The 127,838-nt window shown below is 47.5% G+C and overlaps 2 protein-coding genes and 1 long non-coding RNA gene across 7 annotated transcripts; 1 reads left to right on the top strand and 2 right to left on the bottom strand.

Annotated features, from left to right (window-relative positions):
- Nucleotides 1-9,376: 9,376 nt before the first annotated feature.
- Nucleotides 9,377-15,277, bottom strand: LOC129623459 (uncharacterized). Its single transcript, XR_008700554.1, has 3 exons — nucleotides 14,943-15,277; nucleotides 14,396-14,554; nucleotides 9,377-10,680 (listed from the first exon to the last, which is right to left on the bottom strand). It is a non-coding gene; the product is annotated as an uncharacterized LOC129623459 (long non-coding RNA).
- A 112-nt stretch (nucleotides 15,278-15,389) lies between these two features.
- ATP6V1C2 (ATPase H+ transporting V1 subunit C2) lies at nucleotides 15,390-75,726 on the top strand. 5 transcript variants are annotated; one of them, XM_055540929.1, is made up of 14 exons: nucleotides 15,390-15,459; nucleotides 16,779-16,933; nucleotides 19,446-19,513; nucleotides 47,032-47,117; nucleotides 54,948-55,042; nucleotides 62,022-62,113; nucleotides 63,472-63,570; nucleotides 64,146-64,214; nucleotides 66,424-66,516; nucleotides 66,633-66,726; nucleotides 69,351-69,488; nucleotides 70,325-70,422; nucleotides 75,070-75,202; nucleotides 75,455-75,726. In XM_055540929.1, the coding sequence occupies exons 2-14, from the start codon at nucleotides 16,805-16,807 to the stop codon at nucleotides 75,542-75,544; spliced, it is 1,284 nt and encodes a 427-aa protein (XP_055396904.1). In that variant the 5' UTR covers nucleotides 15,390-15,459; nucleotides 16,779-16,804; the 3' UTR covers nucleotides 75,545-75,726. The 5 variants fall into 5 exon arrangements, with proteins under 5 accessions (XP_055396904.1, XP_055396903.1, XP_055396902.1 ...); XM_055540928.1 differs by lacking the exon at nucleotides 15,390-15,459 and adding an exon at nucleotides 15,476-15,734 and having other exon boundaries at nucleotides 16,782-16,933; XM_055540927.1 differs by lacking the exon at nucleotides 15,390-15,459 and adding an exon at nucleotides 15,477-15,734.
- A 487-nt stretch (nucleotides 75,727-76,213) lies between these two features.
- PDIA6 (protein disulfide isomerase family A member 6) lies at nucleotides 76,214-98,982 on the bottom strand. Its single transcript, XM_055540926.1, has 13 exons — nucleotides 98,852-98,982; nucleotides 93,756-93,897; nucleotides 90,139-90,196; nucleotides 89,566-89,692; nucleotides 87,172-87,278; nucleotides 84,861-84,991; nucleotides 84,345-84,459; nucleotides 83,472-83,612; nucleotides 82,626-82,710; nucleotides 82,428-82,500; nucleotides 78,130-78,288; nucleotides 77,307-77,403; nucleotides 76,214-76,688 (listed from the first exon to the last, which is right to left on the bottom strand). The coding sequence occupies exons 1-13, from the start codon at nucleotides 98,868-98,870 to the stop codon at nucleotides 76,620-76,622; spliced, it is 1,323 nt and encodes a 440-aa protein (XP_055396901.1). The 5' UTR covers nucleotides 98,871-98,982; the 3' UTR covers nucleotides 76,214-76,619.
- Nucleotides 98,983-127,838: the final 28,856 nt, after the last annotated feature.

Here is a 127,838-nt window from a genome sequence, read left to right as displayed (position 1 = left end):
CATGCTCTAGAGCCCGAGCTCTTCAACAGGAGAGTAGCCCCCACTCACCACAACTAGAGAAAACCCATGCGCAGCAGTGAAGACCCAGTGCAGCCAAAAAAAAATGTAGCTATTGAGTTACTACTATGTGTTCAGGTATTTGTCCATATGTCTGCTTCAGGTTGTTGGGTTCTAGAAGGCATATTTGAAGTGACATTACACCTATGAAAATGCTTTGCAGATGCCATTATTATATGAAAATAAGATACTACCATGTAAGTCTTTCTCTCTGGGCTGAATTGGCACACAGATTCCAGAGTCAATATTATGAGATAACGTTCAAGTTTTCTGGAATGCACACGCAGTTTGCACATTGGTGCTGCCCTGCTTTTTCACATAGCCTTGTGTTATGCTTTTTGTCCGTTTTATATAGCTTGGGCAAGAAGAGAGAGAGGAATAGACTTAATATTTTTACCGTTAAAAAGATTTCCTTTTTAATTATGTTAAATCCACAAATGGACAATGGTGAATTATACAATGTTTGATCATGGAAATCTGTTCCCTAGGTAGACACATAATAAACACTCCACGTCTGTTGAATAAATAAATGAACAACTAAATTTAAAAAGTCAAAGTTACATACATGTTATTAAGAAAACAACTTTCATAAATGTTATCGATATAAATTTATTATTGTTTCTGCTAGTTTTAAAATTTTTTTGTTTTCATTAGTATTACATATATGGGCATTTAGCTATCTTAAACCGGAATGAGTTATTATCTACATTATGGACAAACTTAAGCTGAACTTTAGATTAAGCAATGCTGTGTTTTGTTTTATTGTCTGCTCTAGGTAGTGGTGGTAGGGGGTAATATAAGTTATCTTATTTCCACAAGATAATATAATCCAACCTGAAATCTCCCCTCTGATTCTTTCCCTCTTTTTTTCCTCCCTTTATGTTCCATTCATTAGCCATTTACTGGACCTATTTCCAGACCTCATGCATATTAGAGATAAAAGACTGCATAGAGCACAGTCCAAGCTGAAAAGGCGTCCAGAGCAGGAGAAACTAAGCCAGGGGAAGTGGCAGTAAGACAGACTAGAAGGCTTCTTATACTCGACCATGAAGACTCTCACTAGGACCTGAGAACAAACCAGATCACAGCAAGCACCCCATACCTTGCCCCAGACTGTGGGATGCTACCTCACTGCACATTTCCCCCTTCAATCACACACTTAACACTTTGTGTAAATAACATCAGATACACATGGGCATGCATTTCCAGTCTATTTAAAGGAGCTTTTTTGGAAAGTTTAATGTATTTGTTGTTGTTTAGTCACTAAGTCATGTCTGTCTCTTTTGTGATCCCATGGACTGTAGCCAGCCAGGCTCCTCTATCCATGGGATTTTTCAGGCAAGAATATTGGAGCCTGTTGCCCTTTCCTTCTCCAGGGGATTTTCCCAACCCAGGGATCGAACCTGCCTCCTATATTGGCAGGCAGATTCATTACCACCGAGGCACCTGGAAAACCTGAGTTTCATGTGTAGAATCCTTTGCATAAGAACAGATGTTTACTGAGAATGAGCACAGGCTGTTTATACTACCCCAAAACTGGTGACTCCTGTGCCTGAAGGTTTATCACCATCCCCACCTTTGCAGTGGGGTCACTGGCTGACGATGAAACCACAAGCAAACTCATTTCATCTCAAAATACCCTGATCACAGCAAGCCTCATCGAACGTAATTATTTGTTGACTCAGTTGTCAGAATTAAGCAGCTAGACTATAATAGTAATGTTCTCTGTTCTAAGAGCATTCAAAGTGATCACAAAGGAACAAAAGCCACTGGTTTTGGAAAAAAGCAACTTACTTCACAGATGACCTGCCCGGGCTCTTCAGAGCTCTAGGGCTTCCTGCTCCATAGAAACAGAGACACTGACAAGCATGGGATATGCAAAGGCCCAGTACAGTCATGAAGAGCCCTGTGCTCACAAGAGCCTCACTTACACCTGGTTTAAAACTCTTCTGTTGCATCTTGAAATTCTTCACAATTTTTGAGCAAGAGACCCTGCCTTATGTGCCCAGTCCCATGTACCGGGCATGATGGGTGCATCAACAAGGGGCCCCAACTCATTCAAGGGGTGGGGAGGCTTTCAGGAAAAGGAAGGGGCAGTGGATATTGGGAAATGCAGCTGAGAAGGTACAAAAGAACCAGATAGTGAACTGGTATACATAAAGTTAAGCCAACTGGAAATTCACCCTGAGCTAATGGGTGTCAAGCTAGATGGGTGGGGTCAGATTTGCAAAAGCAGCCTCTCAGGCCGATATGTGAGTTATATTTGCTGGGTCCAGCTATTAAGCAGTGATTGCAATTATCTGAGTGAGTAATGAGGAAGGCCTGCACATGGTACCACTAGGGACAAAGAGAAAAATCAGCAGACCTTCATGATTGTCGTTGGGCTAAGGGAGAGGGCAAGGTTAAAGGTGCCTCCCAGTTTCAGGGTCAGGGATGATGGTAGATAACACAAGAGCAGGTCCTGGTGGTGGGGGAGGGGTGGAAGGTTGGGGAGATAAATAAATGAGAAGATGTTCATTCTCACCACACTAATCTGTAGATTCAATGCAAAACATCAGCAGGCTTTTTTTTTTTTTTTTGGTAGAAATTAACAAGCTGAATCTAAAATGTGTAGCAGTACAAAAATTATTTTCAAAACACTTTTAAAAAACCACAAAGTTAGAGACTATTTAAAGGCCTACTATAAAGTCACCGTAATCAAGATGGTGAGCTTCTGAAGGAAGAACCAACAAATCTATCATGGAAAAGAAAAGAGGATCCAGAAACAGATCCCAATTTATATTGTCATCTGATTTTCATTACCACCCAAAGTTTGTAGTTTCTATTAGGTTTCATTCTTGGTATTCTATGGGTTTGGACAAAAATGTATAATGACATGTATTCATCATTGTAATAGCATTGCGGCTAAGTCACTTCAGTCGTGTCCAACTCTGTGCAACCCCATAGATAGCCTCCCACCAGGCTCCCCTGGCCCTGGGATTCTCCAGGCAAGAACACTGGAGTGGGTTGCCATTTACTTCCCCAATGCATGAAAGTGAAAAGTGAAAGTGAAGTCGCTCGGTCGTGTCCGACCCTCAGCGACTCCATGGACTGCAGTCTACCAAGGCTCCTCCATCCATGGGATTTTCCAGGCAAGAGTACTGGAGTAATAACATTGGGTTGGCTCAAATTTAAATTTCAGTTTTCCCATTAGATGTTACAAAAATATTATATAATACAAAGTAGTTTCACTATCTTAAAAATCCTCTGTATTCTATCTACTCATCCCTTCCTCTCCACTACACTTGAATTTTTAAAAGTTATGAAGAACAAGTAGTTCCTGTGGAAGTGGATGAAATATCTCTGGGAAAGTGTATAGATAAGGCTTCTTAATCTGGAATCCAAGAGTCTAGGTGGGCCCGCAAACCCCTGGATAATATCATATGAAAAGAAACCTATGTACAGGTAATATACACATATTTTTCCTGGGAGGAGAGATCAACAAAGGATCAAAGGGTTCTGTGAGCCCTCAAAAGCCATTAACCTCCAGTGTACCTCAAGAGAGCAGTGGGTAATGAATGGAGACAACAAAAATAAAGGGAGGTCAGAGAAAAGATACACAGGAAGGAGCCTGAGTGACCACATAAGACAATGGACTCATGCAAGTCCCAACAAGGGGTGATTCCAGAGGAGAGTGTTAAACGATTTGTGGTGCTAGACAAGACTCTTGAGTGCCCCATGGACAGCAAGGAGATCAAACCAGTCAATCCCAAAGGGAATCAACCCTGAATATTCTTTGGGAGGACTGAGGCTAAAGCTGTCCAATACTTTGGCCACCTGATGCAAAGAGCTGACTTACTGGAAAAGATCCTGATGTTGGGAAAGACTGAAAGCAGGAGGAGAAGGGGGTGACAGAGGGTGAGACGGTTGGATGGCACCACTGACTCAATGGACATGAATTTGAGCAAACTTTGGGGGATGGTGAAGGATAGGGGAACCTGGCGTGCTGTAGTCCATCAGGTCACAAAGAGTCGGATATGACTTGGCGACAGAACAACAACCTAGATAGGGGAGCACTAATAAACATGACCACACCTGTTCCCTGGGCTGAAAAATTAGAGGAGGATTGTGTTCGAGGAAGTGGTGAGGACAGAGCCAGATGGGGGCGGCCTGCGGAGGGAACAGAGCCCACCTACACATGCTCAGCTGGGAGGTTCCTCCCACCAGGTGCGGCTCTTCCTGTCTCCATCCCTCATGAATCTGGGCCACTCTAAACTTTCAAGGCCCTGTCACTTCTCCACGGAGAACCCTATTTGAAGTGGGTTTTCCCAGCTACTCTCAGTCTGACTCCCCCTTTGGATCTTCTTTGTAAGAACTTAAAAAAAAAATGTGAATTTCTTATTCTTATTTACCTGTTTACTTGCATCTGACCTGCTTTCCACTCTAGAATGGAAGCTGCCTGAGGCCAGGGCCTTGTGTCCCCTGTGGTTCCCCTAGCCATGAGCACAGGCTTGTACACACAGTACGTCCTCCTCAGGCAGGGGAACACGGGTGTACCTGGTGGTCAGGATGTGAACACAGTGCTGGACATTTAGAACGAAGGGGAGAGAGTCCAGGGCAGGCAGTGGAGTAGGGCTCAAGGACCAAGGAAGGAGGTTTAAAGAGAGATAATGATTAAGGAAATTCCCTGGTGGTTCAGAGGTTAAGAGTCAACACTTTCACCATGGTGACCTGGGTTCAATCCCCAGTCAGGGAACTAAGATCCTACAAGCTGCAAGGCACGGCCAACAATTAAAACAACAATACAGAAAGAAAGAAGGCTGAGTTTGCATGCTGAGGGGAAGGATCGTAGAATGATGGTGTGCTGGATGATGAAAGACAGCTAGGAGATAACTGACAGAGGAGATGGGGGAGGCTTTGGTGATAAGCTGGGGAGGGGGTGCCAGCCTCAAAAAGGGGGACCTGTCATATCCTCTAAACAAGAAAAACAAGGCAGCAATGGGGTGAAGGACTACATAAGATGGTAAATCCATAGACTGGCAGAATTAGAAGCAACATTGACATCTGAGGGTATCACTTTCCTGGGGAGTGGGGGATGAGGTCATCTTCAGAATGAAGGCTGCAAAGCCTCCAGGAGAGACTGCAGCCGAGCAGCAAGGCAGACCTGGCTGAGTCACCACAATGGTCTTGGGTCAATTTACTGTGTTCCCCACGAGCAGGGAGGTCTATGAGAGCAGGGCCAGAACTAGCTTTCACCACTCAGTCCCTGGCACCTTGAACAGTCCTGGCCTGCGGTCAGCACTCAGTGCCTATCTGTTGAAAGAACGGATGGGTGAGTGACGGAGGGAAGGGACAACCGGACAAAGAGGCCACGTGTGGAGCCGGGCAGCATGGTGGCACCTCTCGGGCACTGCTGGACTGCCCGGGGGGTGGGGGGACACTGAGCACCAAGGGTTTTGCTGAAATGAGGTGAGGTGGATTCACGGGAAGGGTAGGACGTAAGAGCATCAGAGGTGCTGATGAGAAGGCAGTTCAGACCGTTTGCCTGGCATGAAAAGAAGCCACATTGGGAGGGGGTGACCGAGCAGGGGAAGGCAGAGGTGTGTACGTGTGTGTGTGTGTGTGTGGGCGCGCTGAGGGCAGTGCAGTGGGAGCTGGGTATGAGAGTGGGATACTGGTATTTAAGCTTTCCGGGGTGGGGCAGTTTCAGGTGATGACAAGGCGCAGGGTGCGGCCACAGGAGTGGGCAGCTGAAAAGACAGATGGAAGGTCCTTGGAGTGGAGGAGCTTTGGAGGCCAGGGATGGACATTGTCCGTGGGACACTCAAGCCACCCCACTCGAGCTGAAGAGAACCACCATACCAAAGTCAGATGCTTGGGCCCTCACGGAGGAGGGGGGGAGGGGCTAGATGATGATATTTCACTCATTCATCTTCATTCATTCGTTCAGGAAATACTCACTGTCGATTTGCTTTGCCTTCACAGGCAACCAGGCAGACAGGGGTCTTTCCCTGACCTACTCCACCATCTCCAAGGACCACGCGTCTCTGCTTTCCCCGTCCCTTCCTGGGAGGGGGAAAGGGCGTTGGCCTGTTGGAGCTTTCGCCACAAGGGCTTCTCCACACACACAGAGGCCTCTGGTCTGGCCGCACCGGTTTTCCCCCCCAGGTGTCCTCGAGATGGGGTATCAGCACAAAGGAGGCAGGTTGACACGCAGCCAGTGTGTTTGTCCTGGAAGATGTCGCCAAGTTGCCTCCAGGCTCTGGGATCAGGGGGAGGACCTGGAGCACCCTGGGCAGGTGGGGAGTGAGGAGAGCAAGGCACAGAGAAGCAGCAAGGGCCCAAGGTGGGATGAGATGGGCTGGCCGAAGACATGAAGGTCCCCAAGGGCCTCCCAAACTCAGGCATGTGGCTCAGGGTCATCCCCCAACCCAGACCCATGGCAGTCTCCCAAGGGATTTCAGCAGCCAGTCTCACTAATATCTGGCAAGTCCCGCTTTGTGTGTCGCTTCATCAGTCTGGTTGACTCTTCAGCAGGTTTCCAAAACACAGAGACTCGCGGAAAATCCATGCTGCTCCTCACGGCGGTTGCGTGTTGGGGACCCTCATTCCTCTGTGACATTCTTATTCAGAACTCCTTAGGAGCGCAGTGCTCATTTTCCAAATGGATACCATCCCGGTGTCACTGTCACCAGATAAACCTATGGAGAGAGAAGATGGTCAAAGGGACCTTGACAACCTCCCTTTAAAAACTGCCAGGCAGGAGCCTCCTCTGTAGAACCAGAGGAACGCCTACGCTGTCCTCCCCACAGGCCCAGCCAAGGGGCCGACCGCAGGCTCTCAGTGGAATGCCAGGACGAGGAGGACAGGACCAGCCACTTCCTCCATCACTGTCACCTGCTGGCCAGGCGCAGGTCTCCAGGATCAATTCTCGGAAGAAGAGCTCACAGTGCTAGTCTTGGTGACTCAGATACAGGGTCTGGATGCACTAAATCATCTCCAGAGCTGGCTGCAGACTGAAGGCCGGAGAGGGGATGGGGGCACCTGGGCCGGTGCATTCCCACTCCAGCCACGAACCCAGCAACTTGTTCCAGCAACCCAGCAAAATGTTGGCTGCACAGTGCTGAGATCAAAACAGAGTTCAAGCACTCCGGGAATCTGACATACTCGACCTCTGAGATTATTAAGCACAGCGTGCTTCTCAGAACCTCAGGTTCAGCAATGTTTATCAGATGCTGATGAAGCCAAGGTTCATGGCTATGAATATTTATTGATCAAACTATTAGCTATCTGTTTGTTCTGTTACAGAATGTATCAAGGTGATTATGAGAATTCACTCATTACACAGACCTTTACTGGCAGCCGTCCTTGTGAAGGTGGAGATGCGGACAAGAGTGAAGGCTGCTAATCCAGTCCAGCGATGAGGACAGACAGACGGATGGCAGGCTCTGCGGCCACAGTTCTGAAAACCCTGAGAGAGGAATGGGTGGGAATCCAAACAAGGATTTAGAAAGGTTTCACCGGCAGGTCACGCTTGAGCGGCCTTGTTTGTTTTCGGTTACTTTTTTGGTAAATGGTATTTGTGGTGGTTTCTATATTTTAACAGCTTTACTGAGAAATATTTCACATAGCATACAATTCACGCATTAAATTACAATTTTGTTTTTACACAGTTGTGCAATCATCGCCACACTCAGTCTCACCTTTGCGTCATCCCTCAGAGAAACTCTTAGCAGCCGCTTTCCATTTTCCTCTAACTCTTCCCCACCCCCTTGCTTTCCCCCAAACCCTAGACAACTACTCATCTGCTTTCTGCCTCAATGAATTGGCCTATTTTGGATATTTCACCTGAAGTGAATCATGACAATTTATGGTCTTCAGTGACTGGCTTCAGTGTTGTCAAGGTTCATCCATATTGAAGCGGGTGTCAGCGCCTCACTCCTTCCTGTTTGTTTTTGGCCTGGTTATCAGTTCCCTGACCTGGGACTGAACCCTGGCTACAAAAATGAAAGCCCAGAATCCTAACCCCTAGTCCACCAGGGAACTCCCCACCCTTGCTCATTTTCATTGCCAAATAATATTCCATTGTGTGAATATGCCACATTTTATTTACCTGTTCATCAGTCGATAGACATTTGAATTGTTTTGGGGTATTATGGCTAATGCTGTTCACATTTGTGTCCAAGTTTTTGTGTGTATGTAGTTTGAATTTCTTCACTGTATACCTGGGAGTGAGGTTGCTGGGTCATCCGATAAATGTATTTAATATTTAAGAAACTACCAAACTGTTTTCCAAGGTGGCTGAGCCATTTTTTATTGCCACCAACAGTGTATGAGGGCCCCAACTCCTCTCATATCCTCATCAGCACCTGTTTTCCTTTTTTAAATTATAGCTCTCTTGGTGAGTGTGAAGTGGCATCACATAGGGGGCTCAACTTGGGTTCATGGTCATAAACTTAAAGTAGAATTGTAAGAGGGGAAAACTCTCTTCAGTCCTACTTGGGTCTCCGGCTGGGCCTAAGAATTAAATGGACACAGAACAAATTAACAGGAGAAAAGCACACAATTTTTTAAAACCAGAGCAGGAAGCTTTTACATCTTTCAGACAAGCACACAAGGAACCTGTGACAAATGGATAAGACAAAGGGGCTTGTACTGAGGGGCAGTAAATTGTGAAGAAGTAACCTTGGAAGATAAGGGTTAGTTTAACAAGGATGTTGGTACAGATCTTAGTCCCCAGCACCCCCCAGCCCCACCCCCAACCCCGCCCATCTCTAGTGATAAGCAAGTCTTTCTTCCCCCTGGATCAAGGAGGACACTTTCATATGGGAGCTTTATCTCCTGCTTTCAGGAAAAAGAGCAAGATCAGTGTCCTTCTTGCCCCTGATGTGTCTCAAGTGCCTTTCATTCAAAGTAATCAATACGCCAAAGTGGCCTGTTTGGGGGTGAAATATTCCAGTCTCTGCCTCTATCTGCATGTCTTCTTGCCCATGTGTCTCTGTGTCTTCTCTTATGATAAATCCAGTATGATGTCATCCCAATATCCTTAACTGATTATATCTGCAAAGACCCTTTTCCTAAATAGTGTCCATCCCATAGACAGAAGAGTTGACAGCTACAGTCCATGGGGCACAAAGAGCTGGACATGACTGAGCGAGCACGAAACTTCTGCACCTGACATTCAGGGTGGATGTGAATTTCTGTTGGGGAGAACACTATTCCATCTGCTACAGGAGATGAGAGTAAAGATGATAATGACGTAGAAGAATCAAAGAAGACAAGTAGGCAGATGTAGATATATTTTATTTATTTTTAAAATTTTTATTTGAGTATAGTTGCATTCATTTCAGGTTTACAGCAAATTGAATCAGTTATATCAATACATATACCCACTCTTTTCTTTTAGATTCTTTTCCCATATAGGCCATTACAGAGGACTGAGGACTGAATAGAGTTCCCTGTGCTACAGAGTAGAACATGTAAGGTTTGCTTTGGATTGGCTATTAGGAAGTTACTGAAATGAAGGAATGAAGAACAGAATGGAACACAAGAAAACATTCACTTCATGTTTTTCAAAGGTTGTAATAAAGCTAGGAAAGTCCTTTTGGGTTGCAACAGATGTTTACTTATTTCCACATCTAAACATTTGAATGTTTGGCCAGGCCATTTTTGGGCTTCCCTCATGGCTCAAATGGTAAAGAACATGCCTGCAATGCCTGAGACCCAGGTTCGATCGCTGGGTCGGGAAGATCCCCTGGAGAAAGGAATGGCAACCCACTCCAGTATTCTTGCCTGGAGAATCCCATGGACAGAGGAGCCTGGTGGGCTACAGTCCATGGAGCCACAAAGAGTCAGACATGACTGAGTGACTAACACGCACACACACACACAGGCCATTTTTATTTCCATTTTTATTGAACTTCTGGTGGCCCAATGGTAAAGAATTCACCTGCCGGTGCAGGAGATGAAAGAGATGTGGGCTCCATCCCTGGATTGGGAAGATCCCCTGGAGAGGAGAATGGCAACCCACTCCAGTAGTCTTGCTTGGAAAATTTCATGAACAGAGGAGTCTGGTGGGCTACAGAGCTGCTGCTACTGCTAAGTCACTTCAGTCCTGTCCGACTCTGTGTGACCCCATAGACGGCAGCCCACTAGGCTCCCCCGTCCTTGGGATTCTTCAGGCAAGAACACTGGAGTGGGTTGCCATTTCCTTCTCCAATGCATGAAAGTGGAAAGTGAAAGTGAAGTCGCTCAGTCATGTCCGACCCTCAGTGACCCCATGGACTGCAGCCTTCCAGGCTCCTCCATCCATGGGATTTTCCAGGCAAGAGTACTGGAGTGAGGCGCCATTGCCTTCTCCGGGCTACAGAGCAGGGGGTTGCAAAGACTAGGGCATGACTGAGCAATGAAGCACATACACAAGGAAAACAACAGGACCTTGATGTCCTCATTTTATAGGTGAGGAAACCTGACTACAGGAGCTTGTACTTGGAAAGGGCACAGCTGATCCATGACAGAACTGGAGACTTGAGGTCAGATCCTCTCAAGTCCAAGGCAGAGCTTGAAACGCTGGTGGGTTCTCTTTGCTGGAGCCGGGAGACTCCTCCTCAAGCACTGGCCACTCCTTCCTTCCTCCGGGATTAACTGCATCAAAGACATGTTAGAAGTGACTGAACGCAGGAGTGACAGATGGGTCACATGTTTACAACTGGGCAGAATCAGGATCTTGCAAAAGAACCCAGTAGTGGGGGAAAGGAACTTGGAAATAAGAAACAAAAGGAGAAAAAGAGGCCAAGAAGAGAGAGGTACCTTTTAAGGTGGCTGATACTCAGAGCACACCTTGAGCGATGACTGGTAGGGACCAGTCGCTGAGCCCTATTGTTTAATCTTCAGAAAAAAGTTATAAAACAGGAACGATTATTATCCCCACTTTACAGCCCCCTGAGCCCTAACTGTGCAAGTTCACTTGGCTGATGAGTGGAAGAGCCAGGAATTGAACTCCACATAGTGTGTTAGAAGCTGCTTCTCTGGGCTGGAGGAGTCGTTTACATATTGTTGTGTAACACTCAGAAGAATGAGGTTCAGGTCCCAGGCCTGCCATTGACTGTGCTCTCAGTCGACTCACTTAATCTCCCTGGGCTTGTTTCCTCATCTGTAAAATGAGGATCATGGCACTTCTTGAATGTTTATATCTCATTTTTATGCATGTGCCACATCCTGCTCCGTGTTTTGTATTCATAGCTTCATGAGTTGGGACAGCTTGAAATTCTGTTTACCGTGCTTGTTTTGCTCTACCATGGGTCTGAAAACTGATTTATTTTTGCAAACTCCACGGAGGCTGGAAGATACTGGAGAAAAAAATTTAAAAAAAAACTTGTTAAATGAAATGAACACTTATCTCTGTGTACTTGAGTAAAGGAATCATGAGAATTCCTTGGCCTTATTTTCTTCAAAGAAAAAAAATGAACACCATCATGATGCTGTCCTTAAAATCACAAGGGTATTGGCTATATGACAAAATGAAGATCAAAGTACTCTGAGTCCCTAGAGAAAGATGTTGGGCAATAACAAGGGATTCTTATAATATGCCAAACATAATGGCAAATAATATGCCAAACATGAACCCCTAGAGACCTTCTAAGAAAGCAGAGGGAGTGAGAGATGAAGGGAACGTTTACTGAGCACAGCTGGTTCTCAGGCTCCGACTTTGGTGCTTCGAACGCTATTTTCTCTCATCCTCAGAGCAGGCCTGAAAGGCAAGCATAATTGCCCTCCTTTTTAAACATAGGAACACTGTAGCTCAGCGAGGTTAAGCGGTTTATCAGATAATCTGATTCCAAAGCCTAATCTCTTCCTACAACACCAAGCTGACACTCCAGGGACAATTTGGCTTGCATTTTTCTCCTCTAGAGACCTGTCCCTTCAGAAAAACTTCCCTGGATCCTTCTCAGCAAAGTCTAAAAAAATCCACCCAAGCCGATTGCAGGTGGAATCATGCATCTTTGAGAAGGGTTGTCTCCATGCAGTAAGGAAGAGGGCACCGTGTGGGAGAGGCCAGTGGACAACAGACCAAAAAGACCAGCCTTGTCCTTCTAGTTTCCGAACCTGATGGGACTGTTCCCTTCTGCATGATTTAGCTGGCTCAGTGCACAGCCAGTGACAGCTGCAGAAATACTTCTGGAATATTTAGCCAAAGCCAAATTCATAATACGCTAGAGATGATTCAAGGCTGATGGCATTTCCTCCCCAGCCTTTTTTTTTCCCAGGAAGAGATAGCATTCTTTAACCTGGGTTGCAACCTGGGTTCTTCCAGAACTGTGTCTATAAACCTGTTTTTATTTTCGTAACCTGGGGATATTTTATAAAAGTTGGTCAAGGCACTTCAACTTAGTGCAGTTTTCAGAGACTTTGGGAGTGGGGGTGGAGAATTTGAACATGGGTGTTAAATGCTGCTTCAGGCTAATATATGGAAGGAAACCACTTTTGTTCTATTGATGTATGGGATGGGAATGCTGTTTTGTATTCTCCTAATATTCTAATGGGGGCTTCCCTGGTGGCTCAGCTGGTAAAGAATCTGCCTGCAATGCGGGAGACCTGGGTTTGTTCCCTGGGTTGGGAAGATCCTCTGGAGAAGGGAAAGGCTACCCACTCCAGTATTCTGGCCTGGAGAATTCCATGGACTGTATAGTCCATGGGGTCACGAAGCGTCAGACACGACTGAGCGACTTTCACTTCACAATATCCTAAAGGATCAGGCTCTACAACTTTTGGTTGATGCCTCTCTCTTTCTGTTAAAGAGTGATCTCACTTTATAGGGAAACAGGAAAATAACACCTTGATTCAAAATGGATAAGTACATATACTGTCTAGAAAACTGCAAATCAAAAAGCCCTGGGGCAAGACAAGAGTTGTTTCTGCTCTCTCAGTCTCTCTCTTTTTTTTTCTTTAAGATGTAAGTTGTTCAGCAAGATCTCTTTATTTGCCTTTGAAATCAAATGTATCTGACTCAAGTTCTGGTGTGGTAAATTAGTGATAACATAGACTGATAAATGTATTTTTATCTCCAAAAAGCAATCCATAGCAGGATGCCAAACTTTATGTATAACATATAACCTCAGTCATGTCCTAAAGCCCATATTTGTATATATGAATATACATTAAAAAAAAAACAGAGGCAATTTGAATGTTAACAGTGGTTATTTTTAAATTGTGGAAATATAGCCTTCGAGCTGTAGAGCCTGTACTCTCAACAAGAGAAGCCATGGCAATGAAAAGCCCAAGCACCACAACCAAGGATAGCCCCCGCTCTCTGTAACTAGAGAAAACCTTCGCAGCAACGAAGACCCAGCACAGCCAACAATAACTAAATAATTAAGTGTTTTTTTTTAAAAAAAAAAATGCAAAAGACCAGAAAGATTGCAGATTCTGAGTAAGATGAGCAAGACTACAGTCCTTATTCTTTTCTTAATCAGATATCCTGGAGTTAATTCATGTCAGACTTTTATTTCACCAAAAAAGAGGAAATCAGATTTATAAAAAGAAAAGGATTCATAAGCAAAGTTGGGGACACTTCTAAACACGCTGCCCAATCTCTGAGAAGCCAGGTCTCTGAACAAGGAAGGATGGGAAAACCTGGACTGAGATGGAAATCACAGGTTCTCACAGTGAGGACCAGGCTGCAGGCTTTCTGGGAGCAGTCGGAAGGACATGGGGTTTGGATCAGAGGCCTGAGTTCCACTCACAGCATTGCCACTTGTCAGTCACATGACACCAGCTATTCCGGCAACATCTGTGGGCATTGATGCTGTTGTTCATAAAAGAGGTCTGCTCCCAACTCTGTGTGTTAGTTGCTCAGTCACGTCCAACTCTTTGCAACCTCATGGACTGAAGCCCACCAGGCTCCTTTGTCCATGGGATTCTCCAGGCAAGAATACTGGAGTGGGTTGCCATTCCCTTCTTCAGGGGATTTTTCTGACCCAGGGACCGAACCCAAGTTTTTTGCATTGCAGGCAGATTCTTTACTGTTTGAGCCACCAGGGGAGCCTGACTCTAAGGCATCTGTCTTCCCTGGCTGGAAAGAATGGCATTCCAGATAAAGTCCAAAATACGAGATCCCACGTCAATGTCCAACCAGGCCACTCCTTCCCTGGAATTGCCACTTTACCTTCCTGTACACACTGGGTTTCCTCATCCTTGGTTTCAGGTGTCCTCCCTTGGGAGGAAATGTCACAAGGACTGACTAATGTGCCCGCATGTCCCAATCACGATGATGCAGTGGACAGCTGCAGGGAGTTCCGACCTGCCATTCCCAGCTCCACAATAGGATTGCAGGGCCACCTGCTGTGACCTTAAAACTCACCTTTTCATCCTGCTGCATCTGGGGATCTTATGCCTTAGGCTTCTTTCCAGTGGTCTGAAAGCATTCCCTGTAGCAGGTGGCCAGTCTGGCTAGCTTCAGGTGGCAAGGGGGAGCCCACACTCAGGAACACACTGAAATTTCTTCAACATCCTCTCCCCCCTAAAAAATAATTTGGAGATTTTAATATTTCCCAGAAACCACTGAAAATACCATCCACAAAGAAGGGTGCACTATAGTTTCCTCCTAGCCTCCAGAGAAAATGAATTCTTAGAGGTGTTTTTGTTTTTCTTTAAACACTCACATGTTAAGTTTTGGGGGTTCCCTCTTTTGTTTTCAAACAGCACGGATTATGAGCTCAAGCCGCGGTACTACGCTGTAGTTTTATTGATAAATTCCTACTATAGTCACTGCAATTACAAAGGCGGTCAAGTCCGGTGGGCGCGCCCTGCGGTGGACAGTTTCCTTGGCAACCGAGTGCAAGCTCACGCCCACGTCCAGAGCAAGACTGTTCCTCTGCCCAGGTGAGTGTTCCAAAACATATACGAACCTGTCGTGGCGCTTTCCAGACACCAACAGACAGGTCAGTTCTGTCTCTTGGTGATCCCCCTTGAGACACGGTCCCCGGTTGCTGTCCAGGGATGGAGTAGAGAGTGGAGAGACGCAGGGAGGGCAGGTGTCCGGGTCCCCAGCGCCTCCCGTGTTTCTCCCGGTCTTCCGCTCTGCTCCGTCGCGGGGTTGGGACCCCCGTCTGATGCTCTCCAGAATCCCGCCGGTCCCCAGCCCAAGCCGATCGGGGTTCGGGGATCTGGCCAAGACACGAAGGAAACGGATCCGCCGCCCCCTCGCGCGGCACGGTGACCCCAGCTGCCCCGCGCCCCCGGCCTCGGCGGCGGCTGGAGGCGGGCTGCCGGGTATGCAAATACCCGGAGGGGCGGGAGCCACCTGCCGCTCAGATAAAAGCTCAGGGCGGGGCGCCGCGCAGAAGCCGCTGCCTCCCGAGAGCCGGCCGTGAGCTTCGGCCCAGTGCCCGCCCGCTGCCTGCTCGCGCGGCCCGCGGGCTCCGGGTAAGGACGCGCGGCGGCTCGGGGACCCGAGGCGGCGAGGGGAGAGGGCGCGCGTCGCGACCCGGGGGACCAGAGCGAGCTGCCCGCGTCCCCTTGGTCCCTGCTCCTCCTCGGCCCACGCGCGCCCTCCACGAGTTTTCTCCGTGGGAACCCGGGAGCCGGCGCCTCTGCTGTGCCCTCCCAGGGGCCAGGGCAGGTGGCATCTCCTCGGGGCCAATTTGTCCCCAGGCCATCAGCGATCGAAAGCGAAAGGAACTGCGTTCGGTGTGCTCGAGGTTAGGAGGGGTGAAGATTGTCTTAGAGTGGAGGGAGACGGGGGTCGACCAGAAGAGCTTGCACGATGGGACTCTGGCTATTATTATCCTGGGGTTTTTCGTGGCCATCCCCAGAGCTGCTTTGGGAGGCGATGGAAGGGAAGAACAAGCCGAGGGGAGAAAGGTGTGGGTGTGTACACGTTTGAATGAACAGAACGAATCGACTTTAGACGCTGGGCAGAAACTTCCAACCAGACTCTCAGCATGTTACCCACCTCTGCAGAATAGACACCTAGTCTTGCGGAAAAAGGACTTTAATAGTCCCCTCTCTTTCCCTCCCCCCGAACCTTAGTTTACAAAAAGAGAGATTTTTCTGGAGTCTTTTTTTTTTTTTCCATATTTACTTGGCTGTACTGGGTCTTAGATGCAGTGTAGTTCACCAGGCCCCTGCCCCATCCCCCTTCATTGGGAGCGTGAATCTTAGCCACGGGACCACCAGAGAAGTCCCTTGAAGTCTTTTAAAACTAGCTTCAATGTCAAGGTTGATCGGTTAAGATCTGGGTTTGCCCAGGCTGCCCTTTATGGAAGTGCCTCCTGTCTGGTTTCTGCATCCTTGCACACACACACAACCCCCACGCACCCCACCCACCCCCCCCCCCCCCATCCTGCATCCCAGGAGAGGGAAATAGTCCAGGAGGTGCCCAAACCCAGGCTACTGTCTCCCACTTTGTGATATCCGGTGCGGGTCTTTCTCTGAAATAGGAGAGACAGAAACCGCAGTCCTCCTCCTCCTCCCCTCAAAACCAGTCAGAATCACCGGAGGGAAGGAGGATTTTTGGGAGTCTTTGTGAAGACCCGAGGGCTTTCCAGGTGGAGATAAGCCTGGGGCACATGGCTGTCCTTGGAGCTATAGAATCTAAACTGGAAGGTCAGAGAAGGAACAAATGGGAAGTGGGAAAAGCGGAGAGGATTAATTTTGAGGGAAGGGAGTGGTGAACTGGTAGAGATATTTGACACTTGTTTCCTCCGGTTTCTGTTTGTGTGTGTTGCTGTGGTCCTGGTTAGTAGCTGGATCAAAGAAGACTGGAAACATGTCGGAATTTTGGTTAATTTCTGCCCCCAGAGATAAGGAAAATTTACAAGCCCTGGAGAGGATGAACACAGTGACCTCCAAGTCTAACCTGTCTTATAACACCAAATTCACGATTCCTGACTTCAAGGTACAATTTCCTGGGGAGGAGGAAGGAGGTCATGGGCTGGGGTGGGTGTGTTCTGGAAAGCCAAGGAGAAAAAATATATCAAAGGCATCAACGCTAAGGTTCAGCCTGGGTGTGAGGCTGGACAGGGGGGTCCGGATGGGACTGGCCTGGGTGGGGGCTTCACGAATAGTTCCAAATTAACTGTGGACACAGAGCCATAGACAGACTAAGCAGGAGACAAGGGCGTGGCTAGCAGTGTCTTCAAAAGGTAGAAAGGGTGTCTTACACACTTGGGTCCTCAGGAGTTGTTCTCAGATCCTTTCTGTCTTCAACATCTAAGAAAACCAACATGGTTTAAATGTGCAGGCTTGGAGATGTTCATCCTTGATTGCGTTCTTGGGCTGGGAGCAAAATGGGCAATCCAGCATCCCTCTGGTTCTGGTGGAGAGAGAAGGAAGGAGGTTCAGTGATAACTGCGTAGATGGCGGAAAGAGATTTTAAAATGAAACAGACATGACAGGATCAAGATATGTGAAATCGTAAAAAAAAATAAATTTGGTAATCCTTTAAAAATTTATTTATTTGGCTACGCTGTGGGATCTTTAGCAAACTCTTCAGTTCAGTCGCTCAGTCATGTCCGACTCTTTGCGACCCCCATGGACTGCAGCATGCCAGGTTTCCCTGTCCATCACCAACTCCCGGAGTTTACTCAAACTCATGTCCATTGAGTCAGTGATACCATCCAACCATCTCATCCTCTGTTGTCCCCTTCTCCTCCCGCCTTCAGTCTTTCCCAGCATCAGGGTCTTTTTCAAATGAGCAAACTCTTAGATGTGGCAAATGGGATCTTAGTTCCCTGACCAAGGACTGAATCCAGGCCCCCTGCATTGGGAGCATGGAGTCTTAGTCACTGGACTACCAGGGATGTCCCTGTGTAGTCTTCTTAACTTCAAAAAGAGTAGACTATTTGCCATGCTTCCTCCAAGAGAAGAAGCGTAAGGCAGTCTTTCTGCCCTACAAATATCTCTTGGGGTTTGGAGTGCGTGTGTGCTAACAGTCAGTCCTGCCTGACTCTTTGCAACCCCATGAACTGTAGCCTGCCAGGCAAGAATACTGGAGTGGGTTGCCATGTCCTCCTCCAGGGGATCTTCCCAACCCAGGGATCGCACCTGCATCTCTTGTGTCTCCTGCATTGGCAAGCAGGTTCTTTACCACTAGCGACACCTGGGAAGCCCCAGGTTCTGGAGGGATGTTGCTAAGCTCCCAGAGGCAGTTCTTCTAGTGAATTGCTATATAATCCTCTTTTAAACCTCAGTTTGCCTCTCTGGCGAAACAGCTGCATCCTTGTTGATGAGGCTACTGCATTTGCTAGAGTTTATGGACCAGTACACTGGAGGCCTGTACACAACATCTTTAAGTGCATCGTCACCACTCCCACACTATAGATCAGGACGGGCTGAGGAAGGAGACTGGGGCTTTGGAACTGTTAACCAGCAACATTGGCTTCTAAGCCCATTTCTTGCTAATTTTTCCAGCCTGCCATTGTTTGTCCATGGTCACATATGTGAAGCTTAGTAAATGAAGCATCCACTCATTGCTTACACTACGTGTGAGGCATTGTATTAGCCCCAGGGTACAAAGTTTTTAAAAAGACATGACTTCTGCCTAAAGTTACTTAAAATCAAGTCCTTTGAAAAGGAATAACACTTCTAGGAATATCCAGACTTCATGGTTTCCTAATTAATTCTCAATGTCTGATGAGTGGTTGATGATGTGAAAATGAACTTTTTCCTTCCGATTCTGTGAGTAGACCTTTAAACACGATTTTGGACACGGTAGCAATTTCCACATGAAGAAACAGGTCATCATAAGTAATCTATCCTGAAAAGAAAAGGACTTTCCTAAATGAGAGCGGGAGGAAAAGCTGGGCTTGCCCCAGAAAGGTCATTGTTAATAACAGCAGAGAGGGCCAGACAGAAGGCTCGGCTGTACTAACTTGGAGGAGAAAGGCTTTCAGAAATGGTAACTTCCTTGATTGGCTTTTTGTCACATCTTTTCCTCAGCTCTGAGGATTAATCCCCTGAAGAGCAGACTGTCTTTCTCTTTTTCTGTCTTTTTTAAAAAAATTTTATCCCACTCGGTTATGTGGGATCTTAGTTCCTCAACCAGGGTTCAGACCTGCGCCCCCAACATTGGAAGTGTGGAGTCTTAGCACTGGACTGCTAGGGGAGTCCCCCAGACTTCCATTCTTAGGGGAAAGTTAGCTGAGACCAGGACACATAGTCACTCCTTCCTGTGGCTGAAATGACAGTTTATCCTCTTGGCCAAAAAATAAAATAATAGTAATAACAATAATATTCCCAAATCCACTGGTTTCTCTTGAGATCCCTTCTCGGTTTCCAGTCTGACCATTGACCAAGGAAAACTAAGCCAGGATGGAAGTTAGAGAATTCCCTGCCCTGGAGTTGAAAGGGCATTCCCCCACCCCTCTGCTACAAAGTCTGAGCCCCTGACTGCTCTCCCATCTTTCTAGGTGGGGACCTTGGATTCCCTTGTCGGCCTCTCTGATGAGCTGGCGAAGCTTGATATCTTTGCTGAAAGGTAAAATATTTCTTATTTACTACATACAAGTGAGAATGTGCCAATGTTGTCAGAAGACACAGTGCTTTTGCTTTGGCTGGCCCTGGACGTCACAGGAAGAGCTGGGTGGGTCTTCGTGAGGGTGCTGGAGACCTTGAGGAGATTTGCTTGCTCAGGCAGCATGTTTTTTTAGGGGGCTGCCATTGAGAGGACTATGGAATAAGGTGCTGAAACACTTAGAAAAATATGATGCAGCTTACCCCCGCCAAAAGCTTTTTGGTTTTTTTTTTTGGTTTGGGTTGGTTTTTGTAGGAACATATGCACATGCACATCATTAAAAATTCAAATTACAAAGAAAAGCTGTCCAGTAAAATCTGCTTTCTTCTCACCTGTTTTCCAGTTTCCTGTCCTCTTATTTTCCCTCTTTTAAGGCAATATTATTATAATTTTTAGGAAAGCCTTCCACAGACAGTCTGTACCTGTACCCATAAATATAAGCATATTCTTAAAAATAATTTTATACAAATGATAGCATATATCCTGCGCCTTGTTTCCCCGCCCTGAATCCCATTTCTTAGAGATAATTTCATGTCAGCCCGTAATTATTAAAAAAAAAAATGGCTGTATTACCTTGACTAAATGTAACCTAATTTATTTGAATTTTCCTATTGATGGACATTTAAGTTTTCTAGTGTTTTGCTATTGTAAACAATGCTGTAATGACTCTCCTTTTTTGTACTTCTTTGTGTGCATGTAGGAGTGGGATAATTATTTTAGAACCTTAAAATCATTTATTTTAAAAAATTATTACAAATCTGGCACATAATCATTGGGAAATATTTTAGATCATTATTGTTGTTAATTCACTAAGTGACATCCAACTCTTTTTGACCCCATGGACTGTAGCCCACCAGGCTTCTCTGTCCATGGGATTCACACATTTTACATGCTTTTCCCTTTGTATGTTATACTTTGGATCTCACCATTAACTAGTCCGCTGTAATGTTACATCAGATGGATTTGCCATAATTTATCTTTCAGGTAGGTTTTAAATAATAATACTACCTTGTCTTCGTATAGATGAAACTCTGTGGTTTAACAACCATTTGCACTTGGTTCTAAGAAAAATACAAATGAAATAGGTGACAAGAGAGTCTTCAGGGACCAGGGCATACACCTACCACTCTGCATGTCCAAGGGAGACCAGGTTTGCTTGATCCTCTGTAGAGGGTTTCCTTTTTTTTTTTTTAATTTTATTTATTTTTGCTTGTGTTGGGTCTTAACTGCTGCATGGGCTTTTCTCTACTTGCAGCTTGTGGGGTCTGTTCTCTAGTTGCAGTGCAAGACCTTTTCATTGCCGTGGCTTCTCTTGTTTTGGAGCACAGGTTCTTCAGTATTTGCAGCGGGTAGGCTCGGTACTTGTGGCACGGGGGCTTAGTTGCTCCCAGGCACGTGGGATCTTGGCGACCCAGGGATCGAACCCATGCCTCCAGCATTGGCAGGTGGAATCTTTACCACTGAGCCACCCACAGTTGCCTATGTTCAGGGACTGTGGACATGTGCTTTTATTACCTTCTCAGGGGAATGGTGATTTGGATGCTATGGCCTTTTCTGATTCATTTTAATGGAAATTGTAGAACTAGGATTTCTAGTGATCATACTAGAGGTTTCTGATCTGTAGCTTGGTGCCATGGGCTAGAAATTACATTTTCTGTGTTCTATTTCCTGTTCAGCCACCCATCACCTAAGAAGAAAAAGAAGCCCTTTGTTAGTAACATCTTGCTCTGTGTGGGATGTTGGACTAACCACAAAAAGGCAATCCTAATCATCAGGCAGTTTGTAGCTCACAGTCCTCGAGAAAGAAAGCCTTCACCTTCCTCATCTGTAAAATGGGATAGTAGTGATCATCTCTGTGCTTTCAGGGAAGAGTGAAGGGGAGTCAAATCATGTTGAATCAAGAGTGATCAAATCCCAGGACGTGTTCTAAGAATCACTGACATCCAAGAAACAAGTGGGTTGGTCCCTTAATATCAGCTCCTTTCAACGGCTGCTTCACCCCATGGGGAGGTGGGTCTAACAAATACTGAGGAGCCTAGCCCCCTATCCTGGGCTGGCGATGCCTTTTATTGGCAGCCCTGACAAACAGCAGGATGTTGTGCAGTGAAGGTGCAGCAGCATTGGCCTAAGGAGAGTAAATTGTTAAAAAAGAAAAAAAGAAAGGAAAAGTGTGAATTGTCCCTAGGCCTGCTGTAGAAATGACAGCTAGTCAACATTTTAATTTTTCTAGACCTTTGCTACCAGTTTTCTTCCTTAAAAAGGTGCATGTCCTTAAGTTCTTCCTTATTCACCAGAGCCCCTTCTACCTCTCATAAAATTCTGTGACCTTAGATTATTATCACTTCCACTTTCCTTTTTTGTTTGTTTTTTGGTTTGGTTTTTTTTTCAGTAAGCATTAGAGTTTTATCCTGTGCCTATTGGTTACACAAATGACTTGTGTTTAAGAAAATAATGAGCAAGGCAGATTAAAGCTGTAATTGTGAAACAGCACCTGAGTGAATTAAAGAGTTTTTTCTTTTAATATACAAACAGAGTGAGGTATGGCAGAATGACAATCACTGTGCCTTGTTGTATTTTTTTCCTTGGGGGTACATATTCCCAAGAGCCTTCCTATCAGGAGAAGAAAAGTGGTGTGGACTGAACACCCTGAAATTCTTATTTCTAGCATTCATCCAGTCTAGAGGTCAGATAACTTTTGTTTGGGGGTTAATGCTGGAGCTTGGGGTAAAATAATGGGAAACACTGATAAAATACAGAGATCAGCTTCAGTCAGAAGGACGCAAGTGTTATTAGATAAATAAAGCCTAGCCGGGAATGTAACCCAGGCAGCATGAACCCGTCAGCACTGCTTCTGGTTAGGAGAGCAAAGAAGGATCAGGAGTTTTCAAGGTGTACTGTTTCCACATCCTTTTATTATTTATTTACCTGGGGCACTAGAGTGTTTTTCCGTGTAGCTGGAAGGCAGCTTTTGCTTGCTTACTGGAGCCTTCCTTTTATTTTTGATTGATTGCCCCGTACCGTCTTTGGTAATTTACCCTGTGTTTACATTTTGATTCATGAACATTTGAGAAACCAAATGATTTTCCCCTTGAAAGAGCCCTCCTTCTTCTCTGTATCTTAGCCTGTTTTGTGGTGCTGGTTAAAATATTACATTTCACTGGCACTTGGGCTGTCAGAGGCACCTCATGAGTTTCTTTGGTGCTTTGGTGACTGTCACCTGCCCCTGAGAGCATTACCTGGTCTGCAGAGTCACTGGTGGATTTTCTTTAACCACGTGGTTCTGTGAAGCTGACTGTGCGGGCTGGCTGATGAAAGTTTCCATATCCAAGTGTGGATGTGTGTTTAGTGATGCAGGTCTTAGAGACTCAGCTCTTCAAAGGGCATTCTAGAGACAAACACGGAGAAGGCAATGGCACCCCACTCCAGTACTCTTGCCTGGAAAATCCCTTGGACAGAGGCGCCTGGTAGGTTGCAGTCCATGGGGTCACTGAGAGTTGGACACGACTCAGTGACTTCACTTCCACTTTTCACTTTCATGCATTGGAGAAGGAAATGGCAACCCACTCCATTGTTCTTGCCTGGAGAATCCCAGGGATGGTGGAGCCTGGTGGGCTGCCGTCTATGGGGTCGCACAGAGTCGGACACGACTGAAGCGACTTAGCAGCAGCAGCAGCAGAGACAAACAATATATGTTACCCAAACTTCCCTTCTCTGCCCTTGCAAGAATATCAGGTCAAGATTATCTGCATTGACGCAGCTTAGATTGGCTGGACAAATACCAGCTGAATGCCTGTTTATGCTTTCCTCAGGGCTCGGTCGTCCTGCTGCATGTGAGCCGACTTCCTCCTCCCTGGAATGACTAGCCTTCCCCACATTCTACTCTCCCTGTTATTGCCTGTTTCCCCCCTTTCAGCTCCCCCAGACTCTTCTCCCAACCTCAGCCCCCACCTTCAGACTCTACTAGTATTGGGCTGGCCAAAAATTTCATTTGGGTTTTTCTGTAAGATGGTACAGAAAAACCCAAATGAGCTTCTTGCCCAACCCAGTACCACTGAGCACACCTGTCCCCTCCTTCATAACACCCTCCATGGCGCCTTTGTATATTTTCTTGTGGTGTCATTGGAAGACTGTCTTCCCAGCTAGACTGTAAGCTCCTGAAAACCAGCTGAATGAATGAACAGAAGAAAGAATCCTGGAATATTAGAGCTGACAAGGTCTTTAGAGATCTAATCTAACTCTTTCATGTTCCAGATGAGGAAACATGCCCAGACAGAAGGTTCTGGAAAGAACTGGGTGGGCTGGGGGAGTAGAGGGGAATAGACCTTTGATCCAAATTCAACAACTCGCCCATTAATGGTCAGTCTGTTGATCTGTGTTTTGTTGTTTAGTCACTAAGTCATGTCCAACTCTTTGCGACCCCATGGACTGTAGCCTGCCAGGCTGCTCTGTCCAAGGAATTTTTCAGGCAAGAATACTGGAGTGGGTTGCCATTTCCTTCTCCAGGGGATCTTCCCAATTCAGGATCAAACCTGTGTCTTCTACATTGGCAGGCAGATGCTTTACCACTGAGCCACCAGGGAAGTCCATAAAATATATTTTAAAAATCAATTTAGTTTCTTTTATTTTTTAAAATGTGGCTACTAGAAATTTTATATGATACATCTGGTTCAGTTCTGTTTCTATTGCACAGCCCTGGCCTAGAGTTGTAGACGTGCTAAGTCGCTTCAGTTGTGTCCAGCTGTTTGCAACCGGATGGACTGTAGCCTACTAGGCTCCTCAGTCCATGAGATTCTCCAGGCAAGAATACTGGAGTGGGTTGCCATGCCCTCCTTCAGGGAATCTTCCCAATCCAGGGATTGAACCCCCATATCTTAGGTCTCCTGCATTGATAGGCAGGTTCTTTTACCACTAGCGCCACCTGGGAAGCCCGGAGCTGAAGGCAGTGCTTCTCAGACACGTGAGTCCCCTGGGGATCTTGACAAAATGCAGAGTCCGACTCAGCATGTCTGGGCTGAGCCTAGGATTCTGCATTTTTTCCCAGCTCCCCAGTGATACTGGTGCTGCTGGAGACTACCCTGGGTGCAGCACATTTGAACAGGGGCTCTCAGAGTGTCGTGTGGGTCAGAATCATATGGAAGATTCTGGGCTTTCCTTCCAGAATTTCTGATCCAGTAGCTGTGATGCGGGACCTCAGAATCTGCATTTCTGCAAGTTCTCAGGTGATACTGATGCTGCTGGTCTCGGTGCTGAGACTGAGAACTGCTGCTTTAAATGGTGATGGGATGATCCGTTTCTCGAAAGTTTAAAATACATCACTCTGAATTAGTTCTGTTCCTCCAAATTTCCATGATTCTCAAGTTTCCTCTTTGGGAGAAGTGTATCAATTTTGGTAAATTTCATTTTCCTCAAAAATAATCCACATTGTTGACTTTTCCAAGTTATTTGCATAGAATCAGCTATTTTCGTGTTTTGTGATAGTCTCTGCTAATCTCTCTCTCTCTCTTTTTTTTGGTGTTTTCTTTGATAGGCTATCATCCAACAGTTTACCTATCTCACTCTTTACGAGAAGCAGCTTTTTTCCCTCAATTTTTAAAAATCAATCTTACACTCTTACGATTTCTAATTTTCACATTTCTGCATTTATCTTCATTCCTTCCTCTTGCTTTGTTTGCGTTTGTTTTCTTGCTCTTTTCTGCAAACATAACTGGTTTATGTGCTGCATTCATTTATGTTCTTTTTGTTTCATTCTGTGATGTTTAAGGTAATGGATTTTTCTCAGCATATTACATAATTGTTGGCATGTGGAATTTTCATTATCAATTTTTTTCTATGTGTTCTGCAAGTTTTTTAACCTTTATAAAACTTCTAGACTGTTGAGTTTTTTGTTGTTGTTGTTTCTGTTTTTGTTTTGTACTTTTGTTGCTTTGTCGTTAGAGAATAAAAAAAGGAGATAAGTGCTATTTCTATCTTTGGAAATTTGAAGTTTTCTTTGCTGCTTTTTCTATGTGTTATATGGGTGCCTATATGGATGCCTTATACGGATGTTGTCTCTAGTTTTCCTTGTATAGAGTTGATATATATCTGTTGGTGCAAAAGTATCAATGATTTCCATATCCGCTGTCCATGTTTCTAATCTTGGTGCACTTTGCTACTCTTATTGCTGAATCACAAAGGTCTGTGATGGTTATGACTCCCTGTGATGTTCTCTGGTGCTTCTGTTATATTGTTCTGGTCTTGAGTCCCCAGAGAAGTGTCTGGGGATGCTGCTGGTTGTCACTTCTCTGTTTTGCTAGGCACCACGCTTTGAGCAATATTACACAGGAACCAGGAATGTTAGGTCCATGAATCAAGGCAAATTGCAAGTGGTCAAACAGGAGATGGCAAGAGTGAATATCGACATTCTAGGAATTAGTGAACTAAGATGGACTGGAATGGGTGAATTTAACTCAGATGACCATTATATCTACTACTGTGGGCAGGAATACCTTAGAAGAAATGGAGTATCCATCATAGTCAACATAAGAGTCCGAAATGCAATACTTGAATGCAATCTCAAAAATGATAGAATGATCTCTGTTCGTTTCCAAGGCAAACCATTCAGTATCATGGTAATCCAAGTCTATGCCCCAACCAGTAATGCTGAAGAAGCTGAAGTTGAGCAGTTCTATGAAGAGCTACAAGACCTTCTAGAACTGACACCCAAAAAAGATGTCCTTTTCATTATAGGGGACTGGAATGCAAAAGTAGGAAGTCAAAGTCTGTTGCCTGGAGTAACAGGCAAATTTGGCTTTGGAGTACAGAATGAAGCAGGGCAAAGTCTAATAGAGTTCCGCCAAGAGAACGCATTGGTCATAGCAAACACCCTCTTCCAACAACACAAGAGAAGACTCTACACATGGACATCACCAGATGGTTGACACCGAAATCAGACTGATTATATTCTTTGTAGCCAAAGATGGAGAAGCGCTATACAGTCAGCAAAACAAAGACTGGGAGCTGACTGTAGCTCGGATCATGAACTCCTTATTGCCAAATTCAGACTGAAATTGAAGAAAGTGGGGAAAACCACTAGACCATTCAGGTATGACCTAAATAAAATCCCTTATGACTATACAGTGGAAGTGAGAAATAGATTTAAGGGACTAGATCTGATAGACAGAGTGCCTGATGAACTATGGACGGAGGTATGTGACATTGTACAGGAGACAGGAATCAAGACCATCCCCAAGAAAAAGAAATGCAAAAAAGCAAAATGGCTGTCTGGGGAGGCCTTACATATAACTGTGAAAAGAAGGGAAGCAAAAAGCAAAGGAGAAAAGGAAAGATATACCCATTTGAGTGCAGAGTTCTAAAGAATAGCAAGAAGAGATAAGAAAGCCTTCCTCAGCTATCAATGCAAAGAGATAGAGGAAAACAACAGAATGGGAAAGACTAGAGATCTCTTCAAGAAAATTAGAGATACCAAGGGAACATTTCATGCAAAGATGGGCTCAATAAAGGACAGAAATGGTATGGACCTAACAGAAGCAGAAGATATTAAGACGAGGTGGCAAGAATACACAGAAGAACTGTACAAAAAAGATCTTCAAGACCCAGATAATCACCATGGTGTGATCACTCACCTAAAGCCAGACATCCTGGAATGTGAAGTCAAGTGGGCCTTAGGAAATATCACTATGAACAAAGCTAGTGGAGGTGATGGAACTCCAGTTGAGCTCTTTCAAATCCTGAAAGATGACGCTGTGAAAGTGCTGCCCTCAATATGCCAGCAAATTTGGAAAACTCAGCAGTGGCCACAGGACTGGAAAAGGTCAGTTTTCATTCCAACCCCAAAGAAAGGCAATGCCAAAGAATGCTCAAACTACCTCACAATTGCATTCATCTCACATGCTAGTAAAATAATGCTCAAAATTCTCCAAGCCAGGCTTCAGCAATACATGAACCCTGAACTTCCTGATGTTCAAGCTGGTTTTAGAAAAGGCAGAGGAACCAGAGATCAAATTGCCGACATCCGCTGGATCATGGAAAAAGCAAGAGAGTTCCAGAAAAACATCTATTTGTGCTTTATTGACTATGCCAAAGCCTTTGACTGTGTGGATCACAATAAACTGTGGAAAATTCTTCAAGAAAACCAGACCACCCGACCTGCCTCTTGAGAAATCTGTATGCAGGTCAGGAAGCAACAGTTAGAACTGGACACGGAACAACAGACTGGTTCCAAATCAGGAAAGGAGTACGTCAAGGCTGTATATTGTCACCCTGCTTTTTTAACTTATTTTCAGAGTACATCATGAGAAACGCTGGACTGGATGAAGCACAAGCTGGAATCAAGATTGCCGGGAGAAATCTCAATAACCTCAGATATGCAGATGACACCACCCTTATGGCAGAAACTAAACTATGAAGAGAAACTAAAGAGCCTCTTGATGAAAGTGAAAGAAGAGAGTAAAAAGTTGGCTTAAAGCTCAACATTCAGAAAACTAAGATCATGGCATCTGGTCCGGTCACTTCATGGGAAATAGATGGGGAAACAGTGGAAACAATGGCTGACTTTATTTTTCTGGGCTCCAAAATCAATCACTGCAGATGGTGATTGCAGCCATGAAATTAAAAGATGCTTACTCCTTGGAAGGAAAGTTATGACCAACCTAGACAGCATATTAAAAAGCAGAGACATTACTTTGCCAACAAAGGTCCGTCTAGTCAAGGCTATGGTATTTCCAGTGGTCATGTATGGATGAGAGAGTTGGACTATAAAGAAAGCTGAGCGCCAAAGAATTGATGCTTTTGAACTGTGGTGTTGGAGAAGACTCTTGAGAGTCCCTTGGACTGCAAAAAGATCCAACCAGTCCATCCTAAAGGAGATCAGTCTTGGGTGTTCATTGGAAGGACTCATCTTGAAGCTGAAACTCCGATACTTTGGCCACCTGATGCGAAGAGCTGACTCATTTGAAAAGACCCTGATGCTGGGAAAGATTGAGGGCAGGAGGAGAAGGGGACAACAGAGGATGAAATGGTTGGATGGCATCACCGACTCAATGGACATGGGTTTGGGTAGAGTCTGGGGGTTGGTGATGGACAGGGAGGCTAGAGGTCACAGGGGTTGCAAAGACTCAGCCACGACTGAGCGACTGAGCTGAACTGAACACTTTGGTTGCCTGTTGTATGCCATATGCCAGGCACTGTGTTCGTTGCCTTCCATTTCCCTGGTGGCTCAGTGGTAAAGGATCTGCCTGCCAATGCAGGAGATGCAGGTTCCCTCGCTGGGTTGAGGAGATGCCTTGAAGAAGGAAATGACAACCCACTCCAGTGTTCCTGCCTGGAGAATCCCATGGACAGAGGAGCCTGGTGGGCAACAGTCCATGGGGTCGTGAGAGTCGGACACGACTTAGCAACTAAACCACCACCACCATTTCTGTGTTCCCTCATGAGATCCTCACCATGTTCTAGATGAGAACCCTGATGTTCTCAGAGTTCAGCCACTTAGCTGATGAGCATCAGGCCTTCACCTGGTCAGTCTGCTTCTCTCTCTTCTGGGCAGATGGCTGTTAACTTCTTGCCTTCCTGCCCTGGCTCTGTCTCCTCCTTCAGGCCCTGGTGGGACAGTCGCTGCGTTGACAGCCCGCCAGCCAGCTCCCAGCAGCTCTCACCAAGCCAGAAGTCACCTGCGGGGAAGGAGGGCTGTTGATTTCTGTGTAGGAGGCGAGCGCCAGCCTCAGGCAACACTGTGAAACTCACAGGGTGACTCTCTGGAGGGGAAATGTAGCACCAGGTCCTTTCATTTTAGACCCAGGCCAGCTCCTGGGAGCCATGACGCAACGGTTCTCCAGACCTCAGCCCGGCCCTGTCCACATCACACTCTTCACGAGACTTGTTTTCAGGGGCTTCAGGAGCAGCTTTAAATGGTTCTTTTTTGGGCACTGGCTTCATGTCATTCTCGATGGACAGCTTATATATGTCCTTTCTCCTCTTTTGTGGTCTCTCCCACCTCAGTCAAAGGCTCCTGGGGTCCAGGCACCTGTGTTCAAGCAAACAGTCTGGGCATCTCGTCTCTGACCATCCCCTTGAGACCCCAGTGAGGACTGAGCCCCATGGCCTACGCCTCCCAAACCTGTCCTGTATCCATCCACTGCTCTGCCTTCCTCCAGTTCACCTTCAACGCCTTCTGCATTTTTGCAACAACCCCTTGATGTGTCTCCTGCTCGCTTTTCATCACTGCCCACACAGCAGCCCCAGTTATCTTTTTTAAAAAACAGTATGTGACTTTTTTTTTTTTTTTTTTGCTGGAAGACCCCTCGTGGTTTTCCAGTGCCCACAGTAGAAAACACGTACACTTGACTGGCTCCCAGACCCCTAACTATCAGATCCTGGGTGTCCCCTTCAAGGTTCACTGGCCCAATCACCTCCCGTGATGCTGGCTCCATCTGGTCTTGCACAACCCATTCCCCCAGCCTACAAGGCCCCCACCTGCCACTCCACACTGAAGACGGTGCGGGGGGGCGGGGGGGAGGGGACGGACCCTGACCTCATCCCATCTCAGTTAGAATGTCACCTCCTCCAGAGGCCGAGTCCCTCTAGGTCCTTTATTTTAATTCTCTGCCTTCCACGTGTGCATGCATGCTGTCACTTCCGTCGTGCCTGACTCTGTGCGACCCCATGGACTGTAGCCCACTAGGCTCCTCTATCTGTGGGATTCTGCAGGCAAGAATACTGGAGTGGGTTGCTGTTTCCTTCTCCAGGGGATCTTCCTGATCTGGGGGTCGAACTTCCTGATCTGGGGATCGAACTTCCTGCATTGGTAAACAGGTTCTTTGCCACAAGCGCCACCTGGAAAGCACCACTATTTAATCCTCTCCTTGTTTGTGTGTCTAATGGAATATCTGCCCTAAGTCAGATTTCTGTGTGCATCTCCTAGAGTGGAGCCTGGCACAGAGCCGGTGCTGAGTCAATATTTACTGGGTACACGTCCATCTCATGGTAGTGGGCCATCTCTTCTAGCACCTGTTCTATCCGCTGGGGAACCTGAAAAATTTATGGGTCCTGGGGCATCACCTCCAGGGATGCTGATTAGGTTCATTTAGGGTAGGAACTAGGAATCTGCATTTTAAGGAAGTACTCATTGTAATCCTGAGTCAGGTGGGCTTCTGACTTTGAGGACCTGTGTTATCAATAGCATTTATATGGCTATTAGCCCATTGGATCCTAACGTACTTCTAGGAAATATTAAGGCCAGGGATTCTAAATTTATATTTAAAAGATAAAATATCTTTTAAATATAAATATAGATATTTATATTTAAAACAACCTTTATAACAAGGTTGTTTTTGTTTTCTGAATAGGTAATACATTCACATGTATCAAAGGCAAAACAATATAAAAGGTTTTACATGAGAAGTCTCCCTTAAACCCTGCCCATCCAAGCCCTCCCCAGCCCCTGCTTAGGAAGCCGCTTGTATGAATTGCTTGGATACATTTCTGATGCTTCTTTATGCAAGTAGAGGCAAATTCCAGCATATATTTTTATTTTTTCCCTTTTCGAATACAATGGAGAAGGAAATGGCAACCCACTCCAGTATTCTTGCCTGGAGAATCCCATGGACAGAGGAGCCTGATGGGCCTGTGGGATCCATGGGGTTGCACAGAGTCAGACGTGACTGAGTGACTAACATACTTTTAAATACAAAGTCATAATCCCCATGTTTAGCATCTTGGTTCTTTTTCACTTAATAGTGTATTCTGGGAGAGATTTCTCCATCAGTGTATAGAGAGCCTTCTTGGTTTTAAACTACCATGCATTCAACGTGGGGAAGGTTTATTAGTCAGCCCTAGAGGTGGACACTTGGCTTATTCACTTTTATGGAGAAGGGGGCCTGTTACCAACAGTGCCGCAGGGTATAATCTTGCTCCTGCATCATTCCTTTGCACATACAATTATGCATGTGTATCTCCAGGATGAATTCTCGAAAGTAAATTGCTGGGTCCTGGATCAGGTGGCTCCGTAATTTTAATGGACATTATCAGATTTCTCTGACCATTTTGAATTTCCGTTAGCAGTGGAAGTAAGAGTCCCCCATTTTCCTACAATCTTTCTAATCAAGTGTGCTGTCAAATTTTGGGATCATTACAAACCTGGTAGGTAAGAAATGCAGCCTCAATGTAGTGTGGGCTTTTTTTTTTTTAAGTGGCTTTATTTAGACATAAATGATGTGCAATAAATGGCAGGTTTTTAAGCTGTACAGTTTGAATGATGAGTTTTGACGTATATACACCAGTGAAGCCATCGCCACAGCCAAGGTAGTGAACATATCTGTTACCCTTAGAAGCTCTTTGCATCTCCTCCTTCAACACTAATCTGCTTTCTACCACTGTAAGAGTACACACATATTTTAGAACTTGTGGAACAATATGGTGAGTATTCTTTTTTTGATTTGGTTTTTCCACTCTGCCTCATTATTTGAGATTTTTCTATGCTGCGGTATGTATATTAATCTTTCCTTTTTTTTTTTTTACTGCTGAGTAGTATTCCATTTCATAGGTAAACCATAGTCTATTTATTTACCCATTGGAAGATTTCCAGTTTTAGACTGTTTAAGTTGTGAGTACCCATGTATTATGTGCTATTTTTGTATTGACAAATTTTCATTTCTTTTGGGTAAATACTTAATCCTTGAGGCAGCTAGGATCTTGGTACCCAAACTGTGACCCTTAAACCTTTGCATCGCTTCCTGACCCTGGGGGATGGGTATGGCTTGGAGGAGGGCCAGATCAGATCATGGAGTCCCAGGGCGTGGCCTCCTTGCTTGGACTAAGCTTGAAATAACAGCTGCATTGAATACTATTTTGTATGAATAAGGAATACTGATTTTTATTTTAACTTTTTTTTACCATGCCACAGCTTGCAGAATCTTAGTTCCCCAACCAAGGATCGAACCCTTTCCCCCTTATGTGAAAGTATGGAGGCAGTCCTCGTCACTGGACCAGGGAATTCTCAAGAATACTGATTTTTTTTTTTTTTTAAAGAAATGCTCATTCTTTGGAAAGGTCACATTCTGGGAGATGAGGTGAAGGAGTAAAGAGGCCATCTGGATCCTAGGTGGGACATGAGTGAAGCAGGAAAGACAGGGAGCCCTGTGGCTCTGAGGAGCGCTGGACTGATGTCCTGCTTCATATCCTCAGGCACTTGTCCAGCTGGGCAGCCAGGATCTGCTGGTCATCTGTGTGTTTTCTCAGAGCCCCTGTATTTTGCAGCAGCTGACGATAGCGGGAGTAATGAACTTTCAGAGATCTCTTTGCTTAGTGGCGACCAGAGCACTTTTGCATTGTGATCATTTATATGGAGGAGGGAGGTTCCTGGTGTCCACCCCATGAGGGCAGCAGCTGTGGTCTGTTTGTTCACTACTGTTTCCCATAACAGTGCCTGGTGCATAGCGGACGCAGTATGTTTTTTTGCTGAGTGCAGAAAGCAACCAGTTTTGGGTGGGGGTGTTTGCCAATGCTGACTGTACTTGTTAGGGGTGCCTTGCCTTGAGGAAGGGGCACTTGGGCTGTTAGAAAGAGTTAGTAGCATCCAAGTGGCTCCAGAAGGCTGGCCTGGGAAGGGCAACGGAGAGGAGGAGGATGGAGAAAAAGGAGGCCAGACAGGGCGGGGTGTTCTTGTAAACTCTGCTAAGGAGTATGAATGTCAATATTTGAACTTCTTGGGAAATCACTGGTAGAGTTTAAGCAATACAATGGCATGCAAAGAGGTGTATTTTTAGAGATCCCCTTGGCTGCCGTAGGAGGGATGGACACCTGGAGGCTGGGTTGGGAGAGGCAAAGAAAGCCCAGAGTGGGGTGCTGGAGGAAATCTGGACAAAGACAGCATGACCTGCCTAGGACAGTGACCCAGGGCCGGGCCTGGGCTGATTTCTGGTAACTAAAATATAGTGGTGATGGGAAAGAAGAGGGTGGAGCCAAGGAACTCTGGGGAAGGTGACGATATCCAGCATAAGGGGCCAAACCAGTCCTTGACATTCTCCAGGCTGGGTCTCTACCCTGGAAGCCAAGAACAAGGCTGAGACTTTTTTTTTTTAATTGAGGTATAATTCACACACTGTTACATTCACTCCCTTAAGGTATGAAATTCATTCGTCTCCAGTGTGTTTACAAGGTAGTCCAGCCATTGCATGCATGCTCAGTCTCTTCAGTCGTGTCCCACTCTGCGACCCAATGGACTGTAGCCCACCAGGCTCCTCTGTCCATGGGAATTCTCCAGACAAGCATACTGGAGTGGGTTGCCATGCCCTCCTCCAGGGGACCTTCCTGACCCAGGGATTGAACCATGTGTCTCCTGCATTACAGGTGCATTCTTTACCCACCGAGTCACCTGAGAAGCCCAGTCCAGCCTTTGCCACCATCACATTCCAGAATGTTGTCTCAAAGAAAACCTAGTACCCATTGCAGTCCCCTCCCAGGGAGGATCAAGCTGTCCTAGAGGCCTTGTTTCTGTCCTGGTCAGTTCCCAAGGAGCTGTGCGATCTTAGGCAAGTCCCTACCTCACCTTGGTCCCTAAAGGCCCTTCCAGCTGTGACTCCATGCAGTGATTCTGGGTGGGCAGATTATGTTATGGTCATACTCCCATGACTCTAATGTTAAGGATTTTTAATGGGGGAGGAGGGCTTGTTTCATTTTATTTTTTATGGTAATCAAGCACAGATGATTCTACTATAATTACCACCTTAATTAGCATCTTGGCATAAACCTCTGTCTTCATTTTTGGTTACCTCCTAAAATTGCACTTCCGAAAGTGGAATTACTGATTCAGGGGATGGAGACATATTTAAAGTTGTTTGTATATATTGCTAAATTGTTTAATTACTGATTCAGGGGATGGAGACATATTTAAAGTTGTTTGTATATATTGCTAAATTGTTTTCCAGAGAGGTTGCAAGAACAGGTCATTTCATCAGACCCTTGTCAATTGAGTGCCTTTAGAAACCATTGTTCATTTCCCTGGCAAAATGAAAATGATGTGGGATTGTTTGAATATGGATTTATTCAATCACCAGCTTGAGTAAGCACACTTAGAGGCAGTTTTGAGTCTTCTATCCTCCCATTTGTGATCTGCCCTTCTGCTGTCGCCCTGGCGTCTTCTGGGAGGGCTGTGGGTTGCACCCTTCTGGTGACACTCTTCACTTGTGAGTCCTGGGATCCCTGCGGTTGGGCACGGTGACTGGGCTGCTTGATGGGTGACTTTCTAAAATAGTTTGAATTTATTTGTTTTTGCCTGTGCTGGGCCTTTGTTGCTGCCTGGGCTTCTGTCTAGTTGCTGAGAGTGGGGGCTGTTTGTTGCAGCGTGGGCTTCTCGTTGCAATGGCTTCTCTTGTTGTGGAGCACAAGCTCTGGAGTGCTTGGGCTCAGCTGCTGTGACTCCCGGGCTCTAGGACACAGGTTCAGTAGTTGTGGCGCTCTGGCTTAGATGCTCCACAACATGTGGGATCTTCCCAGACCAGAGATCGAACTTGAGTCTCCTTCGTCTCTTGCGTTGGCTGGCAGATTGTTTAGCACTGAGCCACTAGGGAAGCCCTTAGTGGGTTGACCTGTAGCAAACTCTCCAGAACTTAGACATCGTCAGGCCCCTCTGCCTATGGATGTCAGGCGAGTGTATTCTCCTTCTCCTCGGTTCTGTCTTGTCTCAACAAAAATTTGAAGCCATGAACGTTAGAGCCCACAGCGTGTCATAGCTCTCGGACAGACCGTGTTATAGCTCTCAGGTCTCAAACAGACTGTGTTATAGCTCTTAGACAGGTCAGTGTTACAGGTCGTGTTACAGCTCAATTTTATTTAGAAAATAGCAGGAAAATCCATCCTTGAGGCACGAGGGCATGCCGACCCAAAGACGCTCAAAGAGAAGAGAGGGGGTCCCTGGCCCTTTGGCTCCTCTTTTTATATGTTTTTTCCTCCCACCCTGGGCCTGCCCTATGTAAATTGGGCTAGCCAGGAGTGCTGTTTGTTCTACCTGAGGTCCTCACTTCTGTCTTCAGACCTTCCTTTGTTCTATTTTCCAGGCTTTTTACTTCCTTGTCTTTTAGCCACGGCCATTCTGGACTCCTGTTTCCTATTCTAACTACCTAACAGTCTCTTGCGTTGGCCGGCAGATTCTTTAGCACTGAGCCACTAGGGAAGCCCTTGGTGGGTTGACTTGTAGCACTCTCCAGAACTTAGACATCATCAGCTAAGTATTAGCAGAACTGCCCAGTTACTCCTGTAAGACCTCAGAGCATTTTAGCACCAATTCAGAACAAGGAGCCTTCCCCTTCCATGTTCCACTAGAGGGCAAATTTTCTCCGAGGGTAGGTTGGCTTTTTGAAGAGGACCAATAATTTCTTGATGGCTCAGATGGTAAAGAATCTGCCTGTAATGCAGGAGACCTGGCGATCCCTGGGTCAGGAGAAGCTTCTGGAGAAGAGAATGGCTACCCATTCCAGTATTACTACCTGGAGAATTCCATGAACAGAGGAGCCTGGTGGGCTACAGTCCATGGGGTCGCAGAGTCCAACACAACTGAGTGACTAACACACACACACTCACACACACACACAAAGAATGTCTATGCTGTGATGTGGGAGAATCAAGGTGCCCAAAGCTAGAGCAAGTTCTGGTTTGAGTGGTGGGAGAGGGGATGGGTGACTCTGCTGAATGGAATTGCTCTAAAATGGGAATATCCATCTATTATTGAAACTCAGAGTTTCTGTGAAGCAAGGACAGGATCCACAGTAAGCCATAAATGGGGCCAGAGTCCCCAGAGCAGGGACCTCCCAGAGGCCTCACGGGGGATCTTTTGTTTCTAAAAACAAAGTCTCTGAATTGCTCTGCTCACATTTTCCTGATGACTTTGCTGCGGGGCATGTCCCTTGACTGAGGAGGAAGTGGAGAGACAAAGGAGGGGGTGAGGTGCCCTGGGCGGGGGGGGGGGGGGGGGGGGGCCCTGAGTCAGCAGCGGGGGCCCGCTTGAGTGGGAGCTTCTAGGCCTCTCTCCCCAGGGCCTCAGTCTGGCTGCAGGCAGTAGCTCTGTGTATGGGGAGGTCTGGGGTATGGGTCTCCCACAGAGGGTCCCGACAGCCCCTGGTGTGCTGACAGCAGCTGGTGTGGAGGAGGGAGGCTTGCTTTAGAGGCAGGGTGCAGGGTTAGTACAGCCCGCAGTGAAGGGACCAGGGTGGCGAGGCTGGAAGCAGGCAGGGGGCGGGGCAGTTATTAGCCTCCCTGAGCCTGTTTGCTCAGCTCCTGGGGCTTCCCCTCCTTTGTCCTGTGGAGCCAGGTGAATCTTACATGTGTCCTCTGAGTGGGCTTTAGTTTGGGACTTCAACCCATGTGGCTGGGACACAAACCCAGCCAAAACCCATGGTTCCTGGGTTTTCAGGACCTAATCAAGCTCAGATCCTTGATGTCTCATTGCAGAAAAAATTCAGTGAGAGATAAAGTGATAGGTACGAAGTAGATTTAATTCAGATTTGGAGAGAAGCACACTCCACAGACAGAGTGTGGGCTATCTCAGAGGGCGAGTCAGTTCAGTCACTCAATCACATCCATCTCTTTGTGACCCCACGGACTGAAGCCTGTCAGGCTTCCCTGTCCATCACCAACTCCCAGAACTTGCTCAAACTCATGTCCATTGAGTTGGTGATGCCATCCAACCATCTCATCCTCTGTCATCCACTTCTCCTCAACCTTCAATCTTTCCCAGCGTCAGGGTCTTTTCAAATGAGTCAGTTCTTCCCATCAGGTGGCCAAAGTATTGGAGTTTAGCTTCAGCATCAGTCCTTCCAATGAATATTCAGGACTGATCTCCTTTAGAATGGACTGGTTGGATCTCTTTGCAGTCCAAGGGACTTTTAAGTGTCTTCTCCAACACCACAGTTCAAAAGCATCAATTCTTTGGTGCTAGCTTTCTTTATAGTCCAACTCTCACATCCATACATGATTACTGGAAAAACCTTGTTGAGGATCAAGGTCTAATTAAAGTCAGCTTGTCTGCCATCTTGGACCCATTTGGTTCTAATCGGTTTATGTTGTCCCCTTGGGCTAGGTCATTCTTTCAGAAAGTTGTGCCCTGTCCCCCTCCCTCCTGTTACATGAGGACTCAGGACAGCTCGCTAGATGGAGCCACTGTTTTCCTCTGTGTCAGAGGCTATGGAAATGGCCTCTGCCCTCCCTGTTACCCGTTGGCCCTCTCCTCCCAGGCATGGGGTCATTTCTGAAAACTAGACCAACCCTAGCCTGCAGTGCCCGAATTATCCAGAAAACCCTGGAGTCTGGTGGATACCCTCTCTTTCATGTCCCTGTAGACCTGTGCTCCTTACCTCGGAACCTGATAGCCACGCTGTCCCTACAAGGGAACTGGGTATAGGAGACCCAGTCCCTCCTTCAGAACAGGGGCGAGGCAGGTAGGTACAGATGGCCCAGCCGAGCGCCTGGATGGAAGCGTGGCCCGCAGGGATGCTCTGCTGTGCACGGTCTGTACTGGAGACACCATTTAGGAAGCATCCCATCTGGGCTTGAGCCCCAGGGAGGGGGAGTGTGCTCGGGTGCATGGGGATCAGCGGCCTCCTCCACTTCTGTCTAGTGGGGCCAGCCTTCTCCCACCCACAGCCCCATGCCTGGAAGAGCGCTGGGACCCTGCATGCTGGTCAGTCAGATGAGTTCCAGGTTGCAGGAGGGTTAGTTGGTGGACACAGAAATCTCAGAACACCCACCTGCCTGGCGGTGCTCCCAGCTCTTGAGCCACCATCCACCTGAAGGGGCAGCAGGAACTCTGGGTGCCCTAGGAGCCCAGAAATCAGCAGTGCTAGGGGTGCCCCAGAGTGTTTGCAGAAAGGGAAGACAGGACGTGTCCGTCATACACCTGGACACAGGCAACTCCGTCTCTCCCGACTCTTATCCCTGCTGTTCCAGGTGTCCGGATTCTGCCTGCTCAGCTCCTGAAGACCCCCTCCCTTCTCAGTTCCCTCCCTGCCCTGCCTCACACCTGGAGGGAGAGGGGCTTGCAACAACACAACGTGGGGAGGTTGCAACAGGGGTGCCCGCCCTCTTTGTCTGCACCTCTGGGATCAGAAGCAGCAATCAGAGCACAGATTCTTCACTATTTGGAGGACAGTGTCCTTTGCCCACCCTGGCTCCCCCAAACTGTGTGCAAATTGCTCCAGGAACACACAGATGCCTGCCTGTGGCTGCGGGTTCCGAGGGCTTGCTGCCACTGTGCTAAGAGCTGGAAGTGACCAAGAGTAACTGTAGTTTTATGGTTTGAGCTTCCCCCTGGAAGTTGCTGGCCTTCAGTAGTTTCCAGAGTTCCGAAATGGCTACATCAGACAGACTCGGCGAGTGTCCTTGTTGTCTAGGTGGGGAGACAGTTTCCTGTGCTTGCGACACCTCTGTATGCCTAGAATTCTCTCCTATTTACAGCCATGTTAATCATTTTTTAAATAGTTCAGGCCATTAAGTACATTCACATCACTGTACAACCGTCATCACCACTTCAGAAGTCTTGCAAAACCGAAACTCTGTTAATCCATTATATATAACTCCTTATTCCCTCCTCCTGGAAACTATCATTTTACTTACTGCTTCTGTGAATTTGATGCTGGCTACCTCATATAAACAGAATCATACCGTGTTTATCTTTTTATTTCACCTAGCATAATGACTTCAAGGTTCAGCCTTGCTGTACCATGTGGCACACTTTCCTTCCTTTTAAAGCCTGAATAATATTCCACTATTGGGCTTCCCTGGTGGCTCAGCAGTAAAGAATTCACCTGCTATGCAGGAGATGCAGGGTCTATCCCTGGGTGGGGAAGATCCCCTGGATTAGGAAATGAATACCCATTCCAGTATCCTTGCCTGGGAAATCCCATGGACAGAGGAGCCTGGTGGGCTACAGTCCATGGGGTCGCAAAGAGTCAGACATGACTTAGTGACCAACCACAACAGCAATTGTCCATTATATGAGTAATACTACATTTTATTTATCTATGCATCCATTGATGAGCACTTGGATTGGTTTTTTTGGCAATTGTAAATAATGCTGCTATGTTTATTTATTTTTCTTTTGCTTTCTACTTACCAAAGTAATATACATCTTAATCACTTTAAGCATGACATTACAGAAATACATTTAAAGGGAAAGTCTCTGTTATTGTACACCTGAAAAAGAAAAGAAAGAAAGAAAGTTTAGTTGCTCAGTCATGTCTGACTGTTTGCGACCCCATGGACTATGTAGCCTGCCAGGTTCCTCTGTCCATGGGATTTTCCAGGCAAGAGTACTGGAGTGGGTTGCTATTTCCTCTCCAGAGGATCTTCCCCACCTAGGGATCGAACCTGGGTCTTCCACATTGTAGGCAGGACACTTTACCATCTTGAAGGGAACCAGTATTAACAGTTTCATATTACCAGAATCGTGTCAGGATTCTCATTTAGGTATATACTGACATATAATTTTTAAAAGTGGAATTAGGTACTGTACATGCTTAAATATTGTTTAATGTTTTATTCTGAGCTAATTTCCAAATTGCAAGACTATTCAAAGAATTTCTCTTTACCACATTTACTTTATCTTCTCTCACTTGCTTTTTCTGAAGTCTCCTGGCAGATATAATGTCCCTTTACTTCTAAATACTTTATATTTTCTAAAAACAAGGACTGCCACTAACATTGTCCCTTAATACAATGATCAAAATCAGGAATACAGTATTATTGTAATTTACTGATTTAGTTGGATATCGCCAATTAGCCAATAGTGTCCTTAATAACAAAAGAAAATCTCATATTTTTCTTAGATAATGGTAAACATTAAGTTGTCTCCCTGTTTTTCACAATTAATTGTCATGTCTTATTTGCCTTGTTTAAACTGGAATGGTCATTCAGACTCTGACTTTTACGTTGAGTTGCTTTGACAAGTACAAGTCAGTTATTTTGTAAAATGCTTCTTAATTTAAACTCGTCTGATGTTTCCTCATGATGAGATACAGATTATGCACTTTTTGCAGGAATACCCCAGAAATGAAGTTGTGTTCTTCTCAGTACATCATATCAAGAGACACATGCTATTCATCTTCCCATTACTGGTGACTTGAACAGATAGTATCTGTTGTAAATTTTCTTTCTTTTTTTTAAGATTGAAGTTTAATTTAAAATACTATGTTCATTTCAGGTGTACAGAAAAGTGATTTGGTTTATTTTCCATTATATGTTATTACAAGGTATTTAATATAGTTCCCTGTGCTATATATTAGGTCCTTGTCATTTATAATTTTATATATAGAGGGGTGTATATCTTAGTCCCAAACTCCTAATTTATCCCTCCCCAACTCCCTCCTCCCTTGTGGTAAGCATAGGTTTGTTTTCTGTCTGTGAGTTGGTTTCTGTTTTGTGAAGAAGTTCATTTGTATCACTTTTTTAAAAAGGTTCCACATATAAGTGATATTATATCATATTTGTCTTTCTCTGTCTTCACTTAATATGATAATCTCTAGGTCCATCCATGTTGCTGCAAATGGCGTTATTTCATTCTTTTTTATGGCTGAGTAATATTCCAGTATATATATGGACCACACCTTTATCTATTCATCTTTTGATGGACATTTAGGTTGCTTCCATGTCTTGGCTATTGAATAGTGCAAACATTGGGGTGAGTGTCTATGTTGAGTTAGAACTGTCTCCAGATATATGCCCAGGTGTGGGATTGCAGGATCATATGGTAACTATAATTTTGTTTTTTTATTTTATTTTTTGCCTGTACTGGGGTCTTCACTGCTGTGTGCAGCTTTCTCTAATCGCAGCAAGTGGGGCTACTCTCGTTGCAGTGCACAAGCTTCTCACTGTGGTGGCTTCTCCTGTTGTAGAATATGGGCTCTAGAGCGTATGGACTTCAGGAGTTTTGGTTCACAGTCTTTATTTATTTACTTGGCTGCAACGGGTCTTAGCTGCAGCGTGTAGGGTCTTTAGTTGTGGCATGAAAACTCGTACAGAATTTAGTTCCCTGACCAGGGATCGAACCAGGGCCCACCACATTGGAAGCAGGGAGTCCTCGTCACTGGACCACCAGGGAAGTCTTTTGTAGACTTTATAACAATGGCCATGCTGACTGGTGTGAGATGATACCTCATTGTAGTTTTGATTTGCATTTTTCTTAATAATTAGTGATATTGGGCATCTTTTCACGCTCACTTGCTTCTCATGTGCCTGTTGGCGATCAAAACAATTTTTTAATCCGGTAAAATGTACATAGAGTGAAATGTGCACATCTTGAATTAACTGGTTGATGAATTTTGTTGGGTACGTCAGTTTAACCAACACCCCAGTCAAGTTATATACCGTTTGCAGTTTGTTTTTTTAATTAAGATATGATTCATACATCTTTGGAGAAGGCAATGGCAACCCACTCCAGTACTCTTGCCTGGAAAATCCCATGGACGGAGGAGCCTGGTGGGCTGCAGTCCATGGGGTCGCGAAGAGTCGGACACGACTGAGCGACTTCACTTTCACTTTTCACTTTTCACGCATTGGAGAAGGAAATGGCAACCCACTCCAGTGTTCTTGCCTGGAGAATCTCAGGGATGGGGGAGCCTGGTGGGCTGCCGTCTATGGGGTCACACAGAGTTGGACACAACTGAAGCGACTTAGCAGCAGCAGCAGCAGCAGCATATATCTTCCCTTATGGGTTAGAATAAGTTTTTGCCCAGTATTTTAGAGGAAGGAGCCAGTGTTTAGCTTTAGTTTAGTTTAGCCAGACTACCACTGAAGAGCAAGGCTTTAGAGTCATGTAGATTTAGGATCAATTTCTGCTCTGACACTTATAGCTCATACAAGGTGATTTTTAGCTCTCTAAGTATTAATTTTTTCATCTTTAAAATGGGGATGTTACCTAGCTCAAAGCAGTGTCTCAAGAATTGAGTCCCTGAAACTCCTAAGAGCCCTTATAAATAAATTTTTTTAATGAAGAAACCAGTAGAAAAACCAACAAAAGATATGAACACTCTATTAACAGAAGAAAATAGTCATTTGTAGAGTCAATAAACCTATCAAAAGCTGTCCAGCCACACCGATGATCAAACATGCAAGTCAGAGCAACAGTGACAGAATTTTTCAGCTGTCAGATTGGCAGGGATTAAAAAGGTACATAATGTGTCACGTTGGCAAGGGTTTAAGAGGTAGGCACTTGACAGTACATTGGCTCTGTATACTTGAAGGATAATTTGGCCTTATCGGTTAACATTGTTAAGTGCTCACACCCTTTATCCCAGTAGTTATTCATTTGCCATTTATTCTACATATGTTCAGTTGCTAAGTCATATCTGACTCTTTGCAACCCCATGGACTGCAGCATGCCAGGCTTCCCTGTCCATCACTGTCTCCTGGAATTTGCCCAAACTCATGTCCATTGTGTAGATGAGGCCATCCAACCATCTCATTCTCTGTTGTCCCCTTCTCCTCCTGCCCTCCATCTTTCCCAGCATCAGGGTCTTTTCCAGTGAGTCGACTCCACATCAGGTGGCCAAAGGATTGGAGCTTTAGCTTCCACATCGGTCCTTCCGGTGAATCTTCAGGACTGATTTCCTTTAGGATTGACTGGTTTGATCTCTTTGCTGTCCAAGGGACTCTCAAGAGTCTTCTCCAGCACCACAGTGCAAAAGTATCAATATGCCGGTGCTCAGCCTTCTTTATGGTCCACTCTCACATCTATACAAGACTACTGGAAAAACCATAGCTTTGTCTATATAGACCTTTGTGAGCAGAGAGATGTCTCTGCTTATGTGCCTGTACAAATGGGCAAAGTGTGTGTTTTGTTGCAAAATCCATCAAAACATAAGCAACCCAAATGTTCAATAGAGCAAATTAGTTATGACTCAAGTTTGCAGTGAAATATTATGCAGTTAATGAAAGGAATGAGGAAGCTCTAACATGACATGTTAAATTTTTACAATAAACTGTATAATGAAAAAAAAAATTTTAAACAGCATCTAGACTCTCATATTCCTTTCCATGAGAAAAGTGTTCTGATTTAGCAATACTCAATTCACTGATGCCTGTGGTTAATGATCACAGCTAAGTCAGGGACATTTTTGTTAGGTGCAACAAGCAATTCTTCCAGCAGTTGAGCTTCGTCGGACCATGCTATTTTGAGATGTTCCGTGGTGGTGTACATGCCTGGGGGCAGGTGTGCCACCATACTTGTTATGGTTAAAAACTTCATAGAGGCTAGAATTCGGAGAAGGCAATGGCACGACACTCCAGTACTCTTGCCTGGAAAATCCCATGGATGGAGGAGTCTGGTGGGCTGCAGTCCATGGGGTCGCACAGAGTCGGACACGACTGAAGCGACTTAGCAGCAGCAGCAGCAGCAGAGGCTAGAATTGGAAACAGCAAATAGTCATTAACAGAGTGGCAAGTGGGTTCTCCTTTTAGCTCTACTGAGAAGGAGGCCCGTGTGTTATTTAGGTGCTCTGACATTCATTTATTCATTCAACAAACCTTTCCTGAACAGCTGCTATGCACCAAAATGTTGCCCTTGGGGCTGGAGTTAGAACCCTCATGTAAGGACGATACTCAAAGTATGACTGAGGATATGATAATAAAAGACAGCAACCTGCATTGTCACTATAATCATGATAAAGAGGAACCCTTGACAGCATCAGAAAGAAGTTCTCTGAGAGCAGGGGCTGTATGGTTCACAGCATCTGCATTCACAGCACTCTAGTCCGTGCTTGGCACATAGCTGGTTAATATCTGGAATTTTCTAAATGAATGAGCGAATGAACAAATGAGTTGATAGAATCAGGGTTCTAACAAATAACAGAATTGGGACTTCCCTGGTGGTACAGTGGATAAGAATCCACCTACTTATACAAGGGACACAGGTTCAATCCCTGGTCTGGGAGGAGTCCAGGTGCTGCAGAGCAACTAAGCCTGTGCACCAGGCCATCTGAATCTGTGTGCCTAGAGCTCGGGCTCCACAATAAGAGAAGCGACCACAATGAGAACTCTGCACCCTGCCACGAGGAGTAGGCCCCTCTCGCCACAACTGGAGAAAGCCCCCACGCAGCCACCAAGACCCACTGCAACCAAAAACAAATACATTGTAAAAAAATAACAGAAAACACACTCCAATTAGGATAATTTGAGGAAAGACTCTTCATGAAGGGGCATGTGAGTGCGTGAGGACTGTTGGAGAATCACAGGGAATGGTGCAGAAACCCAGGTAGAAGGATGGATGTTGTCACACCTGTAGGCTGTAGGAGGCGAGAGGAATTGGGTCACCGGAAATGGGAGGGAACCGGATTCACGGCCTCCTCGTCTCCTCTTGAATTGCCTGGGGAGCCAGAGGGCAGGGAGCCTGAATGTCTCCATCAGGCTGCACACCTGAAGGTATTTATCACACACTCCCGGGGCCTGGTTCTTTACATGCACTGTTCCAAACTCTGTGAGCGGAGGGGTGTCATCGCCTTGTTGCCGAGGAAACAGGATGAGATTAGCTCAGTCCCTTGCCCCAGCTATCATTAGGAAGAGGCAGAACTACTATCCTAAGAAATGCCAACATCTGTGGAGATTTTAAACCCAGGTGGCCCAGAGCTGTGGGCCCCACAGACAGACTGGATAGTTGGGAGGCAAATTATTAATACTACTCTGGGCCTCAGTCTCCCCATCTGGAAAAGGGAATGATACCCATCTTCGAGAATTCTTGAGATGATTCAATAACAGTGATATAGAAATTGGCACCTGGTCAACAAAAGGAAAATGTTGACCTGTGAAGCGCATGAAACATGGTTTTGGGTGGGAGAGCGTGGTTGTTCATTTTTGGTTAATTACTTTATACTTGTATTCATCAGTTTTTTGGCCCCAAACAGATAATGGTTAGATACCAAAGCAAGTTGCTTTCCCCACTAGTCTGTTCTTTTTTTCCCTGCCTCCTCTCTTTCTCTTCCTTTAACCTGGGGCCTTTTGGTGTCCTCTGCCTCAGTTTTGTGTGTTGGACCCTAGGCCCCTGGGCCATCCTCTGAGTGGCCACATGGCCAGTGCCTGCCACAGCTGGGGAGTCGTCCTCCACTTGGAATTCAGTGACCTCTTCCTCCTCCGTGCCAACAGCCGCTCCCTCCTGGGAGCCAGGAGAACCAGGAGAGGGCCCGAGGCAAAGATGTGGATCGTCGGAGACTTTGATGCGACTGGCTTGCTTCCTCCTGCAATTCTAACTGATGGGCTTCCAGGAGTGGACACTCTTTGCCATTTATTCTATTAACATTTATAACAATTCCTCAAAATGGATATCATCCCATTTTACAAAGAAGGGAACTATGGATCACAGAGATTAAATAAATTTGGCCAAAAATCGTACATGTGGCAGAGCCACAGAAATGGAAATGTCTCTGCATCTCCTACTTTCTTATCTTTTCTTAAACTTTCTGGAGCCTTCAGTATGTTTTCTGAAGACTTAAAGAGCTTTAATTTTCTAATTACAAAAGCAATTTGTTGTTGTTGTTTAGTCGCTAAGTCATGTTTGACTCTTTTCTGACCCTGTGGATTACAGCCCACCATGCTCCTCTGTCCATGGATTTTTCCACGCAAGAATACTGGAGTGGGTTGCCATTTTCTTCTCAAGGGGATCTTCCTGACCCAAGGATCGAACCTACCTCTCCTGCATTGGCCGGAAGTTTCTTTACTACTGAGCCACCAGGGAAGCCCTATAAAAGCAATACTGGATTATAATAGAAAATATGTAAAGTAGGAGGGACATTTTCACATAGCTGCAGCCATACTGTCTGTATAAGTTTGTGGGTTTTTTTCATGTAACATTATAATACATGCCTTGTTCTAGAAATTCTTTGTAAACCTTATTTTCAGTGGCTGCTAATAATCCCTCAGCTGGGTACACTGCTGCTGCTGCTGCTGCTAAGTTGCTTCAGTCGTGTCCAACTCTGTGCGACCCCATAGACGGCAGCCCACCAGGCTCCCCCGTCTCTGGGATTCTCCAGGCAAGGACACTGGAGTGGGTTGCCATTTCCTTCCCCAGTGCATTAAAGTGAAAAGTGAAAGTGAAATCGCTCTGTCTTGTCCGACTCTTAGCGACCCCATGGACTGCAGCCCACCAGGCTCCTCTGTCCATGGGATTTTCCAGGCAAGAGTACTGGAGTGGGGTGCCATTGCCTTCTCCGCAGCTGGGTACACTATCATTTACTTAAACAATCGTCCATTGTCAGACCATCCGGTGGTTTCCAGTTCCTTGCTGTCAGCAACATTGCTGCAAAGAGCATCTTTTTATTCAGAAAGCTTTTTCTGTTTGTCCTATTTCCTTAAGATGGTTTCTCAGAAGTGGAAATACTGGGTCAATTACCGGTTCGCGTTTTATGTTTCTTGGTACATATTGCCAAGTTGTTCCCCAAAGGGTGGCCCCGGCAGAGTGGAGAGCATTCTGTGGGTAGTTTTCTGCTCTTAACTGGCTTTGTATTCCTTCCCAAAAGTCTCATAAAGAGAATGGCCCAGAGCGTGGTGGAAGTGATGGAAGACGCCAAGGGAAAGGTCCAGGAGAACCTTCTGGCCAACGGAGGTAGGTCCCTGAAGCGCGCTTATGATGGTCCTTTCCCAACTTATTCTAGTCCATTCGTGGTCCCAGCTGTGGACACACAGGAGGGCTGAAATGACATGACACCACGGAGGCTCCAAACTGACACGCTGGGCAGAGGCTGTCCACGCCGCTTAGAGCACAGTGGCACCGCTGTTTGGAAGATTCCAATCTCCCTTATAATCCTTCTGTCTCATTTATAAAGCACCTGGCTTTTCTTACCTGTAGCTGAACTCCTCAGTGAAATTTGAGATGAAAATGAATTCAATGGGGTTTAGGGGTTAGTTGGCCCACCCACCTTCTCTGTCAGCCTCCCTTCTATCCCCACACCCTAACCAGTTTAATCCTATCCCCAAAGGAGGCTGGAATGCCTCCAACTGGATTCTTTAGCTGTGCCCAGTAATTAGATGAGGGTTAGACCAAAAACACTTTGTGTAGCGGGTTTGCATTTGGAATTTCTGTCTCCTACGCTGATAGGATAAGGCTGTAGATTCCAAGCATGTTTTGGTCTATGTATTAGGGCACAGACAATTTGAGTGCCCTTAAAATGTGCAAGACAAAAACTCTGAGGCTTTGGGAACCTTAGAATTAGATGTTTCAATATCTGTAGAGATAATTAAACCCATGGCTCTATGCATCAGTATACTGAAAATGAAAGCATATATTCTATATTTAATATGTCATTTAGTACATATTATTAATATTATACATTATTATACATATGTTATACATTACAATAATATAATATTATGCATAATTACACACATATATTTAAAATATATAAATATTATAAATTTATTACATATATATTCATGTTTTTCCCCCCCAGAACCTTTTTTTTTTTGATTGCCACATGGCATGGAGGATCTTAGTTCCCCAACCAGAAATTGAACCTGTACCCCCTGAGGTGGAAGGGCAGAGTCCGATCCACTGGACCATTAGGGAGCTCCCATCTGGGAATCTTGGAAACCATTAGTTACATCTGCTTGATTAAATTGATAAAGGGAAATGTTCATATTCCTAAATCAGAACTTAGTTTTGTATGTTACTGTAGTCTAATGACTCCATCCTCTAACGTTGCAGGTTTGAAAGAAAAAATGAAGTGTTTAAAGAGTAGGTTGTGTGTCGTTTGCTGTGTGTGTTCAGTGTGACTCCTGCGTGCCCCTGGGAAGGTGGAATCTCAGTCTGGTTGTAGGGATACAGTGACCAGGTGATGACGGATTTCTCAAGTGACAACCTCGTGGCTTGGTCACAGTGTCCATGTAACACAGACAGCAACTGTTTCTTCCCTTCCCCCTCTTCCTCACGTCTCCCCTGCCTCCCCCAGCAGCACCGCATGCCTCCTGGAGTTCAGTATTGACTTTGGCATCTTTTTGCTTGTGGTTTGCTTCTTGCCTTGATGGCCGTCCCCAGCATCCTCCTGCCTGCGAGGGCTGGCTGTTGGGTGGACCCTGACATCTTTAAATGCCAGGCTTAGCTTTGTGTGGCCTCAATGGGGGTCTCTCATACACTCTTCGAGCCTCTCCTGGGAGAGCCTCTGTGCTCAAACAGGCCATTTCTGGTTTCCCCGTTAGAAGGTGTTGTTTGCATTGGTTTTTCTCCAACCTGCTCAGACTGGTGGAATTAGAACCAGCAAATCCCATTAGGTAGGACATATACAAATCTTGGCAGACCAGAAGTCACCAAAATGCCTTCCCAAATGCAATCTGTTAATTACACTGAGATTCCTCGCCTGTGTGCTAATCCAAAAAATTGTTTTGTTGAGTTGATGAACTGATCTTATTTCCCAGCAGGTAACTCATAGGGCTCTAGACGGAAATGCTGACTTAGGACTACTTTTCTATCTGAGAAACCTGGTCTTGAGGATTTGAGAACTGACTCATTTGAAAAGACCCTGATGCTGGGAAAGATTGAAGGCGGGAGGAGAAGGGGATGACAGAGGATGAGATGGTTGGATGGCATCACCGACTCAATGGACATGAGTTTGAGTAAACTCTGGGAGTTGGTGATGAACAGGGAGGCCTTGTGTGCTGCAGTCCATGGGGTCGCAAAGAGTAGGACATGACTAAGCGACTGAACTGAACTGAGGATTCAAGAATTTGAGCTCACTTGACAATAATGATCAAAATGCTTACATTCTATTCAAAATTCACGTCAGTTAAAATTAGGTGTCATTATTACATCGTATCCATCCTCAGTCTCCTCTCAGGAGGAGAGAATCCAGCCTTATTTGTTTCCATCTGTTTCATTATCTCTAGGCCTCCTGGGAGTCAGGTCCTCATGACTTTCCAAAGCCGGTCTGGTACCCAGCCCTGTGCAAACAAAAGTCAAGGACCCTTGGGCAGCGTTCATGGCCCGCTCTTGAACATTCATCATGCACAGCAGCATAGTAAAGTCTCTGAAAAGTAATGCAGTCAAGACACCTTTGAGACAGTTTGGCTCAGGCTTTCCTGATAGCCTGCCTGCAATGCAGGAGACCCAGGGTGGAGCCCTGGGTCAGAAAGATCGCCTGGAAAAGGGAATGTCAACCCACTTGCCTGGAGAATCCCATGGATAGAGGAGCCTGGTGGGCTACAGTCCATGGGGTGGCAAAGAATCAGACACGACTGAGTGACTAACACTTTTAACTTTCTTGATATTATTCGGATGGACAAGGAACTATTTTTCTTCTAGAGAGCAGCCAGGGAGCTAGTGACAGAATTAACTGCAGGAACTCAGGGTTTCCCCAGCAGGTGAGATTTTAATCTGATCTCTCTGAGGTTACCCCCCAGGTCTTCTGGGCTATGTTTTCTGGAGGGCCAGGAGCCCCGGCCTTGGAACAGTCAGCCTTGGCCCTTTGCAACCTTGACAAGTCACCTCCCTGGGTCTTAGTTTTCTTGCCTTTATGGACTTAATCCCTTTACGGTTCTCAGCCTGGGCACCTTTTGTTTCCTCTTGCTGTGCTTGAAGCGGGAAGGATACAGGCGTGTGTGATTGCAGCAGAGCTGAGCAAACATACCCTGGTCTGGCCGGGGCCCTGGAAGGCTCAGGGTTGGAACCACCTGATGGTCCTTCGGGCTGTCTGGCCTCTGTCGGTGTGGTCACCAGTCCTTTGTTCCTCTGCTGCCGGGAAGGCTTTGTTTGGGTTCTTGGATGACATCACTGTTGCTCAAGGGCAGCTGTCTGCGTGTTTTGATTCAAAGTGAGCCTGCCTGGGTCATGGTCTGACCTCACAGGCCTTCGATCCAAGCATGCACTGCTTCCTGGAGCCCAGGCTTCTGGGATTTCAGCCAGGGGACAGGAGGGGAGGGGAGCCTGTTGTTACAAGCAGGCAGAGAGGAGGCTGTGGTTTGGGAGCACCCAGAGGATCCGGGGCTGCCACTTTCTAAGGCTGAGAACTGTCCTCGGACCACACTCTCACCAAAGGCAATGTGCGAGGGGCAAGGTGCAGTGTCTGGAACTGGTCTTCCCAACTGGGAAGAGGTGACGTTGGAGGAGGAAGTCACAGTCACAACCCAGAGGTCTCTGGAGCCTTCTGCAGGGAGCTCGTCACCGTCTCCTTATCTTCCCTCCTCTTTCATCAGATACTCACACTTGGCCATTGAGCACCAGGCACTGTGCTGGGTTCTGGGCATCCGGAGATGATTGCCCTCTAGGAGCTCATGGTCCAGGATTCAGACCCGCAGTACCTCATGTGCTGTCATGGAAACCAAGGGCTTGGGAGCCTTCGCGAGGAGAGGGGCTGAGTCATAGAGGAATTATAGGTGTTCTAGTGGACAGGAGGATGCATTCATTCTCTTTGGGCTAAATGCTGGAAAGCCCAGAGTTAGTAAAAAATGCATGGAGATAAGAGCTTGTCTGAAAGGTACCTCTTCTAAGCAACCTGGCTAATGTTAGGACAGTAATCAGGGTTATTAGGAAGATTCTCATATGAAGTGCTTGCCCCTTGCTGGACACTGTCACAGAGCTCTGGGGACACAGAGATAGTCAACTGCCCTCAAGGAGCCTGAAAGAGCAGGGGAATCAACCATGGTTGTGTAGCGTCATTAGTGAGAAGGAGTTGGCCAGCGTCCACAGGCTCTGGCTGGCAAGGGAAGGGAGGGTTGGGCAGGCTTTCAGGACTTGGTCTCCATTCTGATGTTTAGGACAAGGGCAGCCGTGAGAGGGAGAGTGAGGGGCTAGGGTTGGCTTGGCTTGGGTGGTGTGATGTGCCCACGAGGTCTGGAGGGGACAGTGGTGGGGATCGCCAGAGCACACATCTGCCTGGCATTGGCCTAGGGGGATGTTCCCTGGTCTGTTGTGGTGGGGACGTGTTGGTGGCTCCCACCAGGCAGCGAGCGAACAGCATGGGAGCTGTGTGACCGTCACGCCTGTCCAGTGCCTGGCCCACAGTAGGGTTCAGTAGCAGCATCAAGGGTGACCACTGACACAGGACAAGTCCTTTGTGACCTTCGGTTCTGCCACTGACCATGCCCCTGCCATCATCCAGGCCTTAATTCAGCTCCTCGCAGGCCTGGATCCTCCCTGCAAAGTCACCTCCCTGCCCTAGTGTGGCAGTCCCCTAATCCATATTGATATCAAATTAGTACCAAAATCCCATATGAGTCAACTCAAGCTACCATATCAAAATACCCAGACTGGAGCTTAAACCGCGGACATTTATCTCTGGAGGCTGAAAATTCAGGGTCAGGGTGATGGCAGGGTTGGCTCCTGGTGAGAACCTGCCTCCTCCGCCGTGTGCTCACATGTCCCTTCCTTGGTGGGAGCACGCACACAGGATGGGGCGGGGGTCAGGGCGGCTCTCTCGTGCCTCCTTCTAAGGGCACTTAGTTCACTGGGCCAGGACCTCGCCTTTGGTGCCTGCGGGGTACCCTAGGCAATCTCAACACCACTGGAATCACAAAGTGAAAGTCGCTCAGTCGTGTCCTGCGACCCCATGGACTATACAGTCCCTGGAATTCTCCAGGCCACAACACTGCAGTGGGTAGCCTTTCCCTTCTCCAGAGGATCTTCCCAACCCAGGGATTGAACCCAGGTCTCCTGCATTGCAGGCGGATTCTTTACCAGCTGAGCCACAAGGGGAGCCCTTGGAATCTGAAGGACCTCTCTAAGTCCCGAGACCAGATGTATCAGTGTGTGGTTCTCAGGAAGGCGCCAACCCATGACAGCTTCCCTGTGTCCCCCCCACCCCACCCCCCGCTGTCTCCACCACTGCCTCACCTGCCCAAGGGTGGGGCAGAGAAGGAGCACCCCCCACCCCCAGCTCCTCGTTCCTCATCTCGTTTTCTGGTGGGGGTTACATGACTTACTCTGTGCCAAAGTTTCCTTATCTCTAAGCTGGAGATAATGATAAGCCCCAACAGGGTTGAAAAGTAAATTAACTGAAATATCGGGTTGGCCAAAAAGTTCGTTCAAGCGTTTTGGTATCCTCTTATGGAAAAACTCAAAAGAGCTTTCTGGCCAATCCAATATTTCATGCCTCCAGGCCAGGGTGAAGCACCAGGGTCAGCTGGCTGTGAAGGTCATCACCAGCATCGTCATCCTTAATGTTGAGTGAGTTAGTGAAGTCGCTCAGTCGTGTCCGACTGACTCTTTGTGACTCCCAAGGACTGGTAGCCTAACAGGCTCCTTTGTCCATGGGATTTTCAAAGCAAGAGTACTGGAGTGGGTTGCCATTTCCTTCTCCAGGGGATCTTCCTGACCCAGGGATTGAATCCGGGTCTCCCACATTGTAGGCAGACGTTTTTACCATCTGAGCCACCAGGGAAGCCTTCCTTATGTTAAGGCCCATCTAACAGCTCTGCTCTCAGACCTCTTCCCTCCCCCAAGCCCCACTTCATTTCCATCTGCTCCGTGGCAACTCGTCAACCCCAACTGTCCGACTCAGGCTCATCTCGAGCTGAGCCCGTCTCCTCTCGCCTCTGCTCTGGCCCAGGCTGCCACCTCCTGGCTGCCTGGCTGAGTGAATGTCCCCTTCTTTCACACCCCCATGCAACCTGGAAACCCAAGTGTCCCCCCAGGCTCCATTTTGCCCTGGGGTCACTATCCCTGCATCCTGTTAAGCAGACCTCCTGCCTCCACCCACAGGGCTTGGGCCCCCAAGCTTTTCCTTCTCTATTGCAAACCTGAGACGACTGCTCAGGACACAGGTGTGCTTGCCTGGATACGCAGCCCCTGGAGGCTTGTGTCTGGACCTGCTTTGCTGAGCTTTCAGCTCTGCTGTTGGGGTCAGAGGGATGCGTGTCCAACTCCCGGCATACATGAGGGGCTCAGTAAACGGGCCCGGAGTCTTGATTGCCATAGGAGAAGGTGTAGACGTGACCTGACCCCACTCTGTCCACAGCCCCAGCCCGTCCACACCCCCGGCCCATCAGCTTGACCCAGGGATTCCCCGTGCCCAGAAAGTGATGTTGGCCAGTCCACCTGGTCAACACCCAGCCCCCTCCTTCACTGGCCACATGGCAAACTCTCTGGCCCCCTCAGGACCCATGTGAATACAGGGTCTCCTCAAAGCCCTCCGAGCCCCCTAGCCCCCAGGGCAGGAGGCGGGTGCTGGCTCTCCCCTCCTCCCGCAGTCCTGCCCTCATCGCATCATGCATCTCACTGGGGTATCAGCTTAGACCAGAGTCCCCAGGAGACTGAGGGCGAGCAGGCTATGACCTGCCAACCCTGGCATGGTAGCGAGCTGCCTTCGGTCATGGTGCCTGAATGTCGAGGGATGGTGGCCAGTCCCTTTCCATCTCTGTGAGGGTAGGCTGGGAAAGGCTCGCGTCCACTTAACCTGGGGTGAGAATCCAGGCCCTTCTTGCTGGCTTCGAGGAATTCAGGGGCCCCCTTAGCATGCCATACACAGAAGGGGTGACTGACTGAGGTGTAACCTGCCATTGGCCCCCAGGTAGCACCTTAGAGGAGTGCGGGCCCTCCCCTAAGGAGAGTGGGCCTTCGAGAGACTTCCCCCAGTGCTCCCACTGCTCAGGTAGGGAGACTGAGGTGCAAACAGAATGGTTACTAACATGTTTCCGTGCTCCACCGCCCCCAGCACTGAACTCCAAGCCCCTTCCTCTGCCCTCAGCTTGTTAGAGACAATTGCAAACACCCCGGGAATGCGAGGTTTAGTTTGCTTCTGAAGGAAGTGAGGGAAAAAAGGAAACATTGAAAAGACACTGATTTGTTCTTCTCACTATAGACTTTATACAAAGGAGATACCCTGACAAAAGCACATCTGTGCCAAGTGGCGAAAACCACATACGCGAACACTAGTATTTTGCTAATGTTGAAAATGCCTTCGTTAAAGCAGACGTGCATGGCGCTGGCCTGTCTAATGCTGGGTGTGGGAGGCAGGAAGATTGCTTGTCTGCTGGGCAGCTGGCACCTGTGACAGGCTGTGTGGTTTGCAGAGGGTGGCTTGGGGCTCTCTGGCATGCCTTTGGGGTACTTCTAGCCAATAACTCATGGCAGGGCATGGCCGAACCTACTGGAAAGGGCAGGGAATTCTCCCAGTGTCTGAGTTTCTCCTAACTCAGGGTCCACCTCCTGCAAAGGCAGGGCCTCTCATGCAGAGCTCTGGGGCAGCTGTCTGAGTTTGAGTCTGGGCACAGGAGCTCACCCTTACAGCATCCCGGGTGGTGGGCTTTTCTGAGGGGCTTGTGAGCTACCTGCAGGCCTGGCTGGTGGCTGACCCAGCTTCTGCTCTCCCAGAGAGGAGGGAGCCCCGAGTCTGTCCTTCAGTTTCTCTAATTCCTTGGTTTAAGTGGGGACATTGGCCCGGGCATGGCACCTGGGTCTCAGGAGAGATGGGAAGCCCACTGTCTGCTAAGATGTGTCTGTCTCTTGCAGTTGACCTAACGTCCTTTGTGACCCACTTTGAATGGGACGTGGCCAAGTATCCCGCGAAGCAGCCGCTGGTGAGCGTCGTGGACATTCTGGCAAAGGTACGAGGAGGATCTTCTCTCCAGGGGGGTCGCACATCTGTGACCCTGATTGTCTGGGGACATTGGGGTGAATCTACATGGCCTTTGGACCCTGGTGAAGCAGAGAGGCACTTTCCAGGATGCCAGAGGCAGAAGGCGGGGTGGGGTTCAGGGCACCCTGGAAACAGGTTGATGACCACCTGCCCCCCTATACCTCTTCCAAAGTTACTTGCTCAATCACGTCTGACTCTTTGTGACCCCATGGACTGTTGCCCGCCAGGCTCCTCGGTCTATGGGATTCTCCAGGCAAGAATACTGGAGTGGGTTGCCATTCCCTTCTCCAGGGGATCTTCCCAACCCAGGGATAGAACCTGGGTCTCCTGCATTGTAGACAGATTCTTTCCCATCTCAACACAGGGAAACCATATGTACCTCTTCCAAAGTGAAAAGTGGAAGTCGCTCAGTTTGTCCGACTCTTTGCGACCCCATGGACTGTACAGTCCATGGAATTCTCCAGGCCGGAATACCTCTTCCAAACCTACCACTTGACAGGATGGCTTCATCTTACAGGACACTCCCCTCCAGGGGCACTCTGAGCCCCTTGGTGTTCTGAGTCCAGACCCTGGAGTCCGTTCACTGTGCCCCCCTTTGAAAGATGCTGATGGAGAAGTCAGCCCTTCCCTGACACCCCTACCCCCAGGGTGGTTGTTGACGTAACAAAAACTATCAGCTTCAGTGGAGCGTTGGGCTTAGGAGCCCTAACTCCTGCAAGGCATTGCCCAGCGTGCCACCCTGATGACACTGGGGAGCCGGGAAGCCCTGGCCCCACAATTCAGCCTTCTCAGTGAGCCGTGGCCTCCAACTTCTGGTCCATGAATGAAAGTATCAAAGTGAAGCCCTCTGGGGACATCAAGGGTGTCTCCCGGTGTGTTGACTGCTGTCGCCTCCCTGAGGGTGGGCACTGATGAACATTCTGAGGTTTAGCCCGATGGTTTATGACCGCTGTCCGCATCTCCCTCCATGACACATGGAGCCCCTCATATGTCTCCTGAGGCCCACCAGGTGTGGCTGGGCGAGTCAGGCAGAGGAGATGGGTCTCGGGATCCACTGCTCTGCAGGTCTCCTGCTGGCAGGCTGGTGACCCAGCCAGTGCTCATCACTGCCTGTGTCCCCGGGACAGCCATGCCAGCAAGCATCATCCCCCGTGGACGCCGAGCACAGCTCTGCCCATGCTGCCTGCCTCAGCCTGGCCTCAGCCTGGCCTCAGCAGCAGCCAGGCAGGGAGCGGCCAGCCCCAAACACCACCAAGTGGTTCCAGCTTGGGGGTGGAGGTGCACAATGTCCCCCAGGATGCCATACCTGGCACAGGTGCTCTCAGAGCTCCTCCTTGAAGGGCCCAACTGTCCCAGGAGGGGCTGGGGCCTCTGTGATGTAAGGGGTGCCCAGTGAGCCGCACTCAGATTTCTGAGGCTGCAGGCCCACCCTCGTTCTCAGAGACACTGGCTGGGTCACCAGCCTGCCAGCAGGAGACCTGCAGAGCAGTGGATCCCGAGACCCATCTCCTCCGCCTGACCTGCCCAGCCACCTGGTGGGCCTCAGGAGACATATGAGGGGCTCCATGTGTCATGGAGGGAACTGCGGACAGTGGTCATAAACCATCGGGCTAAACCTCAGAATGTTCATCAGTGCCCACCCTCAGGGAGGCGACAGCAGTCAACACGCCGGGAGACACCCTTGATGTCCCCAGAGGGCTTCACTTTGATACTTTCATTCATGGAGCAGAAATTGGAGGCCACGGGAGCACATCGGGGCCTCATCTGATTGGGGAGCTGTTGTAGAGGATAGAACCTGGCCTCTCTCTCTCCCCTGGGGGGCCCAGAGAGTGACTGTGGCAGAAAAGCAAGAGTGGGGAAGTGAACCCTGGTTTGAAAGTACTCGCTATATGCCTAGAACTTTTACTTCCCATATACCCTCGTGGGCAGGTATCACCTTCCCTGACTTCAGGTGGGAGGTTGGCTGAGAGGTGGCATGGCATCCCCTGGGCCCTGCAGGGGCTGAAGTAGTGCCCTGGGAGGGGGATGAAGGTCTCAGGTGTGTGCCTGGCTCTGCTTTCCGAGGCAGCCCTGAGATGGCTTCACTGATGGGGTCAGCTCCTTGAGGCAGGCGGGGCAGAGGGTCTAGGTATCAGCTTCCTCACCCTGTGTCTGCCCCAGGAGCACTGGAGTGATGCCCTTGGCACTGGCTTGGGCCTGTTCCCCTCGTGGGAAATGAAAATCAGTTAACTAGAGATATCCTGGTCGGAGAAACTCCCTTCTAAAGTGACCAGTGTCTTTTCGGTGTCCAAGCAGGTCTCCCCACTGGGAGGTGCCCCATGCTGACACAGGCAGGGCTGGGCCCCCGACCCTCCTGCCAGCTGAAAGCTGAGCCCACCCGCCTCCATTAATGAAAAGGAGCAGGGATGGGGACCCAGCCCATGACTGCGGCCATCTCTGTGGGCTGGGCCACACCGAAGTTGTTAAAAAGCCTCTAGATCTCAGCAGCCTACAGTAAATAGCAAAGTTTCTTTCTTTGCCATATGAGTGTCCACAGTGGCTAGTGGGAGCCTGCTTCTTGTCCACTCACTCAGGGCACTGGCCCCCGGTACCTCCACCACCTGAAGCGTCCCTATGCAGGGAGGTACATGGTATCTCAAGGCTCTGCCTGGCACACATGCCTTCAGTGGTGGGGAGTGCACGCCAGCCAGAGGCCAGAAGGAGCAAGGCTGGGAGTATTTGGTCCTGGACACGTTCTTGAGGCACCGCCAAGTGCCAGCCGCTCTGTCCAGAATTGCAGAGTTGACCCAGCTGCAGACCCACCCTCAAGGGGCTCAGTCTGCTGGAGAAAGGACTCGTCTTCCTGGGTAGTCTGCTCTGTGGCATTGAGCTCAGAGAGGTTCAGCTGACACCAGGTCATACAGCCAGAGCAGGTAGGCACCTGAGGCCAGACACCTGGGGAACCGGGTCTTGGCCTCGGTGGTCTCATTTCCCTGCCCATTGAGGAGGGGAACTCGGATGTGCTCCTGAAACTTCGAGAACAAGGGACATCTCCCTATGGTCAGACTGGTGACCTCTCTCCAAACTGAAAAGAGCCTTCTTCCCTGTGCAGAGCATGAAGGGGCTACTTGGGGCACAGCTGAGCCTAGAGACCTGGGCATTGGTCGGGGCTCAGCCACAGCGGGTACTTAGAGGGGCCAGGATGAGGGTCAGACAGAATTGACCTCCAACAGAGGGACACAAGCCTCTTATCCTTCTCCATCAGAGGGCAGAAAGAATGAAAACCACAATCACAGAAAACTAACCAAACTGATCACATAGATCATAGCCATGTCTAACTCAATGAAACTATGAGCCATGCCATGTAGGGCCACCCAAGATGGATGGGTCATGGTGGAGAGTTCTGACAAAATGTGGTCTACTGTAGAAGGGAATGGCACACCACTTCAGTATTCTTGCCTGGAGAACCCCATGAATAGTATGAAAAGGCAAAGGTTGGTAGGTGCCCAATATGCTACTGGAGATCAGTGGAGAAATAACTCCAGAAGGAAAGAATGAGGAAATGGATGTGACTGGTGATATAAGTAAGGTCCAATTCTATAAAGAACAATATTGCATAGGAATCTGGAATGTTAGGTCCATGGATCAAGGTATTTGGAAGTGGTCAAACAGGAGTGGCAAAAGTGATGGCAAGAGTGAACATTGACATTTTAGGAATCAGTGAACTAAAATGGACTGGAATGGGCGAATGTAACTCAGATGACCATTATATCTACTACTGTGGGCAAGAATCCCTTAGAAGAAATGGAGTAGCCCTCATAGTCCACAAGAGTCCAAAATCAGTACTTGGGTGCAATCTCAAAAACAACAGAATGATCTCTATTCATTTCCAAGGCAAACCATTCAATATCACAGTAATCCAAGTCTATGCCCCAACCACCAGTGCCGAAGAAGCTGAAGTTGAATGGTTCTATGAAGGCATACAGGACCTTCTAGAACTAACACAGAAAAAAAAGATGTCCTTTTCATCATAGGGGACTGGAATACAAAAGTAGGAAGTCAAGAGGTACCTGGAGTAACAGGCAAATTTGGCCTTGGAGTACAGAATGAAGCAGGCAAAGGCTAATAGAGTTCTGCCAAGAGAATGCACTGGTCATAGCAAACACCCTCTTCCAACAACACGAGATGACTATGCATGGACATCACCAGATGGTCAACACCAAAATCAGACTGATTATATTCTTTGTGGCTGAAGATGGAGAGGCGCTATACAGTCAGCAAAAACAAGACCGGGAGCTGACTGGTTCAGATCATGAACTCCTTATTGAAATCCATACTGAAATTGAAGTAAGTAGGGAAAACCACTAGACCATTCAGGTATGACCTAAATCAAATCTTAGAATTATACAGTGGAAGTGACAAATAGATTCAAGGGATTAGATCTGATAGAGTGGCTGAAGAACTATGGATGGAGGTTCATGACATTGTACAGGAGGTGGTGATTAAAATCATCTCCAAGAAAAAGAAATGCAAAAAGGCAAAATGGTTGTCTGAGGAGGCCTTACAAATAGCTTAGAAAAGAAGAGAAGCTAAAGGCAAAGGAGAAAAGGAAAGATATATCCATCTGAATTCAGAGGTCCAAAGAATAGCAAGGAGAGATAAGAAAGCCTTCCTCAGTGATCAATGCAAAGAGATAGAGAAAAACAATAGAATGGGAAAGACTAGAGATCGCTTCAAGAAAATTAGAGATACCAAGGGAACATTTCATGCAAAGATGGGCTCAATAAAGGACAGAAATGGTATGGACCTAACAGAAACAGAAGATATTAAGAAGATGTGGCAAGAATACTCAGACGAACTGTACAAAGAAGATCTTCATGACCCAGATAACCACGAAGCTGTGATCACTCACCCAGAGCCAGACATCCTGGAATGTGAAGTCAGGTGGGCCTTAGGAAGCATCACTATGAACAAAGCTAGTGGAGGTGTTAGAATTCCAGCTGAGCTATTTCAAATCCTAAAAGATGATGCTGTGAAAGTGCTGTACTCAGTATGCCAACAAATTTGGAAAACTCAGCAGTGGCAACAAGACTGGAAAATATCCGTTTTCATTCCAGTCCCTAAGAAAGGCAAAGCCAAAGAATGTTCAAACTACTGCACAATTGCACTCATCTCACACGCTGGCAAAGTAATGCTCAAAATTCTTCAAGCTAGGCCTCAACAGTATGTGAACCGAGAACTTTCAGATGTTCAAGCTGGTTTTAGAAAAGGCAGAGGAACCAGAGATTAAATTGCCAACATCCGTTGGATCATGGAAAAAGCAAGAGAGTTCCAGAAAAACATATACCTGTGCTTCATTGACTACATCAAAGCCTTTGACTGTGTGGATCACGACAGACTGTGGAAACTTCTTCAAGAGATGGGAGTACCAGACCACCTGACCTGCCTCCTGAGACACCTGTCAAGAAGCAACGGTTGGAACTGGACATGGAACAACAGACTAGTTCCATATTGGGATAGGAGTACATCAAGGCTGTATGTTGTCACCCTGCTTATTTAACTTATATGCAGTGTGTGTGTGTGTGTGTGTGTTAGTCACTCAGTTGTGTCCGACTCTGTGTGACCCCATGGACCCCAGAGGCTCACCAGGCTCCTCTGTCCGTAAGATTCTCCAGTCAAGAATACTGAAGTGGGTTGCCATTTCCTTCTCTATTGTATTTTTTCAATTCCTTTTCAGGGAAGAAATAAAAATATATGCTGGATGTACTTCTGGATGTTTGTATATGATGAACTCCTTCCCAAACTGGGAGTACATCAAGGTGTATATTGTCACCCTGCTTATTTAACTTATATGCAGAGTACATCATGCGACAAGCTGGAATCAAGATTGTTGGGAGAAATATCAGTCACCTCAGATGTGCAGATGACACCACCCTTATGGCAGAAAGCAAAAAGAAGTAAAGAATCTCTTGATGAAAGTGAAAGAGGAGAGTGAAAAAGCTGGCTTAAAACTCAGCATTCAGAAAACTAAGATCATGCCATCCGGTCCCGTCACTTCATGGCAAATAGATGGGGAAGTAATGGAAACAGTGACCGACTTTATTTTCTTGGGCTCCAAAATCACTGCAGATATTGACTGCAGCCATGAAATTAAAAGACGCTTGCTCCTTGGAAGAGAAGCTATGACCAACCTAGACAGCATAATAAAAAAGCAGAGACATTACTTTGCCGACAAAGATCTGTCTCATCAAGGCTGTGGTTTTTCTAGTAGACATGTATGGATGTGAGAGTTGGACCTTAAAGAAAGCTGAGTGCTGAAGAATTGATGCTTTTGAACTGTGGTGTTGGAGAAGACTCTTGAGAGTCCCTTGGACTGCAAGGAGATCCAACCAGTTCATCCTAAAGAAAATCAATCCTGAATATTCATTGGAAGGACTGATGCTGAAGCTGAAACTCCAATACTTTGGCTACCTGATGCAAAGAACTGATTCATTTGAAAAGACCCTGATGCTGGGAAAGATTGAAGGCAGGAGGAAAAGGAGACGACAGAGGATGAGATGGTTGGATGGCATCACCAACTTGATGGACATGAGTTTGAGTAAGCTCTAGGAGTTGATGATGGACAGGGAAGCCTGGCTTGCTGCAATCCATGGAATCGCAGAGAGTCAGACATGTGGAGTGGGGGCTGGAGGGTTGTGAGAGTATGAGATGGGCTTGAGATAAGAACAAGACTCCACTCACTGAGTAATGCTAGAAAAGCCATTTATATCTCAAGCCTCCTGTCTGCAACGTGGGGCTCTCTGTAGGGCTGGGTTGCCGGCAGTCTGTGAGAGCAGAAGGAAGAAAAATGTAAGCCATTCCAGCAAATGGGCAGGGTGCAGTTTTTCCTTAACTGCACCAGGAGCAATTTGCAGCAATTTTGAGAAGTTAAACCAACTTTTTAAACTCTCTTGTGCTTTTCCAACTAGCAACTGGCACAGATCGAGATAGACCTGAAGTCCCGAACAGCTGCCTACAACACTCTGAAGACAAACCTAGAAAATCTGGAGAAGAAATCCATGTGAGTATTCGGGCTCTGGGCTCCTAGCAGCCTCAGGGCCTGGCTGAGTTGGGGTCCAGGCTGGGCTTATACCCATGCGTTTGAGATCATTGGCCGAGCCAAGGTCTGTGTCTGTCTGTGTCTGAGTGGGAAGGCCAGAGGCACTCCTGCATGTTCACGAGCTGTGTGCTGGGTAGGGAGGTCAGCAGTCGCAGTGGTTGATCCTTTGAGCATATACACTGAACGAAGGAGCTGAGGGTGAAGTGGGTCGGTGTCTACCTCCCTCTTCTGTTAATTTTTTCGAGCAACGGGTTTTTTTGTTTTTTTTTTTTCGGCCACAGCTTGCATCTTGTGGGATCTTAGTTCCCTGACCAAGGACTAAACCCAGGCCACTACAGCGAAAGTGCAGAGTCCTAACCATTGGAACCACCAGGGAATTCCTGGCTCTATTATTATTACGTACCTACTACACTCAGGCCTTACGTGTGTGTGCCATCAGTGGCTCAGTCATGTCCGACTCTTTGTGACCCCATGGACTGTAGCCCGTCAGCCTCCTCTGTCCATGAGATTTCCTGGGCAAGAATATTGGAGTGATGTGAAGAGCTGACTCACTGGAAAAGACCCTGATGCTGGGAAAGATTGAGGGCAGGAGGAGAAGGGGATGACAGAGGATGAGATGGTTGGATGGCATCGCCAACTCGATGGACATGAGTTTGAGCAAACTCCGAGAGATAGTGAAGGACAGGGAAGCCTGGAGTGCTTCAGTTCATAGGGTCACAAACAGTTGGACACGACTGAGCAACTGGACAACTATGCACTGATACTACAGAGCATCTCAGGAACTGTAATTTTGGCCCAATTGCTGGTACAACACCCTTGGTCCCTGTTCTAGAAAATACCATGACCTCAATGAGACTAGGCTCCACTGGACACACATGCAAAGCTATTTCAGGTGAATGTCTCCTGGCTGCTGGACGACAAGGCGTGTAATGTGAAACGGAACCCTCATCAGGGCTGGTTTGCCCAGCACAGCCCAGGTGGCTTCTTGGTCCAGCCACTGTTGCCACTTGTGTAACTTACACGGCCTGCCACCAGCGATCCCCTCCCAACAGCCGGCGGCTTGTGCCCGGGCAGCGCCGGCAGCCAAAGTGTTGAATTCAGCTCGGGTGACTGGTGATGGCACCTGGGGTCCTGCCAGCCACTGCAGTTCTGGCCACCCAGACACAGAGCCGGGGGACACTTGGCCCAGGGTCCCCGCCCCTCCCTGGGGAGTGTCCCAAGCCTTCCTGTCCCCTGCTGCCCTCGGTGTTATGGGTGTGCCCGGGGTGCCTCCATGTGCCTTTCTACTGACCCCACCTCTTTGTCCCCTGTGAATCCAGGGGAAACCTCTTCACTCGGACCCTGAGTGACATTGTGAGCAAAGAAGACTTTGTGCTGGATTCTGAGTACCTGATCACACTGCTGGTCATTGTCCCCAAGTAAGCGGGCCAGAGTGAGAGGGGGTTGGGGGTTTGGGGCTGGGTTGGCGATCACAAAGGAAATTGTCCTGCTCAGTGGAAAGGAAGGGAGAGCCCACCACGGCCAGATGCCGGGGCCCTAAATGGCAGCTGTGGAGTTGGTTTCAGGAGCAGCTGATAGAACTGTGGTGGTCATAGTGACAGGAGCGGCCATTTCTCAGACATCCGTCCACTGTTGTCAGAAGCCATACATAGGAGGCATCTCACACAAGCCTGGGGGCTGTTATTGTTCCCTAGTCCTAAAACTGGAGAGCTCAGCTGGCCTGCCCAAGGTCACACAGGCCTGGGATTAGAGCTCCCAGCGGGAGTCTCCACTGAGTCCTTCCCCTGGGCCCCTCCCTGCTGCCTGGGGCCTCCTAGGGAGGTGAGCATTCCAGTGTCCATGGCAGGGCCTCGGGGGATGTTTGGGGCGCTGTCTGGCCCCCAGCCCTGCTCCCCCCAGTCCCTCAGGGTAAAGGGCATGCAATTTCCTAGACACTCAGGACACCTCACAGCCTTTTCTTCAAAAATCATTGAATGATTCTGTACTCTTGCAGGCCGAGTTACGTACAATGGCAAAAAACCTATGAATCCCTCTCAGACATGGTGGTCCCACGGTCAACCAAGTAAGTGAGGCCTCAGGTCCTGGGTTTGGGGGGCCATGTATGGGCACTCTGAGACACCCAGCCACCAAACATATCCCAGAGGTGCAAGGGCCCTCAGCCCTCCACACATGTTCGTTCATGGCCACACACTCAGCCACAGGCCAGACTCCCTCCATCTTTCAGAAGTCTGCTCCCTTGCCGTCTCCTCCAGGAAGCCCACCCTGACTACCTTCTGGCCCTCAGCGCTTGCAAGGCCTGAGCAGCACTCTGTTCCGCATGCTCATCTTGGCTGGATTTTTCCCCACCTGCGGGTCAAGCAAGGGCCTGGCCGTGATGACCGCAGAGCACAAGCAGGGAAGGAAGAGTCTCGGCATGTGGCCTGCTGGCATCAGAGCAGGAGCGGCCAGTTAGGGCTGGAAAAGTGACTTAGAAGGGATGGACGAATATATTCAACCCATGAGTGCCACCCAGTGGGGAAAACCAAGGATTTAGCACTGTAGGCAGGAGCAGGCATAGATCTCACTGTACGATGTGAAGTGGAGAGAAAATTGTAGAAGGGGACACACAGCATGAAGGCATTTATTATTTAAGGTCTCCAGATGGACAGAACCAGATGGTATGTGACTTGAGAGATGCAGGGGCACGGATCACGGGGTATTTGAGAATGAGAAATGCTGAACAGCACAGCAATGACCTGGGGGTGGGCTGCAGGATGTGGTTGGGAGGGCACGTGGGTCTTCAATTGTTTGAAAATTGTTCTGTGTCTTAAGCTTGATGGGGGAAGGGGGGATACATGGATATTTGTCATTCTCTATACCTTTCCCTGTGTCTGAAATAGCTTGTCATTTGAAATGATTTGACAGTGAGTCTTGTGGCTCAGAGGGTAAAGAATCCAACTGCAGTGGAGAAGACCCAGGTTCGATCCCTGCATTGGGAAGATCCCCTGGAGAAGGGAATGGCAACCCACTCCAGTATTGTTGCCTGGAGAATCCATGGCCAGAGGAGCCTGGGGGGGCTGCAGTTCATGGGGTCGAAAAGAATCAGATAAGACTGAGGGATTAACACACGTGCGCGCGCGCGCGCGCGCGCGCACACACGCACGCACACACACACACACACACACACACACTTGGACGCACATAGAGCTCAGCATGGGGGCAGCCCTGTCCACTCCCATCGCAGCCCAGAGGCCTCTGGCCTGGCACCTGCTGCAGGGCTGGCTCTCCCTGGGTCACAGGCTCTCAAGTGATAGCAATCAGGAGCTAAACTGAAGGGTGCAGGGAACAGGACAGTCACAGCCTGAGGTTGCAAGGGGAGGCTGGAGGAGTGAGCCGGGGGCAGTGTACCTGCAGGAGGTGGAGGAGGGGGTGCAGGCTGGCAGAGGAGCTGCCTTCAAAACTGGCCTGTTTGGCCAGAACGTTCACTTTTCTCCAGGGCTGGCTGTCCATGGCCACATGCAGGGAGAGCCTGCTACCAGAGGCAGCTTGGCTTCTCAGATTAGAACCCCCAGGCCCTTCATTGTCAAGGGGTACCTGCGAGCCTCTGGAGATGACTGTGGACAGGTTCCTGGATCCTGGGTCAGCCCCGATGGGTGGCTTGGAGAAGCAGGAAAGGTGATCCGAGACCCTGCCCGGGCCCATGGTCAGGTCATGTGGTCAGCAGGATGCCAAGGCCCTTAGAACATGGGTCCCAGTGACCACAGCCCTCCTACGTCAGGGTGTGCCAGGGAGGCCATGTCTAATTAGAACAGTGTGACACTGGACATGAAATGCCCATTGTGGGATGGTTTTTACCAATGGGAACTCTGCCCTGCTTCATTGCACCGTGGCATTCGAGAGCTGGGCACTTGCTATGCATGCCAGGTGATTGAGATCTGTGATCAGCTGGGTCTTGGCTGGTTCATGTCCGGACCACCAGCCCAGATCTGCGCAAGTCTCCAGAATTTTCCTCCAGGGCCTGTGTTCAGATCACCTGCAGGCCCCTGCAGCCCTAGCCTGGAGGGTGAGTGAAAGGAGTCGGAGTTAGGTTGCTCACAACACACTGCCTGGAGTTAGGACACAGGAAGGGTCATCCTTTGTCCGGTGCCCTCGCTCCTTCCAGGGCCGCTGCACCTGGACCACCGGGCTCCCACTGGCAGCAACCCACCGCCCCTGGAGAAACGATGGACTCTTTCCCACCCAGCTCAGCAGCCTGGTGGTGCATCCAGTGAACAAGACTTTCTCTCCAACAGGTTGATCGCTGAGGACAAGGAGGGCGGCCTCTTCACCGTGACTCTGTTTCGAAAAGTGATCGATGATTTCAAAACCAAAGCCAGAGAGAATAAGTAAGGGCCGGCCTTGGTGGGTTTTCCCAGAGGTTGGTTCGTCTGCCCTTGGAGGGGGTGATTTCTGGCCCGCCTGGAAGCTTCTTAGCCACAGCCGCTCGTTTGCTTGTTTTAAGGTTCACTGTACGAGAATTTTACTATGATGAAAAAGAAATTAAAAGGGAAAGGGAAGAGATGACCCGATTGCTGTCGGATAAGAAGCAACAATATGTGAGTATATGATACCGGCCGGGAGGGTTCTCAGGAAGGTTCTGGGTGGCCCCCACCCCACCACAACCCCACCCTACCTCCCACCCATGCACCACAGGCCTGGAGCACAAGGGCCCTGCCCAGTCCCCACCCCCCAGTGCCCTTCATCCCCCTCCCCCCGGTGCATACCCCCAGGGACGTGTCCTCCTGGGGCTGCTGGAGCAGGTCTGGGGGACAGTGACAAGCACGGTAACCCGGAGGTGGCACGTGAGCCCTGCAGCGGCAGATCTCACCGAGCCAGTCCCTGCCCTCCGGGAAGGGACTCCGGGCTCCGTCCTGAGGATGAGAAAGTGAGGCTCTGAGAGGCGAGCGAGCACGAGCCCAGGGAGAGACCTCGCGAGCCGCTGGAGGTTGGGCGAGGCTGTTGGCGCTTCAGGCAGCAGCATTTGTGCCAAGAGCGGCCACCACCTTGCAGAGTGCAGCCAGCGGTCACCTGAAGCCCTGGCCTGTGTGACCTCCAGGAGGGACGTGACCAGTCACCAGCACCTGTATTTACCTCCCCCAGGCTTTTAGCAAAGAGTGGGTGCTTCTCCCAGAAACTTCCGACCACTGCCACTCGGAGAAGGAAATGGCAACCCACTCCAGTGTTCTTGCCTGGAGAATCCCAGGGACGGTGGAGCCTGGTGGGCTGCCGTCTATGGGGTCTCACAGAGTCGGACACGACTGAAGCGACTTAGCAGCTTAGCAGCCACTCAGAACCTTCTCCTGTGTGAGGGCAGCTGAGCTCAAGGGGGAGAAAAACAGGTTTTCATTGTTGACGTGTGAGCGGTGCGGCTGTGACTCTAAAATGGGCACATTCGGGACACGGCCACCCCCAGCTCGGAGTGAGCCTGAGCCCCGTGGGATGTTTTCAGGTCCCCATCCCCCACCTGCCCCACCAGGGAGGGTTCTCAGAGAAGCTTCCAGTTCAGCCTCTAGTATCGAGAGGAGGGAGGAGAGGGAGGTCCAGTGTGTAAACACGAGGCTATGTGTGTGTTTGGGTGACGTGCGAGTGCCTCCCACGGGCCGTGTGTTTGCCCAGGGCCTCCTCCGGCCTCGGGCTGGGCATTCTGCATGTCCCACCTGACCTCTCAGGTCAGTGACCTTTGCAGAGGGACTGCAGACACATGGCCTCCAAGTGAGAACCAGGCTCAGAGCCCCCCATAATGGGGCCTCCCGATCCCCACCGGATCGACCCATCCTTCTTTGAGGAGGAAATGAAAACAGATGACATAGAAGTACCTGTGGGGGATTTCAGCCCCTCTCCCCTGGAGGCAGGCATAGCTACCTGCTCCAGTATTCTTGCCTGGAGAATCTCGTGGACTGAGGAGCCTGGTGGGCTACTGTACACAGGGTCGCACAGAGTCGGACACGACTGGAGCGACTTAGCACACACGCCCCTCGAGGAGAAAGGCACGGGCACACACAAGGGAACACACACTTAGATCTATAATCTGCTGGGCTCCGGCCGAGGCGCCAGGGCTTGGCGCCCCTTCCTGAGGCTAAGGACTGAGCTGGAGCCCTAAGCCCCTTGTCTCAGACCACATTCACCAGCAGAAAGGATGATCACCAGCCTGAGCTGAGGCCGAAGAGTGTCCTCCTTTACCCCAGCTCACCCGAAACCAAAATAACCCAAGGACGTTCGAGCCCACTCTTTAGCTGAGGCCTCTCCCCACTTGCCTCAGTCCTGGCCCCAGCCCCCCATGGCGTCGCTCGATGGTGGCACCTTTCACGGGTGTCCGGGGCCTTTGGCACCCATCTCCAAGCTGGCACAGACCCCCCTGGGGATCATAGTGATACACCGAACCTGATGCCTGCACCTCCGTCTCAGGTTGCTCACTGGCGCTTTTTCATGTGGTGTAGACTTCTGCACCCGTGGCTGCCCTGGGGAGCCCTGCCCAGTCTCCCTGGAGGGGGAACCGGAGCCCCAAAGGAGACACACTGAAACATTTAGTTCCTTGTGAGGCTCTTGCGGTGCGCCCGTGAGCAGGGTCAGCTGGGGTCAGCCCTACCCCAGCTTAAGAATCTCTTCCCGCCTTTAGCCTTCTTTCAGGTGGGACCAGTGTCCTGCGTCCCTGTCTTTAACTTGTTAACCGGAGGGGCCGGGTTGGGTCCCGGGTTTCAGCCCCCTTTGAGAGTACAGGCCGGGATTTTCCTGGGCTTTGCCCGTGTTTGCACAGAAAGATGTTAAAGGGTGCTTGACCCATTTCCTGCCTGCAACATGCCTAAGTGCACTCCGATTGCCCAAGAGGCGATTGTGGGCTGACCTTGGGGGAGACACCCTGATGGAGCCCACACAGCCCGGCAGGTGGAGCTGGTCGGTGCCAGTGTGGGAAAGCTCCCGGCCAGGCTGAGGGAGGGGCTGTGGACTCTGCCCCTGGAATGTGGAATCCCGGGTCTTTGGTGCCCTCTGACACCCACCCCCCCATCTCACCCCCAGTGGGCCAAGGGCATCATCATGCCCTCCAGTCCAACCAGCACACAAGTCCCCAGAGGGTGGGCCGGCATTCCTGAGTCGCCAAGCACGTGCTTTTCAAGCCGTGAGAATGATTTGTTTTGTGCTGCCTGTTTGCTGAAAGATTAATAAATCATTTCTGTGCCCTTAGCAAACTTCCTGTGTTGCTCTTAAAAAGGGATCATCCACCTTCCCGGACCACAAGGTTAAGGTAACCCCGCTAGGGAACCCCGATAGGCCCACTGCGGGGCAGAGCGACAGAGAGAGAGAGAATGAGGGCGAGGGTGAGGTAAGCAACCTCCCCCGGGAGCCCTGGGGTTCCCCGGCTCACACGTCCTCACCCGCCCGCGCAGGCACCTTTGGGAGAAAACAAATCTTCGCCTTTCCTGTTACCTACTGTGGCTTTCGAGGTCTTAAATTCAAGGACCCCCAGAATCACGCTTCCTCCTGATCTGCAGGGCCTCTTGGGAGCTGCCCTCCGCTCCCCCAGCAGTGATGGGTGCTTGCTGGCCAGGGTGCCTTGGTTCTGGCTGGAGGTGGCTGGAGCTGGTGACGGGGCACATCCTGGCTGGGGCCGGGGGGTTGGTGGTGGTCGGGCATCTCAGCTGTCTTCCCTGGGTGCCCCAGCTGGACCCACCCCTGACCTCTGCCGGCATCTGTGGAAGACAGCCACGCCAGCATTAGTGATAGCTGCTGTGGCTGATGGGCTGCGGCCCCGTGAAGGGGGGCCGTGAGGAGACCCCTGGAAGCGGTGGCTGGTGGATGATGCCAGGACCTGGCAGAAGGGGGACTCCTTGGCAGCGCAGTGTCAGACAGAGAAGTCTGCCAGCTGCCTGCAGAAAGCCCTGGGTCAGGGGCTACCCAGCCCCCTGCAGCTTGGTCGGCGGTGGCCCCATGCGTGTGCCAGGTGGGCTGGCCCACCGAACCACCCCGGCACCAGGCGGCCCCTGGAGAACACGCACCCAGGCCTGGCCCTGGGCCTTGTCTGACCGACCTACTGCTTCTGTGGGCCACTGGGCATTTCTTCTCGGCTTGGGGCTCGTTCTGCCAAAACCCACGTCCCTCTGTTGGCCAGGCGTCGGGTGGAGTGGCCGGGAGGGGTCACCGCTCTCCTATCCTCTGCAGGGCCCGCTGCTGCGATGGCTCAAGGTCCACTTCAGCGAAGCCTTTGTTGCCTGGATCCACATCAAGGCACTGAGAGTGTTTGTGGAGTCTGTGCTCAGGTGCGTAGACGTGATGCTCTGGGGCCACCTGGGCTCTGCCACCCTCCTTCCAACCAGGACCACCCCACCCTGCCAGGCTCTGGGACAGCCCTGGCCTTCCTACCCTCTTCTGCAATTCTTGGCTCTTGGCAACAAGCTTAGGGACTCCTGACTCCAACAAACCTTCCCTCAGTCCTGAGGCCCCTGCTCTCCGGTGCTCTGAGTCTCCTGCCAGGCTGGCATCTTGCTCCCCCCACCCACTCTCTGCAGCCCTCCAGGGCCCAGTGGCTCCTGCAGGAAACACCAGCACTGTCTCCGTCCTTGAGTTTTGAGGCCTAGCCCTCGAGGCAGCACAAAATATAAAACCCAAACAAACCAACAACAACAAAACTTTACCTCTTTTTTAACAAATGCAAAATAGGTTCACTATTTTGTGGAAAACTTGGCAACTACAGGTAAGCACAAAGAATGAAGAAAAATCACCTGTAACTTTAACACCAAGAGGAAACACTGCTAACTCGCTGGTGTTCCTAGCATCCTTCAGGCTTTTTGAGTTTGTTTTTTTAAATTTGCAGATATGCATGATTTTTATAAAATGTTTACAAAAATGGAGTCAAGCAGGAAACTTTTACTGAAGCCCATTTGAACACCTGTGTCCTGAACTATTGGTTGGGGGGGGGGTCTTGGCAGCACTGCATGTAGCTGACTGCACCCCCATTCCCAAAGCTTGGTCTGCTCAGGCCTGCAGGTCCAGTGGCCCCTTGGCCCCTCTGGGTGGTCTTGCTGGGCCCCTTCCCTGTGTACACCGAAGGCGTCCTCAGGACCCCATCCCACACCTGCCTGGTGGAGTGCCCCGCTCTCTTTTCCTTGCCCAGGCTTCCTGGGTGCCCCCTGCTATTCATTTCCCCAGAGGCTTCCCCTGGACTCCTGGCTCATCTTCCCTCCCAGTCCTTTCCTCCTGATCCTCGTATCTGCCAATGGCTTCAGGTTCCTCCCCAAACTTCAGGGCCCCCTTGGACGCCTCCCTCCCCTCATCCTTACGGCCTTACCCCTCCTCCACATCACGGCACCCCTGACAAGCCTCCATCCTGCCTTGACCCTTGCTCTCTCTCTCTCTGTCTCTCTCTTTCACCATCTCCTTCCCAGCTGTTGCCAAAGGCTCTTCCTTGGTCCTCTGCCTCCAGCTCATCCTTCTTATGGGTCCCAACGTGGTTTTGTCTAAACACAAGCTGGGTCTGACATGGCTCCTCGTCCTCTCTCAGACATCTCAGACCTCTGTCATGGCAAGCATTGTGACAATGGGCTGAAGGGCAGACTCAGGATAACCCAGAGTGTTCCAGACATCAACAGTCCCAGTCTGTCCCTGCTCACCTTGAAAATCATTGGTCCTCAGGCTCAGTACAGCAAAGCCTGCCATCCTTACTGGAGGCCCATTTTGCTCAAGAGCGAGGTCCAGATGGTCCACAGAGGTCCTGAATATTGTGTTTAAGCTCAATAAAAAGGAAGTATATGCAAAAACAATTCTATTCAAAACTATCAATGTATGACATTCTTAAAACCTATACTTTTATTTCTCCTGAATAGTTGTAATACATCACTACTGTTAAAAAAAAAATTCAAGTTCAGAAATAGGTACTGTGGAAAGTAAGTTCCTGTCAGTTACACCACCCATGGATTATCCCAGTTAATGGTTTTAAGACTCTTCTTTCCCAAGTTGGGTCATCTATACTTGATGCTCTGCAATTTTTTTTTTCATCTACTTATAGTCTCATCACTATGCATAGAGATACTCGATCTTTTTTCATGACTTTTTCATATTCCATCGTATGGGGCACGCATAAGCTAAGAAAACAGATGTTAAAGCAACTTGATTAGAGCAGATGGCTACCGTTCACCTATTTTCTTGTTCCTCCGACTCCTCGGCCTTTGCCCTCAATTGGCCCTTGCTGCTCTGTCTTTCCTCAGAGTTGGTTCTGTCCTTTTTCCCTACTCTGGGAGCTGGAGGGGAGGGCCGGGGTGACTTGCCTCTCTGCCTGTCACCCAGCCTGGAGTCGGATAGAGAGGAGGTGCTCTACGTTTGTGGGCTGAATCATATCAAAGAGAAGTGGACCAGCCCTCAGCGGAGGAAGTGCTGGTTCATTGTCAGGTGCTTAAATCACCCAAGATGAAAATGGAAATGGGCCCTGGGTGAGTGGTGGGATGGTGATGAGACTGGAGAAGCCAGCAAGGTAGCTGGGTAATTAATTAGTCGGGATCTTGGGAGAGGACTTGGTGGAGAATGGATGTTAGAGAATCACCAATGACGATGTGTTTGGATGAGCTCACCTACAGAGGGTCATTTAGAGGGTACACCAAAGGGGAGCCCAGCCTCTGAGGAGTCGGGGCAGAGAAGCCCACGGGGATGTCAGAGGCTAGGGGAGGGAGAGATGGGTGAGTCAGGAAGCAGACGGTTGAGGCTTGACGTGTTTCTGGAATGGGACCACTGGGCGTGAGCAACTAGTAACTGAAGGATGCTCCGGTGACATAGGACCCTGGATGCTCTCATAGGTGGGATGAGAGCTGGGGGAATTTGTGAAAAGGGCACGATGGTGGCATGTGAGCAGGCAGGGGTGGTGACTGTGACCTTCTTAGTACAGAGGGCACAAGTGGAGGGCCCCCATTAGGGGGCCTCGAGGGGACGGAGGCTCCTGTACTGAGTGGTCCAGAAGTGGGCAGCCTGGTGGTGGCTGGAGGAGAAAGGAGTGGGAGAGCTGACCTGGAAGGCCTGTTCTGAGCAGGATGGAGTAGGTGTTTGAACTGACCAGGAGGGACAGCTAGCAGGGAGAGGACTGGAAGGGTCTAGGGAGAATGGAAGCCCTGAAACAAAAAGGCAGGTGGGATGAGGAAGGGGTCCAGAGTGTCGAGGCTGGGCGAGGGGCAAGGAGCATTCCTGTAGCCAGTGTCTAGCTGGGGGTGTCTGTTACTCACCAGACACGGGTACGGGTAGCACAGTGAACAAGGAGCTCACAGCTGGTCAGGGGAGCAGAGCTCAGCAGATGGCCTCTTGGTTCAGGAGAAAGGTAAACAGCCTCCCAGAGCAACCTGGCGATGAACGTGGTGGGGTGCCCAGTTGGAGGGTGGCAGAGTGATGATCTGGCTACTGCGTCTGTGAGCTGGAATGCTGTCTCCAGACACACATGTGCCCTGGGCTCTGCATCAGTGACTGTCACCTTTTGAGAAGTCTGAAGTCTGGTGCTTGGACTTCCCTGCGGTGGGCAGGGTCAGCTGTGCTGGTGAGGCCGTGGGTGTGCGGTGGGGTCTCTACCCAGGGCACTGGGAGTGGGGTGGGACGTTCGGGAGGGAAGGCAGGGTGAGAGCCACTGCTCACTCAAGCGACAGGGACTCTCCCGGAAGCACTACGACCTTCTGCTCATTGTCCTCTGGGTAGCCGGAGCTTGGACGACAAGAGAAGGAACGAGGGTGTCTGCTGGGCCATCCTCTCACCCCATCGAGCCCAGGGGCTCCTGCTGTTCCCTGCCAGCATCAGCGGCCCCTGTGGCCCTCCTCCTCTTGGCTCTGGTGGGGCCCCGCTCGCTCAGTGTCCTAAGGCTCGCTTGGTTACAGTGAGGCAATTACAAATGGCCCTTTCACTGTACTTTTCTATAGACCCACTAGGAGACCTCAGGACTTGAGTGAACGCTTTGCACCATTAACAGCCAGAAATGAGGACCAGGAAAGTCAGGGGCTAATTTATGAGTCTTGATTGTGAAATAAAACCGAAGTAATACTAACAGGTTAGGCAGTAAAAGGGCATCTCAAGGCCAGCTTTCACATGCCTGACTCGGGCGTGAAGCATGGGTAAGTATTGAATATCCAAGCATTTGCTCACTGGTAGTGTATATATATATTTATTTAAAACACTGACCCATTACAAAATGCACATTTACTTAATATAGTACTCAGTGTAAACATTTTTGTTTGCACTGGGTCTCCATTGCTGTGCGTGGGCTTGCTATAACGGTGGAGAGCAGGGGCTACTCGGTAGGTGCCGAGCACGGCTCTAGACCACGGGCTTCTCTGTGGCAGGTGGGCTGTTCCTGGACCAGGGGTGGAATCCGTGTATCCTGCACTGACAGGCGGATTCTTACCGGACCAGCAGGAAGTCTCAGTGTAAATGCTTTGTTGAGATAACACAATAGGAAAAGCTGCCAGCAAGTGGTTTTTACATGTACACTGGCATCCAAAGTCCATTTAAAATCCTTTCTGTCCACCCAAAACTCGGCAAAAGGAATGAACAATCTTGATAAACCAGATCTGTGTGCGCTGGTCTTCCAGTGGAGAAAAGTAAAGCCACTAAGCTGCATTTTAGACAAAGGCTTTGGAGTCAAAATGTTTTTTGGACCGCCTCAACTTGAGCCCTTACCACCTGACAATCACACATACCCAAGGGACCCCTTGGCTCTTAGTCAAAGACTGTCACCATCAGAAGCTGTTGAGCATGTTCTAGAGATTTTTCTGTGCAGAAAGATCTAATAATTAGCCGCATTCCTGACCCTTGACATTCTGCTCAACTGAGTTTTCTTCTCCTAAGCTGTGTTGGCGGATGTTTCACTCTTACTAGGATTTACTGCCAGGTTCATTTTACCCATACTGCAGCAACTCCGTTACACACTTGGTCTGCCTCCACAGGTATGGACTGCCAGTGAACTTCCAGGCGGTTCTCCTCCAGCCTCATAAGAAGTCATGCACCAAACGTTTACGACAGGTTCTGAACTCCGTCTTCAGGCATCTGGATGAAGTTGCAGCTGCAAGTATATTGGATGTAGGTATATCATCCAGAGAAAGCTGCCTTTTACAGTAAGGTCAGCCTCTCCACATGAAGCTATTCCCCCAAAACGGTACCTGCCAGACTATTAGAAAAATCTACACTTCACAAATGTGAAAGGTTAACAAGAGACTGTGTTGAGTTGGGGTGGACTGTGGCAGGCAGAAATTCCGGCCAATGCCTAGAGAGCTTTCCTCACACGGAAACAAAACGAGATGAGCTTATGCACTAACGTGACATCTTTTGCAGGCATCCGTGGAGATCCCTGGACTCCAACTCAGCAACCAAGACTACTTTCCTTACGTCTACTTCCACATCGACCTTAGTCTTCTCGACTAGAAAGATGAGCTGGTACCACTAAACTTGAGTATTCCTGTGAACTACTACAGACACTTCTTTCCTCTAGCCCAAGAACAATTTAAGTATCCTACAGATTTTAGATTTTTAGAGAAATTGCTCACAAAGATTAGAGACAGTTGTATTTATTTTTTGTAAGTCACAGTAAAGAAATGTTCTCAGTCCTTTGAATTGTCTCTTCACTTATATTCTAACGTATTTCAAAAGTTCCGTTTTCTGAATGTCTTACATGAATGGGGACTTCCTATCAATTGGTAGCCTGCTGCTGTACTTCATGTCTTAACAGGGCATGCTGTGAGGGTTTAATAACAACATATCAAAAACCTTGGGCTAAGTGTATACCCAGCTCTTTCCCCTAGTAGTTGCTGGTGAGGCCCAGAGACAAAAGACTGGGCATGGAGGGCAGTTCCCATTTGACAATCCACACTGTTTTTCACCCTTCTATATAAGCTCGCTTTACATTTCACATTTATAGCTGGAACCTGGCCTTGTGGGTCACAGGTAAGACCTGTGTGGCAGCAGGCATCCAGACAGTGTCAAGTGAGCCGCAGGTTATAGGGAGGACAGACGTCAAGGTTGTCCCTTCACAATATTAATGTACAGGCTAAACACCGCACTCTGAATTTACCATGTGGACACTGATTTCATACATTTATTGGCATTGTCCAAAATATTGTTTTATTCTTTAATGGAAAAAAGCTATTAATATTCAAATGAAAAGGGTCACATTAAAAAACCTGTATGTAAGAAACAGCCTCCAAGAACATCCAAGCAGCAAGTCAGAGGGAGGGAAAAACGCTTCAACAGCCCATCCGTTTTCTTCAAAATATTACTTGACAGGATACAACTCATTTCACTGGCTACGACAATTCATAGAATTTTTCATTGTTTTCTTGAGACGCAAAAGTTCACTGCTGCAGTGTTTTCAAAAGACCAGTCAAGGGTTACTTCTTGGTTAAAAAGGCCACTGGTAGGTTCCTTGGACTGGAAAGGACGTTCCTTCACCACAGGAAAATCTGCTCCCAAGAAAAGAAAGCTGAAGTCTTTGCGGAGCCTCTCACAATTCATCTTTCTCCAGGTCGTCCAGCTCCACGTCACTCAGGTCAATGTCATCTTCCACAGGAAGCTGTGGGACAGAAAACCACGGTCAGGCCCTGCAGGGTCTACACAGAGCCACAGGCAGGCGACCCTGAAGTCTGACGTCTCACTTCACATGGTCAGGCCCTGCAAGGTCTATGTAGAACCACAGGGAGGATGACGCTGAAGTCTGACATCTCACGTCACAGAGCAGTACACTTCCAGCAGTGCTCTGAGCACAACAGCTTCTGCTCACCCAGCTCCTGCTTTTAACCCTGCCTATCAATACAGAGAGAAAACTATCAGTGATTTAACTTGTCCTTTGTGGAGGATGGGCAGAAATGTACTGGAATATATTTAATTTCAAAGCCTGAATTTTGCACTTGTCTCAAAGTTACTGAATTCCAGGTTAAATGTGGGAAAGCAACCTCAGTGAATTTCTCTGGCTGTTTCAGTCATGAACATCCAGTGCTGCACCCAACGACAGGGAGGATGGGATGAAGGGCCTACAGGCCCGAGAAACTGACACTTCAAGGCTAGGCTCATGTCAAAGTTCAGGTCTGAGGGAGGGGTCTTGGGTCACAAGCAGCAAAGCTGGGTCGGGAAAGTCAGAGGCAGGACGGAAGCCCCGAGTCCTGCTCATGGCTCAGCTGCCCTCAGGACTCACCTCGCCATCCTTGCCATCCCAGGGCTCCCTGGTGCTGATGGTGGGGAAAGCACCACCACCTACAGGCGCCGTAGATCCACGCCCAAAAGATAGCTCCCTGAGGGGAAGATGAGGAGAAGATGTGTGTTAACAATGAACAGTTGGTGCCAGTGAAGAAACTACTCTTTGCTCCTGAGAAGTACTTCACGAACTCTTTTCCATCAGGGACAACAATGTCACTGTATGACAATATAATGCAACTCCTGAGGAAGGCTTTGGCGGCAGATAAAAGCCCGTTAATACCAGTAATTTGAAAAACAGCACAAACATATCTTGCCAAAATACAAGTAAGTAGAAAATGATCAAAGTTGATCTAGACATGGGTTAGACCAGAATAATACTTGATTAACAAAATTCCACACTAACTTTAGAGCCCAAGGTTTCTCAAGTGCGGCCACTCTCCAAGTTCTGGGCCAGGGAGTCACTTTCCCACCATTCCCTGAACTGCTGTATGGGCAGAACAGAGGGCTTCAGTACAGTCAGTCAGACCCCGCGGGTACCAGACTCATGCAGGCTGGTACCCAGGATGGCTCAATGCCAAGTGCACAGGATGCAAAGGGGCCCGAGAGGAGAGAGGCGGTAGGACCACTTGCTAAGTAAAAGACTTCCATTGCACAGGAAGATGATTCCAAAGCTCTAATTTATGTACATTTATGCTCTGAAATGTGAAAGAGAAAATTACTCTACTTATTGCATACTCTAGCATAATCTAGTTTGGAACCATTACCACAAAAGAACCAACAGTTTGACAAAACAAAAACAACTCAAAGAAGGAAGACGTTACCTGAGAAACTCATTAATGCCTTGCTCACTGAACGATCCCTTTAGGAGAGCAAATTTCATCTTGCGTGCGTTAATAGCTGCCATAGCAGGGTAGCCAAACCCTCCAATCCCCAGCGCGTTCTCTAGTTCAGATTGGGCTCCAGCTTCTGTCCACAGCCACCTAGAAAAGTGGATTGATTTTTAGGGTAAAGATCCCTTTTGAATTAATTAGAACCCTATTAGCAGACATTAATTAAAGAGCAAAAGATTACACATCAAATCATTTACAGAATGAGATGGGTATAGAAAAAAAAAAAAATTAAAAACTAAAGATGAGTTTTTTAAATAACATGTTCCAGATGTGCTCCTAAGTAACCTTGGTTCCTCTCCTGTTTGCTACACCCTAACCCTAAATGGACTGGTCTACCTACAGGACCGTTTCTCCTCCCAGTCCCCAAATTACTGTCCAATAAACCTGATGAATTTTCTCTGTTACCTGAAATCCTATCAGTATCATTTGGGGTTATTGATGTTCTTTGGGCACGTAACAACTTTCTTTAAAAAAAAAAAGTTAAGGATATGTCATAATTTACACATGTAAAAAATGCTCAACCAGACTTCCTGGGTAGCACAGTAGATAAGAATCTGCCTGCCAATGAACACAGGTTCAATCCCTGGTACGGGAAGATACCACATGCCACAGAGCAACTACGCCCATTGTCACAACTACTGAGTCTACATGCTGCAACCACTGAAGCCCATGTCCCTAGGGCTCGTGCTCCCCAATAAGAAAAGCCACTGCAATGAGAAGGCTGCCCACAGTCAGCTCCCTCTACTCATACAAGGGTGAAGGGCAAGGAACCTGGGCACACGGCCTCCTGCAAGCACACGCAAAACTAAGAGAGGCTATGCAAGGCCTCTGTGTGAGACCTGTATCCACGTGGTACCTGGGACAGCAGCGGAGACGGAGTACATAGAACAGAAAGATTATACAGTGGAAACAAGAGACGAGCTTTGTTCTAAACATTTGCCAACATCCGGCCCTCACAAAGAAGAGGGTAAAGAAACATGCCTCTATTTCTGTCTTTATCTAGCCTTCAAGGCTGTGCTAGAATTTAGAATTCAGCTCTGTTACTAATTGTTTTTGCTTGCTAGCCGAGGACTCCAACCACCATTAGAACATGATTCCTATAAGAAAAAGTGTACCATGGTACAAAATAAGATACTTGCGTTGATTTGTTTCTTCCTAGGTGGTAATTATTTTTATATACTAAAAAAACACTGGAAGATGAGCCCCTCAGGTCAGCAGGTGTCCAATATGCTACCAGGGATGAGAGGAGAAATAGCTCCAGAAGGAATGAAGAGGCTGGGCCAAAGTGGAAACAACACTCAGTTGTGGATGTGTCTGGTGATGAAAGTAAAGTCTGATGCTATAAAGAACAATATTGCATAGGCACCTGGAGTGTTAGGTCCATGAATCAAGGTAAACTGGATGCAGTCAAGCAGGAGATGGCAAGAGTGAACATCAACCATCTTAGGAATCAGTGAACTAAAATGGACTGGAATGGGCAAATTTAATTCAGATGACATTATATCTACTACTATGGGCAAGGACCCCTTAGAAGAAATGGAGTAGCCATCATAGTCAACAAGAGAGTTCAAAATGCAGTACTTGGATGCAATCTCAAAAACAACAGAAGGATGTTGGTTCATTTCCAAGGCAAATCATTCAACATCACAGTAATCCAAGTCTATGCCTTAACCACTAATGCCAAAGAAGCTGAAGTGGACCAGTTCTACAAAGACCTACAAAACCTTCTAGAACTAACACCCAAAAAAGATGAACAGGGGATTGGAATGCAAAAGTAGGAAGTCAAGAGATACCTGGAGTAACAGGCAAGTTTGGCCTTGAAGTACAAACTGAAGCAGGGCAAAGGCTAACAGTTTTGTCAGAATACACTGGTCATGGCAAACACCCCATTCCAACAACACAAGAGACAACTCTACACATGGACATCACCAGATAGTCAATACCAAAATTAGACTGATCGTCTTCTTTGCAGCCAAAGATGGAGAAGCTCTATACAGTCAGCAAAAATAAGACTGGAAGGGACTGGCTCAGATTATGAGCTCCTTATTACAAAATTCAGACTTAAACTGAAGAAAGTAGGGAAAACCACCAGGCCATCTGGCTATGATCTAAACCAAATCACTTATGATTATACAGTGGAGGTGATGAACAGATGCAAGAGATCAGATCTGGTAGACAGAGTGCCTGAAGAATTATGGATGGAGGTACTATATAATACTGTACAGAAGGTGATGACCAAGACCATCCCTAAGAAAAAGAAATGCAAGAAGGCAAAGTGATTGTCTCAGGAGACTTTACAAATAGCTGAGAAAAGAAGCAAAGCAAAAGACAAGGAAGAAAGGGAAAGACAACCCAACTGAATGCAGAGTTCCAGAGAATAGCAAGGGGGAGATAAAAAGCCTTCTTAAGTGAAGACTGCAAAGAAATAGAGGAAAACAATAGAATGAGAAAGACTAGAGATCTCTTGAAGAAAACTGGAGATACCAAGGGAATATTTCATACAATGATGGGCACGATAAAGGACAGAAACAGCAAGAACCTAACAGAATGAAGACAATGTGGCACGAATACACAGAAGAACTATACAAAACCTTAATGACCTGGATAACCACAAGGGTGTGGTCATTCATTTAGAGCCAGGCATCCTGGAGTGTGAAGTCAAGTGGGCCTTAGGAAGCATCACTATGAACAAAGCTAGTGGAGATGATGGAATTCCAGCTGAGCTATTTCAAATCCTAAAAGATGATGCTGTGAAAGTGATGCACTTAATATGCCAGCAAATTTGGAAAACTCAGCAGTGGCCACACGACTAGAAAAGGTCAGTCTTCATTTCAATCCCAAAAAAGGCAGTGACAAAGAATGTTCAAATCATCATACAACTGTGCCCATTTCACATGCCACCAATGTCATGTTCAAAATCCTTCACATGCAGACTTCGGCAGTACATGAACCGAGAACTTCCACATGTACCAGCTGGATTTAGAAAAGGCAGAAGAACCAGAGATCAAACTGCCAACATCTGTTGGATCACAGAAAAAGCAAGGGACTTCCTCTGCTTCATTGACTACGTTAAAGCCTTTGACTGTGTGGATCACAACAAACTGTGGAAAATTCTCAAAGAGATGGGAATACCAGATCACCTTACCTGCCTCCTGAGAGACTTGTATGCAGGTAAGAAGCAACAGTGAGGACCAGACATGGAACAAAGGACTGCTTCAAAATTAGGAAAGGAGTATGTCAAGGCTGTATATTGTCACCCTGCTTCTTTAACTTAAACACCAAGTATATCATGTGAAATGCCGGCTAGATGAATCCCAAGATGGAATCAAGATTGCAAGAAGTATCAACATTAGATAGGGAGATACCTAAGATACCACTCTTAATGGCAGAAAGTGAAGAGGAACCAAAGAGCCTCTTGATGAGGGTAAAAGAGAAGAGTGAAAACGCTACCTTGAAACTCAATATTCAAAAAACTTAAGATCATGGCATCTGGTCCCATCACTTTAAAGTGTAAACAGTGACAGATTTTATCTTCTTGGGCTCCAAAATCACTGTGAAATGTGACTTCAGCCATGAAATTAAAGGACGCTTGCTCCTTGGAAGGAAAACTAGGACAAACTTAGACAGTATATTAAAAAAGAGAGATACCACTTCGCTGACAAAAATTCCATATTGTCAAAGCTATGTTTTTTTCCAGTAGTCATGTAGATGTGAGAGTTGGACCAAAAGAAGGCTGAGTGCCAAAGAACTGATGCTTTCAAACTGTGGTGCTGGAGAAGATTCTTCAGAGTTCCTTGGACAGCAAGGAGATCAAACCAGCCAATCCTAAAGGAAATCAACCCTCAATACTCATTGGAAGGACTGATGCTGAAGGTGAATTTCCAATACCCTGGCCACCTAATGTGAAGAGCTGACTCACTGAAAAGACCCTGATGCTGGGAAAGACTGAAGGCAGGCGGAGAAGGGGATGACAGAGGATGAGATGGTTGGATGGCATCACTGACTTGATGGCCATGAGTTTGAGCAAACTCTGAGAGATGGCAAAGGACAGGGAAGACTGGCATACTGCAGTCCATGGGATCAAAGTTGGATGCGACTTAGCAACGAACAGCAAAAAACACACCAACGTGAGCAGAGGAACACAGACTACAGGAAACACTGAGGGAACCACTTTCAGGCAGCACTACACTCTCCTTTCCAAATGATCCTGGGACAGTTTGATAACTCACCCCCACATTTTCTTCTTGTATTTGTCCGCCAACTTCAGAAGAACTTCCAAGTAAGAATTTCTGCCTGCAGCTCCTGATTTAAACAGACAAAGATTTTACAGGTAAAAAGAAATGAGCTGGTAAAGTAATTCCATCTATTAAGTGTTCTCAGAGCAGGCAGCACAGAACTAATGGAGAGTGAGCCCCCATTGGCCATACCCGTGTCAAGAATGTGGGGCAGCACGGCCACGACGCAGAGCTGATGTTCCTCACACGTCTTCTTGGCGATGTCCTCGTTGATGATCTGCGGGGCCCAGAACACAATGGGTGTTGGAAGACCATGTGACACAGAACCCACAGGTCTGCTTGAACAGACTGGTCACCGTCATGCTTATTGAAGAGCAAAGTAATTCAAGAGCTAGATAAGGCTCTTCCCAAATAATACTTCCTGTGTGTGCTACAGAAACACAAATGAGAATTCCGTTTTTATCTCTTAGCCATCTATCTGCAGTGGGGGTGAGCCATTTGTACGCACACATGGTCTCTGAAATCAGGATGCCTGGGCACAGCCTTGCTCTGACGTTTAGTCGTTTATACAGGTAAGAAAGACATTAACATGTATTATATATTCTCATGGATTTGAGGCTTTCTTTGCTTCTTCCCCATATGCAAAATGGAGATAAAAACGGTATCCACCTGTAAGTGTTCATAGGAGAATTAAATGAGAAAAATCTACATAAAGGAACAGTGCTCATCACATGGCCAGGTGCTCAATAAATGTTAGCTATTATTTTGAGAATGATAAATGAAAGACTGGATTTAATTTTAATGAAGTGAAGGTACCTTTTGCTTACAGTGCAATTACTTTCGTACTGAAAGTTATGAAAAGCTGCCAATTTACAAGACAAGTTCTCCCCATCTGAAAGTACAAAAACACTCTGAAGAGAACAATTTAAAAAAGAGAAAGAGCTAACTGGCAAAGACAGAAAATGTCTTTACTTCTTTAGTGTGGTCTTTCATCAGACTGGAAAAGCTCTCCTTACTACAGGAGATGAAAAGGTTTACCTCAAGCAGCTCAGGAGGTGGAGCGTTATCAGAAAACAGATCGAGGGCCCGGGAAACAATGTCGGATCTTGTGCGTCCCCCGTCGTAATCCACAGGAGACTCACCTTTCTGAAATATCTTGATTGTAGGGAATCCCCTAATCTATTAAAAATTAAAATTTTGTTGCTGTTTGTTGCAAAGTCATGTCTGACTCCTTGCGACCCCCATGGACTGTAGCCCACTGGGCTCTGTGGTATTTCCCAGGCAAAAATACTAGAGTAGGTTGTCATTTCCTCCTCCAGGAGATCTTCCCAACCCAGGGATCAAACCTGCATCTCCTGCATTGGCAGGTGAATTCTTTACTACTGAGCTACCAGGGAAGCCCCCAAAATAAAATATCAGAGTAGAAATCAAATTAATATTTAATAATAAGATGATCTTTATGGCTCAAACTACTTTATAGGTAATTTAACGTAACAAAAACACTCCCTGGTCTGCATCAGTGTCTAAGGGGCAGCATGGTCTATCAGTCAGGGGATATTAACAGTCTCACTGCCAGGCTTAGCCAAATCTTATTCAAACGCTGGACATACATCAATATAGTAATATATGTGCTCGAGAACAAAGGGACCAACTTCAGAAGCTGTATGAGTAACCTGTGAAAGCCTGGGGTCACATTAAGCCCATAGGCAGTGCAATGCTGAAAGCAAAACCAAGAAACCTCAACAGTCTTGAGTCCCAGATTTACTGGTTAAGATAGTGAATGAATTCATTTCTTCATTACAAAATGGCTAAATTCCCCTCCCACCTCCTAGGGAGGCCAGGAATACACGATGGAGTGACAGTTGAAAGCTGCGTGTTTCACAGAGAAACCAGCCTCCCAAGCACACTCACCCCGTATCGGCTGGCGAGAACCTGGTTCCCAGTGGCATCCACAGCTGCGAGTTTCACTTTGCCTTTCGTTTGCTCTTTCACCTCTGTAGCGGCCGCGGCCCATTCTGGCTCTAGGCTACAGAAAACACCCTGCACTTTAAAAGGTATGCCAACTCTAGGCACACATACTTTAACTGCTGCGCACATTTCCATCCAGTCCAGTGAAATCACACTTGGGAAACACTCCGTGTGCAGCTTTATGAAAGCTTTGACGCCCCACCCTCCCACCTTGACTTCCCCATCCTTCATCCAACATGCCCCTCCCAACCTGGATGCCAACTCCCTGCTCATCTCTGAAAACATGACAGAGGAAACACTTGGCACAAATGCTGAGGGTTAACATTCACATAGAGCCGGAACTTTGGGGGAGAACATCTTGGGGATCACCTATGACCTGATTCAGCTCTTCAGAAGTGAGCCAAGTGAACAGACTAAAAGCACTATGACTTAAAAACGTATCTGGTACAAAGCACTTACTTTTTGCAGTGTCCACACCAGGGAGCATAAAACTCAACCATCCAAACATCTTCACTGTCAAGGACATTCTTGTCAAAGTTGTCGTCTGTCAGCTCAATCACGTCCTTCTTACTTGAACTGTCACCTCTGCCCTGTCATTTGTGACATTAAACCTTAGGTTACAACTTGGCCAAAAAGAACACTATCACCATTCTAAATATACATATAACAATAATCAATTCTACATCTTAATAAAGTTTTGAATTCTTCTTTCAAGTGAAAACTATTTTACTCAGATAGGGAACATTCCTTAGTGTTATTATTCTTTTTACCTGGCAAACAGTATTTACTTTCAAAGAATTACCAGTACACTGAGTATCACATGTAACGTGCACCTGAACTCTATTTTTGCTACCTTCATTAAGAGAAACCCCAGTGTGGCTCACAGAACCACCTTAGTAACATTGTTCTCATTCAGAACCACACTGGTTCATCCTGGATACCTACAGTTCAGATAAAGTCCCTACTACTTGAGAAAGCTAAAAACAACACTTAACCCTCTTATCTTTTCAAAGCATCTTCTTTAATACTAAACCTATAAAGCAGTCAGAATTGGTATAATGCTTTCTGTTGCCGGGACGAAAAGCCATCCGTGTTGGAAAGACAACCTGTGCTCATTAAATGTCTTAAGTTTGAGATAAAAGGCATGAAATCTCTGGTAAGCTAGGTCTGTATAAAGAAGCTACTCTTACTGGTCTCCTAGGAGTGAAGGGCTGTTTTTATTATGTGTGCAGGCAGACCTTGGAGATTCTGTTGACTTGGTTCCAGACCACTGCAGTAAAGCAAGCATCGCAATAAAGCAACTCATGAATTTCTTGGGTTTCCTGGTGCACATAAAAGTTATGTTCACACTATATTGTAGCCTACAATTTTCATACCGTAGTCTATTCAGTGTGTAATAGCATTATGTCTAAAAGGCAATAAATATCTTAATTCAAAAATATGTTAGTGCTAAAAAATGCTAACCCTCATATGAGTCTCTAGCAAGTCATAATTTCTTTGTAATAGCAACATCAAAGATCATAGATTACCATAATTATAACAAAAAACTTTTGAAATACTCCAAGAATTACCAAAATGTGACAGGATGAGCAAACGCTATTGAAAAAATGGCACCGACAGACTTGCTTGATGCAGGGTTGCCATAAATCTTCACTTTGTAAAAAATGCAATGATTTGAGAAGTGCAATACAATGAGATGTGCCTGCATGTATCAGGAAGAATTCAATGCCTTTTCACAAAAACATAAGTACATCATGGTTAAAATCCACATTTCATACAAGGAGATCTAATATATCCATCTAGAGAACAGGAATCTTCTTCCCTATCCAGCTGTGTATGTGTGTGTGTGCACGCATGCTCAGTTGTGTCTGACTCTTTCTGGCCCCAGCAGGCTTGCTTCTCTGTCCATGGGATTTTCCAGGGAAGAATACTGGAGTAGGTTGCCATTTCCTACTCCAGGATATCTTCCTGACTTACGGATTGAACCAACATCTCTTATGTCTCCTGCACTGGCAGGCATTCTTGACCACTAGTACCACCTTGGCTCACTATCCAATTATGTATGAATAAAACGTCCAGGGATTTCAGCCTGACTGCCCCAGACACAGGCCAAGAGGCCATCCAAATTTCATCCGTGTTTGCCCAAAGTTGACCTGGACAAGAGCATATCTCCCTCTCACCACTTTGGAACTACAAACACCATGGAGGCCAGAGTTCAGCTTCTGGGGCCTGAAGTTCTTTCTCTCTTGCTGTCTTCCAAACTCTTCTACTTAGGCCCAGGGCTAAGGAAGCCATTGCGGGGCTTGGTTCTTGGCCTGCAGCTCAGCTGTGGTGGACGCCCCAGGGCTGACTGGCTAGAAGCAGAGACCTCAGGGGGCCACATGAGCAGCTCTGACTCCCTCTGCAGTCACTTGACTCAACCTCCTCTTATTATTATTATTTTTCAAACTCAAAGTCCACCAATTTAAACCACTTTTAAAAATAATCATCTTCTTTGCAGAGTTTCCTTGGTGGCTCAGCTGGTAAAGAATCCGCTCGCAATGCGGGAGACCTGGGTTCGATCTCTGGGTTGGGAAGATCCCCTGGAGAAGGGAACAGCTACCCACTCCAGTATTCTGGCCGGGGGAATTCCATGGAATTCCAAGCCCACTAATGCATGGGCTTGCAAAGAGTTGGACACAACTGAGCGACTTTCACTTTCATGCCCAGTTTACAATCAGGCTTCAAGATCGTGACACACGTTAAAAACTGACATTATACAGAGCCTTACTTGTTTTCCAGAGCTGTAGCCACTGCCCCGGCCGCCAAGGCGGTCTTTCACAAGCTGGCGTAGAGCACTGAGGGCAGCGTCCACGATGGCTTCACCAGTTCTGCCACCTGCAGGGAGACGGGCATCAGGTGAAGAGCAGTGGGCAGGCTGAGTGTCTATATCTGATGCTAGCTAAAGACTGGAACAGACATGTCTGTCAGCTTCATCTGGTGTTCAAATAGACCTAACAACTCGAGTGTCTTTAAGACAGGACCAATTTCTTCTAGGATGTCATTTCCTGCTTAAACTTTACCCTGGGAAAACTAATTCCTCTTCTTCAGTTTTAGGTTATTAGTGTGAACAAGGACATTCCATTCACCCTCAAATACCATCTACTATTGAGAATAGTTCACTGCAATGTCTACTGAATGTGTAACATGTACACAGATGAAAAAGGTTATCTAGTTAACAGAGCAGGATAAATTTCTAAACACAAAGTACTAAATGAGGGGAATGGAAAAAACTATTTAAATGAGATTAATGGACAGAAAGGACTGGACAAAGGAGGATACGAGGCATCTGAAGCTAAGAAACTGGAAAGCAACCTACTTCCTTCTACCTTGTTTAAAACACAATTATTCTGGGCTTTGAGGTTCTGTAGCTGAACTTGCTCTTAATTTCAATCCCTGTATTTACAACAGTGACAATAGCCTTGAGAAGTTTACCAAAAGCTATGTGCTCAAGAACAAGTCAGGAGACTCTTGATTTACTCAGAAGAAAATGGACAATATATGCCTTGAAATTATCAGAGTTCAAAGGCAAAACTAATAAAATCTCTTCAGAAAGTTTTTTCTTTCTTCTTTATTAGAGTTTTCCAATCAAACTGCCCAGGAAGAGATAAAGACTTCTAACACTTCAGACCTGACATTAGAAAGAAAATACAGCACAGCAGCACTCAAGAGTGTGTTCAGATCATCGTCTACTACATCCTGGCTGAGATGTAGTGACCAAGCATGCCGATTACTAAGATAGGCAGGCAGGCAGACCTCAACATAAAAACAGCCTTCTGCTCCTTATCTACTGCAGACACCCCACTTTCTGAGTCAGTGCCCCTCCCAACAATCTCTACCTAGAAGTACAGAAAATCAAGAAATACACTAGGGATAAAGAGAGGGTTTTCTCATTCCAGACCAAAGGCGAGCAAATTCTTCCTGCAGAAGATCAAACAGTCATTATTTTTGGCTTTGCAGGCCACACTGCTTGTTGTAGCCACTTGACTCTGCTGTCTTACTGTGGAAGTAGCCATAGACAACACCAGTGAAAAAGCATGAGTGTTTTGAAAACTTATTTACAAAAACAAGCAGCAGACCAAATGCTAACCCCTGCTCTAAACATTCAATTTTCACAAATTAGCAAAATTAAAAAATTATATTCCAAAGCAGAAAAGCAGGTGTTTACTAAGAAAATTGAAACTTTGTTTTATGGAGTTTTAGAGCTATCTTCAATAGGATACCTATTTGTGACATCTTAAATAACAGGCAACTCTATAAAAGAACAGCTGACTAAAGTAACATTTAAGTCTTGACAGTCTGGAGCCAGAGTCCTCTCCAGCTGCTTCAGTACCTTACAGCAGATACAACTACCTCATCTATAAAAAGGAGAACATGCAGGACTCCTTCATTATCAACAGTTTAAAAGACTAAATAATAGCTTCAATAATTCAAATACTATATATGTTTACAAGACTTGAAGATTCATGGGCAAAACACTCCATGGTAATATCAACAGTTCAAACTGACTTTCCAGTTACAGGACTTTCTTTTCCCAGTCTTATGCTCGAACTCCTAACAGTGAAGGGATGAGCAATTGGAGCAAGAAAACACTTGCAGATCTTTAAAAATACTATATAATTATAGAAACTTATTAAATAGTAAGTAATGAGTAAAATATCTTCTTGTTGTTTAGTTGCTAAGTTGTGTTCAACTCTTTGCGACCCCATGGACTGTAGTCCGTGAGGTTCCTCTGTTCATGAGATTCCCCAGGCAAGAATACTGGGGTGGTCCGTCATTTCCTTCTCCAGATAAAATATTGAGTAACTAGTATTTTTTTAAAAAAAAAACTAACGAGAAAGAGGGAAGCACAAAACATCACTACTCTATCATTGCTAAGGCCATGTGGTCTAAGCTAGCATAAGCAATAATAATAAAAAAAACCTCTCACCTGTTTGACACGTTTAATCTCTGAGCAACTCAGATGATGCAGCAAATTACAGATCAGGAAATTCAGGCACAAGGCAGGTGAGAAACTTGCAGGCAGCAGGGCCAACAGGTTACAGAATCCCAGGTTCTCTATCTGGTCCTACCCACTCATTAGAATTCCAACCAAGGGCATGAAGTAATTAGGAAAAGTTCTTACCCTGATAATCTTCTGGTTTGTTTTTGTTGGATCCAAAAATCTTAATGGTAGGAAATCCCTGAACACCATACTGACCCCCTAGGGACTGATGTTTGTCTGCGTCAACTGCACCAACTTTGACAACATCCTGTGGAAACACAGAAGGAATACCTGTTTTTCTTTCAACCAGAGCAGACTCCACAAGAACCCATCATCTGATGATGCAAACTCAGAGACGAGATAATAAAGGGCAGGGTCCTATTTGCCAACAGAATTGATGACAGCTGTAGCCTGGGAAATCAATCCTAAATGGAGGGCTGGACAACAGGTGAGTCAGCCTGTGAGGAAACTCAGCTGCTCCCAGAAATAGCCCGACTAAGCACAATTATGCCACTTCACTGAGAAACAGAATTAACGAAAATGGACAAGACAAAATTAGAATGTACAGTATCCCCTTGTTCCCTACATAATCTTGGAAGCAGAACAAGAGTACTGGGCTTCAACATGCAAACTGACCTCCTACTGTACATTAAGCCCATTTGCTTAAACTTATTTCAACATACACAGGTGAACACGAACATCCCAGAAACTCACTTTCAAGGCAGTTGCTGCTTTCTTCCATTCTGGTGTTAACCTCTGGCAGTGGCCACACCTTGCCGGGGATGAAAACACAAGGAAACAGTCAGTCTTTGATTCCAATTTGAGAAACACTCCCCAATGATCTCCTGAGTGCCATGGACTGAGGGTGGGGGCTTGCAGGGAGAACAGCACTAAAAAAAGACATGACTGGCGACCAGAAGGAGCTCACTGTTGTGATTTCACTATGATCTTTTTTTTTTTTTAAATCATAATAAAAAACCTTCCAAATTACTGCTGAGTTAAATTATATTTAAACAGTTTAAACAAATACTATCATTTGTAACTCCATCCCTGAGGGGGAACATCAGTGTTTACCTTGCCGAGTGTGCCTCAAGTGTGGTCTGAGTTCTATGCTAAGCAAAATGCAGATTCTGAGACCCCAAGGAATCAGAGTTCCTAGAGAAGGGGTTCAGGAACCTGTCTTTAATGAGTCCCACTAGTGATTCTTCAATCTATTAAGGTTTGATAGCCCCGATATAGTCCAGAATTTTCATCTTTATAGATGATACGACTGTTTCAGAGCCTGGATCTGTGGGGCCTGCGTCTTAATGTTCTGTAGCTCCCATGGCAGCTTGTGGAGTTAAAATGCACATGCAATCTCAAGTCAGTAAGGCTAAGGAGTGAAAAGCCTTGACACCACAAGGTGGTGTTAAAAGAACAAGAGTGAGACAGAGACACACAAGGAAAAATACTCTTCATCTTTTAGGTACTAGTACTTGGGAAAAATTACTGTGAAATGTAACACAGACAAGTGCTTTAAAAAAAATTATATATACAAAACCTATCAGTCATCCAGGTTACAGGCAGCTGTATTTTCATCCCTGTATAATGCCCATGTATGAAGACAGCATAGCTAGTTTAACTACAGGTGACTATTTCCTTTTTTAAACAGTCAATTTTCTTCTAATTAGGTCTCTAAGCACCTAATGAGCCAATGCACGTGCCAGGACCATGAAGCGCGTTCTTCACACAGGATTTCATTTCATCAGCACAGCCACCCTGCAGGCAGGCTTTGTGGTCATTTTCATTCTACAGATGATGAAACAGAGCCTGAGAAGGTAAGAAACCCTTCCAATGTCACCCAGTGACGGAGCTGCCCGACAGTCTTCCTGGCTCCAGACCCCACGCTCTTAGTCAGTATGTAACATCACCTCCCATGGGGGCCTAAGCATAACCCAATAGTTTAGAAGTCAAGATCTTTTAGCGAAGTGCCCTGAAATGCTGATTCTACCCACTCCCTACACAGTACATTTTGCTATTCAGGTAAGCTACTTGGAAATCGAGGAGTCAAAATTTTACAGGACTTTGTGCCTCTTTAATTTCAATTTGTTCTAATGAAGGAAGGACTTAAATCAGAGATTGTCAGAGTACATACACCCTGTAATTTCAATGTTAAGCAATATAAAGACAGATCAAAATGCCACAAATATAAATATAGCAGCATACCCTATAACTCAGGGGTTTTTCACTGGGGTCCACGGATCTCCAAAGGGCTAGTGGACAAAAACTTAAGGGCTCTGTAAGCTTTGATGGGGGGGAAATCCTCTATTTTCATTAACTTATAATTAAAATTTAGGATTTCTTTCAATAAACAGTAATAACATATCATAGTGGGTTAGTACTTGCGACTCTGTCAAAAATAAAAATCACAGCTGTTTTCTCACCACCACTATAGTTGGTGCAAGTTTCTTTCAACATCATTTACGTTCATCACCATTTCGGAATTATGGTAGCTAGCTGTTAAAATCGGAGAAGGCAATGGCACCCCACTCCAGTACTCTTGCCTGGAAAATCCCAGGGACGGAGGAGCCTGGTGGGCTGCAGTCCATGGGGTCGCTAAGAGTCAGACACGACTGAGAGACTTCATCTTCACTTTTCACTTTCATGCATTGGAGAAGGAAATGGCAACCCACTCCAGTGTTCTTGCCTGGAGAATCCCAGGGACGGGGGAGCCTGGTGGGCTGCCGTTTGTAGGGTCGCACAGAGTTGGACACGGCTGATGCAACTCAGCAGCTGTTAAAATCTGCTGCTGGACCTTGGTATTTATAGTCTCTGTAAATGAGGACTACAAAACCATATCAAGATTTACTTTGATAGTTTAATAATCTTATTCCAATATTTCAGGTTTCCTTTGTGATCCCATAGCTTTTATTCTATGCATGTAAAACTTTTATTCTAAGGAGGAACTCATAGTCTTCACCAAGCTGCCAAAGTTCAAACGCACTGAGAAGTTAAAAGCACACTCTCTAATGAGACATTCTCTCATCCAGGACACTATGAAGCAAAACTTTGCCAGTTAACAATAATAATTAACTACTTGATCCAGAACCTTCTCAAGCATGCTGACTGGTTTTGTTTTGAAATGAGGTATATTTTCATATACTGCAGCTCCCCTAAAGCAAGGTAAATTACTAATGCCATAAATGACAAAAAATATCAAACTTGTAAAAGCTGCATACAAAGGCATTCAACAGTATTAAGCCTGTAGAACTGCCATTTGTACCTTTACTAAAATGAATGAACAAACCTATACAGAATTCTTATTTGGATAACAAAGAAAAACAAAAGGAATAAAAAAAAAAGGTATGAAGATGAACAATATTTTCATAATGTAGTAACATAAACTTTTAAAGTAAAGGATTTTACCATGATTTGCTACACTGAACTGGTACTAAGTTTCTAAAACTGTTTTCTTTTTCCAAAGAAAAAACTGAAAGGCAATAAAGGACAACCTTTCATCAGGCATTGCCTAAAAAGTGCCAGCGCAAGGACGGTCTGCACGAATCCCACTCGCTGCCCTGCCTCTCCGAGGACTCTGGACCTCCAGTCAGCACCCAGCGCGCCTCAGATACAGCTGGTGGTGCTCCACCTCCTCCAGGCGCTTGTCACCTGCAGTTTGTAGCAGTGACAGTCTCATGCCTATTCTGCACTGATTCCACTGATCTGTTTCTACACGTTTATTTGTTGGGTCTTTGGCTTTGTTTTCAGTAAGTATTTTAACTACATAAATGAGCAGTGCAATACTGTGTATTTTGACTGTGTGGATGACCCTTGAATAAGGAGAGTTACAGGTGCTGCTGACCTGCTGCAGTCGAAAATCCACATGTAACTTTCTAGTCAGCCCCCTGTATCCACGGATTCAGCCACAGCAAATCGTGTAACAATGGAGTACAAATTTGTTGGGGGGAAAAAAAAAGCCCACATTTAAGTGACTTGCACAGTTGTATCTTCACTGCAGAAGGTTTCTTTTTTCCCCCCAGAAGTAGATGCAAAGCAAGAGAAGAATTTATCTTCAGCCCACTTACATTGTCCTAAAGACCAGCTAAGTGTGTCTTCCTAAAATTCCTTCTTTCTTGCAACTATTAGCTACTTCCAGCATTTTTCCGTAACTGACTCAAACTCTGCACCCTGTAAGAGTCAATCAACTTTTTCCCTCTTATGTCTTTTACTTTTTACCATTATGAGACTTCTTTTCATTAGCATTACCTGGATGTGTCCTCTACCTCTTTTAAACCATCAGTAAATTAGGTAAACAAGATGGTTCAACCGACAACTATTTCATAACTACTTACCACGGAGCATAAAACTCTACAAGCCACAAACTGTCACTCTGAATAACTTCTCGGTTGAAGTTTGAGGGGGTTAATTCAATTACATCATCACTAGACGAATACAGACCATTAACTGTTATAAAGAGGGTACAGCTCATCAGACCTGGAATGACAAGAAACGTACCATCAATAGCAGGGTTCACACTCTGACTGGAAAAGTTCTTTTCAACTAACCTAGGCCTTTCACACAGAGGACAGCTTGGGTCAGCTCTCTCCTAGCCCCCTCCTTCCTCCACTCCCCCACTTTCAGCCTGGCTACTGTTGGAGCTCCTGGGATTTTACTCTCTCTGGGGCAGTGCTAAACAAGAAGGGAACAGAAGGCCCACACCCTCATCTCTTGGAGCTGTGTTGGGAACAGATTCAAATACTATTCTTGGTGCTTTCCCTATGCTAACACCTTCATTCTGTACAACCACACTCTACGAGGCAGGGCTATTACTGCCATCTTCTGGGCAAGGGTGCTGAAAAACTGGGACGTTCCATCCAACTCTGAAACCCTGGATAATCCACTCACTATTTCTTGCGTTATTCAAATGCATTATTAGCATGCTATTTTTATTAAAAGCTTTTTGACGGGAAAAATAATTATTTGACTCTTCGACCAGACTGTGACTCTCTTAGGGACGATGATCTTTTTTTAAGCATCTTTCTTGCTACTAACGTTATCCATGGCATATCATCCATCAGGCACTCACAGCGCTGCTGGATGAGCTCTGAATGTTCACCTGAACTGACAAAGGGAGGGCAGACAGTCTACCTCATTGTTAACAATTTAGCCACACTGTGGACCAAATATATTTCTCTGGCTACTCATATGCCACCTTAGTCACAATTTCATATGCTTACTTTGTAGACAGGATTTAGATTTCACGTGGAACTTTTTAAATAACCCAGTGGTAAACTTCAAGAAGGAGTGCATACTGATGTCAATTGTTCTATTGCTCAATCCTCCACTAAGACATTCTGAATTTTCAAATCGCTTTCAAATACATTGGATCCACTTGATTTTTCACAGCACTACTAACTAGAACGTGGGAATCATCCTGATTTTGGAAACACAGGCAGATAGAGATTAAATGGCCCATCTACAGCCACACCTAAAACTGGTGGAGCAGCTCTGACTCCTATTTTCAAGCTCTATCAATTAAACCATGTTGTCTTTTCAGTTCTCAAGATAAAAAGGTTTAGTATGCCATGGCCATTAATATCAATCACACTGCTTGAGAACACCGCATCTGAATTACAAATACGACTAGCCCTGTAGGAACTTCACGGTGAACTCTACCACATTGTAGGAACTTCACTGCAAACTCTACTAACAGTGATGTGATGCCTCTAAAGGTTATCATGCAATGGGTATGATCAGATTTGCTTTCTATAGAGTCTTCTGGCTGCAATGTGAACAGGGGATGGAGAATTATCAGGAGAGTGGTTTCACATAAACCGAGGGCAAGATGAAATGAACTACAGTAACAAAGGCTACCGGGAGGTCAAGAAGCCACGGCTGAAAACTGCCTACTGGATATATAATGACAGAGAGGTCCCCAGGGGCCCTGGGCAGTCGTGGTAGAGAAGCAAAAGTAAGCAGCAGTCAGGCTGCACAAGGTTAGAGAAAGCAGGAGGGAACAAGCTGGTGAAAATAATACAGTATCTTTTAAAATAGGTTTCTTATAAAGAGCAGGAGACACCAAGTCAATGTGGGATAAAAGGAAGTTTTCTTTTCAAGGATGGGAGTGATATGAGCATGAAGGGAAGAAATATGTGGAGCAGCAGAGACTACTACAGGGAATAATGGAACAAAATGCCTGAATTACGAGGAGGGGAGTAAATCCAGAGTCAGAGAGAGGGGTATCTTGCCACAGGATGAACTCCTCTTCCATTTCAAGAGGTGGGGAAGGGTGAGTGTGGACGGAGGTCAAGCCAACCAAAGAGAGGCTCCCTTTATAACTGCAGGTCAATACAGCAGCCACTAGCCACATGGGGCTACCCCAAAGGGAGGCGTGCTGGAGGTATAAAAAGCACACTGAATCTCAAAGACTTGATGGGGAAAAGAGCAAATTATCTCAGTATTTCTGATATTGATTTCCTCGAGATATTTTAGATATAATGGATAAATAAATATATATTAAAATTAATCTCACCGACTTCTTTTTGTCTTTTAAATATGGCTACCAGAAAATTTTAAGTTACCACATAAATTTAGCATTATATTTCTACTGGGTGGTGCCACTTAATAATCTTTTTCTTTGCTGCAGAAAAGATCAGAGATGGACACATTCACTAAAGCAAGTAAATCAAGAACCTAAGTAGAGACCATCCTAATTGTCAGTAAGCTTGAGAATAAAACTGGTCTTGGAAAATCTTCTATGGATTTTAAATATATTTGTCTTCTTTAAAGAAAAAAACCTGTATGAATTGTTATTTATTCAATATATTGAGCTCCTTGCAAAATTTTCAAAAATAAAAAAAGCAAGAAAAAAAACTATCAACAGTCCTGCTTAAAATGAATTACTAATATTTTGGTAGATATTGTAGCTGACATCTCTCTACATCATACAGAGATTTAAAATTTTATATAAATGTCATCTTATTATACATTCCTTTTTGTAACCTTTTTCACTCAAAATAAAATACGTTTTCTACTAAGTAGCCCCCATGTAACCATTTTTAATGGCTGTATCATGTTCCTAATCCACTACTGACATAATTCGATGGTTTCCATATTTTTTTTCTAGTAAGAGGCTAATGCTAAAAATTCTATTTATTCTCAAATAAATTTGATTATTTCCCTAAGAAAAAATCTTACAAGGGAGATGGGGTATGGCTACCATTGTGATATATGTATCTGTTCAACTAGCCTCCAAAAATTGACATCTCAACTAAGAATAACACTTATAAGACACTACATACCGTTAACTCATTTACTCTACGTGGTATGTGTCATCATGCCCATTTTTAGCCCAGGAAATGGAAACACAGAAAAGGTAACTTGCCTAAGGCCACATAACTAAAGAGTAACTAGGTACCCATCCCCAAATTTTAACCAAAGGACTGGACCCTGCAGGAGTAAACCCCAGAAGGGGCGTTCTACAGACCATGCAGGGGAATCGGGTTCTTTCTCTTCTCCTGTCAATCGGGAGGAACAATGAAGGCACTCTCCTCTTCATGCTGTTCCAAGAAGGTTGGAGTCATTATAGGATGTTTTAATGACTGTTTCACTCATTAAACAGTGATTTTGTTTAATTGTTCACCTCAGGAATGTGGTAGGAAGATAGGCATGCCTAATGACACTCAATATAACATAAACTTCAGCTTTTTTTCCCTCTAGTAATGGTGCTGGACTTTTGTAACTTTCTATAAAGTGGCCTGGATCTCACAAGAGCACCCTCCCACTATAATGGGTAGGAAATGTCTTGATAAAGGTTCAGTAACTAAATTCTTTAAGAGGCAGTAAGACCTAGTAGGGTCAGAAGGAAATCAAGTACAAAACCCAACAGCAATAACAGCAGTCAGTAACTACCTCCTACAAAAACACTCGGGCCACTTAAAATGATAAGAGTAGGTCAATGTTGATCGATAATGATCTGTTTCTAATATTTACATGGTCATTCCACTCACTGATAACGAGCACCAATGGGAAATTGGAACATCCAAGTATCTAAAAGCTTTGTGAGCAGATGGTTTTGCCATCTGTGGCCTCCCATTATTCCCCAACAGTAGTTAAGGATGCTATAAATCTACATTAGTAACCTCTCTGTACCTCACCTGCTAGCAAGAGTACATGGCCCAAAAAAGTCATCTAGAAACCTAGAGGGCGCCCCAAAAGGCTGACTACCTTAAAATAATGAGTCAACTGAAAGAATCATAGATGCTTTCAGAGCCCTGTCTGAATTCACTTGCAGGCAACTAAACAGAAACTAAGTTCTTCGCTCCTCATCTATTATCTCTACAGTAATATGGCAAATATTTCTATCTTGCTTTATCTCTTTAGATGTAAATATATATATATATATATATATATATACACACACACACACACACAAACTCCTTAATCCCGAGAACAACGCTAGGGAGTACAAGCCCAGAGTGGTTAAGTAACTAGCTCCCAGTCACCCAGATAGTAGATTCGGGGGACCGAGGCTGGGACTCATACCTTGCTCTCTGGACCAGCGTGCTCAGGTACCCACTGTTACAGCGCCTTGATTGGGACCAAGAGGGCCCAGGGAAGGAAGGGGATCCTCCATCTCACTACTGAAGTCGCTAAGACATTTACCTTAGTCTGGGTTCGATTTAGTTCTGAAAAGTTCAATCACATCTAAAGTGCTCTTACATCGTGAAACCCGCTTTAAGAAGGTATGGTGCCTTTGAAGGAAACTTCTGATCGATTTCAGGACTGGGTTTTGATATTTCAGGTTTTTCACAAGTGGGAATTCCATAAAACAGGTGGTGAGGGCAAGCTGCAGTATGAGGAGCCTGTGACTCCCCCCGAACACTCGAGGCCCAGAACAAGGTCCCCCTTCCAGGTGCCCCACCCCTATCCCAATACCCAGCCACGGTCAGGGACGAGCCATAGTCGGTCTCGGGGGGCTGGATCGCAGCTCCCGGCCTTCGCTCACACCCCGCCCGCCCCTTCACAAGAGCCCGGCGTCCGGCACTCGGACCCCGGCTCGGAGCCGTCCCGAGCGCCCCGGGTTCGCGATCAGCCTCGGGGCTCCCTCGCGCACACGCTCCACCCCCAACCCCAGCCCAGGTGGGATGCGGTCGCCCCCCGCCAAGGGCTCCCTCACCTTCCCGCGCGCCCCACACGTCTGCTGGAGGGCCAGCGCAGGGTGGGGGCAGGGGAGGGGAAGCTCGGGTCAAGGACAGTCTCAGCTCGCGGAGCTCCCCCACCGCCGCCGGGGCTGCCTCTGCGGTATTCTCCGCGAGGACCCGGCCCGCGACCCTCCTCGCCAGCGCGGGGCCCGGGCAAGGCCAGGCGCCCGCTTGCTCCCCGGGCCTCTCAGGCTGTTCCCCTCACCTCACCCCCCGGCCTCCCGGACGAGGAGGCCCAAGCCTACCAAGCACCAGGCGAGCCATGCTGAGCGCCCGCGCCGCCACACACGCCAGCAGCCGCCTCACCGCCGCGCCGCGCCCCCGCCGCCCCTCGTACCGCCCTCGGCTCGCGAGGTAAGCGCGGGGCGGGGCGGCAGAGGCGGGCCGGAAGACGCTCGCCAAGCCGTGGCCGCGGCTTATTGGTCCGGGCAGACTTCGTTCATTTGCATAGCCAATGAGAGGCGGCCGGGTAGAGGTTACCGGTTTGGGTTTTTGCGGGGGCGGGGTGATGGGCGGAAGGAGGGACTCGCTGGAGGGCGGGGCAGACCAGCTGTCCGCCCCGCCCCCCACCCTTGTGCCTCACGTACCCACAACCCTGCTTTTCCGTACTCGTTCTTTTTGGGAGTAAAGTAGTTAGTATTGTTTTTCTCTCGGATCCTTACGGTTCTGTCTTTTCCCCACTCGCTTCTAACCAGTCCCTTTCCTTCCTTCATCCCTTGCTTCCCTCCACCCCCCTAATCCTCCACCCGTCACCCTCTTTGTCCCCAGGGAGTAAAAGTTTCTTTGGGCCATCAGCGCATCTACGACCTTACTAAAAATGACATATTAATTTTTTTCACTCGTTGTGCCTGAACAAGTATTCAGTTATAAAAAAACACTTGCTAAGCACACACTGTATAGAACACTATTCAACAAGTATTCATTTTGTTGAATTACTTTAAAAGTTCCCACGACCAGGGCACAAGACTGCAAAGTTTTTCACAGACAGGCCCTCAGTTCTCTGTGGAAATCCTGTCGGGGTGAAGCCTCAGGACTCCTCATTTGCAGGGTTTACTTCCTCCTCCCTGGAGGGACCCTAGCAATGAGTTTACATGGTCATGTGTTTTGTAACATTTGCAAAAGTGAAATATTTTCAGCATTACAGGCTAAGATCTCTGCATCTTTCCACTCTGATTTCCTTTCTTAACGTTTAAAGCAGACTCGAGCATTTTGGTTTTGTATTACTAATGTATTATCACCATGGTTTATTTCTCTGCAATGCTTAGTGCATGAAACAGCTCTGATTTTGGCCAAAGCATTTATGGGAGTAGTGGAGGCTGGTAGGGCTTCCTGGAGGAAGTGGCACTGGAGCTAAGTCTGGAAGAAGAAGAAAGTCTGTCAAGGCACAGAGAGCAAAGGGAGTGATGAGGGCACAGAGAGGTGAACTGACACCAGGAAGAGGAAGCTGGCAGCAAAAGCCAGATGAAGGGATGGTGCTAGGGGCCATTTGACATGGTGAGACTTTAAGATCATATGTAGACTGAGCCATGTAGATTCCTGAATTTTGATTCTGTGAGATCTCTTTGAGTTTATTGATGCTTTTGTAAAATCTAGGATTTGGTGTGTTGGGGTAAATTTTAGGGAAAACTCTGAAATTCTACCATAATGGTTTGTTTCTTACTCTCATTGCTGCTGCTGCTAAGTCGCTTCAGTCATGTCCAACTCTGTGTGACCCCACAGACGGCAGCCCACCAGGTTCCCCTGTCCCTGGGATTCTCCAGGCAAGAACACTGGAGTGGGTTGCCATTTCCTTCTCCAATGCATGAAAGTGAAAAGTGAAAGTGAAGTCACTCAGTTGTGTCCAACTCTTAGCGACCCCATGGACTACGGCCTACCAGGCTCGTCCATCCATGGGATTTTCCAGGCAAGAGTACTGGAGTGGGGTGCCATTGCCTTCTCCCAGCTTTTCCTGTGGTGATTCAGGGACTCTGGGTCCTCACACCCTACAAGGACACCATCCTCTAAAACATGTGCTTTCAACAAGGGAAATACTGCCCCAGGGGGCAAAACTAAATTTTGGCACAGAATAATGAGAAAATCTTAGATATTACCAGGGTCACAGTACAGAAACAGAAATTTCATGGGAGAGAAGAAATTAGGAGAAGAGACATCTAAAAGTTTTCCTTAGGGGTTATTGTTGTTCAGTCGCTAAGTTGTGTGTGACTCTTTGTGACCCCATGAACTGCAGCATGCCAGAGAGGGTGATGATGAAAAACCAAGTAGAGAAACAGTGCTCTAGAACAGGGCTGTCCAACAGAAATATAACGTCAGCCATGATCATACACGAAATTTAAAAAAATTTAGGAGCCATGTTGAAAAGGTAAAAAGAAGAGATTAATTTTAATAATACAGTTTAACCCTAAATATTCCAAATTTTATCATTTTAACATGTAATCATGAAAAAATAATTGATGAGCTATTGACATTTTTTTTATACTAAATATTTGAAACCCAGTGTATATTTTATGCTTGTGTGTGCGTGTTCATTCGCTTCAGTTGTGTCCGACTCTTTGCGATCCCATGGACTGTAGTCCACCAAGCTCCTTTGTCCATGGGATTCTCCAGGCAAGAATACTGGAGTGGGTTGCCATGTCCTCCTCCAGGGGATCTTCCCCACTCAGGGACTGAACTGGCATCTCCTGCGTCTCCTGCATTGCAGGTAGATTCTTTACCCACTGAGCAACCCGGGAAGCCTGTGTTTTATGATTATAGCAAGCCTAAAGTTAGGGTGTCTGGATGATGTGTCAATCCCATGTCAGGAGGTGAGTCCTCATGGTGTAGAGCTCAGGAATTAGAAAGAAGAACTATCCTCTCTACCCCAAAACTCCCAGTGTACAATGTTGGGACAGGGCAGGAGAATCATAATAAATGGTCCCTTTCAGAAAGGAAAGTGGTAGGAGATACACAGAGGTCCCTGGTTTAGGGCCATTCTGAAATCCTGATGGGTGGACACTGGTGGTTACAGGTGCAAACAAAGGAAAAGTTCACTGTTGACTCACTCATTCACTCAACAGATATTTACTGACTGTCCCCTTATTTTCAGCACATTGGTAGGTCCTGGGAGTACTAATGTAATGAAGAGCTGTTCCTTGCCCAAAGGAGCTCACAGTCCAAAGTGGAAGGCAGGTCAATAAAAAGTTACGGTGAAGGTACATACAGAGAGTCCTCTGGGGTCATGAAATGAGCCATCAATCTGCTCTGCTTGAAGGAGTCTGATGTGGAAGAGGGTTCCTGGCATGGCAAGGAGATGTTCCAGGCGAGGGCAGATTCATGACCAAAAGCACAGAAGTGGGGAAATACGTGGTGCATCGAGAAACCTGACCAGCCCTCCATAGCAGGTCGACTGGGACCAGTCTCAACAGTGACACTTTTATCAAAACTATGAGTTTTAAGAACAAAAGATTAAAGCATTTTACAAAACTAAATTTCTTGAATTCTAGAACTTTGGGCTGACATTCTGTAGGGCTCTTTAGGTGCTCAGCAGTTAAGGATGGAGCTTTCCAGCATTGGGTGGCTGAGATTGGAGACAGTTTCAAAAACTCTTGCTGACCTTGGCTGGAAGCCAAGCTGATCAAACACCAGCTCTGGGCCATTGTTCCCAGAAAAGACAAAAAGGGCAGCCATCATATCTTCTGAAGTACAGCAGGTTCCTCTTCTTGTTCTGTCCTCAAAGGCTTGATCTCCAACCAGAAAAGAATAAAACAGATGATTTAAGTAGCAAGAGAAAACTGTCCAGAAATCCTCATTTTTTTTTAATAGAACAATGAGCAAAGTTAGTGACTCAAATTCCCATCATGCTTCATATAGCTAATAATAACTATAATAATAAATAATAGATGATAACTTTGTATGTGCTTGCTTCAGAACTTTTTAAAGTGGGGGTGGTGATATTGATGAACAAACTGGACACTTATTTTTCATTTCATTTTCTATGATTTCCAGCCCTTGATGCTTAGCTACCGTGATTGCAGCTTGTCTGCCCTTTTCCATCAACCCCAAATCTCTGCAGCAATCTTTCTATCATGGAAAGAAAAGAGAGGAAGGCTGTGGGGCTAGATGAGAATATGTACCTCTCACATGGGTTACATTTGCTCAGAAGTGAGTGATACGAAAGCCCCGAGGAAGAAACTGGAATATCATCTCACCTCTCCTTGTTTGACACTAGTGTGTGTGTTAGTCGCTCAGTCATGTTCAACTCTTTGAGACCCAATGGACTGTAGTCCACCAGGCTCTTCTGTCCATGGGATTCTCCAGGCAGGAATACTAGAGTGGGTTGTCATGCCCTTCTCCAGGGGCCTCTGATGTTGTTGTTCAGTTGCTCAGTTGTGTCTGACTCTTTGTGGCCCTATGGACTACAGCATGCCAGGCTTCCCTCCTTCACCATCTCCCAGAGTTTGCTCAGACTCATGTCCATTGAGTCGGTAACGCCATCCCATCGTCTCATTCTCTTCTGTCCCCTTCACCTCCTGCCTTCAATCGTTCCCAGCATCAGGGAACACACAGGGAAGATGTGTGTTCCCAACACATCTTTTCTAATGTGTTGGCTCTTCACATCAGGTGAGCAAAAGACTGCAGCTTCAGCTTCAGTGTCAGCCCTTCTAATGAATATTCAGGACTGATTTCCTTTAGGACTGACTGGTTTGATCACCTTGCAGTCCAAGGGACTCTCAAGAGTCTGCTCCAACACTACAGTTTGAAAACATCAATTCTTTGTTGCTCAGCCATCTTTATGGTCCAACTCTCACATATGTACACAACTTCTGGAAAAACCATAGCTTTGACTAGACAGACCTTTGTCGGCAAAGTAGAGTCTCTGTTTTTTAATATGCTGTCTAGGTTTGTCATAGCTTTTCTTCAAAGGAGCCAGTGTTGTTCCATGTCTGGTTCTAACTGTTGCTTCTTGACCTGCGTACAGATTTCTCAGAAGCAGGTAACGTGGTCTGATATTCCTATTGCTTTAAGAATTTTCCACAGTTTGTTGTGATCCACACAGTCAAAGGCTTTAGCACAGTCAATGAAGCAGAAGTAGATGTTCTTCTGGAATTCTCTGCTTTTTCTATAACCCAGCAGATGCTGGCAATTTGATCTCTGGCTCAACCACACACAGGCTCTAAAACCTTCTGTTTGTAAGTCCTCACACTTGTAGAACCAAAGCAGGTCCCATGAGTTTAACTAGTGGGGACTGAATTAGTTTTCTAGGGCCGTCCTAACAAAGTACCATAGGCTGAGTGGTTTAAATAACAGGAATTGATTTTCTCACATTTCTGGAGGCTAAGGTCAAGATCAAGGTGCGGCAGGATTGGTTTCTCCTGAGGACTCTCTCCGTAGCTTGTTGACGGCCACCTCTTCTCCGTGTCCTCCAGGGGCCTTTCCTCTGTGTGTCTCTCCCTCTCATTAGGCAACCAGTCCTATTGGCTTAGGACCTCACCCTTATGACTTCATTTAATCTTCATTACCTCCTTAAAGGCTCCATCTCCAAATACAGTCCCATTGGGGCACAGGGCTTCCACCTATGAATTTGAGGAGACACAATTCAGTTGGTAACAGTGATGGGTCATTTTCCCATAGGGAAGAACATCCTGGGGAGGGTAAGGAAACATGTGGCAGAAAATTTATATAAAGTCCACATAGATTCTCACCCAGCTTCTGCAGTTCCAACATCCAGTAAGGAGCCCTGGCTCAGAGCCTTCTGCTCTGGTCACAAGCTCACTGAGGAGGGGGCTCGCCTAGTCCTCTCTCATCCTCATGTGGCCCAGCTGCTGGCTGACCACATGTCATGCCCAGTGCCTTCCTCAAATGTATGCACCATTTTCATTTTACTAGTAGGATAATTCACATTCCTTGATAATAGGGCTATCATTCAGGGATCGTACGCCCTGCATCAGATGCTGTGTGACTGCTTTACTTGGACTGTCTCATTCTGGACTGGCAGCCATCCTGGGATGAAGTCACAGCTATGTCCCTGTATTCCTTGGAGCAGACTGAAGTTGGGAGGTGGAGTGCTGCACCTGAGGGCCCACAGGTGATGAGAGGAGCAGGAGATCCTGCCAAGCTGGTCTGCCTCCAGGCCATGCACTCCACTCCACGCTGTCCTGGGGCTCTGGATGCTCTCAGGAGCATCTCATTGCTCAGGCCTGGCCCCCGTGGCCCTCCAAGCCTTTCTCTGTGGAGGCCCCAGCCTCATCCCTTGTTGCCCCAGTTGTCTACTCTACTTATAGCCCCCAGAATTCTCATGCAGTCCTGATGTTGTATATGCTTCAGGAACAGAGAGCACGTGGGTCATGGAGGGCCATCTTTCTTAAAAGGGCTGGACTCAGCACAACTGCGGCCCAGACACAGTGGGCCAGGAGAGGCTGGTGCCAGCCTGCATCTAGAAGGTGACAAATGCCATCATCCTCTCTCTGTGGAAGCTCTGATGACCGCAGGTGCTCTCGGGGAGCAAAGAAGGGCATGTCCTTTGTTGGCCCATTAATGTTTCTTTAAAAAAAAAAAAAATCCCCCACCCTCACTTATGGAATCTAGTCTACAGTCAGGTGTTTAATTAAGTTGTGCTGTGTCTTGAACAGGCTTCCCCTGTTGTTCAGCCGGTAAAGAATCCGCTGCAGTGCAGAAGACACAAGTCACAGAAGGTGCTAGTTTGATCCTTGGGTTGGGAAGATCCCCTGGAGGAGGAGAATGGCAACCCACTCCAGTATTCTTGCCTGGGAAATTCCATTGACAGAGGAGCCTGGTAGGCCACAGTCCAAAGAGTCCCAAAGAGCTGGACATGATTAAGCAAGCGTATGTCTTAAACCTCTTTTAATCTGGAATATTCCCATGATTTTTCTTTGCCTTGTACAGCATTGGCATTTCAAAAAAAATACAGTCCCTCTGACCCACTTGATGTTGATAAAACTGTCCCCATTTGGACTTATCTGTTGTTTTCTTGTGATTAGATTCAAGCTGTATTCCTGGCAGGATGACTGCGTCAGTGACTGATTCTTCTCTGTGAATTCTTCTTCTTGTCCCATTCATTTCACACCCCAAGATCACAAGGAGTGAGGTTTTACATCACAGATTCAGATATCATTGATTTGGGGAGGATATTGAGTTTTAATTTCAATCTTTTGCATTCAGTATTGAGTTTCAACCTTCCATTTATGGGAGCAGCAGTGGATGTGACCAACAAGGGGGGGCTGTCACGTGATCTGTCCAAGGACACGTCTGGGTGTGTGCTTCTGGGCATCACAGGCTTTCAGGAAATATGCTCATTTGATTTGGTTAGTGGCAGATCAAAGATGAGAACCCGAGCTCCTTGAGTCTCAGCTTCATCTCTTTTCCCTTGTAACTTGCTGCCTACTGGTAGACTTCGTTGCCTTTTCAGGCCTTCATGCCGGAAGTTCCCTGCTGATATTCCTGGGGGTAAAACTCACACGTGCAAACACACGTCTGGCGACTCCAGGCTGCTAAAACTCACTGCGTCTTTCCCTCCCACTCAGGAAGCCCATGGGGTTTCTCTTGGGTGATAGTGATGCTGTTGGAAGGCTAACCTTGTTACTCTCTACAGCAAATAGTAAACGGTTTGCAGATGTGAGTACTTTATTTTAGCAACAAGTTGCTTTCCGCACCCTTAGCATTGATGGTAACACTGTCATGACATAGTGGATAGAGTCATGGCTGTATACCTCCATCTGGGTCCATCTGGGCCCAAGCATCTCCAGATACTAATTCTGACATCCTATTTGTGCTTCTGGATCAGAGCAAAGAACTCTCCTCAAGTACCAGGGTGGGGCTTCCCTGGTGGTCCAGGGGTTAAGAATCCACCTTGCAGTACAAGGGACACTGGTTTGATCCCTGGTCCAGGAACATCCCACATGCTGCAGAGCAACTAAGCCCATGCACCAAACTACTGAAGCCTGAGTGCCTTAGAGCCCGTGCTCAGCAACAATAGTAGTGTTAGTAGCTCAGTTGTGCCTGACTCTTTGTACCCTACAGACTGTAGCCAGCCTGGCTCCTCTGTCCATGGGATTCTCCAGGTAAGAATGCTGGAGTGGATTGCCATTCCCTTCTCCAGAGAATCTTCCCGACCCAGGGATCAAACCCAAGTCTCCTGCATTGCAGGCAGATTCTTTGCCATTTGAGCAATAGGGAAGACCGCAACAAGAGAAGCCACACCAATGAGAAGTCCACACACCACAACAGAGAACAGACCCCACTCTCTGCAACTAGAGAAAACCTGTGCACAGCAACAAAGACCCACCACAGCTAAAATTAATCTTAAAAAAAAAAAAAAAAGTGCCAGTGCAGTGACTCTTGTTTTAGAGTTACTGTTGGTAAACATTGCTATTGAGCACAGCACCAAAACCTGTACCATTCGCCCTTCATCTTAATAGAATTGTAGCTGGATACATGGCTGCCCAGGGCTTCCCTGGTGGCTCAGATGGTAAAGAATCTGCCTGCAATGCAGGAGATCTGGGTTTGATCCCTGAGTCCAGAAGATCCCTTGGAGAAGAATGGCAACCCACTCCAGTATTCTTGCCTGGAGAATTCCATGGACAGAGGAACCCGATGGGCTACGGTCCATGGGATCGCAAAGAGTCCGACACAACTGAGCGACTAACACTAACACGTGGCTGCCCAGCCTGCCTGCCCTGCCCAGCTGCTTTGTACCTGACCAAGTCCTTGCCAATGGAGTGAGAGAGCAGGTGATGCCTCAGTGACTTAGCCTGGGACTCCCTTCTCTCTTCTAACCTGCTACTTAGATGTGGGGCACCCCCACTTCCACCATGCGGACCACCTCAGTACCCTTGGGAGTGTGGGACAGCGATTGGAAGGAATATGAGTTCAGAATGACCGTGGGGCTCAGTGCCGCTACTGTGGAACTATGCTACTGTGAAAGTGACAAAGTGCACTTGCCCAGACATGTCTGATCCTTTTGCGACCCCATGGAGTGGTTTCTCCTTCCATGGGATTCTCCAGGCAAGAGTACTGGAGTGGGTTGCCATTTCCTTCTCCAGGGGATCTTCCCGACCCGAGGATCAAACCCAGGTCTCCCACATTGCAAGCAGACGCTTTACCCTCTGAACCACCAGGGACCAAAAAGATCCTATAGCTCTAAGCTGTTGCTTTTTGAAATTGAGTGGCCACAACAGCTTAGCTTTGCTTTGACTAACACAGGGCTTAACATTGTCATAGTGGAGATTTTGGCTGATGTATGAAGGAGAGGACCGGGGCAGACTGCTGCAGGGGGCACGAAGGTCTTCCTAGGGATGCTCCTCTGAGTTTCTCATTCATTCTGAGGCTCAGAGCACAGCAGGGCAGGGTCTTGTTCTCAGTTAGGATAAGTGAGGGGAAGATTTTTTAAAAATTGTAGTAAAATATACACAATATAAATTTACCATTTTAACCATTTTTAGATATATGATTCAATGGCATTAAGAATTCAATGGCGTTCACATTGTTGTGCCATCACCACCATCATGTCTGGAACATCTTCCATCTTCCCAAACTGAAACTCTATACCCGTTAAATAATAAACCCCATTCTGCTCTCCCCCAGCCTCTGGCACACACCCTTCTACTTTCTGTCTTATGAATCTGATTAGTCTGCTGCTGCTGCTGCTAAGTTGCTACAATCGTGTCTGACTCTGTGAGACCCCATAGATGGCAGCCCACCAGGCTCTCCCGTCCCCGGGATTCTCCAGGCAAGAACACTGGAGTGGGTTGCCATTTCCTTCTCCAATGCGTGAAACTGAAAAGTGAAAGGGAAGTCGCTCAGTCGTGTTTGACTCTTAGCGACCCCATGGACTGCAGCCCACCAGGCTCCTCCGTCCATGGGATTTTCCAGGCAAGAGTACTGGAGTAGGGTGCCATTGCCTTCTCCCTGATTAGTCTAGGTACCTCAGATAAATGGAATCGTAAAAACATTTGATCTTTTGTGTCTGGCTTATTTCACTTAACATAATGTTGCCCATCCTTTACAGCCTTGCTGAAATCTGCCAACTTTCCCCCGGTTTTCTCTCAGTTAGAAGTATCAATGCCCGCCCCTCTTCTACCCCCAACTCACCTCATCTTGCTCCCTCCATCCATCTCTATCATTACCCTGTGAGAAGTAAGAAGTGGAGGGCAAGATTTAGTCAATCAACCGTCACTTGTCATGGAACTGGACAGGGTACAGTCGCTGCAAGGCAAGCCCCCAATAAGTGAGTGTTGAATAAGTGAATGATAACCGGGAAGCCAAAGGGGCAGCAAGAAGAGAAAGAGAGGTCAGTGAAGGCCCAGTCCCAATGCCCCTGGGGGGAAGGCTCTGGGTGTGCACTTGGGTGTCACCTCCTGCTCAGCATATCTGAACTACCTTAAGAAAACATCCAGGAAGCAGAAGCCTGGCTCAGGGAGTCAGCAAGCATTTTCCCTCTGCACCACTGTGGGTGTTTCTGTGGCTTTGAAGATCATAGCCAAGGGTGATAATGAACGGTTTTCAGTGTAGTTCAGCAAACAGAGGCAACTGAGCACAGGCCCCTTATCTGGGTGTCTTTGCTAAGGAGGCCTTTCATAGACCAGCAGATAGCTCCACCCTCTACACCTATAACACATCAAACAGGAGGCTCAGATATGGACCCAGTGCATATGGTTCGTGATCTGGCCCGGCTTCTAGGCAAAGCTGAAACGGAAAAACAGGGAGGCCACTTCAGAGGGTGAGCCTTAGTTATAGATTTTGCTGTTCTAGCAAGACTCAGGAGAGCTTCCTGAGGACAGAGACAAGGGCTTCTCTTTCTGAATCTCCTCCCTGACCAGTCTCCCTCTGGAACTTGAGTATCAGCCATGGACTGTTCTTATGCTTTGCGTCCCCTTGGGGCTTGTCTGGGGCTGATGTAAGAACACTCCAGAGTCTCAGGTTAGTTTGTGCTAATCTGGGCCAAAACTAGCAGGCACTGTCCCCTCTCCCCACTTCTGGCTGATATCACTGAGGCTCTGTCTGTCGCCTTCTCACGTGCACAGGACATAGGAGGCTCCCCACGCACCTAGACGGCAGTTGGGAGGAAAGGGGGCTGGCAGAAAGCCACGGTTATACTTGATCGCTGCCGGGGAGGTTGATGTTGAGCCTGATCAAGACTTGCTCTGTTTTTCCCCCTAGTCTGATTCCTACGAGGACCTCTGAGAACTAGGGGGCCCAAGCATGCTCCTAGGAAACCCCTCCTTCTGGGAAGAGCACAAAGGCAAAATGACCTTCTGCCCTGGCTCTGCAGGGCCTGGCAGTGGTCCCCCCAGCACAGGCGGCTCCCGGGGGAAATTTGCAGGGAAAATTCCCTGCACGCTGCTGAGCCCGGGTCCCAAGATCAGTGAACTGGGACTCCCTCCTCCATGCTTGTGAACAGGACAACTGTGCTTAGATTCACAGGTTGGCGTGGCCTGGGGATATTTGATTGTATCACCTCCCAACAACCTGGCTCCACAGCAAGAATTCAGGTCATCGGAGGCAGAAACTGAGGGTTCACCCTGGATGCCTTCCTCTCCTCTCCTGGGCCTAGGTTTCCATTACTGCACTGACCTCAGCAGGTCTCAGAATTCCCTGTAGCTAACTATACAGGTGCCTTCTGGGCCCCCTGGTACCTAGGGACTGTCCTGCAGAGACCCGCCCTGGGCAGCCCCTAGGACCGCTGGAATGTCCACATTTCACATCCCCACTCCCTTTCCTGGTTGAGCAGTTTGGCAGTGTCCTGCTTCTTCAAGTTCTCGCCCCCGCACCTCCCCTGTCTGATACTACTCGTAACTCTGCCAAGAGCTGTAACGCCAGGGATGTTGACTTTCTGTTCTCCAAACAAAAGGTCCTATGATTGCCAAGATCTGCCCTCATTAGCCAGCACAGGGGATGATAAACTTTTTTTTTCCCTCTTTCACAGAAAGCGTTAATCGCTCAGATGTGTCTGACTCTTTGTGACCCCATGGACTGTAGCCTGATAAGTTCTTCTGTCCATGGAATTCTCCAGGCAAGAATACTGGAGTGGTTTGCCATTTACTCCTCCAGGGGGATCTTCCCCACCCAGGGATCGAACCTGGGTCTCTTGCATTGCAGGCAGATAGATTCTCTACCATCTGAGCCACCAGGGAAGCACAGAATCAGTCACGAAATCCTGCCAAATTTGGAAACTAAGCAGCATTTCTCCTCTCCATCCACACAGATCCAGGCTCAGCCCAGGTTCTCAGGCCTGAACTATTACATGTACCTTCTTGCTTCCCCTTCCTCTGGTTCTCTTCCATTCCATCCTTCCCCAGAACTTTCCAGAGCTTTTCAGAGACTTCCAGAGGTTGAGAGAGGCCCAGGACCCTTCTTTATTTCATTTTTGGAGCCACTAAACCCAGAGATATGTTAAAGCAGGGTTATAAGATTATGATAAAATTTTACATGTTTACTTTTAACAGAATTAATGCTTTAAAATTTTAAAACATAATACTATCTGGTTGTGTTAGTCACAAAATGGTTGTAGAATTTTTTAAAAAATTAATACTATATAGTACATCCCAAGTGGTGTGACCTGGTATTAATAATAGGATACAAGTCGAAAGTAGTTTCACGAACTTCTCATTTTTTTCTACCCTGCCTGTAAGTCCTTGGGGCTAAATATTGAATGTCATTTGCAGACAACCTCAAAAGTCTAACTGCGGACTTGTTTAATTAGAGGCCGGGTGAAATGGTTGGCACAAATCAAATGTCATTGGCGGGGTGGCTACCCTGTCAAGTTCAAAGGCCTTCATGGCTGCAGGGTGACCTGCGCACCTGGGTATAATTAGAAAGACCACCAGGTGGCGCTAGGCCCCCGTGCTGGAGAGTGCATTCATTTCCTCCTCCGCAGACCCAGAAAAGACCCTGATGCTGGGGAAGATTGAAGGCAGGAGAAGGGGAAACACAGGACGAGATGGTTGGATGGCATCACTGACTCAACGCACATGAGTCTGAGCAAGCTCCGGGCGTTGGTGATGGAGAGGGAAGTCTGGAGTGCTGCAGTCCATGGGGTCGCAAAGAGTTGGACACGACTGAGTGACTGAACAATAGGCCCAGAGAGCATATTCCAAAGGGACTGTAGGTTATTCCAGATTGTTTTCTGGAAGGAGTATCCATGAGCTCACTCTGAAATCCCAAATCCAGCCCATGGAGGCAAAGAAATGTTGTGAAAGATATCTAAGTTTAGTTAAATGGAGAAAAAGAGTTCAAGTTAATATGCAGGATGTAGCCTGAGCTGAAGTGACAGACTTCACAGCACAGATGAGAGCTCGAGTCCACTCCCCAAGGTGATCCCCATCGGCTGACTGTTCAAGAGGCAAATGGACCGGCTGGTGTGGCCTCCTCCAGACACGAGCCACTCAGAGCAGCTCTTTAGGAGAATATTCATTCCTCCCCCAGTGAACCTCTCAGCCTCTTCTGGTCACTGAGGACTCTGTCCTACATTGGCGCCAACCAGCCTCTGCCCTTCCCTGAGCCATGGTCCTTCCCACTTCCCATGTTAACTCCGAGGGCCCTTGGGGAAGTGCGGGGACCTCTGCTCTGCTTCAGGCCCCTGCTGAAACAATCCCACCACCAACCTCTTTCTTTCTGGATTCCTTTCATTTCCAGTTCACTTGGGTTAATTTCAGCTTAATACTTGGAGCCAGAGATGAATCTACTGCAATAGGAAGAGTATGGTGAGCTGGACAGAGAGGCTTTGAGTTGATTGGCCCTGTGACCACTCTCCCTCACCCCCCACAAGGCTTCCCTTGACCCATGTGGCAGGGGCCACAGCCCTGCCCAATCTTAGGGGCCCTGTTCATATTGTAGTCTATGTAAAGGGCGCACAAGCTGGAATCAAGATTCCCCGGAGAAATATCAACAACCTCAGATATGCAGATGACACCACCCTTATGGCAGAAGGCAAAGAGGAACTGAAGAGCCTCTTGATGAGGTGAAAGAAAAGAGTGAAAAAGCTGGCTTAAAATTTAACATTTAAAACACTAAGATCATGGCATCCAGTCCCATCACTTCATGGCCAATAGATGGGGAAAAAATGGAAGCAGTGACAGATTTTCTTTTCTCAGGCACCAAAATCACCGCAGACAGTGACTGCAGCCACAAAATTAAAAGATGTCTGCTCCTTGGAAGAAGAGCTATGACCAACCTAGACAGCATATTAAAAAGCAGAGATGTTACTTGGCTGACAAAGGTCTGTCTAGTCAAAACTATGGTTTTTCCAGTAGTCATGCACAGATGTGACAGTTGGATCATAAAGGCGACTAAGCACTGAAAAATTGATGTTTTCAAACTGTGGTGTTGGAGAAGACTCTTGAGAGTTCCTTGGTGGACAGCAAGAAGATCAAACCAGTCAATCCTAAAGGAAATCGACCCTGAATATTCATTGAAAGGACTGATGCTGAAGCTCCAATTCTTTGGCCACCTGATGTGAAGTGCCGACTTGTTGGAAAAGACCCTGATGCTGGGAAAGATTGAGGGGAGGAGGGCAGTGGGGCGACAGAGGATGAGATAGTTGGATGGCATCACCGACTCAATGGACATGAGTCTGAGCAAACTCCGAGAGATGGTGAAGGACAGGGAAGCCTGGATTGCCGCATTCCCTGGAGTTGCAAAGAGTCGAACACAACTGAGCAACTGAACAATAACAGCATCAATGTAAAGGGCACCCTCTCGACCTATGGAAACCCCTGGCCTGGCTTTTCTGCCAGGACTCTCCCGCCTCTGCAGAGTCACTCGGTGTGGTGAGCATACACTGAAACCAGCTACGCTGCCCAGAGAAGGTGACACTTTCTTCCTGGCTGAAAGCCTCTTCTGGCAGCGTGGCTACAGCCTCTCACCTTCCAGCTGCAAATATGATGCCTTATGTGACAGTTCTGTACACAGGGTGGAGATGAATCCCTGCCAGCCCTCCCTATAGCCCCATAGCCCATAAACAGGATGCATCACCAGTGCTGATCCAGGTGCAATAAGCAGCCTTCAGATCACACCCAAGGCTGCAACCCACCTCGCCCAGCCCGGTGGGCAGGCCAGCTTTGCTGGAGGGGTGGACATCAGACTCAGTCTGGTCCAGGCTGGATCCTGCCTGAGGAGTTTCTGGGTCTCCTTCCTTCTGCCACTCACTGTCTGCCCCCTCCTTTCCCCTGCCCCACACAGCTGCCACCTCCTTGTCCTTCTTTGGGATTCCTGGGAGCAGGATGTCCAGGAAGCAGGTTCTCAGGGCTTTTTTGCTGTTATTTCTCCCAGTTTGCACAGGCCCCACCACACTGGGGGTTTGCAATCAGTGCTATAGTTGGGTAGTAATGTCACAGAAAAGGACAGTGGCCCCGGGACTCAACGAGCCCTTGGAAGACTCACCTCCTGACTTCTGTCAAGTAAGCGGTGACTGCAGTCTGCTGGGGACTTTCCTGAGCCCCTTCTCAGATGTTTCCTGAATGCCCGTGTCCTTGGCACAGACCCCTCTTTCTCCCAGTACATGACTTTGGAGCTGCTGCATGGTAAGGCAGGGACTCAGGACCACGAGCATCCCCTGGGCAAAGTGCCCACGCATAGCCAGCTCTCCACGATTAGAAGTAGATAACGAAATCAAGGCTGGAAAGGTTAAACCATGTCCTCAGGGTAGTGAAATTTGCTTAGTTGTGTCCAACTCTTCGGATCCCATGGACTGTAGCCCATCAGGCTCCTCTGTCCATAGAATTCTCCAGGCAAGAATACTGGAGTGGGTTGCCATTCCCTTCTCCAGGGGATCTTCCTAACCCAGAGATCGAACTTGGATCTCCTGCATTGCAGACAGATTCTTTACTATCTGAGCCACCAGAGAATATTCAGGGCTAGAAGCTACAAAGTGTCTGGGAGTGGAACTCTGGGTACCAGGATCCTGGAGTAGGGTGGAGAATGGTTATCAGAAGCCTTGGGCACTTGTTGTAGAGAATTCTCCTTTCTCCCAGCCCTCACCAGTGCTTCCCTGTATTTCACTTATCTTTTGATGATGCCGTATAGACACGGAATTCTAAAATTAATTCCTCTTCCCTCTCCCAACCCCCAAACTTCTGAAGAAGATTTAAGCCCGGTATTATGAATTTTCTCAATATTGTTATGAAAGCCCAAGAGCTTGTACAGTAAGCAAAAGGCAGGTCTGAAGAAAAATCTGCAATGCATTTTTATCTTTCTTTCTGGCGGCAGCAGCTGCGAGATCTCAAAAGGAGGCAGCAATTCCATTTCCATTCGGGCTCCACTTCTGAGCAGAGATTAAAGATGTAGAAATCTTGAGCTGAATCAAGGGGAAGCTGTTTCTATGTGGGCCGCAGATGCTGCCTGCAGCAGCGTGCTTTGAGAGGAAAAGACTCTCAGTGGAAACAGAACATTCTGGAACCTTCTAGATTAGTGTTCTTTCTGCTCAAAGTCTCTGCTCCCTCCTGGGGAACCTGGGCACAGCTCCCCACCCCTGGCAGGTAACAGCCTGGGGTACTGCCCTGGGCACACACTGGCCCCTCCAGAATGGGGCTCTGAGGGGTGGGGTCTCGTTGAGCCTGAACCGCCCAGGTGCTCAGTGACCACGTGTTGATGGGATGAAGGACTGGGGCTCTGTGGCCTCGGGGAGTCTGCTGGGTCCTTCTGTTATAAACACAGAGAGGTGGACACTTCCTTTCTCTTGGACACTGAGCACCTGGGGCCACAGTGGCCACTCGGAAAACATTTGTTGAGTGAATGAATTTTAGAGTGTGTGTTTATGAAACTGGGCTTCCCTGGTGGCTCAGCTGGTAAAAACTATGCCTGCAGTGCGGGAGACCTGGGTTTGATCCCTGAGTTGAGAAGATCCCCTGGAGGAGGGAAAGGCTTCTCACTCCAGTATTCTGGCCTGGGGAATTCCATGGACTGTATAGTCCATGGAGTCGCAGAGTCAGACACAACTGAGCAACCTTATTTTATTTTTATGAAATTAGCTATACTTCTGTGTTTACTGGGGCTTCCCTGATGGCTCAGACAGTAAAGAATCTTCCTGCAAAGTGGGAGACCCAGGTTTCATCCCTGGGTTGGAAGATCCACTGGAGAAGGAAATGGCAACCCTCTCAAGTATTCTTGCCTAGAGAATGCTGTGGACAGAGGAGCCTGGTGGGCTACAGTCAATCAGGTCCCAAAGACTCAGACACGACTTACCCTAACCCTTTCACTGTCACTTTTGTGTTTACTGAGCACGTGTTCTGGGCCAGTGGCCACCTCACACTGTACCTGGATTATGTCCTGCAGGCCTCCCAACCAGCCTGTGAACCAAACGTCATCTTGCCTTTAGAAGTGAGGTGGCAGCAGAGGTTCAGGGTCACAGGGTGGGACGGTGAGGGCGGCACACCCAAGTCCGTCAGTCTCCAGGGCCTGGGTTCCTGACCGTCCAGGACCGCAGGGAATCCACACGATTCCAATTCCCACCGTCGCTGTCTGGGCTTCATTCCTGGAGCCGTTTCTTGCAGCCCCACGCCCTCGGCTCTCTGGATGCCCGAGGCTCAGGCCGGATGCCGGTGGTGGGAGGGGAGCCCGAGGCTGGTATCGTCCAGCAGGTGGCACTGCGGACGCGCTGGAGTCTGCACCTCGGAGGCCGGGAGGCCGGCGGGGAGCCCGAGGTAGGACTCCTAGTGCATTTCTGTGTGACGCGGAATCGAGCTAATGTTTTCATGAACCAAACATTTTGCTTTGGACTAAACAAAATTTGACTCAGACCCATGAGGACATGGACTTCCCTGGAGCTCATACGTTAAAGAATCTTCCTGCAGTGCAGGAGACCGGGGTTCCATACCTGGGTCGGGAAGATCCCCTGGAGAAGGGAATGGCAATCCACTACAGTATTCTTGCTTGGGAAATCCCATGGACAGAGAAGCCTGGGAGGCTACAGTTCGTGGGGTCGCAAAGAGTTAGACACGACTGAGCGACTAACACTTCACTTCACGAGGACATTGGTGCAGAGCACTGGCCTGGGTTCCCGCCGAGTGTCGCCTTTCTTGGGGACCGCAGTCTCAGCCCTCAAGTCCAGTAAGGGCTTCAGCCAAGCCTGCAAACTGTAAAGTATGGTTCTAGCCGGAGATGATCCTGTGAACCCAGGTGAGGGAAGTGTGTTACTTGATCCCTGGCCTGTTTCCCCCGCCCTGTTTTCTGTGAGACAGAACTGATTGGAGTTCTGCATGAGGTGACGGTGGTCGTTTGTCAGTATGGACCATGACAACAGTAGCTGAAACAAACTCTGGCTTCCTGCATTACCTGGCCTTGGTCTCACAACGAGCCAGGGCGACATCAGGAAGCCACATCTGAAATCTGGCCTTTGGACAGACGACTTTCCAGCTTATCAGCAACACTTGTTCAGAGGCCAGCCCCGCCATCCCGCACATTTGGGACCTGAGAACAGGAACTTGCAAGCAGGTATTACAGATTGAATTGTGTCCCCCGCCCCCAATTCATACACTGAAGCCGTAATCCCCAGTGCCTTAGAATGTGACTTTGTTAAGTAACAGAGTCATCGTAGATGTAATTATCTAAGATGAGGTTGTACAAGAGGAGATGAGCCCCTAATTCAGTGTGACTGGTGTGCTTGTCAAGGGGGACCCTCAGAAGGAACCAACCTTGCTGACACTTTGACCTTGGACTTCTAGCTCCAGAAGTGTGAGACCATCACCCTGTGCTGTTTAAGCCTCTCAGTCTGTGGAACTTTGTTGCAGGGACCTCAGGAACTAGCACCCTGGGAGAGCCATCTGCTGGGATGTGTCCACCCTGGACGTGAGGAGACGCCCATCTCTGTTGGCCTCATTTTGCCCGCAGGGCTGGAGGAGAAAGACCTGTCTGTTTAAGAAACTTCCAATCTGACTGAGGCACTTGGATGGGAACTTAGCCTAGACTAGGAGGGACTCCCCAGATTCTTGACCCCAGTCCTTCTTGTGTGGGAGGATGGAGAAATTGTCTTCTTTTCTGTAGAAGGAACTTGTGTGTGCGTGCGTACTTAGTCGCTTCAGTCGTGTCTGACTCTTTGCAGCCCTATGGACTGTAGCCCGCCAGGCTGCTCTGTCCATGAGATTCCTTAGGCAGGAATACCGAAGTGGTTTGCCATGCCCTCTTCCAGGGCATCTTCCCCATCCAGGGATCAAACCTGCTTCTTCTGCATTACAGGTGGATTCTTTACTGCTGAGCCACCAAGGAAGCCCCAGAAGGAACTTTATCCCCCTAAAACCCAAACTCTCATCTTAGAAGTAAAGGATGTTCAGGGTGAGCCCTGAATCCACCACCTCCTCCTCCCCTTACCCATCACCTACACCTCAGCATCAGCTGGGGCCAAGCCCGGTTCCCCTCCCTGCTGGGTGTTTATGTCAGCAAAATCAACCACACTGAATTCAGGGATCACTCTGAACAGGACCAGTGGCTCTGCCTTGGGGAATGGAGACTCTGGCCCAAGGGTCAGCTTTCTGTCCCACAAACCCAAATCCCTGCAGAGGGACTGGGGCAGGCACTGTGGGGCCTCTTCTCTCACCAGTGTTTGGTCATCCTAAATCCCAGGGACCCAAATTAGAGCCTGAAAAGAAGGCACATTTGCGAGCTCAGCTGAAGACACACCTCCATCTCCTGCCTTCAGGGAGGTAGAGCTGCATCTTTTTTGGTACCCAAATACTGAGCTCTTCCCCAGCATCAAGAACTCATCGAATCATTACATTCACTGATACAACTCTTTGCTAAACTAAAATTACTTTGATCACTAATGGAATGGAAGCGGGGAGCCAGCCCTCTTTTTCTGAGGGTACCTCCCAGGGAGCAGAGCTAAGCGGAGGCCCCTAAAGTTCAATCACAGATGGCCACACTGCTTGAAGGCTCTCTTGGTCCTGTAGCTGCAGCTGTGGACACTGTCCCCTCATCAGGCCGGCAGCACCCTTGTCTAGACTAGAACTGGGGCTTTGGGGTTCCAAGGTTTCAAACAAAATTTTTTTTAGGCTTTTAAAAAAATTAAAATATAGTTCACACGACATACCATCCACGTTTTAAAGGTGTCCAAGTCAGTAGTTTTTCTTATATTCACAAGGTTGTATAACCATCACCACTCTCTAACTGCAGAATGTTTTCTTAATATTGTGCCTTTTTTATTCCCATATAGTTCTATGGGGATTAGAAAAAAAAGAAAGAAATAGCTTACTCCATATAACAAGGAAGCCCTCAGGGTAGCAGGCAGGGCCCAGCAAACCCACCCAAGACTCACCCACCAGGCCACACCCCTCCACCCCCATACTAGCAAGCTGTGAGCACAGAGAAAGGATAAGATCTCTCTGAGGCTCCATTTCCCCATCTTTAAACATGATTAATGGTTAATAATGATATGTCCCTCTTACAACAAGGAAATCCTGCCTCTCTTAAACAGTAGATCCTGGACTCTACCTGAGTTTGGGGCTGAGAAGGAGAACCTTCTGGAGGCAGCCTGCCTGGTTTAGGACCTGGCTCTGTCCTTTGTCTCCCTTCTGTTACCCTTCTCCCATTTGCATGAACTCTGCCACCAACATGCTGCCCCCTCCCCCCATGGTGGGTATAACCCCCTTCCCCTGGGCGAGGGGGGGAGGGGGGGACATTCTCATAAAGACTTAACTAAATACCCAAGGAGAGAGACAGGAAAAGGAGAACAGAGCATATATTCTGTATTTACTCCCTGCTTACCTCCCCAAAGTGTTTGAGGCAGTGTGTAAAGATAATTCAATATGACAAGATTAAAAAAAAAAAAAAGTGGGTTATCAGAGAGAAAAAAAATGGGGGGAGGAAAAAATAAGATGAAGCCATGGGGGGTTGGGACAGAAAGCCCACATGATTTAAGGAACGCTTTCAAATATAGATTCATTTAATCCTCACGGCAGCCTAGTGAGGAGGTTCTATTATTATCTTATCTTACAGGCGAGGAAGCCCAGGCCCAGGGAGGTTATGTAACTTGCCCAAGGACTCCCAGCTACTGTGGAGCAGACAGGGGATTCGAAGCCTGGGAGGCCCACGTGGGCAAGTTCCTGCAGTCCATGCTGCTTCCTGAGTCCCTGCACACACAGGTGTGGGCAAAGCCCCTCCCCGAGCTAGAGCAGGACAAACAAGGAGTATCTTTCAGTTCAGTTCAGTTCAGTTCAGTTGCTCAGTTGTGTCCGACTCTTTGTGACCCCATGGACTGTAGCACGCCAGGCCTCCCTGTCCATAACCAACTCCTGGAGCTCACTCAAACTCATGTCCATTGAGTTGGTGATGCCATCCAACCATCTCATCCTCTGTTGTCCCCTTCTCCTCCTGCCTTCAATCTTTCCCAGCATCAGGGTCTTTTCCAATGAGTCAGCTCTTTGCATCAGGTGGCCAAAGTTTTGGAGCTTCAGCTTCAGCATCAGTCCTTCCAATGAATATTCAGGACTGATCTCCTTTAGGATGGACTGGTTGGATCTCCTTGCAGTCCAAGTTCTCATAAGAGTAGTTTCCAACACCACAGTTCAAAAGCATCAATTCTTTGGCACTCAGCTTTCTTTATAGTCCAACTCTCAAATCTGTACGTGACTACTGGAAAAATCTTTGACATCTTTGAAGATGTCTCAGAAATCATGTGCATTGTTTTATTTTACATTTCTCTATCTGTGCAATGGCATGTGTAAAATTAGACTTCTGTCTGAGTTTCCACTGAGGCCCTGAAGGATACTGAATGAAGGACAAGAGGTCCGGGGATGGTCTCTGCAGGGAGCTCAGACCTGCTCTGCCGGCATGGGTGTCATCACCTCCAGGGCGCTGGAGGGGCAGAGGCTTCTCTGGAGAGGTTAAGGTGACCACGTGAATAGGCTGGCATGGATTTCAGGAATGGAGGGGCCCAGGGCTGTCATCTGAATCCGTCTAGAAAATTCTCAAGGTGAAAGGCGTGTTAGCTAAGACGGTGGTTAGTGTTGAGAGCTGCGCCTCTTTCACTCACCCGTTCACTCCACAAATGTTTATGGAGGTCCCTGGGTGCGCATCTGAGTTTTGGGTGCCAGGGAGGCAGCTGAGAACAAGACAGAGTGCCCTGATGACCTTACATTCCGGAACGGGGTTGTGGAGAAGCGAAGGGCTGAGGAGTTTCTGATCGGACAGCTGGGTGGTCAGTGGGCTGTGGCCGAGACCCCTCCCCTTCGCAGGCCCTAAAGATGATGAACTGAGAGCAGCACTGATGGAGGCCCACTCCGTGCCAGGCGCTTTGCATATCGGACCACTCATCCTTGTGCTTGAGGAAGGTAGGGATTAGTAGACCCATTTCACAGAGGAAAAATAGAGGCCCAGAAGGATCACAGGAAGGCGAGCACTGAGGTCCACATGAAAGGTCTTTTGGCCTAAGCTGGCCACTCTCCCAGCACTTGGATGTGCTTCTCTTGAGCTCCCAGTTTGGAGAAGGCAGGAATGGACTCCCCTTGGGACAATCTCTGCTGGGATCTGACACACAGGTCAAGGCTCCCGCAAGAAAGCTCCCTGGGGAAACCTCACACAGAAGTCTGATCTGGATGGACCCCCGCCCTCCGCCCCGCTGCCAGCCACCCACCCCACCCCAGGAAGCAGGCTCTGAGCAATTTGCTTTAATCATTTGTAGATTTTTACCTTGTCAACAGTTCCCAGGAGTTTAAGCAAATGCTAATTCCATCAAGATTGTTCTGTTAATGATTATGTTGGTTTGTATTAGAAAACAGCTTAATTGGCAGTAAACATATCCCAGTTGGAACCTTGCAAGATTGTAGGTGATCTCTTTACAGGGTGCATTCCCCTCTAAACAGAGTCTGCTGACCCAAACCAGATGGAGAATATGGACTATTTCCAGGAGAACACCTCTGACTGACCGGGGGAAGGGTGTGGTCCAAGGACACAGAGGTGACAAGTTGGGAAACAAAGCCTTAGCCACAACCCACTGTCTGTCTTCTATGTCAACTTCTGCAGCTGCTCAGAAACCAGCCTCTGCGCTCAGAGAACCTTCCAGTTTCCAGTCCTGCTTCTGGACAGGCCTGTGTGGAGGTCTGGCTTGGCAGGATGGGGCTTATCCATGCTGGAAGTCAGACAGGGTCACTGAAGTTCACTAAAGCAGAATATGATCTCAGTCAGCTTCAAGACTGACCGTATGGCATTTTCCAGCACAAAAGGGAAGGAGAACAAAGATGCTAAATTTTAAAAAGAAAACTCACCAGATACAAGGCTTCTTTCAGGTTGTTGTTATTTATTAAAATATGATTTAAAAAAAATACTGGGAGAGTAATAGCAATATCCTTCAGACTCTGATTCTAATAAACTCTAAAATGTCAATAGTCCTCAGATATTTATTGAGCACCTACTATGTATCATTGAAAAAAGGGCCTGATGCTAGGGAAGGTTGAAGGCAAAGGGAGAAGAAAGAGGCAGAGGATGTGATGGTTAGATAACAACATTGACTCAATGGGCATGAATGTGAGTGAACTCCAGGAGACAGTGAAGGACAGGGAAGCCTGACTGCAAAGATGGGCACAATAAAGGACAGAAATGGTGTGGTCTTAACAGAAGCATAAGATATTAAGAAGAGGTGGCAAAAATACACAGAAGAACTAGACAAAAAAGATTTTCATGACCCAGATAAACACGATGGTGTGATCACTCACTTAGAGCCAGGCATCCTGGAATGCGAAGTCAAGTGGGCCTTAGGAAGCTTCACGATGAACAAAACTAGTGGAGGTGATGGAATTCCAGTTGAGATATTTCAAATCGTAAAAGATGATGCTATGAAAGTGCTGCACTCAATATGCCAGCAAATCTGGAAAACTCAGCAGCGGCCGCAGGACTGGAAATTCCAATCCCAAAGAAAGGCAATGCCAAAGAATGTTCAAACTATTGCACAACTGCACTCATCTCATACACTAGGAAAGTAATGCTAAAATTCTCCAAGCCAGACTTCAACAGCATGTGAACCGTGAACTTCCAGATATTCAAGCTGGATTTAGAAAAGGCAGAGGAACCAGAGATCAAATTGCCAACATCTGTTGGATCATCAAAAAAGCAAGAGAGTTCCAGAAAAACATCTACTTCTGCTTTATTGACTATGTCTAAACCTTTGACATAGTGTGGATGTCAACATTGTGTGGATCACAACAAACTGTGGAAAATTCTTCAGGAGATGGGAATACCAGACCACCTTACCTGCCTCCTGAGAAATCTGTACTCAGGTCAATAAGCAACAATTAAAACTGGACATGGAACAACAGACTGGTTCCAAATCGGGAAAGGAGTACGTCAAGGCTGTATATTGTCACCCTGCTTATTTAATTTATATGCAGAGTACATCATGTGAAATGCCAGGCTGGATGAAGCACAAGATGGAATCACGATTGCTGGGAGAACTATCAATAACCTCAGATACACAGATGACACCACCCTTATGGCAGAAAGCAAAGAAGAACTAAAGAGTCTCTTGATGAAAGGGAAAGAGGAGAGTGAAAAAGTTGTCTTAAAACTCAACATTCAGAAAACTAAGATCATGGCATCTGGTCCTATCTCTTCATGGCAAATAGATGGGGAAACAAAGGAAACAGGGACAGATTTTAACTTGGCGGGCTCCAAAATCACTGCAGATGGTGACTGCAGCCCTGAAATTAAGATGCTTACTCCTTGGAAGAAAAGCTATGACCAACCTAGATAGCATATTAAAAAGCAGAGACTTTACCAACAAAGGTCTGTCTAGTCAAAGCTATGGTTTTTCAAGTAGTCATGTATGGATGTGAGAATTGTACTATAAAGAAAGCTGAGTGCTGAAAATTTGATGCTTTTGAACTGTGGTATTGGAGAAGACTCTTAAGAGTCCCTTGGACTGCAAGGAGATCCAACCAGTCCATTCTAAAGGAAATCAGCCTTAAATATTCATTGGAAGGACTGATGCTGAAGCTGAAGCTCCAATAGTTTGGCCACCTGATGCACAGAACCGACTTATTTGAAAAAATCCTGATGCTGGGAAAGATTGAAGGCGGGAGGAGAAGGGGATGACAATGAGATGGTTGGACGGCACCACCGACGTGATGGACGTGTGAGTAAGCTCAGGGAGTTGGTGATGAACAGTGAGGCCTGGCGTGCTGCAGTCCATGGGGTTGCAAAGAGTCAGACACGACTGAGCAACTGAACTGAACTGAACCACTAGTAGGGCACAAGCTCCCTCTAAGACACACACAGCATTAGCAGGTACAGAGAGCAACTGCCCCACCACCCCCACCCTGGGGCTGACGGCAGTAAACAAGGAAAGGAGTACAGACCTGGAGTCCCCGAGATGGGACTCAGACCTTTAGGAGAGGGTGTGGCCCCTGCAGAAACACAAAGACTGCTGGCCTAGGGGCCAGAGTGGTGTCCAGGGCCAGGCTGTTGGGCTGAGAGAGCAGGCTGGAGCTAGTCCCCGGAAGGGAAAGCGGTGCGCTGGGTAGTGGTGAGATTTGCTGGAGACATCAGTGCCACCAGGACGCCTGCACACCAGTCCTGTCGGTGGCTGTGCCTGGGGAGGGAAAACCACGCCTGGGAGCAGGGCGAGAAGCCCTTTCCTCTGTGTGGCTTTGCTGTGTCTCTCCAGTGTCCTCTAGGGGCAGGGCTTCAGCTCGCACTTGCTGGCAAGGGCAAAGGTTCCCAGGGTCCAGCTCTGGCATCCTAGAGGCAGGCAGCCAGGGTGGATTTGGAGCTGAGAGATAATAAACTGGAGCCAGAAAGATGAGGGGGGAGGTTGGTAAGAGCATGCCTCCCGCACAGTTCTTCAAAGTTTCTGTGATGTTGCAAGACTGCATTTAATAAGTATCGTGGTAGGGATGTAATCTGTGCCTCCACCCCCACCCCACTGTCATCTGTCTTCTTAATCCACAGAATTATCATCACCCCTGCTGCACAGGGAAGTAAGCAGAGTCTCAGAGAGGTTGAAGTCATCCCTGCAGATAAGAGGGATTCATCTGCCTCACGCCTTTCTTCCACTGTATCCTGCTATTTGCCGCATGAAATCCGGAGTCCCTGCTGGATTGGGTTTCCAGAGCTCTGTGCTGCCCTCACTGTTTCCTTCTTTGACTGCTTGGCCTTCTGCTGACCGTGTGGGTCCTGGCCATGGAAACCCTGCCTTCTGTACTCCCAGGCCCAGGGTTTTCAACCACTTGGCCTCTGCTGACCGTGTGGGTCCTGGCCACGGAAACCCTGGCTTCTGTACTCCCAGGCCCCGGGCGTGCACTGGCCTCAGATGTCCCTTGCAGCCACAGGCAGTGGAACCCAGCTTTCATCAAGCCTGGGAACGCCCCTGACGCTGTGCACACGGGCTGCGTAAGAGCAGAGCTCATCTCTAAGAGGGTACAACCCCGTTCTCAATAAACTCTACCACCACTTAAAAATCTTTCTGCCTTCTAAAGACGGCAGGTTTTCTCTTTGGAAGAGAAAAACTCTGATGTCCCTGAGCACTTATTCCTACCCAGAACCTTCTCCTTTGGCTCCTGGATAAGCAAACTGGGGGAAATGTCTGGCACAAGTAGAGACAAGCGTGCCTGACGTGAACAGGACCCAGCCATGTGCCAGCTGGGGGTCAGCTGCGCAGTCTTCCAGGCAGGAAGATGAATTCCCAGAGGGGATCAGAGTTTCAGGGGGAAAGCCTACGAGCATGGGCGGCCAGCTCCAGGAACTTCTCTTTGAACCCTGAGTCAGGGGGCCTGGATCTCTTTAGGAGAGCTTTGAGAGTCCCTCCAGATCCGGTATCAGTTCATGTGTTACCAACATGTATGGACCCTACTAAGTGCCAGGCACTGTGATAAGGCCTTTCATGAATTCTCTCTGCTTTTTTTTTTTTTTTTTTTGCTGCACCATGCAGCCTGTGGGATTTTAGTTCCCCTAACCAGGGAGCTGGGTTTGAATTTGGTGCATTGCTTTTTCCTTTGATTTTAAATAGGACGCAGCTCTAGCCGTCAAGAATAGGAGAGAAAGCAGGAACATAAAAGCTTCGTGGTGCTGAGGCTCCAGGCTCTGGGCGTCTTTCAGGGCGGTGCAGTTGCGGGAGAGCAATCTGGGGCTGAGTGGCTGCCTGTCCCTGGGGCTGGGGGTGTCAGAGGCTTCTCCAGCAGAGGGTGCAGCCTGAACAAAGGGGGCTAAAAATAGCCTGTATGTGGGTGGGTGGAGGGAGCCATAGGTAGTTCAGTATTTTCTGGAGCTTAAAAAGCCACCAGGGGCCAGGTCGGGTGGGGCTGGGGAGATGGGCCAGATGGGGAAGGCGTGCAGTTCCGGTTATGGACGGAGGCTGGACAACATTTTTAGTGCCACCGGTGGAGTCAGGGTGTAATTTTTCATCCATCCAGGACACTTTTGAGAGTGAACAGGCGCTAAAAATCCCTTACAGGTGTGAACTGCTCTAGACAAGAGTGAACTGTGGCCGCCCCAGGCACAGTGTCGTAGAGAGCCCTGCAGAGTTTGAAGTGGGAATGTGACGTCATCAGATGTGTACTTTGCAAAGGTTGCTGGCTGTAGCATGCAAGACGGGTTGAGCGTATTTTTATTTGGAAAGGTAAAAACATGGTCAGCTTGAAGAATTTCTGACGGTGCAAAAAGCTTATGGGGACAACTCTCCCCTGGCCTTTATCCCTGAGTTCTCATCTCAGAAGCAATCACTGGCCCATTTCAGTTTATTCCAGACAGAATCTGAATATGTACCTGACTATATTTCCCCTTTTAGCTCTGCGGTAGCACATGAGGCACCACTGTTCTACTTCTTGCATTTAATTCTACGCCTTGTGAGTTGTCCTGCATTAGGACATATAGCGCTGCTGGGGTCTTTCTGTCAGCTGTAACGTGCTCCATGGGCCTGGCGTGTTATATTCCAGACTTCCCCTATGAGTGGAAAGGCGCTGCAGTTGCTTCCAACGTCCTGCTATTACAAACAAGACTGCAGTTAATAAGCTCATACATACGAGATGTGCACGGAGAATGAATTCCCTGAAGTGGGATTGCGAAGTCAAAGGCCATTTGCATTTACGCTTTTGATAAATATTTTGCCAAATTGTCCTCCGTCAGAGGGTAATCATTCTACACACAAAGTCCTGTGTGTGAGGAGACTGATCCCAGCAGGAATGCACTGAGTCTCAGATGACTGGGCGAGGTGGGTTATCTAGTTGGAGCAAGGACAGTGATGAGGTGAATTTTGCAGCAGTCCTGGAGAGAGACGTGAGGGTCTGATAGAAGACAGTCACAGTGGAGTGATGAGGAAGCAAAGATTTGGAGAAATACATGAAGTCAGCCTGCCAAGGTGACAGGTGACAGAGCTATGTTTTTTTGTTGTTTTTTTTTTTTTGACTGCATCGGGTCTTCATTGCTGCACTAGGGCTTTCTCTAGTTGCAGGAAGCAGGGGCTACTCTTTGTCGCAGTGTGAGGGCTTCTCCCCACAGTGGCTCCTCTTGCAGTGGAGCACAGGGTCTAGGCACACGGGCTTCAGTAATTGCGGCCCTCAGGCTTGAGAGCTCGGGCTTAGTAATTGTGGCACATGGGCTTTAGTTGCTCTGCAGCCTGTGGGATTTTCCCAGACCAGGGATCAAACCATTGTCCCTTGCATTGCAAGGTGGCTTCTTAACCACTGGACCACTGGGAAAGCCCCAGAGAAGTGGGGTTTTATGTGTGTGTGTGTGTGTGTGGAGCGGGGGGATGACTTTCACTTCTCTATCTTGGGAGGCCGAGGGAGAAAGGTCAGCTTGTTTACTAGGGTGGTGGACGCTGTCTCTTGAGATGGTGAGGGAGGTGAAGGTCGAGACATCAGAAGGAAGGCAGACATGTGGGCCTGAGGCTAGGGAAGGAGCCCTGGATGAAGCTCCAGTAGACATGGGAGGGGAGGCCTGTGCTCCACGGGGCAGCCTGGACCAGGGCCCCTGGGGAGGCATCAGCATCAGAAGGAAGAGGCTAGGTGAGGGCCTGGGCTGCAAACTGCCGGAGGACCTCCATCCCGGGCACCCGACAGGCACCCGTGAGACGTGCCGCCTGGGTCCCCTCGCCTTACCCCATCCCGGCCCTGGCTGAGGAGCCTGGGGACCAGCCATTTTTAAGAAGCAGGCTGTGGGGCAGGAAAGGGGGAAAGGAGCAGAGAGGCACAAGGAATTTTCCGGAAGCCATAGAGACCAACGCCCAAGTCTGTGGGCGACAGGTCTGACAAGGGAAGGACCAGAAAGTGCCCATTAGAGAGAACGATTAGGAGGTCACGGGCGCCCTTAGCAGAGCCGTTTCAA

Source organism: Bubalus kerabau, chromosome 11 (genome assembly GCF_029407905.1).
Source record: "Bubalus kerabau isolate K-KA32 ecotype Philippines breed swamp buffalo chromosome 11, PCC_UOA_SB_1v2, whole genome shotgun sequence".
NCBI classification, from domain to species: domain Eukaryota; kingdom Metazoa; phylum Chordata; class Mammalia; order Artiodactyla; family Bovidae; genus Bubalus; species Bubalus kerabau.
The sequence above is the reverse complement of the archived record's forward strand: the minus strand, read 5'-3'. Positions and strand labels throughout refer to the sequence as shown.

Excerpts from the sequence above, each read along its gene's own strand:
- ATP6V1C2 (XM_055540929.1), top strand. The coding sequence starts at position 16,805 with ATGTCGGAATTTTGGTTAATTTCTGCCCCCAGAGATAAGGAAAATTTA. Across the intron at positions 64,215-66,423 it reads GTGGTCCCACGGTCAACCAA|GTTGATCGCTGAGGACAAGG; the intron begins GTAAGTGAGGCC and ends TCTCTCCAACAG. Across the intron at positions 75,203-75,454 it reads CAGCTGCAAGTATATTGGAT|GCATCCGTGGAGATCCCTGG; the intron begins GTAGGTATATCA and ends CATCTTTTGCAG.
- PDIA6 (XM_055540926.1), bottom strand. Across the intron at positions 82,711-83,471 it reads CACCTCCTGAGCTGCTTGAG|ATCATCAACGAGGACATCGC; the intron begins GTAAACCTTTTC and ends TGGGCCCCGCAG. Across the intron at positions 82,501-82,625 it reads GCCCCACATTCTTGACACGG|GAGCTGCAGGCAGAAATTCT; the intron begins GTATGGCCAATG and ends TGTTTAAATCAG.